Here is a 136,921-nt window from a genome sequence, read left to right as displayed (position 1 = left end):
GGATAGGGCACCATCCTATCACAGGGAGCACTCACACCTATGGGCAATTTGGTGACCCCAAAACTATGGGGAGAGCATGCAAACGCCACACACAGAGCCCTCGTCTCAGAGTGTCAGGCGATGGCCCTAACCGCTGCACCAACTTAAATATCTGTTTCTTACAAGTAGAATCCTTATGAGTTTAGTTAATCCAGAACATACATTTCTGAATCCTGATGATGGGTAGTTTTTAAATTCAGATTTGAAACCATGCCAGATGTAGTAATAATAGGTGACACTGTTATGGGTTTGCCCCTATAGGGTGACAGTTATTCCCTAGAAGCAGGTTTCTAAAAGATGTCCTATTTCCCCCCACAGTTCTAAAAGTGGTGAACTGGAGTTTCCAAATTGCCCATAGGTGTGAATGAATGAATGAAGAGTGTGTGAGTGTGCAATGTGATGTGTTGGCACCCCATCCTGGGTTGTTCCCTGCCTTTGTTGTGCCCGTAGTCTCCAGGATGGGCTCCGGACCCCCCGTAACTATTAATAGAACATGCGGTTACAGAAAATGGATGGATGGATGGACGGATGGATGGATGGATTGACAACATATCCAAAGTGCAGTGCCTTGCTTTTCGCGGATTTTCCACTGCTGGTACGATATGTAAATGGTGCACTTTCCTGTCCACTGACCTCCACTGAGATGGAAGCATCCTGTTAGGCTTTATGCTACTGTTATGTCCTGCCCGCCATGTCTGCCTGACCCTGCAGTTTCCTCCCTGGTGCTGCTTTGTCTCCCCTCTCGTTCTTGCCCTTATGTTAACCACTCCCAGCTGCCTCTTGTCTGCTCCCTTGTTAGTCCTTGTTTAAGTGCCTCCCACTCCTGCCTTCCCCAGCTCCATCAATGGTGTTGTGCCTCGAGGTCGCCCATGTCCTGGCTTCCCTTTTTGATCCCCTGAAATCCTGCTGCTTTCCAGTGTTGTTCATCCTCTCCTATTTGCTCTGATGTCTGCTCTCACATCTCCCGTTCCACCCGATCATGACAACTACGATGTGACTGATGCTGCTTCTGTCCTAGGACAAATGAAGGCAATGGCAGTACTGTGAAAGATGTTTCAGTTGTGATAGGATGAGGGTCACATTGGAGTAAATTTGATTTTATATTGAGCTCTAGGTTTGGTATTCACTTTTGCTTTATCCAGGTTGGGTCTTTAATATAGACATGGAAGTCTTCTGTTTCTTTGTGTTTACAGCCTCCAAGCTGAAATAGTGATTGTTGTTGAAAAATGAATTTTAGTTTTGGCCTTGAGGGGAGATTGAGCCTTTCCCCTGAAATTTCAGTTTCACTTAAATATAGCTAATGTGCGTGTGTGTGTGTGTGTGTGTATATATATAACAAGTATTATGTTAATGCCTTATCCCACATTCAGTGCAACATACAGTAACAGAATTCAGCCCCTTAACATCCACCCATAAACACACACGCACACAGACACACACATGCACATGCGCACACACCCACCCACACATACACACCCACACATACACCCACACATACACACTGGACCCCATCGAAGTGCCCTTGAGCAGGACACTGAACCCCAAATTGCTCCCGGTGAGCTGGATGGCACCTTGCATGGCAGCCTCCACCACCAATGGGTGAATTTGAGGCAAAAACTGTAAAGTGCTTTGAGTGGTTGAAGGAGTGGGAAAATGCACTATATAAATGCAATCCATTTACCATTTACACCCATGCGCACACACACACACACACTCACACACACAAACACACACAGGTTTGTAATTATGTCTTTGTGGGGACTCTCCATTCATTCCCATGGGGAAAACCATAATTCCAACATGACAACCTTAACCCCTACCCAACCCTGACCTTAACCACAAGTAATCAAACAAAATACAAGACTTTTGCCATTTTTAGTTTTTTGATTGCATTCACAGATCTTTGTGGGGACCTGAAAAATGGTCCCTACAATGTCAAAATAACAGGTTTTTATTACTTTGTTGGGAACATTTGGTCCCCACAATGAAATATAAACATAATACACACACACACTCACTCCACTGACTGAGATGGACTGTGATGAGTGAAATGTAAACATCCTGCCTGTCCTGGCTTATTGTTTCTGATTATATCTGCCCCCCCCCCAGTGTGTTTGCTTTAACAATCACAGACCACAGGGAATGTGTCCCCCCTGCATCTGCTACCTGTGCTTCAGCGCGAAGCTGGAAAGCACAGAATCTGAGGGGTAATGAGCTGAAGCTGCCACACAGAGGCGCAAGGGAAGAAGGGTGCACATAAGGGCCCCCGCTGCAGTGCTTGGCCAAGCTGGAGTGCAGGCCCAGTGTGTGTGTGGGGGGGGGGGCTGTGCGTATCTCACTGCCTTGTATCTAGTCATGTCCTCTCTGTACATCACTCATTGCTCTCCTGCTAAGGTCTCGAATGGAAAGTCTCTCATTGGAATAGAAGATCTCTCCATAGAACGGAAACTGAAATTGTTGCATACAGCCAAGTGGTGTTGGTGTGAAGTCATGCCAATGGGATTCCTCATGCCCCATCAGGACCGGGGTTCCGGTTTTTAGCCCTGGTGTGTCAGATAAGGGATCCACAAAATGCTTCCTAAATGCTGCATTAACTCCAGAAAACCAGACAAACCAAATCTGGGTAGTACAGGGAATCATTTGAAGACAGACAGTATTTGTGGAGGCGGGAGGGTGGAGTGATCCTCTCTGTCTGCCAGCTCCCCATCTGTGACCATCCTGCTCACTCAGAGATCCAGTGTGATTGGATTTGCTTTGTGTCACGTGGGCAGGATTTGATGCAGGTATCCAGTCAGCAGCCAGCCGTCTCCTCCAGCTGAATGTTAATTAGGAAAAGCAGGGATTCACAGAGACAGGCTCCTCTCTTATTATATAACTGTTCCTGGATCAGCTGGGATGGAGGCACCCAAGAGAGGCTCGGGATAACAGAGGCTTTGGAGTCACTGCCTCCTTCCCTCCCCTCTCTCTCTCTCTCTCTCTCTCTCTCTCTCTATCTCTTCCAATTAGGGTCTTTTCTTCCCAATGTCAGTTTATATTATATGTGTGATCATAAGAAATCTGTCAAAAAGCATGGAAGATGAAAAAGCCAGGAGAAACCTTCAGGATCATTTGGGAAGAGCAATTTTTACGAAGCAGTTTTTTAAGAGTTGTCGTGTGCCTTTCTAAATAATTACATGTGATTAAAACTTTTTTTTTTTATTTTTTAAATTACAGCCAGCTCTGGGTTTATTACATTAACTCCATTTTTTACAGATGAAAATATCTAGGAAGTAAATGATGCCAAAAACTATAAAACACATGGCTGTGGCTGTGTTTGCATGGACCCCGCGTGCAAATATCTGCGCAGGGCTGCGAGGGCTGTTGTGCCACATGGCTGTGGCTGTGTTTGCACGGACCCCGCGTGCAGATATCTGCGCAGGGCTGCGAGGGCTGTTGTGCCACATGGCTGTGGCTGTGTTTGCACGGACCCCGCGTGCAGATATCTGCGCAGGGCTGCGAGGGCTGTTGTGCCACATGGCTGTGGCTGTGTTTGCACGGACCCCGCGTGCAGATATCTGCGCAGGGCTGCGAGGGCTGTTGTGCCACATGGCTGTGGCTGTGTTTGCACGGACCCCGCGTGCAGATATCTGCGCAGGGCTGCGAGGGCTGTTGTGCCACATGGCTGTGGCTGTGTTTGCACGGACCCCGTGTGCAGAGGCAAAGACTTCTCAGGAGATTAATTAAGTCTTTCCTGCAGGGAAGGCAGGATATCTGCATCTTTCTCTAGCATGTTGAACAAAATTCATCCCCAGCCCCTTTTGCACTATTAATCAGAGGCCCTGGATGGCCTCACCATGGCAGACTGCAGCAAAATCCCATCATGCATTGCTGTAGCACTCCGGGGATACCTTTTGTGAGAGGGAAGTGCTGTAATTGGTCACTTGTGCAGGTGACTGAGCCCCAGGAAGCCAATGAGCACATGATTTGTGTATGGGCACAGCACAGGAGTACCGCCGGGGTGCAGTAGGCGAGCCAAACAAACAAATGAAACCACAGGACTGTTCCTGCAGAACAAGCTTTTCACATCAAAGGCAGAATAAGTCTGCCAGCTATAATTTACCTCTTGTAGCTAAATTACTTTTTAATGTCTCCCAAAGCTTTCTGAAAATGGGGCGAGGCATGCTTCTTTGTGGGCAAGGCTGGCAGGGCCACCTCCACAGGGGTGGGGCAGTCAGTCCACGTGTTCTTCCTTTGTGTTCCTGCTCGGCGCTCTTAGGCCCTGCTCGGCACTCTGAAGGCGCTGCTCGGCGCTCTTAGGCCCTGCTCGGCGCTCTTAGGCCCTGCTCGGTGCTCTTAGGCCCTGCTCGGCACTCTGAAGGTGCTGCTCGGTGCTCTTAGGTCCTGCTCGGCGCTCTTAGGCCCTGCTCGGCGCTCTTAGGCCCAACTTGCTGCTCTTATGCCCTGCTCTGCGCTCTGAAGGCACTGTTTGGTGCTCTTAGGCCCTGCTTGGTGCTCTTAGGCCCTGCTCGGCACTCTGAAGGCGCTGCTCGGCGCTCTTAGGCCCTGCTCGGCGCTCTTAGGCCCTGCTCAGTGCTCTTAGGCCCTGCTCGGCACTCTGAAGGTGCTGCTCGGTGCTCTTAGGTCCTGCTCGGCGCTCTTAGGCCCTGCTCGGCGCTCTTAGGCCCAACTCGCTGCTCTTATGCCCTGCTCTGTGCTCTGAAGGCACTGTTTGGTGCTCTTAGGCCCTGCTCGGTGCTCTTAGGCCCTGCTTGGTGCTCTGAACATCTCTGGTCTGGCTGCCTGTTTGATACTGTCAGACAAGAGACTGGTGGCATCAGGACTGATGGCATAAGGACGGACACATGCTTAGTGTGCTTCCTGCTAGGAGCACAGGCAAGGAGGGAGCAAGGAGGGAGCAAGGAGGCCGAACAGGCAGGCTGATGCTGACCTGGACTGGGAAGGCAGTTCAAAAAGCCATAACAAAAAGCCTCTCTCTCTTTCTCTTTCTCTCTCCTGCTCACTCCCCACCTTCTCTCTCTCTCCCCCTCTCTCTCCCTCTTTTTCTCTCTCACTCTCTATCCTGCTCTCTCTCCCCCTCTGCCTCTTTCTCTTTCTCCACCTTCTCTCTCCCACTCTCTCTCCCTCTCTCTTCCTATTTTGTCCCCTCTCCCTCTCAAACCCATGTCTGACAAGAGCATCTGGCTGAGATTCACAGTGGGCGTTCAGCTCCAGTTAAGCACTGAGAGCAACTAGATAACTATGTAACCATAACAGGACAAAATGCAGTGCTGCAGGAATGCTGACACACCACTCAGATGTCAGGGTCAGCAGTCAGACGTACCTGTCAGGGTACACCTCCTGGTCTCACCATGGGACATCTTCCAGTGTCACCAGAGGACACCTCCTGGTCTCACCATGGGACATCTTCCAGTGTCACCAGAGGACACCTCCTGGTCTCACCATGGGACGTCTTCCAATGTCACCAGAGGACACCTCCTGGTCTCACCATGGGACATCTTCCAGTGTCACCAGAGGACACCTCCTGGTCTCACCATGGGACATCTTCCAGTGTCACCAGAGGACACCTCCTGGTCTCACCATGGGACGTCTTCCAATGTCACCAGAGGACACCTCCTGGTCTCACCATGGGACGTCTTCCAGTGTCACCAGAGGACACCTCCTGATCTCACCATGGGACATCTTCCAGTCTCACCAGAGGACACCTCCTGGTCTCACCATGGGACGTCTTCCAGTGTCACCAGAGGACACCTCCTGGTCTCACCATGGGACGTCTTCCAATGTCACCAGAGGACACCTCCTGGTCTCACCATGGGACGTCTTGCAGTGTCACCAGAGGACACCTCCTGGTCTCACCATGGGACGTCTTCCAGTGTCACCAGAGGACACCTCCTGGTCTCACCATGGGACGTCTTCCAGTGTCACCAGAAGACACCTCCTGGTCTCACCATGGGACGTCTTCCAGTGTCACCAGAGGACACCTCCTGGTCTCACCATGGGACGTCTTCCAGTGTCACCAGAGGACACCTCCTGGTCTCACCATGGGACGTCTTCCAGTGTCACCAGAGGACCCCCCCTGGGTCTCACCAGGGGACACCTCCGGGTCTCCCCAAGGAACACATCCCAGTCTCACCAAGGGACACCTCCACATCTTACTATAGGATATCTCCCAGTTTCGCCAGGAAACACCCCCAGGTCTTGCGAGGGGACAGCACTGCACTTGGTCTTTTATTCCTCTGAAACACTCTATTGTAAAATTCATTGCCCAAACAGCAATTCAGTCTGCTTCATGGCAATGGGGAGCCCTGTGTTACATCACACTGCCAGAGAGAGAGAAACATGCACACATGTTTGCACACAGAGCTGGACAGAAGCGGCTTAGATGTCAGGTTTTAAAGTGCCCACTAGGCTTAACTCGGATGCCTATGTTGTGTTTACTACAACATCACACCTTCCTTGTGGATTTGGCACTGGAAAAACTAAAGCCTACTTTTAATGCCTTTCTCAGGTAAATTAAAACTGCTCTCTGAACACACCACAGGCTAAATACTTAAAACTGGTGAATTTTAATTATTTCTGTGACTTTTCTGGGGAACAAAAAAAGTTTTGTAAAAATTCCCAAAGGGAATGCAGAATCTTGGCTGCATATCACAAGGCAAGGAAATTAGCTGAGTTTATGTATGTTTAATGTTCTTGTAATTAAAAGTTTACCACTGAGAATGAAACAGTGCAGCAGAAAGATGAAATCATGTGTTACCAACCTGCCTTTGGTAACCAACAGCAGCTGACGTTTCCGGCCTTCCGTGTTCCTCTGCTGGGGTGTAATAGATGGCATGTGGCTTTATTGACTGTTCAGTCGCACTGTTAGTCATCAAAGCCAGAGTGTCTCCATCTCTGTACAGGAGCTCGAAACACACACATCGGCCTGCATTTGCAGGTACATCTGATTCTTCTGCAGTATATGTCAGTGTGTGTACAGCATTATAAGTAAATCATCTTTAGTGGATTAGCTTAATCTCACACTGAATAAATAAAAAATCTCAGCCTTTAATTGAAGTAAATTTATTCTGAGGAAAAAAAATCCCTCATCAAGAAATTATTTTTAATTAAACCGCAAAAAAGCCACAGCACCTGGCACACCTAGAAATTCTTATGAACAAAATGTAACTGAAACATTTTCTCCATTTATATTTTATGTTGAAGTTTTCAGGCAGTAATGCATAACTCCATCACTGGGCTATAAATATGACGTAAAGCATCTTTACCAGAGTGCCAATAATTATGGAAGGGACTGTATCTTTGTCACATCTCGCTCGTTCTGATCCCCCTGTGTGCCGCGCCTCCTCGTTTGCCTCCTGTGGAATCCTCTAGTTGTGTTTAATTAGTCCAATGTATTTAAGCGCATTTCCATGACTGTGTCCCCAGTCCGGTCATTAACATCATTAACCTCATGAGGTCAGTACTGCTTGTTGCTTCGTGGTCCCCAGTGTGTCTCTCCCCTAATAAATCCTACGTTCACCCGAATCCCTTCTACACAAAGCAGGACACGTTTATTCACTAATCACTCCACCTTCATTCCATATACATTTACATTTGCAGTACCTCCATGAGCAGAAGGGGGGCGCGAGTTAAAGAACATCTCCAGTTTGGCCCCATGCTCTGAAGTGTGCAGTGCTTTGCTGGCCCAGTTCAAACAGTGGTGCTAAAGCAGATCTGCTCACTTGGAAACATTCCCTTGACACAAACACAGGTGTTTGGCAACAACACAAAGCTTTCATAGAAAGGAATAACGATATGCTGATCCTGGCTTGAGAAGAGGGCTTTCCGTGATCCTGGCTTGAGAAGAGGGCTTTCCGTGATCGAGCCTGGAGGAGAGGACTTTATGTGATCCTGGCTGGAGGAGAGGGCTTTATGTGATCCTGGCTGGAGGGGAGGGCTTTATGTGATCCTGGCTGGAGGAGAGGGCTTTATGTGATCCTGGCTGGAGGGGAGGGCTTTATGTGATCCTGGCTGGAGGAGAGGGCTTTATGTGATCCTGGCTGGAGGGGAGGGCTTTACTGTATGTGATCCTGGCTGGAGGGGAGGGCTTTATGTGATCCTGGCTGGAGGGGAGGGCTTTATGTGATCCTGGCTGGAGGGGAGGGCTTTATGTGATCCTGGCTGGAGGGGAGGGCTTTATGTGATCCTGGCTGGAGGGGAGGGCTTTATGTGATCCTGGCTGGAGGAGAGGGCTTTATGTGATCGAGCCTGGAGGGAAGGGCTTTATGTGATCCTGGCTGGAGGGGAGTTGTTGGGGTAAAGTCTCTCTACAAAAGAGGGAAACCTAGTAAAGAACTGTTAATGTGTCAGCTTGCTTTTTGTCATTACTTTCCTTTTGTATATGAGTTTAATTTTGAAAATGCTCCAGTTTTTTTGTTGAATCTTTCCCTTTGTTACAGTGCATACAATTGCTGACAATTGGACGTACAGGAGGTGGCAGAAATCAACTGTTTCCTATAGCAACTTCTTAGTTGATTTGTTTTTAATTTCAGAGAAGTGATTTATGCTGGCTGGGCACCTTGCTAAAAGACAATATCATTAGATACTCCAAGCTAGGTGACACCTGCTAATGGATCTCCAAGAAGGGGCCTGCATGGGGGGGCGGGGGCAGGTCCCAATGGTGAGCAGTTCTAAAATGGGGCATAATAATGAGCAGATGAACAGTAATTATTGAGGATGTGAGTTTTCTGATTCCAGGGAAGGACCCACGTGACTCTCCATGCATCCATCCATCTGCCTTCCATAATTAGAAAGAGCCTGGACATTCCAGGAAACACAGGGGTATATGTGGGGTGTATGTTGTTGTGGGGTGTATGTTGTTGTGGGGTGTATGTTGTTGTGGGGTATATGTTGTTGTGGGGTGTATGTTGTTGTGGGGTATATGTTGTTGTGGGGTATATGTTGTTGTGGGGTATATGTTGTTGTGGGGTATATGTTGTATATACAATTGCAGAGTTTATACAGCTGTTGGGTCTATGCAGTTGTGAGGAATATTACATCACTGATTAGCACTACCCTGTTAAACTTTGACAAACTCATCTCTTAGACATGCGTATATTCCAAAACCTTTTAAAATAGCTGTTATTAGACCTGTTCTAATAACAAATCTTCCAAATCTTGAACCTAGTGATTTAGGAAATTATAGATCTCAAATTTTCTTTTAATTTCAAAGATCCTGGAAAAAGTTGTTGTTCCTACAGAAAAATAATGCTAATGAATTATATCAGTCTGGCTTTAGACCAAACCATAGCACAGCAACAGCCTCAATCAAAGTCGTGAATGATTTGCTTATGGCTTCTGACCATGGCTGTATATCTTTGTTGGTGTTGTTAGATTAAGCTGCAGCATTCGATATCCTCTCTCAGTTTCACTCCTATTTAACTGATCTTTATCAGTTTGTCCATGTGAACAATGAATCTTTCAATCTTACTAAAGTGAAATATGGTGTCCCACTGGGATCAGTGCTGGGCCCACTACTCTTCACTTTATGTATGCTAACACTCGGTAACTTTATTAGAAATCATGGTGTTGGATTCCATTGTTTTGCTGATGATACACAGTTATATATGCCTGTTAAACCAGATAATGCATCACAGCTCTCTGGGTTAGAAGACTGTCTACTAGACATCTGGTGTTGGATGGCAAAAAATCAACCTCAGTGGTCTTCCTACTCAGCTTAACACAGTGGTTAGAGATCTTGGTGTTCTGGTTGATTCAGATCTATGTTTTAATGCTCACATAAAAAGTATTACTAGAACTGTGTTCTACCATCCGTGGAACACAGCCAAGCTTTGGAAGATGCTCTCTTTCATGATGCAGAATAACTAGTACATGCCTTTATAACTTCCAGACTGGGCTACCGTAATGCCCTCCTTTCTGGTTGCCCATCTGGATCCTTACGTAAAGTTCAGCTAATGCAGCAGCCAGAGTTCTTAAAAAGACTAAAACATTTGACCATATTAGCCCTGTTCTATGCTCCCTTCATTGACTTCCAGTTAAGTCTCAGATTGACAACAAAATACTGCTATTAACTTATAAAACACTGAATGGCCTTGCAGCAGAACACCTTAGAGATCTACTGGTCTCTTACAGCGCTCCTCGCTTGCTTTTACCTCACGGAGCAGGCCTCGCTGGGAACTGTGACAGCACCTGTCTCTCCCAGGGGTCCCCTTCTCACTCAGGGATATCAGCTCTCTAGGATATTACCCATCTTTGGATGCCTGCTCTCTGTCCCACCATCCACCTCACATCCTCGTTCCTCACACACAGTGTCACAATTTGACACTCAGAGATAATGCCGCCGCTAACAGCATGGACTTTCCCAATGTCTCGGGCACCCACTGGCTGACGGAATACTGGGATACCCCCCAGTTCCCATCCCTGACAAGCAATGCCCACCCTACAGGTTCTCTCCCAAGGGCAATCTCACCTCCAGGGTCCCATACCCTCTGCACCTGCGCTTGGAACCTTAGCCATGCGGCACACACAGCTAGCCTCTTTCCAAACCTTATTAACCTCAATTACACCAATATACTTATAACACAAAAATCCAAAATCCAAAATTATACAGCAAGCATGAAAAATTGGAAAAGACTCTACCTTACTGTAATTTCAACCCAATTCGGGCTGGCATGGGCATCGTGTGTGGGCCGAGGACGACCATGATGGGCTGGCATGGGAGCCACGTGTGGGCTGGGTGTTTTGTGTGGTCCGGGGACAACCATGATGGGCTGGTATGGGTGTCGCATGTGGGCCAGTAATGATGGGCTGGCATGGGCATCGCATGTGGGCCGGGGCCGGTGATGATGGGCTGGTATGGGCGTCGTGTGTGGGCTGAGGACGGCCATGATAGGCTTGCATGGGCGTGGCGTGTGGGCTGAGGATGGCCATGATAGGCTGGCATGGGCGTCGCGTGTGGGCTGAGGACGGCCATGATAGGCTGGCATGGGCGTCGCGTGTGGGCTGAGGACGGCAATGATAGGCTGGCATGGGCGTCGCGTGTGGGCTGAGGACGGCAATGATAGGCTGGCATGGGCGTCGCGTGTGGGCTGAGGACGGCCATGATAGGCTGGCATGGGCGTCGCGTGTGGGCTGAGGACGGCAATGATAGGCTGGCATGGGCGTCGCGTGTGGGCTGAGGACGACCATGATGGGCTGGCATGGGCGTCGCGTGTGGGCTGAGGACGGCAATGATGGGCTGGCATGGGCGTCGCGTGTGGGCTGAGGACGGCAATGATGGGCTGGCATGGGCGTCGCGTGTGGGCTGAGGACGGCCATGATGGGCTGGCATGGGTATCACATTTGTTCAGCAGAGCAGCTCAGAGATTAAGATTTACATGGAGTCGGCTGGGGTCTAAGAAGGCTTTAGAGCTGCAGACCCAAAATCAGAAAGCAGCTCGAGTCCCTAACATGCATGTTTATACACAACAGGGCCACACTACAGAGGCCAGGAGAAACACAAGTGTCAGATTCTCTAGTCTGACGTCCTACTTGGACACCTGCTGTTTGGCTCTGATGTTACCTCTGAGGTACTCATGCTCTGCTCGGTGTGGCACAGCCCTTTGTGACACAGAGCAGAGGCGTTGTGTATCTGCCATGCGGGGCATTTTCCTAGTGGGTTGACAAAATTTGTCATGGCCTACCCCCATCATGGGTTACCCCCCATCGGCAAGATTTATTATGGCCCCTCAATTTATATGCAAAAGTCCAGGGCTGATTTTTAACCCAAGTACAGCCCTGGATTGCAGGTATGTACCTGGTACCTGGTTACAGCCAACAATCGGCCAGTATCATCAATTCCCAGGCTATAGTTTGAGTGATGTCAGCGTTTCCATGTTATCGAGCAGCGCTTTCACGAACCAGCAGATTGTGGAGGCCTTAGGGCAGTTTGCCTTCACCAGATGGGGGTTTGGGAGACTGGTCCACACATGAAGTCCGTTCACTATTCATCCACGGATTGGCCATGTGCATCAATTTCAGACTGTCAGGATTCTGTAGCTGTTATTTCCTCCTAACCTTTTCTTTTTTTTAATGCCAAAAGTAGAAGTAAAGCATCATTTCAAGCATCATGTTTTCAATCATCACATTACGCAAAATACAAAAGCTTAAATGAATCCTTCAGATCAGAACAATGAGTGTAGCAATGAGGGCAAAAGATGTAATCACGGTTAATTTAGTACATGACATGAATGATTTAGAATGTTAAACAACCCTGTTAAATGTCTTCCCTTTCTAAACTAGCCCACAGGTCAGAACCACAGATCCCACTGCAGTCAAAGCTTTTAACTCCTAATGCTAACCACTACAAACACTACTGTACAATTCACATTCTCTTTATTCAAGATTCAAGAGCTCTTTTTTGGCAGCCCATCGATATACTGTACATGTGTGCATCCCTCTCCTTCAGCCACACGGTGCTGCATAATTACAGATGTTACATTGCATTTTTACCAGTATTCACTTCATTTCACAGCTGTTGAAATACCTTATCCCATATTTTCTGGCTGCAGCTTTTACAGCTGTGACTGTCTTTCAAGTTATCTTGTCATTCTGTGAATATCTTACTGTACATCTTAGCAGGGTCTCCTGCAGCTTGTGACAAGGAACCAAACCCCAGTAACTGCCAGCCTGAAGACCTTGAAGTACTGCATCTATGTACCGTACATGTCATGTGACCCAGACAACCTTTAAAAAAGTCACTAAGTCACACGATTTGATGGGAATCTGTTGCGTCTGCAGCTGTATTCATGGGTCAGTCTGCTGCACGTGTTCCTGCTCGATCATTGCATTTGGCTCATTCTCAGCCTGTTTGTGTGTCGCTGGAATTCCTGCCAGCGCCTAAATGCTTCATCATCCCCAGTTTCTCCTCCAAGGTGGCATCTGTAATTAAAAAAATAATGTTTTCTGACAACATTTTAATTGGCTTGATTTATTTTGTTGATTGATCACAGAGAGAAACAATGGTATTTAAATCAGCAGACATTTCCAGCTGTGTTATAGAGACACCCAGGTGCTCCCATCCTCTCTCTCATTCATTTAAAGACGGCAGTTGAATATAAACGGCTCCTCTTCTAGCCCTGGCAAGTGGCCTATCTCACCCGTGTCTGATTGTCATCTTCGACTAAGACAACAAAATCATGATGGTAGCTGGAGCCTCGGGAGGGACGGAAATCGCCATGGCAACGGCCCTGCTGACCCCACCCACTCCCCGCTCGCTGCTGCTGATTGGCCAGCTCCTGGTGTTCCCAGCATTCTTGTGGTGATGGCTTGTCTCTCAAGGTGACTCTTAATTCACTGTTCTTTAAATATGATCTGAGAAAAGTGGCGTCTGAAGCCAGGGTGCAGAACTGACCGAATCCCAACATCACGGCGGGGGGGCAGTTTGAGCAGGTAGAGCTGTCACGAAGGCTATGGCGTGATTTCCTTTAGTGAGAGTTGTGAATGCGTACATTATAGCTGTCCTGGAAAAGACCAGTCGTAGTGGGATAATAAGCATGACGACTAAAGGCTAATGTGTGTGTGTGTCTGTCTGTGTGTGTGTGAGTGTGTGTCTGTGCGTACATGTCTCTGCATACGTGTGTGTCTGTGTGCGTGTCTGCATGTGTCTGTGTGTGTGTGTGTGTGTGTCTGTGTGTGCGTGTGTGTGTCTGCATGCGTTTCTGCATGTGTTTCTGCATGCGTGTCTGTGTGTGGCCGAGTGTGTTGGATGACCTGGCCCTGAAAAACCACCCCTCTGCGCAGTTGTGCAGGCAGTCATGCAACAAGGGGTCCAGCTCTTCACTGAGTCAGATGCCTGGAAGGGTAGGGTAGCTGCCGAGGTGTACTGAGCCACCTGCCATAGTTCCTCTGCTACCTACCGGAAGCAGAAGCAGAACCTGGGTGGGTGACATCCTGCTGGGTTTGCATATCTGAGTGTCCTTCATGAGGATTCCATCCACCCCCCATGCGTGAGTCCTCCAGGGCCTTCAACATCACAGCTCCTTCACAGAGAACCGTCCTGTCTGCCCCAGCACCTCTTCTGCTCCTGTTCCATGTGCTTCCAGTCTTACTATCCTTCATTTTGAGATGATTATTTTGATCTTGTGTTTTTTAATAGAAGTGAGCCATCATCATGCTGTGCATCTCACATTGTTCAGGACACCAAGAAGCAGGTGACCATCAGCAGTGTTTCTGATCATCAGGGATGAAGAGGTGACTGAGCGGGAGGGCACTTTGACAGTCATCACCAGAACATGTCCTGCATTGTGTTGCTTTTTCCCATAATATGTGTTTGAAGGGATTGAGGAGATCTGGCCACCTTTAGGGTCGACGTGTCTCTGCATTCTCAGCAGGTGGTGGGTCTTGCAGGCTTTGCCAGCCTGGTCCATGTCCGGTGGCTTTGCACACAGCCCCTTACCTTCCATCTCAGGGTCTAACGCTGCTCCACAGGCAGGTCACACAGTGGTCATTGTGAAAGGGCCCTTCGCCCTCATCATGTCCAGCTGCTGAACAGATCTCACACTTCACTTCTGGGACAGAAGCTTTCGGCTGAACTGTGAGAAGTATATCCAGCCACATTAGATTATTAAGACTGGGGGGGTAGATTTTATTTTAGTTATAATTTTGTATTTATAATGCGGAGTGCTAAGCAAAGTACACGCAAATTGATATCGTGTTTAATTTCAAGATAAACTGTTTATTTTTTAAATTGGCATGTATCATTTTTAACCATACCACATTGTTCCCCTGCCTTATGTATTAAACATTTTTGAGCAAACAATGCGATTTGTGCTTTTTTCTAATTGTAATTTTAAGCTGCATGATAAAAATTTTAACTAAAAGATTATGATGATGTTATGTTCCAGAAATTTCATGAACCTTCCAGAACTTTCCAGGCAGTATTGCCTGTTGTGATGCCATCTGTCTGTTATGCGGGAGCTGCCAGTCACTCCTGATCCTGGCTTTGCCTTCATCCTTCATATCCAACTCTAGTTCCTCTTTATATTGATTCATGGCCCAGAAGACACAGATGCAAACTAGCAGTGCTGCAGTTTAGATCCCAACAAAGACAAAGTTACATTGTGCTTCCTGTGTAGTGGAGACTTGGGCTCTGCCTTAAAACCTCAGCTTAGATAATAATTATCCAAAAGGCCTGATGTCGATGTAGTGTCAATTCTACGCTTGCTAGATGTGCAGCTCAGGCAGTTCTACTGTATAGCCTTTGTGCATCACATATCTGTGGCTTGGAGTAATACCATGTAGCCTTTGTGTCGCAGATCTGCGGTTCGAGTAACACCACGTACAGTAGCCTTCGTGTCGCAGATCTGCAGCTCGGAGTAACACGGCGTAGCCTTCGTGCCTCACAGATCAGTGGCTCGGAGTAACACCCTGTAGCCTTCATGTCATAGATCTGCGGCTTGGAGTAACACTGCGTAGCCTTCATGCCTCACAGATCTGTGGCTCGGAGTAACACCATGTAGCCTTTGTGTAGTAGATCTGCGGCTCGGAGTAACACCACGTAGCCTTTGTGCCAACGCCTCAAATTATGTTACAGCAACATTAAAGGCACAGAAAGACACAGTCCCACGCATTGTAAGTCCTACACTGGTTTTTCACACTCTGGAAAGTGTCTTATTATGTCTTTTCATTACCTCTTGCTTGCCAAGTTGAAGTAAAAATGGTTCAGTATGGGTTATGTTCAGCTCACACACAAGCTCTTTAGATAAAGGGCATCATGCTTTATGATTTGATGTCAACATCCGGGTACGGAAACCCCCCAGCTCCATTATGTCAGCTGGTCATGTTACAGCACCTGCCTCCTCCACCACAGATCCACTGCTGAGTCATGTGAAAACTGGAGCAAAATCGATTTCTGCTGCCCCATAACCGTGCTGGGGACGGCAGTGACCCCCTGTGGATGACCAGCAAGACCAAGTCAGGCTTCAGATCATCGCTGGAGATGGCAAGGGCTTCATCTCATCATCAAGCGTCAAAAAAGGATCGGAGTCTTGTATGGTCTTGTATCATTACCCAATAGCTGCTGTATGTGTTTGAAGGCTTCTCAGTCCTGCTGCTGCTGTAACATTGGGTTTCATTTCCGGACAGTATCATCAGATGCTGGAATCAGGATGAAGGTATAAAATGTGCCGGCCTATCTTATAAAGAGGTAGGGAGAAAATATCTGGAACCTGGAGTCCTTCACGCTTTTAAAAAAGTAATTCATCAGCTGTTTGTTAGCCTGATTGCCTGTCGCACCTACCCATCCAAAGGGGCTACCCTCCGTGATGGGCCGATGAGGTGGGGCTCCGAACCCTCCGTGACAGGCAGGTATGACAGAGGCAGGCAGGTAACCCCAGACTGCTATATGTGATGCAAAGAAATCCCCTTTTACCTCTTTGCTCCAATACGTCTGCATATTCAAAAAAGGCTGACTAAAACATCCACACACTCAGATTTTTTTTATGCTTTTTCCATGCCTACAGAAGGAAACACAATAATTTGAGAAATAAAACATCATCCACAGATCCTTGTCGCATGTCGCAATATTGAGAGACTGTGGGCTTCAGCACCACAAGAAGTCATTTGATAATCCTGTTATTACAGTTTGTGGAGCTACAGCATCCCTGCCATGGGTTCGACTGGCCACCCTAGAACACTGGACAGAAAAGCCACTGGGTCCCAAGTACTAGCAGTGAGGATCAAAATGAAGCTGGCAGGCATCCAGCATCTCAACACGGTGCCACAGCTCCAGGTCCACATGTGGTACTGAAGGAGGTTTGACCCAGTGTCCATGTGCAGTACAGAAGGTGGTCTGACCCAGCTCCATGTCCACACGGAGTACGGAAGGAAGTCTGACCCAGCTCTGGGTCCACGTGTGGTGTGGAGGGAGGTCTGACCCAGCTCCGGGTCCACGTGTGGTGTGGAGGGAGGTCTGACCCAGCTCCGAGTCCACGCGCAGTGTGGAGGGAGGTCTGACCCAGCTCCGGGTCCACGCGCAGTGCGGAGGGAGGTCTGACCAAGCTCCGGGTCCACTCGTGGTACAAAAGGAGGTCTGACCCAGCTCCGGGTCCACTCGTGGTACAAAAGGAGGTCTGAGCCTGCTCCGGGTCCACGCGCAGTGCGGAGGGAGGTCTGACCCAGCTCCGGGTCCACTAGTGGTACTAAAGGAGGTCTGACCCAGCTCAGGGTCCACGCGCAGTGCGGAGGGAGGTCTGACCGAGCTTTGCGTTGTTAAGATTGTATTAGCAACACTATCATTCTGCTTTGTAGGCAGCTTGGCGTGTCCGATATTTTGAGTGGTGCTGTATTTTTAATAATGAGAGCTCTGTAACATAAAATGTAACATGAAATTTTCCAGAACTATTTCCTGTTGTATGTGATCTATGCATGTTGGCTGTATGTGATAGGATATGCAAAAACCAAAGAATACTTATATTAATGTCAAAATACATTTCATTCATTTATACAATGAATGGGAGTGTGAATGTTGTGTCCTTTTGAGAGAGTTGCTTAAAGAAGTCACGAGTCATTCATTCATTCATTGAATTATCCATTTATTAACCAATTCAACTATTTATGCACTTCTCAAACTGAACATGGTGATAAAATAGGCAGCTCTGCCAATGACAGATTCATAATCCACAACTCTAACTGCAGGATGATTCATGAAAACATGCCTGTTATACCAGCCCTGACCACACTGGAGGACTGGCACTCTAACATAGTTCTGATGTCATATATTGGCTAAGCTCCCTGCTGCAGTGCCTGGCCAGCCAAGTCCATAGTTGCTTAGTAGCCCGCTGCCTCCCCCAGCTTGCGGGAGTCTGACACGGCCTCGATGCAGGGCCCCACCTTGGAAATGGCGTTGACCACGTTGTAGAAGTAGCTCTGGTTCCCAACTGTGTGTCCCAAGGCCTCCAAAGCCTTTGACACGTTCTGGAAACAAGTTTGCTGGGTGTATGTATGTGTGTATATTACATATCACTTATGCATTTTACACACACACACATATATACAGTGGTACCTCATAACTCGAACTTAATCCGTTCAGAATCCTAAAAAGTTCATATTACACCTAAATATGTTTTTTTTAGCATTTAAACACAAAATGAACCGGATAAAACAAGAAGAGCATATGCTGTACTAAACACATCTAAGCACGTTTAAACAGTAATAAATGAAGTAGCGTAATAAATGTATCCAAACAATGTGTCCTGCCCCGATCGTCCGCTCCTTCCGTGTGCCACGCCCCCTCGTTAACCCCGTGTGGAATCCCCGTGTGATCAGCTGTTTCATGTTGTTTTCATTAGTCCTCTGTATTTCATCCGCGTTTCAGTTTGTTTCCCCAGTCCGGTCATTGTATTGTCCGTCTGCGTTTTGCCTGACTTACCTGTAATTAAACCCCGTATTGAGGGATTCAGATCGAGCTCTAGGTGATTTTTTTTTCGAACTGGTTGGTTCGACTTTTAAGAAATTCGAGTTCTAATGAGTTGGAGAACTGAGGTACCACTGTATATATATCTCGCATTACCCTAATTATTCATAACATAACCTTACCTTGGTGAAGTAATGACTTACCCGTACTTTCTGAATAATGAAATTATATGTGATGTGCCAGCCCACATCCCCGCGGCTGCACACTCCGGTGTGTGATGTGCCGGCCCTCATCCCTGCGGTCATGTGCTCTGGTGTGTGATGTGCAAGCCCGCCTCCCTGCGACCACGTGCCCCGGTGTATGATATGCCAGCCCACATTCCCATGACCGCGTGCCCCAGTGTGATGTGCCAGCCCACATCTCTGTGACTGCATGCTCTGGTGTGTGGTGTGCCAGCCCACATCCCTGCTGCCGTGCACTCAGGAAATCTGTGCATCTTGCATTAGAGGCTGCTCGCAACAACAGACAGATGGGTAAACATCTGCATTTTGTGGCAGTCAAACCGATTCCAGCCAGTTGAGAGGCAATCAGTAATGAACGGCAACATAATCAGGAGAGTAAAAAGCCTTTCCTAAAGGAGTGTAACACCAAACACAGGCAGTCTCAGGGCTAGGTGTGGCCCTGCTGGTCTTTTTCTGTGTTACTGGGTGATGAATGTGGACTGAAATTCAGCCACCATGCAGGACTCACCTGGTCAAATTTGGGTTCGAACTTCACAGTGTTTTTCTGATCCACATACACAATCGGAGTAGAAATGGCATCCTTCAGATTCATCCCAAACCAGAGGTGGTTCATGATGGTCTGGAGATGATGGGAAGGTGCTTGAGTTAATGAGCCTGGAGCATCGTGTGAGTGCTGGGACCTGGTGGCGTGGCAGTGTAGCACGTACCTGATCGGCCATAGCCGTTAAGCCACCCAATTAATTAACGGGGGTGGTGCCTTTATTGTAGGAGTATGATTGGCTGAGGTGCCTACTCACCTGGGCCACACCTGCGAGGATCATGCTGCCTCCAGAAGCACCAATCAGCAGCATCCTGGAGCTGGTCTCAGAGAGGAATATGGCGGGGGTCATGGAGGAGGGGGGGCGCTCCCCTGGGGAGACAGCCAGCAGGAAGCCCCGAGTGGTGAGTGACAAAAGACAAGAGCACCATGAAAATATAGAAACAACGGAGCAGCATGAACCTTAGCAGAGAAAACAAGTTAGAATAATATTGAGACAAAACAATCAAAAATGGAATTGTGATAAGAGTGAGCAGAGTTACACAGCTGGGGCTGATCTCATTACCAGTAGAGATGCTGTCTGCATAGCCACAGAAGTCCCGCAGCTGGTTGTTGAGGATGACTCCGGTCTTTGGGGAGTAGATCTTGGAGCCTAAGCTGTGGCAGGAGAGACAGATATGATAAGAATATCAATAGGACTAACATGAGTCCTGCAGGCGTGGCACACAAGGAGAGCATTCATGTTATAAGGCCACCGCTGGTTATTCCTCAGACGTATCACTACTGTTGATCACTGCAGACATGAGGCCATCTCAAATCATATAACCAACCCACTTGCTTTCTGTGAATCGAGCACAATTTCAGGAGCTCGTCAACACACTCTTGCATGCTCTCATGCCCACACATGGGCACAAATGCTCTCACACGCCAATGCGAGCCCTCACACGCACACACAAGCTCTCACATGCCCTTGCGTGCCCTCACACGCACACACAAGCTCTCACACGCACACACAAGCCATCACACGCATAAACAAGCTCTCACACGGCCACACGTGCCCTCACACGTTGTTGATGGAGCTGGTGACAGACACCGCGGTGCCCTCCTCATCCAGCACCGATAGGTGAGTGGTGCCCACTTGATCCCCGGAAGGCGTGATGTTGTAGTAGCTGAGGTCATAAGTGCGGTTGCTGCTGATCATCAGCCGCACGCGATCTGCTAGCTCTTCTGTCGTCATCTGGAACGCATTCTGCCCATATCACAAGGGGAGGAACATCCCGTCTCAGTCAGTGAAACAAATGTATTAATTAACGTGTCACTTCTGCTCTGAGTTGCACTTAAGCTTAAAAATTATTTGTTTTCATAATGAATTAATAAAAACAGAACATAAGGTACAATTAGGACTAATTTTGTTTAACAAGTTATATCATTTTTGCGACTTCCCAAATGTGAACCAGTGGAGTAAATTCCCAGCAGCACTGCACGGGCCTGTCAAATAGGACGGGCAAGCAGGACTGCACGGGCCTGTCAGAGAGGACGGGCAAGCAGCACTGCACGGGCCTGTCAAAGAGGACGGGCAAGCAGGACTGCACGGGCCTGTCAGAGAGGACGGGGCAGCAGCACTGCACGGGCCTGTCAGAGAGGACGGGGCAGCAGCACTGTACGGGCCTGTCAGAGAGGACGGGGCAGCAGCACTGCGCGGGCCTGTCAGAGAGGACGGGGCAGCAGCACTGCGCGGGCCTGTCAGAGAGGACGGGGCAGCAGCACTGCGCGGGCCTGTCAGAGAGGACGGGGCAGCAGCACTGCGCGGGCCTGTCAGAGAGGACGGGGCAGCAGCACTGCGCGGGCCTGTCAGAGAGGACGGGGCAGCAGCACTGCGCGGGCCTGTCAGAGAGGACGGGGCAGCAGCACTGCACGGGCCTGTCAGAGAGGACGGGGCAGCAGCACTGCGCGGGCCTGTCAGAGAGGACGGGGCAGCAGCACTGCGCGGGCCTGTCAGAGAGGACGGGGCAGCAGCACTGCGCGGGCCTGTCAGAGAGGACGGGGCAGCAGCACTGCGCGGGCCTGTCAGAGAGGACGGGGCAGCAGCACGTGCGTACTCCCAGCATCCTAGTTCTTTGTACTTGCGTATACCCTTAAAATGATGTAGAATAACGACCTGTCAGAGAGGATGGGCAGCAGCACTGCACGGGCCTGTCAGAGAGGACGGGCAGCAGCACTGCACGGGCCTGTCAGGGAGGACGAGCAGCAGCACTGCACGGGCCTGTCAGGGAGGACGGGCAGCAGCACTGCACGGGCCTGTCAGGGAGGACGGGCAGCAGCACTGAACGGGCCTGTCAGGGAGGACGGGCAGCAGCACTGCACGGGCCTGTCAGGGAGGACGGGCAGCAGTACTATTATTGAGGGAGCCTGTTCAGCTCCTCCTTTACCACTCAGTATTCCTCCAAATTCAAATAATTACTGATTAACCCAACCAACCAACCAACCAACCAACCAACCAGAGATACTTTAAGCTCACTGACCAATACCCCTCCCCTCAGACACAGACAGACAGAAAGGCAAAAACACACACAGACACACACACACATAGACACACACACACACACACACACATACTCTCACACACAGCAGAATGTTTCAATGTGTGATGAGCTGTCAGAGGATCCTGCTGTACCCCCAGCCTCCGTGTGACAGAGCAGAAGGGGAGGTACAGGAAGAAGGAAGAAAGCAAGTGAAAATTCAGACGCTCAACAACATAGAAAAACATAGAAAGGCCAGGGGTGTGTCTCCACAGGAATTAATTCAGCTTGAAGGGGTGTCACTAAATTTAAATCACTCCTAGACGGGTTTGTGAGAAATTTATGTTATGAACTCCTTTTTTGTCTCATAAATATCCCAATATTTATTACAACAAAATCACCTTATAATATCTGAAAAATTTCCAATACCGTGATGTCATAGTATATTATACAAAATACTTTATTTCTTGTTATGCTATCCTGATCTTGTTGTATCTGTTCTTCCGACCGGATTGCAATTAAAGCTTGTGTCACTTCATTTGTCCACACATCCATTAGTATAAATGTTATTATTGTTTACGTCTGTGACGTAAGAGGTCTAATGGAAAAAGCCCAATACTAACAAGCGGAAAGGAGCCATATTGCCCCCTATTGTTGCGGGGTCGGGCATACTGTACTTCCGTCAGTAAATCGATTCCCCTCTCGTGCATGTATACTGGGACAAGGACAGTAGTCTGATTAAATTCTGTAGTTGAGCTATAACCGGGCACCTCAGGGATGCTGACTGCGCGCGCGCTCGGGCACCTCAGGGATGCTGACTGCGCGCGCGCTCGGGCACCTCAGGGATACTGACTGCACGCGCGCTCGGGCACCTCAGGGATGCTGACTGCGCGCGCTCGGGCACCTCAGGGATGCTGACTGCGCGCGCGCTCGGGCACCTCAGGGCTGCTGACTGCGCGCGCGCTCGGGCACCTCAGGGCTGCTGACTGCGCGCGCGCTCGGGCACCTCAGGGCTGCTGACTGCGCGCGCGCTCGGGCACCTCAGGGCTGCTGACTGCGCGCGCGCTCGGGCACCTCAGGGCTGCTGACTGCGCGCGCGCTCGGGCACCTCAGGGCTGCTGACTGCGCGCGCGCTCGGGCACCTCAGGGCTGCTGACTGCGCGCGCGCTCGGGCACCTCAGGGCTGCTGACTATACCTGCACTCGGGCACGTTAAAGCTGCTGACTGTATTTGGTGCTCTGACTATGAAAACATGCATCTCCCAAAACACACTTAGAAGACAGTGGACACACCGCAATTGCCACCACAGTGTGCCTATGCTAGTATCCGCTATCTGGGATGTCTGTTTGCCTCCCACAATTATGAACTTAAATCACTCAAGGTATGAAAACCATGTGCGTGCCCTGAGTTGGACTGATGTCCAGTCCAGGTTGTACCCCTGTGGCTCCTGTGACAGACTCTGAATCTCATGTCTGAATTGCCTCTGATTGTATCAGTGGACAGATCTGACTCTGACTCTAGTTAAGCAGTTCATTGCAGAGATGTTGTCCTGCCCAGCACCTTGAGACCAGCTCACCTTGTCAGAAACAAAGGCAGGGTCACGGATGTCACTCCTCCTGCTATTGGCAAACTTGCATGCTTCGATATAGCGGTGATAAGTCAAGGTCTTCTGCTTTCCAAGAATGGAGAATGAGTCAAGGTTGAATCCTGAAAGAATCAACAAAGTGAGGAAGAGCCTGTTCAGTCAACATGCTTCTATGATGTAATGGATCTTTGAGGGCATGGTGCAGAATCCTGACCTTTCATTATGTTAAGGATGAAGCTGAGAAAAGCGCCACCTGAAGGCGGTGGAGGAAAGTACATCGTATAATCTCCTACTTTAATTGACCATGGGTCCACGTCTTTTACTGTGTACGATTTCAGATCCTCCATGGACAAAGTTCCACCTAAAATGCAACAGGGAAAACACAACTTTAAGCTATCACACCAATCCACTACGAAAACTAAAGGGGTCAACAGAGGTCTCAGGGTCAACTTGGGGGACGCGTCGAGTTGATGTGACAGCACGACTGTGGCACCTGCATCCCTCACATCCTGGACGAGATCCTTGGCAAGCGGTCCCGTGTAGAAAGCGCTCGCACCCTCTTTGGCGATGATCTCCAGCGTGTCCGCCAGCTTCTCAAACTTCACCGTGTCCCCCACTTTCAGCAGGGTGTTGTTCTTATGGGAGAACAGCTTCCTGAAAAATTTTAGTTTGCCATAAAGTGGGGGGTGTTATTCAGTTCCACTCCAGGAAACTCACAGCATCTTATAGTCCATCATGTCCCTGATTTCGCTAGTCAGACAATCGTCTGGTACTTGCATGTTAGATATTTCAGCAGTGTGATAATTCCAGCATTCAGCATCATACCGTAGTGGTGACGTTTCCTCGAGTTCATGGAACTCCTGGAAACGGTTCATGATAGGGGACAGGGGGACGCCCTGGCGGGCCAGCCGAATGGTAGGCTGGAACAGACTGGCCCAAGTAAGTCGCCCATAGCGCTGGTGGACCCACTCGTAGCCACGAAGCTCCCCTGGAATGCCGATCCACTGGCTGTCTGAGGGACAGGACAAAGGGACACAGGACAGAGGCGGTGGGGACAGATATGATGCCACGTCTCAACTACAGTGGCAGACTGTCTGCCTTCTTAAGTCTGACAAGTCCTTGTTTCAGCCAATGACACGCCACATGTCCTAACCCTAATCCTAACCTTCTTCATGTAACAATTCTTGCAAAGTTTTATCAAGCTAATTTGGGTAAAATATAAATTGTTTTATGGAACTTTGTGGACTTCAGGATGTTAACTTTGGGACATTTTCAGTGACGTTTTAGACGAAGAGCCCTGAAAATTCCATCCATCAATCCATCCAGCCATCCATCCATTTTCCGCCGCTTATCTGGGGTTGGGTTGCAGGGGCAGCAGTCTGAGCAGGGATGCCCAGACCTTCTCCCCAGCCACCTCCTCCTGGGGAATACTAAGGCTGAAGCACCCCCCACAGAACCCCCCAAGGGACACACTGATATGCCTTTTGTAATTCCACAAAACACATGTAGACTGGTTGGACAAACTCCCATGAACCTCTAGCATCCTTCTGAGGGTGAAGGGCTGGTCCAGTGCTCTGTGACCAGGATGGAATCTGCATTGTTCCTCCTGAGTCCAAGGTTCAATGAATGAGCGGACCCTCCTCACCAGTACCCTGGTATAGACCTTCCCAAGGTGGCTGAGGAGTGTGATCCCCGTGAAGACGAAGCACCAGCGCCCCAGTCTGCCAGTACCTGTCAGCAGCTTCAGGAATCCCACAAGCCAAGCAAACTCAGAAAGCCTCCTTCATCAGCCTGACAGCTCCCTTTACTGCTGGTGTCCATCACCGGGTTCAGGGGTTACCATGGCGACAGGCACTTACACACACAGCTACGCAATGCTGCCTCAGCAGTAGAGTCACGGCACATGGCCCATTCAGGCTCAGTGTCCCCTGACTCCCTCGGGATGCAAGAGAAGTTCTGCTGGAGGTGTGAGTAAATGATCTGGCTTCTGCCAGACGCTCCCAGCACACCCACATTACACGTTTGGGTCTACCAGCTCTATCCGGAATCTTCTCCTGCAATCTGATCCAACTCACCACCAGGTGGTGATCATTTGACAGCTCCTCTCTTCACCCGAGTGTTCAAAACCTTTGGACACATATCCGATGATCAGGGGCGCCGTAAGGGGGTGGAAAGCTAGGACGATTCCAAGGGCCCCTGAGTGACAGGGGCCCTAAAAAATTAGGAAAATAACTGGATTGGTTTGGACTGGGGGGCCTAATATGATATGCTTTCATGGGGCCCAAAATCTCTAGCAACGCCCCTGCCGATGATATAATTGAACTGCAGCCTAGGGTGTTCAGGCCCAGGTGCACTTATGAACACACTTACGTTCGAACATGGTGTTCGTTGGACAAACTGTGGTTAGCACATAAATCTAACAATGGAGCCACTCGGCTGTTTCTCCCGATCACACCCTTCCAGGTTTTAGCTGATACTCTGAACTGATTTGGTGCGTATGCAGAGACAAAAGTCAGAACCCATCCCCCGACATGGAGTCAAAGGAAGGCAAACATCTCGTTCATCAAGGTGAACTCCAACGTACTGGCACCGAACCCACACCTGCCCGGCACCTCTCACCATGGGCAACTCCAGAGTGGAATAGAGTCCAGCCCCTCTCCAGGAGTTCAGTTCCAGAACCTAAGTTCTCTGAGTACTCTGAGATGAGCCCGACTATCTAGTCAGTATCTCTATAACAACAACAAACAACAACAAATTTATTTCTGTATAGCGTGTTATCACATTACATCGTCTCAAAGTGCTTTACAGCATCCCCACCCAAAGCCCCCAGTGAGTAAGCCATAGGCGACAGTGGCAAGGAAAAACTCCTTGGAAGGAAGAAACTTTGGGAGGGACCAGACTCAAAGGGGGAGCCCATCCTCCAGGGGTCAGTCAAATCGGAAATATCTCTATACCTCCCGCATCAGCTCAGGCCCCTTTCCCATGAGAGAGGTTGCATTCCATGTGCTTAACGCCAGTTTTGGTAGCCACCAATTGGTCCGCCGAGGCCCCTGCCTTCAACTGCCACCCAATCAACATTGCACACAACCCCCACGGCCCCCCCTACAGGTGGTGGGCCCACAGGAGGGTGGACCCATGTAACCCTTTTGGGCTATGCCCGGCCAGGCTAAATGGGTTTCATTCCCAAAACATAAGAGCAGCTACATTTATGAGTAGCTCTCAAACTTGCAGGACTTGTTTTCACCAGTGAAGCAGAAAATAATTAGTGCCTGAATCATCCCATGTATGATGCTTCCTGCTGGTGGCCCCACTGCTTCCTGGGATGGACTCCAGGCTCAGTAAGACCCCTTCGGGGGGGCTGTCATGTGTCATGGGAAATGGATCGATATCTATGTACCGTGTCGGCAAAATTATTTGTGCAAAAATGGTCAAAAATTTAAATGAAATTGAGGATGTTGAAGAACAAACACTAAACACTGCCTAAAATGTTAAAATTATGTGTGTGTTATGCAAAGAAACAAGAAAAACTTGCATTCTAAACATTCCGGAATTGTTTTCAAATCATGTTATTTATTGCCTTCAAATAATTATTTGTGCACCTGGCCATTCATAGAGTTTGACAAATATGTGACAATAGGAAGAGTTCCCAGCTATAACAAAGATCATTTAACACGACTCGTAACAGCAGGGGCTCCAAATAGGCAGGTAATTGGGGGTCCTTAGTTTCTACAAATAGCCTTGGTGGCCCTTCTCCAAACAAGCATTTGTTGGGTTGGTTGAGTTTCCCAACATTGGTAAAACTGCTGAAACATCCAATGCATTGAGGGAAAGAGTTTCACAATCAGGGTCTTTCTGTTCGAAAAATTGCCACCAGACTTGATATGAGGCACAGTACTGTGCACTACATCATTCAGAAGTTGAAGAAGACTGGTGAAATCTTTACTTTGGAGGGAAGAAGGAGAAAAAGAAGGACCAATCCAAGGACAGACAGGTACATCAAAGAGATCCGAAAGTTGTTTGCTACACAAATTGTAAAACAAGTCAAGGAGGCTACTGGCATTCAGGTTTGCACAGAAACAATAAAGAACACGCTGAATGAACATGGGCTGCTATGATGGAAAAATCTGCTGCCAAACTGCTTAGGTGTCGCTACATTTCCCAACAAGGTTACGAGCCCAATCACACTGCAAAGCGTGTGAAAGCCTTTCTCACCAAGTAGAAGGTGAAAGTGTTTGAGGGACCCCCACAAAGTCCAGATCTCAATCATACTGAGCACCTCTGGGCTGAGATGGAGAGGAAATGCCCAGCAGACCCACCATGCAACAAACAGAACTTGAAGGACATGCTCCAGCGTACATGGGAGAGCCCTGACCCAGCCATTGGCAGCCGCCTTGCTGAAAGCTGCCCAGGGGGCTGCATGCTGTTATTGCGGCCAAAGGAGGGCCGACCAGATACTGAGCAGGACTACGAGAAAACTCCAATGGCCAGGTGTACAAATAATTGTTTGAAGGCAATAAATTATATCATTTGAAAACAATTCCATAATATGTTTTGAATAAAAGATTTTACTAGTTTCTTCACATAAGACACACGTTTTAGACAGGTTTTAAAGTTTGTTCATTTAATTTCTATTTTGACCATTTTTTTCACAGCGAACTAATAATTTTTGGCTACACTGTATATCCATTTTGGCAGGGAGACAGAGTATCAGGCAGACACTGAGTGATTCACACAAAGGATAGGCAGGGGATTTGTGCGGCGTGACAAACCGCAGGAAACACAGTGAAGAAAAAATGAACGCAGGTGACATCCAGAAATACCCTTCATGTGTGTGTCAGGCATGAAACACAAAAGACAAGCAGGCAGACAGCCTGGCAAAAATCAGCCAGTAGCCGTGTGACAGTGCAGTGTCCACACGGGGGCGTCTTTGTGGCATCCATTTCTCCTGATCTCCTCCTGCTTGCGACGGACCCAGAGGGGTGTCACAGAGCTGGCAGACGTCCCCTGGGCCCCCCCATCACAGTACAGAGTATGGAGCGCATGAACAGCCCCATGGCAGAGAGCCAGACCCAGTCAGTCCGCAGGACACTCATGCTACCTGTCTTTCCCTTCAAAGGACATTCCTTCAGCAGGTCTGCTCTGGCCCCCACCGGGGTGGTTTCCCGGGCAATGATGACCCGAACCCGACCTGGAAAAATAAACATTCATATGAGGAATAATCAAATAGATCTGGAAAAATATCCACAATATCGATGATATATTGGGATAATATTGTCATATTACTGCTGTGCGAACAGCATACAAAATTAGACATAAAAATCTTTGTGTTTGTTGCTTGTGGTCATTAACTGTAGTAGAAATATTTTACTAAATGGCAATATTATGTCTTATTGTCAATAAACACTTTAAAGAGGCATCATCTCTGTGCTGGAAAAGAATTCTGGCTTTGCTAACCAAAGAAGTGTATTTTTTTTTTGGTTCTGTATGAGGTCTGTGTTTTGGCAGATGCTGGTCTATGATTGGTCTATGTGTTTGTAATCGTGTCCAGTCAGGTGGTTGGGACTCTGCTACAGTGTCAGTCAGTCATATCCAATTGAGATTATTTCCGCTGAAATGATCTACAAGGATGGAAAGCACAGAAATTCAGATGCTACCATTTTCCCCGCATTATTGCAGCATCTGTGGAGTGAGCCAAGCCAAGAAGAAAATTTCACATTGGGGAGTTTAATTAGCAGAAAGGCAGGCAGCATCTACACAGGCAGGCACAGGTGTCATGGGGTTCTGTAATGCTTGGCGCACAGTATGACGATCCTCCCTTGGTGTGGTCTGTCTTGAGTGACCACAACCTTCACGATGTGTGTGGGTGCCCTCATGTGCCCATTGGTCCCAACATCGGGTGTCTGTGACATCTGCATGCTGGGCAATTGCATGATACGACCACCAGGCCTCATGCAAACCCACAATGCGACCCCTATCAAACTCCATCAAGTGCTAGTAATGTTGTCTAATGTGTCTACAAGGCATCCTCTGTGTCTGGTGACTAGACATGCCAGCTCCTTGCAAATAGAATCATTTACATACCCATCGCTGGTCTGCACATGTACCAAATTACATCCAAATCATCCAAAGTGCTTAACTGTTTTTGTCACCGAGTCTATATACACAAAAAACAGACCTTGGGGTGGGCGGAGCTTCAGGGTCAGGAAAAGGAGGGGCTTACCACTCTTCTCCCGCACAGTGAATATGGAGCCTCCTCCTAGGCCCATGCTCTGTGGATTAATGATGGAGGTGCAGAGTAGTGCTGCAATAGCGCCATCTACTGCCGAGCCCCCCTGCTGCAGAATGTCCCTGTCAGAGGAGAATGGCTCATTATCCCCATCCCTGCCTTTAATCACACACACACAAACACACACACACACACACACACCCAGGGGTTCATTACTGACATGAAAGGCACTGTTGTCAGGTTGGACCCTGTGACAGAGCACTCTGTTACGAAATTAAATTCAAAATGGTGAGCTGTGTCTCATGGGAGGGGGTTGTGGTTGATGATGTTTTAATAGTAACAGATCAGATCTTGCAGTGCTAGTGCTAAATGTAGCAGAGAAGGCTTAGAGAACACAAAGCGGAAGAGGCGGTTTCCCGGGTAATGGCAAGTGAGCCGCAGCACATGGAGAGAGAGGGCATCTGCAGGGCGCGCTTCCTGATATTGTACTTGTAGGCCCTCTGGGGAACTGGAAAAGACTGCTTCAGCCGGGAAAGGTCAGATTAAACTGGGACATAGGCGCGAACTCACACAACAATAACTGGATATTCAACAGGAGGTGAAAAGGACGGGATTTTACATGCTAATGTATAAGACAAATGCGAAAAGAAATCAAGAAACTGGTCAGATTGCAGCAATTATAAAAACGCACACATGTTGGCATACCTATTCAAATGGGCACCTTCCATTCATTACTATGGGAAAAACCCTAATCCCAGTCACAACACCCCTAACCCCCACCCAGTCTACCCAAAAGTCTTTTGGCATATTTAGCTTTTGATTGCAGTCACAGATTTCCATACACCTGAATTTCCCCTCTTGGGGACGCAAAAACTGGTCCCCACAATGTCAAAATAACAGGCTTTTATCACATTGTGGGGACATTTGGTCCCCACAATGCAATGTATACTTGGACCACATACACACACAGAGGCCAACTAAAAAGGAGCCATGGGTGATGCATGCACTGATTCACCTCCATGGAAGTGTCACATTTCAGGTGTGGCCTTCAATCTGCCCCCTCATTCCAGGCAGCCAGCTGACAGAGGGCTCGGCCAATAGAAGCAGTCCAATGTACCCCTACTGTACCCGTATTTGTTGTCTGTTGATAATTTTCCTTTATATGTTGCGTACATAAACTGTACAAGTCAAGTCAAGTCAGCTGGGGCTTTACTGTCACACCAACTATTCTCAGGAGACAGACTTCCCCAGACTGCGGGGCTTACATCGATAGACAGGACACGTGCAGGGTGCGAGGTGGGGAACAGGTTAGGGACACTAACACGAAATGTAATAGAAAACACTGACTGAATGTTCCTCGGTTTTTCATTCAAATGGGCAATGACAGGCCAGCGGATTGGTACGCAGTGCACCGTCACGAAAATACAAGTAGGTCATCACGGATGAGCTGTGTCGTAATTTTTACATTTTAAACAAAAATTTAAATCTTAAAGTAAGGGGATTTCAATCCATGTCAGGGAAAGGTCTGAAACACGGATATAAGTACAAAAGTGTTGTTCTATGAGGTAACTTTTTGGCACCAGTTATAGTTAACAGGCAAACTATCTGCTTACCATAAATACAGGTTGCACAGGCAGAGTCTGTGAAACTTGGGATTAACTGCAACTGAAAGACAAATGCAGGAGTAATTCTTTTCAAAGCAGCTTGTGTGAACAGGCCTAAGCGGGAAAAATCTTTCAGGGACCAAAAATACAGAAATTAGAACTTGATGATAAAACGATAATCCTTTATTTGCACAAGTACAGTAACACTGGAATGCTTCTCTTCGGCTGCCCCATCTTGCTCTCCAAAGCCTAGGGGTCGGGGTCACAGGGTCAGCCAATGAGGAGCTGGGGGTTAAGGGTCCTGCTCAAGGGCCCACGGACATGCGACTGTTCTGCTGAGGCAGGGGCTCGAATCGGTTATCTTCTGATCGCTTTGCCGTACACAGATTTGGTGACCTTCACCAAATCCATGGGCTCAATCAGCATGGCTACCATGACATTACTTCAAGGGCATGTGATCAGGGTTACAGCTGATTGGCCAGGCTTTCAAAATTGATTGGACGGCCCTGTGATCAGCAATGCAGATGACTAGCCAGTTGTCATCCATATAATGCATTTGTGAAGTAGTAATATGATCCATCAAATACTTTTTAACAACACATTCACGAGGGCTGATGCTGCCTGCTTTCACCCTTTCCTCTGATACCACTAAGTTGCGTTGCTTCTGTTTTGGAGCGATCTACCTCAAAATTTAATCAGTTCCAGATCTTCACCCATACAATGTTTCTGCAAAATTTGATATGTCAAACATTTTTGAGTGCTAACAATGTATCTATAGCAGAGGGTGATATTCATTAAAAGAAACATAAAAAAATCAGCATTTCTCCAAGGTCCGATATTTAAACTTCAAAAATATTCAAGGTTAGCAGCACTACAACTGAAGACATAACTGCTAAAATAATGCAGGTGACTGCACTGGACGATCACCCGTTTTCTGTAGTGGAGGACGAGGGATTCCCTCATCTCATAATGGAGGTGACTGCACTGGACGATCACCCATTTTCCGTATTGGAGGACGAGGGATTCCCTCATCTCATAATGGAGGTGACTGCACTGGACGATCACCCATTTTCCGTAGTGGAGGACGAGGGATTCCCTCATCTCATAATGCAGGTGACTGCACTGGACAATCACCCATTTTCCATAGTGGAGGACAAGGGATTCCCTCATGTCATTCACCACTTATAAAGGTGTCAAAGCACCAGCCTGCGACATGATCATAATTCATTATTAAATCTGGCTTGCAGATCAAGTTTTTTTTCCACATAAAAAAGCACAATATAACAATATATCAATCAGCGAATCTGCTCCAGCAAGCTCGGCATGTTTACCTGCCAGCACCATCCCATCCCCCCCCCGCCAGGTCGTGATCCCCTTAATGGGCTTCATTCTGCTGTACAGTACAGTGATTGGCCTTAAGGCAATTTTACACTAGCATGTTATCCCCATTTTAAATTATTATTATTGTAATTATTACTATGTTCTTCTTTCTTTGTATTCCATTAATAGTGTATAATTAATTTTTCATTGCAGTATTGGATGACTTTTTCCAGTGAAATTGAATTTAGGCTCTTAAATTAATTGAATAATTAAAGAGAATCATTTCCTCGGAAATGGTTTTTGAGTCAAATCGCCTTGGGGCCCAATGATTTATACCCCTACCAGACTCCAACTTCCAGAAATGCCTCGAGGGGCCATTGGCTTCATGGGTTGTGACCTGCAGCGTGCACTGGGGCTGTTTGCAGGCACGGGTGAAGTAGCCAGGGTGAAGGTCAGCTCCTCCAAGTTGGACTCCAATAGTTGGACTGCCCCCTGCTGGTTGGGATGAGTTATTCCCTCAAGCAGAGGAGTTGAAGAATATCAGGAGGGAGATAAACAAGCCTGGGAATGCCTTGGTATTCCCCCGGAGGGGCTGGAGGTGGTAGCCAGGGAGAGAGAGGTCTGGGGATCTCTGCTTAGACTGCTGCCCCCACAACTTAACCTTAGATATGTGGCAGAGAATGGATGGATGGATGGACGGATGGTTCTGACTTTGCTGGAAGTAGTTGTGTAGCTCCTGCTCAAACATGACTTGCAGTTGTACCTGAGCATTCATCATAAGGCCGGCCAAGTGGCACTTAATCTCACTCCTCACAGCACATATGTCTATAATGCGCTATTTTCCTCACTTGCATGTCGCTTTGAACAAAGGTGTCTGCCAGACGAAAATAAACGCACCATCTCTCACTGGCACTTTATCGTATTAAGGATGGATCTGCATAATCACAGGCAGCCCAGCTACAATAAGGCACCTGCCTGAAGCAGCCCTTTCAGGCGAACCAGCATGTTGTGCAGACTTGGTCTTCCTAGATGGTGCCTATAAAGTGATTTAATCCCTGCAATGCCAAAGGAGCACAGTGCAGAGGACACACAGGCTGGTAGAGAGCTACTGAAGTGGAAGCCAGTTGGACAGAATATTACTAACTGTGTAGGTTACAGCTGATAAGCTATTTCTAGTCAAGTCTGTAGTTTGCAATAACTGCAGGGGCAGGGATATCACACCTATAGAGACTGAGGGATGCCCTCAGCTTTTTTGGAATTTTGACTGTTTTATTGTAATGATAGTTATTTTGTATCATGCAATTGCATTGCAAATGCAGCGAAGCTCATTCTCATTTCTTAAATGCGCGCCCAGATTAAATGTCTCATATTACCACCCCCATCCACTACTAGTATGCGCTGCAAGCATTGGCTGATTTCAGGGGTCAGCTCCGCCCACCGCCCCGCTCCGATTAACATATATTTGCATGTAGTGAACTTGAAAATGAAAAGCCAAAGTAGGAAATGAAAGTCAAATTGGAAAATGAAAAGACAAAAAGGGTTTTTAATTTTATTTTTCAATTTTTCACATCTGACTCATACATGAGTGGAAAATTAAAATGCAAATAGCGCTATTTCATTTTAATTTTAATTTGTGCAGGATTTTTACGCACAGACTTTGGGAAGTAAATGGCAAAGTGGAGATTGTATTTTCTTTTTATCATTTTCATTTTAATTTTATTTTTTGCAGAAAATACCTCCCATAATGAAGGCATTCAAGTAAGAAATGCATTGTACTCTGTACATGACAATAAAAACTTTGAATCCTTGAAATACTTGTATTTGATCTTTTTTCTGGCAGTTATCTTTTTACACAGAGCCACTATACACAATAGTTTTAGTCACTGCTAACAGTTTGTATCAGGAGTTGGTTATTGTAAAAGAAGTGATGTGCATGCAGGTGATATTTGTATAGATTTATCTACACCCTTCTGGCAGTGCTGCCATTGCAGTCAGCTCTCGCAGACTACGAGGAGTAGAAGTTGTCCGACTTGGCTGCAGTCAGTTTATACTCCACCCCTGCAGCTGCCGGTGTTATGCCGAAAAACGCATCCCTGCAGAAAAAGGCATCCCTGCCTTAGAATGCATGCCGGTGTTCCGACGAGTTGAGCTTTTAAGGGTTTTTTGGGGGTTAGGGTTAGGGTTATAGGGGTGTTTTGGGGGTTAGGGTTAGGTTTTAGGGGGGTTTTGGGGGTTAGGGTTTTAGAGTTTTTTGGGGTTTTTTGGGGGTTAGGGTTACAGTTCTACGGGTTTTTTGGGGCTATTGATTAGCACTACGGTAGCCTTACTCAACAAAGTAGCTCAACTCGTTTCAGATCAGCGACCAATCGGTCATTTAGAGACAGGCATGCATGCTACGGCAGGGATGCCTTTTTCGGCATAACACCTGTACATGGCACTCCACGTCGCGTCAGCTGCAGACAGACCAAAGCCCAAGTCGAATACACCCATTGTTTCTTTGAGGGAGGATGGGCAAAATTACAACATTACATTCCAAAGCCAGAACATTCTGGTAACTGGGAATAGTGCAAGCACTGGCACGACATGCTACCTGTCACTGCAATGGTTTTGTCCTCGAATTTGGGGAACAAAGATGCCGGTACAGCCTGTGTATAGATGCTCCTTTGTTTAGCGGTATTTTCCCGTTAGCCTTAAGCACTGCACTATAGGGTCCTGCAGGGAAACGGGGTGCAGTGGACATTTCATGTTCATCTCAGGGACACGGCTGGCCTTCCTCTGACCCCTGAAGGGATGCGTTCTCGCAATGATTCAGGGGCTGCAGCCACACAGAGCAGCTTGATTGGCCTGAAGAGGCAAAAAATATTCTAGAAGCGAGAACATCAGGAAGGAAGCTGTCAGCAATACGCCGACAGCAGGAGCAGATGCTCATCACACAGCTCTGGGAAGCGTCGTTCTGGAGATGATCGAATCATAACCCAAATCTGTTTTAAGGTGACACAGGAGAGCATACAGAGGCAGGGCCACAGCTGCACTGAAGGATGCTGATTGGCCCTTAACCTTGTCACTCACCGAATTCAAGACATCTCATTGGTTGATATGGTTTGCCCATCTATATGAATTATAGCCCCTCTTACAGCCCCCATCTTCAAAAATAAAATTTGAGAATTGCTCCTGTGATGGAATAACTGAACTTAGAGCCCCCTTTAAATGGTCCCCGTCCACTTGGCACAGTATTATGCTGCCACATACCTTATAAGTGCAAATTCAACTGTATTGATTAGCTAGTCAAAGACAAGAGCACACATGAGCACTTCTGTGGACCCCACTGCTTGACGTGGTGCTTTGCGTGTTAGTGGGATGTGCTAATGCAGAGTCCTACGGAGAATAAACACATTTAAAAGACATCCTTTGAAGGACACAGCCAACAAAGGCTACACAGAGCATATCCTTCAAAGGACACAGCCAACAAAGACCACACAGACCAAATCCTTCAAAGGACACAGCCGACAAAGGCTACACAGACCACATCCTTTGAAGGACACAGTCAATAAAGGTCACACAGACCATATCCTTCAAAGGATACAGCCAACAAAGACCACACAGACCACATCCTTCGAAGGACACAGCCAACAAAGACCACACAGACCACATCCTTCGAAGGGTGCAGCCCCTGAATTCAGACACAGTCAGTATTGCCATGCAGATGTCAGCTACGGTTTCGGCTGAATGGCTTCAGCTCCAGAATAATAAAATCATCTTCTTATTGCTTCCAAAATGAAGGGCTTCAGTGTGCAACAGGCTTCAGTGTGATCTTACGTCGGCCATGATCATATCACAACTGTTTTTCATATTGTTTAAGACTATTTTGTAAGTTATTGAACAGTGCAACTACAACACATACTAATTACCTTGTTTTAAAAAAGGTAATAACCTAAAAGAAAAACATACTTAGCAACCTCTGTCAGCTGTTTTCTTTTGAGGTGATGAAAAAGGTTAATCGTGCTGCAGTCTGATGTGCGAAATTTATTTTTGCTAGTTTTACAAATGACGGTTTGCGCTGTGTCAGGTTTTGAAAATCCAAACAAATTCCATATTACCAATATTGAATTCCACAGACCAGCTTTGTTCGTGTTGCTACTTAATATGGATTGTGCTGCACGTTTCCATGTCTGGACGAAGACACAAAAGCGAGACAGGAGGAATCCAAGGCATTTGCTATTCCGAAACCAATTTGGCCGACAAAATTTTAGATGCATGTATGAGCCATAGAACCGCAAGTGATCGAATGTGCACTGATGCACGATACTAACAATCTCTTCATAAAGGCAGATCATGAAGACATTTCAATTGTTTATGATCTAATATCGTATCGCATATGATGAAATCGCACACCCATGTAGAACTGTGCTGGGAGGCTTCCCGGGGGGGGGGGCTTTCCTGGGGGGGGATGTTTCTGGGCCATCTCAGCTGCCCTGTACGCCATTTCCAATTCTCTTAATTAAGTGCACCAATGGTACAAACCTGTTTTGGGTGACACTGTATTTGGCAATGGACGTCAAAGTGAAAAGAACAGAGAAAAGCAAGGATAAAGTGAAAGTGCACTGAAAAAATATTTCCAAAATTTCAGTTTTACTTGGAACAGGTGCAGTCCATTACTTTTACTACACTGGGTCAGGATTTCAGTAGCAGAGGTGGGAGCAAAATAGCTTAGATGTGATCACAGGTGAGTGGCTCAGCGGGGCACCATATGGCCTAAAAGACACTGGGTTTCTGTGCTGTTCCCAAGTAAATTTAGCATTAGGACATGCCAACTGTTAATGTGGCTCACTAAACAACTGCCAAAAACAGCGCTCTCATCCAGGGACATGTACAACCATTCATGATCATGTCTACAGAAACACATTCTTACGTCTTTGGACACTGATGGGGTCACCAATAACAAAGCAGAGACCAGGGACACTACTCTTGTTTTGTTAAGCAGGTGTAATCTTTGAAATCCTTAAGAACGCACGTTTACCACTGAGTGTTATTTCAGTCGATTTAGAAATTGTGTAATTGCACATAGTTGGATACTGTTGCTAAAAGTGTTCATTAACAATTTGTGTTACCACTGGGAATCTTTGTTCTGATTTGGTATTTTGTCTGCCATTTTCCGCGGTTAGACTAATGTTTACCGTTAGGAGTGTATTTTTCTTGTAATGGTACCGGGGTGTAATTTCCTGTCAAGTGGCCCCAGTTTCATATTTTGTCGCCGTCCTAGCACTCAAACAACACTTCCTGCCGAAGTGTTTACCATACATCTCGTAAACTAGATAGACTGATATACGGGCAGACATATAATTTGCAATTATTATAAATAAATTGAGCATTTTAAATATTTACTATTTTTAAATTTTCATTCCAGATGGTTTAAATTAAGTGAAGTAAATAAAACTTCTGCGCAACAAATGACAAAAGCTCTACCTTCACCGGCACGTATTTCGTGTTCACAATGCATTAAGCAATTTAAAAAGTTTTTGTTTGCAGGCACTAGTTTGTATTTCAGCAAGGCTTGGAGGTACTTCATCATCTCACACCGAGATTTACCCAATCTTAGTAAAAAAAAAAATAAAAAAAAAGTAGTTTCAGCTAATTTAGAAAAGTAGCTATAAGTAACTATTTTACACGCTATTGTCTAGCAAACGTCTGCATCTGCAATCTTTGAGTTATTAACTGCATCTATATATTATATGTGTCGTTTATGTTCTGCAAACAAATAGTGCCAAGGCTATTCAAATCCACATTGTCACGCAAACCTTGTTCAGGAGACTTAAAGCGATGTGCACCAATACATCACACAAAGCAGCACTTATCTACAGGCTGCCTTTTACTTTGCCTACATATTTTGGGTGACTGGGAAGGTCTCACCTGCCGATCTTCGAGCAAGTCCCGGAGTCGGCGGCCACGGCGCCGCGCTTGAAAAGCCCCACCGAGCAGCTCTGGCGACCGAGGAGCGAACCGCAGAGAATCACGACAGCGATGAGCGCCAGCAGCGCCAGGGAGACGCAGAGGCAGCGCCGGCGCTGAGATCCGGCCATGGCTCGGGCTCCGGTTGCGGCTCGCTCGGGTTCCGGCGTGCTGGGAGATCCACTCCACCGATGGTCACCTGAAAGGTGAGACCGGTTTCCAAATTGTCACTTTGTCACCAGAGGTGACAAACCCAACCTCGGGCAGCCTAAAATGTTTCTTTTTGGTGGTATCGATTAGATGGGCATTTACAAGCATTTTATTTAGCAGAAGCTTTACCAATTAAATAATTGATCAGATTAAATAATATAATTAATGGTTTAACCAATCACTTAAATGAACCAGCTTGCAGTGAAACATAAAAAGCATGACTGATCTACACGTTGCTAAAGTTAATGTACTCCACACCTTCAGTCGGTTATAAATCTCACGAAACAGTTGAACGTTTCCTTTAAAAAGGGACTTTAAAACTGCTATCCTCTAGCAAATTCTGCCCTGCTTTCAGTCTCATTTACGCTCAGCAGTCTTAAAAACTAATTTTCCCGCGACTCAACTGAAAAAGCGGCCGGAAGATGGTTAGATGGATCTATCTAATGTCTAGTACAGAAAGTGCAGCCACACAAGTGTAATTGTGTAAAATTGCGGTCTTCCGCATTAATGAGGCAAGCTGCCACACGAGTCTGCGAGCTGAGGTCGTGCGTGAGAAACAGCACGACTTTGTAAACATTTTTGCGCGTTGATCTATCTTGGACAATTTTAGCTTCTCTTGATTTCACAACGCACCTTGTTTGTTTTCTCAAGGGCTGCACAGTCTGTGTTAATCTCTATGCATTTTGTCATGCTCTTGCGAATGTCGTTTGATCATTTGCTCACACGGTTATCTTTTGTCCGTTTTTGCATGTCATCCTGCCGAGAGCACCAAGATGCGTTAACATGCATTAACTTTTCATTCCATTTCACACCACATAAATTCACATGAATTGCAGAGTGCAGACCCGGATCCCCGGTAGGGAAGGTTGTCATTCAAACAAATTCGAGTAATACGACCGTGATCACTCCACTACACAGCTGTTTCAAAACGCTGTCCCTCATCTTCGAACCGAACCTCAAATTTATTGTAAAACTACCCAGATTGCATCAAATTCTGTTATTGTTGTGCAATATGGTATGTGGAGGCCCTTATGCACTTGTTTACAAAAGCGTTAGAGATCTGTGTATTAGGTAACATTCTCTTAAATACTTAAAATATTTAAAAATATTTAGAGTCTGTTAAAAGCCTGTTTGTTAAACGGTTAAACAGAATGTATATCAGAGTGTATTGCAGGTTAGTAGACCGACCATATTTGGTTATATCTATAGTAGAAACACATTAAGTATGAAACTCTATCTTTTTTCGCGTTAAGAAGTTGAACTTTTTTCCGAAAAATAACTGGGTAAATTTATACACGCCCTTAACAAGTAATAAAAATGTCACCTCATTGATAACTTGACAGCACTGACATCTGGTGGCGTGTTAGCGTCAATGAAGCGCATCAGGAGCGAGGATCTCGCCGATGCGGCCCGAAAGGAAACACCTGTATGGACGGCCAGAAGGGACAAAACGTTTTGGTTTTATTCGCATTTTAACACCCTTAAAATTGACGTGTTTACGCGCAGATTTGGTACGTGTTAAACCGTAATAACGTGTTAACACGTTAAGAATCAGAATCAGCCAGGGCACACAAGGAAATTGGTTCCAGCTGCTAGAGACTCCCTAGTATACAGACAATAAATGACACTATACAAACAATAAATTACACTATACAAGACTATACACTATACAATTTGAAATATACACACATGGGTAACACAGTACAAGTATAGGGTGCAAGGTTAAGTGCAAACAGAGTTTAAGGGGGGAAATTTACAGAACGCAGGTGACACAGCTTAGCTGTTTATGAGGGTGATGGCCTGAGGGAAGAAGCTGCTCCTATGTCTGGTGGTTTTTGTAAACAGAGTTCTGTAGCTCCTGCCAGAGGGGAGGAGCTGGAAAAGATCCTGGTGTGTCCAGGGTGTGACGGATCTGCAATGCAATTTTATCTGCCCTTTAGGCCTTCCAGAGATGTGGGCAGTGTGAGATAGGATGAGGCGGTCTACCTCACCACTGTATCATCAAGACGAACACGACGTAGGAGCCACGTTTCTCCGGGGGAGTGTTCAGACCTTTCTGTAAGCCAGCGTCTTCTCTACGCTGGGAATATGTAACAACAGCGTGGTCTCTACACGCCGTCTACATTCCTGCTTACATATTCACTACTCATTTATACCGGAGAAAGCATTTCATAGAATGTGCTGAGGTTGTGCCTAATTCTGCATTGGCACAGTGCCACTCACACTTAAACAATTTCTTCCATCTACAGAATATAGAGCAAAATAATGTGAAAACTGTCTCACGTTTCTTGTATTATTATGACCACAATTTTCTAAAGGAACCAACTAAAAAAAAAAGACTAAAGTCTAAACTAAGTGGCTATTAAATAAGTGTCACACGGGAGCCTTCAGGAAGTCCAGTATCTCTTTAGCACACAGACACAGGACTTCCTGTATCAAAAGGGTCAAATTTTGTTTCCTTTCTCCTCATTAACGCACTCAAATTTGATGTGTTAACATGCACATTTTGTACATGTTAATGCATAATAAGGTGACGCCATAAGCCTGTTTTCCCACTGACACTAGCTAGTATGCCCCCTTCAGGCCCGGACCCAGCATTATTCAAATCCCTTGCGCCTCCCCCCCCCTCCCCTTATCCCAGCTATGCTATAAAGCATATAGTTGATTCATTTTATCAGAAAAATGAGTCATATAATGTATACAATGTGGAAAAGGTGTCAGAATATCAAGTCGATTGCATTTTAAATTTTTTTTTTGCTGAACAGGAGCGGTATTACATAACTGAAAATAAACCGTCTATGATCACATTATTAGTAGGACACCCTGGACAGGATGCCAGTCCATCACAGAACATACACGGCACGTTGTGGGAAATTTTGGGACACCAGGTCACCTAAATGCTCATTTCTGGGTAGCAGGAGGAACCAGGAGAAAATTGATGGAGGCAGAACTGTGGTCTGAATCAAGCAAATTGCCCTGGGGCCATGAAGCTTCAGTACCACCACATCATCATCCCACATAAATGATGCAAATTAATGGGATATTAATGAATAATCGTTCATGAGGTGAGGATAAAGGGACACTTATTGTAACACACATCTTTGTGAGTATGTGAAGGTTTGTGATTGCTGTATGATCAGCTCCTAAGATATGATCTGATTTTCATCTCAGTAATAAGTAGATGCTGTCAGAACCTCATCTGGTTTTGCCCAGTGCTCCTGCTCCTGGCTTTATCCAGTGCTCCCTCTCCCAGGATTGCCCAGTGCTCCCACTCCAGTGTTTGCCCAGTGCTCCCTCTCTGGGGATTTCCCAGTGTGTGCATGTGTGCGTGTGTGTGTGTGTGTGTGTGTGTTTGTTTGTTTGTCTCAAAGGAAAGCAAGGTGGCACATGCGAGAAGAATTATTCCAAATCAAGCAGCATGCTTCATTTCTTCCATTTATAAACTTAAACCTGCCTGGCTGTGGACAGACAAAGGCCCCAGTCTTAAGGAATCCTTTTGTGAACATTTCCAGTCTTGTAAGCATCAGCTAATCTTCCGGGGACCCTTGAAATCTCTTCATTGTGAAGAGGAAGTAACTGGCATTGTGTGTGAATTTGTGCAGCACATGTCAAACCCACAGCTGAATTTATTGGAGCACTTGACACAAGTGATTAATTGTCATTGGTGACACACTGCAGCAAAATGTCTACTCTACATTTAACCCATATGTGACATAGCAGTGGACAGCTATTATTTAGCACCTGGGGAGCAGTGTCTTGCTCAGGGTACCTTACTGGTTGGGGATTCAAATCAGCAACCTTTCAATCATAAGCAAACTTTCCTAACCAGTAGGCCACCACTGCTTCACAGTAATAGGAATACATTACAAAGCCTTTCAAGAGCCAAATAGAGGAGCTATTCAAGTAAAAACACCACAGAGATGAGCTTATTCCTCTACCACTCCGTCTTTTCAAGACGTCATCATCCTAAAGGTTCATATACTTTTTCTATCATATCAATGACATGTTTGAACCATTGTTTAGTAAAGAATGTAATGTAATCTTTCTAAAATCTTGTGTGTGTTGTTAAAAAGAACAATGGGCATTAATGGTTAGGGAAGTGCACTCGTGATTAAAAGATTGCAGGGTCGAATCCCTGACCAGCAAGGCACCACCTAGGTACCCAGAGCAAGGTACCGCCCCCCAATCACTGCTCCCCGGGCGCTGAATTAGCTGTCCACTGCTATGTCACATTGTCACATATGGGTTAAATGCAGAGGACACATTTCGTTGTTGTGCACTGTGTGCTGTGGTGTGTCAATAATGACAATCTCCAAATTTATTATTATGGCTTGATTATAATAGAGGTGGGGGTCTGTGAGGACGATGGGGGGTTTCTCAGAAAGAGGGGGTCTCTGATGATGATAGAGGTCTCTGAGAAAGGGGGGTCTCTGAGGACTATGGGAGTCTGTGAGGGTGGTGGGGGTCTCTGATGGTGATAGGGGTCTCCGAGGGTGGTGGTGGGGGGTCACTGAGAAAGAGGGGGTCTCTGAAAAAGAGAGGGGTCTCTGAGGATGATGGGATTTCTGAATTGAATTTCTGAATTTAAGCATGTGCTATGTGAAGGCAGAGACTCACAGGAACTAGACAAAATCCCTGCCTGAAAGTGATCCTTGTGTAATTCATGTGTAATACTTGTGTAATTCAGTCTTCCATGATTCTCCAGTATGGGATCTCAGAGGGTCAGCACCACATGCCAGGGAGCACAGGGCACATGACGGGAGACACCCTGGATGGTATGTCAGGCCATTGCAGGCGACACACAATCAGATTCACATCAAGAGCAATTCAAAAACACTGGCTCACCTAAACTCATGTTTTTGGACTGGGAGGAAACCAGAGTATCCAGAGGAAACCCACACACACTCTGGGATCACATGCAAACCCCACACACACACATTCCGAAGGGTAACCCTAACCACGCTGCATCCTAAGCCACCCTGCTGCCCAAAGATCCCTGATTTTCAGGCTTGGGTCACAAGCAGCCACCTCAGATCTATGTTATACATATGAAATGTAAAACATTAAATTGATTGCATCACACGATTAAAAGGTGCTGTTGCAGTGGGAACCTTCTATCGCTGCCATGGGCTATGAATGAGACCTCCTCTGCTAGAGTAGCAGTCACGTCTAACTGGTCACAGCTGGTTCCACTTTATTTATAAGCTTAAAAGGGTCAGTTCTACACAGCAATGGCAGCTGCTATGGGCTGCTGGTGATAAATGCACAACATGTTTAAAGGAAGTTTGTCTGTGAAACATGTTCTGCTGCATCTGCTCCTGTCCGTTTTTTTCTTGCTTATTTAATCAAAGAGCAAATATATGCCAACAAAGGACTTTCAGTACAGTCTGCAATAGATTATAATCCACCAAGGTATTTAAAAAATGTTTTATTAAGCATGTTCTCCCTAAGTGTGTTTTATTTTTTCCCCTTTCCTTGTTTAAAATCGATTGCTTACATCTTGCCACAGCAAACGGGCAGCTTGCATCAGACAGGACATGCATGTAGGTGTTATGAAGGAGAATGACCTGGTGTTCAGCTCTCTGAGGCCACACGCTCTGTCGCTCACTCCGAAAGCTGCCAGCGCTCTGTCTCCCTGGCCAAAGCGCGCCTGCAGTTACATTTACGTCTAACGGTGGGGTGCGGATGGGACTGGCGAAGCCCGCGGGGAGTCTGCTTCAGCTTCATTCTGTCTGTGGCCCGGCCTGGCAGGCACCACGCAGCGCCTCTGCACCCCAGCACTGGCTTCCAGTTTACACTGAGCATGTAGGTGTGGCCGCCCCCGCTTGGAGCCTGCCGCTGCCGGCACACTTACATAATGGCAGATGTTTAGCAGTCGTCTTTCCAGTAAAGACGGAATATAAACAGCAATGTGGGGGGGGGGGGCGGTAAAAATCAAGCAAAGAGAACTGAACTCGCATTTAGGAAACAGAAGAGCCCATGAGGAGCTACAGTGCAGGGGAAGAAAACAGTGATGCTGTTTTGTCCCATAAAAACTCTCGGTACTCCTGCAGTATTGATACGGACATGACCCTACCATCCATCGCCAAATGTATACCCCTGTGTCAAGAAAGTAGATTTGCATTTAATTGCTTACTTGGCATTTTAATCCAAATAATGTGTTTTACACATTTTTTCCTGCTGAAGCAGCTTAGATCAAGTGCATGTCAAGGGTACAACAGCAGGGCCACCATCAAGCCTAAAATGAGGCCTGATCCCTGTGGTGTCAGTAGTCCCCCTGGCTGATGTCACCATGCAATGAGTCACAGGTTATAGGTCACAGGAAAACCTGTAGGGGCCCCTTGTGTTGGGTGAATAGATGATGGATCATTCAGCAGGCTGGACCTAAGCACCAGGCAAGGCCCACAGCATCTCTAAGCCGGCTGTGAGCAGCAGCAGCCTAATATATATCTGTAACCCCAGCAGCTGCTCTGAAGGGGAGGGGGAGGCGCTCGGGCTCCCTGGGCGGACATCTCCAGAGCGCAGGGAACAGCATCGCGGCACATCTGCTCAGATCCAGACTTAAATGGAAATGCCCAGAGCTTCTGGGAGGCAAACCGGCCGGGGGGGGGGGCTCTCTGGGCCAAGTGGGAGGATTTGGCAAAGCAAGTGTGTATGGAGAAGTTAAAGAAGAGCTTGGCGGAAGCGACTGTCCCAAGCAGCACTGCGGAGCCCATCTGCAAATGAACATGGAAAGTGCTTCGAGACATAAGAGAGCTGGTCAGCGATGAGGGTATTTAAAGCAATGGAGACTTTTTAGAAGAAAAACGTGCACAATATGTGCATTTTACATGCAATCTCACTCCACTGAGAATGGTCCACCGACACATAACTAACTTTTCATTTCAGTAATGAAATGTTCTGGAATTTTTCAAGAGTTCTGAGGTGGCTTTCTGGATGAGCTGAAATGGCCTGACGCCACGTGTTGATAGTACAGCTGTGAAGGAGCTGACGTAACACAGGGGACCGATTCTCTAGATGTTTTATAGGAGAAACCTGCAGTTCAGTTCTGCAGTAAGTTTGTGGTGAGGTGTGTAGAGATGAGAGACATCGGGGTGGAGATGTCAGAGAGGCAGACATAAGATGAAGGGGAAACCATTCTGTGGCAAGAAGATTGGTAGCGCTTTCAGGATGAGAGGAAGGAAGGAGGGACTGAGTTGAAGTTTTGAAGGACCATGTGGAGAGCAGTGGGTGTAGGAGGGGGGGGAGGATGGGTGGAGTGCAGAGAGATGGAGACTGGTTGAAGATGTGGAAAGGTGTAACTGTGAGGTTGTGGCACCGTAGGTTCTTGTGAAGACCAAGTCTAAGGTTTTCTCAGTCAACAGACACAAGGAGGTGGAGGCAGCCGATGGATTATAGGCTGTTGACAGATGATGCTGAAAGTGCTCAGGGGGTTATAGGTGCTGTGAATTCTGGACGAACTTGGCAGGATGTGCAGCTCATCTCCAAGCAGCTGAGTGGACCAGGTGGGTGATGAACAGCAATTATATTGAGGTTAGTGGGGTTTGAGATATTTATAGCATGAATAAAAAGGTGAGGGCTGTGTGTGTCCATGCCAGGAAATGAGCAAAGACGCAGCCCAGCACGATGAGCGGAGCCTGGCAGGTCGGCGGCTCAGAATGGGGGGTGATTCACAGCTCGGCGAGGAAGAAGAAGTGGAAAGACCGGTGGGAGATGAGGGAAAGAGCGAAAGCGACTCTCCTGATTGCAGACCGGCAATTCCAGGGGCAGCAGTAATGCTGCAGGGGGCAAAAGCAGAAGGTAAAGGGGCTTGGTGAAGTGCGGCAGGAGAGACTGCTGCAGGGAGACTGAGCCTTAGCACCAAAAATATGCTGGTAACAGCTTGACAATTGGATTTGGAATATAGTGCCATTGAATGTGTGCTTATCTTTATGGCTTCATAGCTGCTTGGAGCTGCTGTCGCGTCACCGGAAGAAGCTGCCGCTGCTGTTACATGTGTGATGGGTGCCGCGGCACCGCTCTGGAAGGATCACCGTCTGCACCCAAGAGAGCTCGACATCCTGCTTCATCTGCAGACGGGCCTGGAGCCAGATATGCAGATTATTTATATAGCAAAGGAATGTGCTATGATCACCACTTTGATTTTGGCATGATTTTTAATAGCTGAACACAGCTGCCAATAGTTATGTACAGGGGAGCAGTAGGGGCATGAACACCCAGAAGATTCAGGGGGCTGACACTTGACAGGGGCCCTTGAATACATAAATTTTATGGAAAAAGTGGGCAGGTGGACAAGGTGCCAACATTTACTGTTTTTAAAGAGGACCCTTCTGTGTCATAATGGCAAACTTTAAGAATGACGGAGGAGAGGAGAGATACTTGTTATGGTACTCCAGAATGACTGGGCCTTCAACCCCGGATTTTCCTCCTTAGGGCCCTTTGTTAAGCCCAGGCACAGTGTGTGGCTCAGTGGGTCAGAACGCCACGCCCGTGAACGAGAGGCTGCTGGTTCATATCCCATGGTTGGTAGAGTGATGTCACTGTTGGGCCCTTGACCCTCAGTCAAGCACCTTCAGCTAAGCAGTGCAGGTGGTGGCCTGGAACAGAAAAGAGCTGGATTACTGAGAACTGGGATTGAATCCACTGTGTTATGGGACGTTACCATCAGGGAAACAGTGCTTTCTTCCAGGCATTTACATCGAATGTATTTTATAGACGCCTTTGTCCAAACCAACTCACAATATACTCAAAATGCTGTTTCTGAAAGGTCCAAAAAAGTCAGCAGTCAGATCAAAATGCATCTGTGGTGATATTTCATATTCAAAGGTTATATTTTGGTTTGTGTTCTACTGAACAGAAACCGAGAGAGAGCTTTGTTGGACAACAATAATAATTATCAATTATTTGTTCTTGTTGTTCATATAACAAGCATATGTCTGCAAGGCCCTCAAGTTTCATCAAATGTTTGGAGTGAGATTACATTAGGGGCGAAACGTGTGTCTCACGGTCAATGTGTGAGACTTGACGGCCCTGCCTACCGCGTTCATTGGATCTTGCTCTTACATTTTCATCTTTTGTGCACTCCATCTGTGTGCACATCCATACAATAATGTGCTTGCAGCGGGATCGCACATAACTTATTTTGGAATTTAATAACAATTGCTATTTTCCAACTGGTTGGTATAGGTGGCTATTAACTCTGTATAATTCGAGACAGTTATATATAAAGCGTAAAACTCCACTCTGTATGCCTGCGCATCGTTCATCAATTCTGCATAACGGGATACCTTGGTGGTCATTACTCTGTGCTTCTCAGTGTGAGAAATACAAAGTCTAGCATGAGAGCATGTGAACTGATTGAAATGCGCATATCTCACAGTCTGTGCTTGAGACTTGAGAGCCATGCATCTGTATGCATCACTGACTGAATCCCCCCGCCTTTGGTAAGTGCTCCACAGTCATATGTGAGCATGATGTACAGATGTGTTAAAATGCATCATGGGAGCCATACAAACCACACAAAGGCACTCAGAGCACATGAATCCACAGCTCCTGTTGGGTGGCTTGTATGGGAAACAGAGCAAACCCCGCCCACTCCGCTGGTACTGGTGCAGCCCCTCCCAGGCCGCCTGTTTACTCGGAGTGGCGCCCCGTCACTCGCAGCTCCCTGCATGCTTTGCGCGCGCGGGCGGAAGTTCCTGCATCACGCTCATTGGAGTGCATTGGGGGAGATGCAGTTCGCCAGCGGATGAATCTAGCGCCTCTGATCACCTGTTACTCCGTGAAAAACCGCGCATCCACAGCGATTACTTTCAGTGACTTGCTATTCAGCATTAATTCTCTCAGCGGACTTCCCCTGTCACGCTTCGGCTAACGACGCCCGGAGCCTCCAGCTGTCCGTAAGGATCAGTAAAAAGTATATTTATCGAGAGCAGTGAGTAGGGGAGCGCGTCTGTGTGTGTGTGTGTGTGTGTGTGTGTGTGTGTGTGTGTGTGTGGTTCACGGTGAGATGCGCGCACTTTGCGCCCGTTTGCGCGGCGCCCCAGCCTCTGTGCCCAGGTAGGCGGCTCTGATTGACAGGCGTGAATGATGCGGCTCTCGGTGCGCCAGTCGCTGGCCTGAGCGGACGGCGGCGACCCCCCCCCCCCCAGGTAGCGCTATCACTCAGCTCCCGACGGGCGTTTTTACGCGGCTGTCACTTCGCTTTGTGTAGACGTGTAATTGAACGTTTTGCGGCTGTCACCATAAGAGCGCGTTCACAGTATGACGGGGACCATGGCCGCTCGGTGACTGGGACAGGAGGAGCGGAGGACAGACAGGGGCAGCGGAGGGACAGAGGAGAGCCTGCGACGCCCATCTGCCGGCGGGTTGCTGTTAGCCAGACCGGTGGTGGTTAGGTAAGGCGGCTGAGCTAGCCGAGGACGTACCGCACCGCCGGAGCTCTGCAAACAGTCCGTCTCCGGAGCCCGTTGATTGCGCCGGAGAGCGACCGAGGGAGACAGCCCGGCCGGTCTGTGTGCGGATATTCCGCTTTGCTTTTGTTCTTTTCAAGTTATATTTATTGTCATCTATTACTATTATTATTATCATTATCATCATTATTATTAGTTTTCAAGCCGATACTCGATCATCTTGTCGTCTCCTCCGCCCGCATGTGTTTTATCGTATATTTCTCCGCCCCGACTGCTGCACCCGTTTTCCCCGCCGCCCGCTCCTTTGTCACGTTCATCTGTCGCACCGGCCGTTCCGCTGTGATTCTGCGCGCGTATCGGAGCGGCGCTCGGTGCCCTGCGCCATAGCATTGCCATCGCCTCTCTACCGGCCAGATGTGCCTTAGAGAAAATGCTACCACCAGTATTTCGTTAGATTTTTCCCTAAGAAACATGCATTTGTCAGCTGCTCGGTGTGTGTGCGCACCCGTGTGTAATTGCAGCAGTATTGGCATGACTCATGGCTTTGCCCAGTGCACTGTGGAGGCGCGTAGGATCACTGAATATGAAGTGCTGTGTTTGGGCAGTGCAGACTGAGCAGGGATCACACTGTGTGTGTGTGTGTGTGTGTGTGTGTGTGTGTGTGTGTGTGTGTGAGAGAGAGAGCATTGACAAGAGGGAGTGAGGGTAGGATGCAGTGTGTGTGTGTGAGCACTGACAAGAGGGAGTGAGGGTAGGATGCAGTATGTGTGTGTGTGGGATGGGGGGGGCTGGGGGTGTTGCAATGTCGATTGGTGAGAGATTTGGTACTTGGCACTTGTGCCTGATGCATGCTGTCATTGGAGAGAGTTCCATATGCCGAAGGCAGCATCTTCAGCCTGCTGCGCAATGTGTGTGGCTTAACCCCCTCCCTCTCCCCCCTCCTCCTCCTCCTCACCCTCCCCCTCCTCCTCCAGTGTAGGCAGCAGATGCCCCACAGCCCGCTGTCTGCCTGTGTCTCATCAGAGGGAACTGCGCACTGGGTGGAGCTGGCACTGTGCACCCAGGTGGCAGACGCTTGCTGGACCTCCATTCAAGGCGGTGCCGCCATGAGGACCTGAGCCGGGTCAGTCTGTGGAGCGTGGCCCCGCCCGCTCCTTGGGGGTTTGGCCAGCTGCCCTGGGGGGGGTCTGTCACGCTTTGTCTTCATGCTGCTGTTTCTCCGTTTGTCTCCAGCTGGAGCGTCGCTGAGTCTGCGCCTCGCTTGCTGCCCGCCCGGCACTGCCCGTCCTGCGTGGACCGCCCACGCGGCAGCCATGGAGTGGTCCCTGGAGGGGGTGCGGGGGCTGGTGGCAGGCGGCATGCAATCGGTGCGGGAGTGTGAGTCCAGTGCCCTGGGCACAGGACTTTGTCTCCTGCTGCTCTTTGTCTGGTACTGCTACCGCGTGGGGCGAGAGCACGGCTCCCCCCCGCCGCTACGTGGGGGCTATGTCAGCGAGTCGGGCCGTTTGGTGGCGGGAGGTGGCCCCCGGATGGCACTGGGTGGCTCTGAGGCCGGGGGGGGCAGGGTGAAGGGGAGGCCGGCCGGCAGTGCAGAGGAGCAGAATGGATTCGCCTACTGCCAGTCGGCAGAGTGCTTCCGCTGCGCCCACCCCGGCGAGGGCCTGAACCAGCGGCTGTACCACAGCTTGCAGGACTACGCCAAGCGCTACACCTGGGCCGGCATGGGCCGCGTGCACAAGGGCGTGCGTGAGCAGGGCCGCTACCTGAGCAGCCGCGCCTCCATCCAGAAGCCGGAGGTCTTCTTCCTGCCTGACTTGCCCTCCGCACCCTTCTTCTCGCGCGAGGCCCAGAAGCATGACGTAGAGCTGCTGGAGCGGAGCTTCCCAGCACTGCTGGCCGAGTTCCAGAGCGTGTACCAACAGGTGCCGGCACGGACCGGCGTGCAGCTGCCGTCTGGCTGGAAGGCCAACGGCACGCCCCGCGGCCAGTGGTGGACCTTCTACCTGGTGAACCAGGGCACGCCCCTGGCCCGCAATGCCCGCCGATGCCCACGCACCTGGCGTGTTCTGGGCCAGCTGCGTACCTTCATCGCCAACAACGTGTTCGGTAACGCCTGCTTCTCCGTTCTGAACCCCGGCACTCTGGTCACTGAGCACTACGGACCCACCAATGTGCGCCTGCGCTGCCATCTGGGTGAGCCAGCGGGCGACCCTCCCCCCATCCCCCCTGTCCCTCTGCTGTCTCCTTCCGGGTTCATCTTCTCTCTGTCATTCTGTGCTCGATCTGCTTGTTTGTCCATTTTGTTCTCTGTGGACTTCCCTCCGTCTGTGTCTCCCTGCATCTGTGCATTTACCCGTCTTGTCACTCGACCGTTGCTGTATCGGCTCGGCCGTCCCCCTCCTGCTTGCCCCTGTTCCCCCCCCCTTTGTCTGCATACGTTATCTGCATGCTGAGCACATTCTCCTGCCCAGCGGCAGCTTTGCAGCCCGGCGGTTTCTCCTCTTCTTACGGGAGGATTCCCACCAAAGCCATGCAGGTCACTTCCCGCCCTCCAGGGCTCCACTCCCATGAACCTGACCTTTAAATTGTGACAGTAGTAATTAAGTACTTTGTTCTGCGTTGACAAAAGTGTTGATATCTGTTTGAGATTCATCTTCATAGAGGAGCACGACCAGCTGGTGTTAATGTCTGAGCGGTTGTAGTCACCCTCTCTGTCTTTCAGCTGGAGCATCTTGGATCAGGCTGACCTTGAGAGGTCAAGTGTGGCCGTTTTGCTATTGTTTTTTTATCCTGAATGCACATGAAAGCCAGAAGCACTGCAATGCAGAGGCTATAGGGGAGAGAGGGAAGATGAGCTAATTATATACACGTGTGTGCTGCTCCTAAGTGGCTGTGTGTACACTGGATATGTATGTATGTTTGTGTGCTACTCCCATGCGGCCATGCGTATGGCTAATGTCTGTATGTATGTTTGTGCATATGTGTGCTGCCCCCATGTGGCCATGCGTATGGCTAATGTCTGTATGTGTTTGTGCATATGTGTGCTGCCCCCATGTGGCCATGCGTATGGCTAATGTCTGTATGTGTTTGTGCATATGTCCACTGCCCCCATGTGGCCATGTGTATGGGTGACATCTGAATGTATGTTTGTGCATATGTGAGCTGCGCCCTTGTGGCTGTGCATATGACTAACACCTGTGCAAGTTTTAGTAAAGTAGGAAGCCGCTCGTTCTGCTGGCGTTTCGCTCTTGTCCTGCCCCCAGCTGCCCCCCATGCAGTTCCCTGATTCTCCTTCTTCCTGCAGGTTTGAAGGTGCCCCCTGGCTGCGAGCTCGTTGTTGGGGGGGAGCCCCAGTGCTGGTCTGAGGGGAGCTGCCTCCTATTTGATGACTCCTTTCTGCACACTGCCTTCCACGAGGGTGAGAGAAGTGGGTGGGGCTGGCTGGGGGGGGGGGGGGGGCACAAGGACAGGATGGGGTTTAAAGGGGCAGCCAGAATCAGGAACTACATACCATGTGTTTTTGCATTGTGTTGGATGGAAGCTCTGTATTTGTGTGCAGGCAGCGTGGAGGACGGGCCCCGGGCTGTCTTTATGGTGGACCTCTGGCATCCCAACGTGGCGGCTGCTGAGAGACAAGCACTGGACTACATCTTCACCCCTGGCCGCTGAGGGGAGCAGGGGGGGTGAGGGAGAGGGGGTGAGAGAGAGGGAGAGATGGGGGGGGAGCAGGAAAGGGGGAGGAAGAGAGAGAAGGAGGAGATGGAGGGGGGGAGATGGGGAGAGACAGAGGGAGAGCGCGATAGCGGGAGGGTAGGGGCTCCTTCGTCCTTCCCTGGTCTCGGCCGCCCTGTCCACTTCCTCCTCGCCCAGTCCCTGGGTCCCAGGACTCACTCTGCGGTGTGATGTTTACAGAAGCCGCGCTGGCCCACCCCCCCACTCTCCATCTGCCCCTCCCCCATCTGCGCACTGGTCCCTCAAGCCGCAAAGCTCCGCAAAGCACAGGCTGTGGGTGCAGGTGGCCTCTACGCACAAACTCGGCTTATCTGAAGTATTTACATTGAGACTTTTTTAGCAGGCACATCCGGGACAGGCGGGGGGGGGGTGTTTTTAAGGCGGCTTATTGGTCTGTTAGTGACAACTTGCACTGTAATTTGTAATTTTCTAGCGCTGCATTGTCAGGAGGGCGGCAGAGCTAGGTAGGTGTCCTTACAGATCGGCTGGTTTGTAATACGTCTGTAGCTGGCGTGGCAAAAAAAATAATCAGGAAGCAGTTTCTTAACATTTGTAGTTTCTAATGTGAGAGAGCTTTTCTGTCAGCTCCTTCCATGAGCAGCGCGTGAAAAATCCGGCTGTTTGTTTGACCTTGTGTTACTCGTCCTCCTTTCTAGATGATGTCGATGATATTGCTGAGTAGCGTTCAGACGTCTAATCTTGGTGTGTTTACACATTCCTTTTGTATAAATTTGAAACTTTGAAACAGTGTTCTGGCTGTTAAATGATATTCGAATTCCCATTCCAGTTTTGCTGTGACATTCCTCTCCCATGGATTTGTTCTTTGTGGCGCTGGACTCATTTTATGATGGTGAATCGGCTGAGGGAAAGTACCTCACGGATTCTTCTGAAAGTTGGTGGCAAATCATCGGTGTCGCAGTTTTCCGATTCTGAAGAAATGTTGCACTTAGTCCCAGCACAGGATGCCAAAGACTGATGAATGGAGTGATTTGGGGATGAGACCACTAGGGGTGCCAGATCACCCAGTGAGACTCGTCAAGTGTTTTTCTGGTCCAAGAGCACAAATCCTCTGTGTTTGTAACTGGATCAGAGGGGAAGAAACAGATTAATCTCCATCCACTTCAGCTCCCTGTGGTCAGATTTCTCCTCTGCTTTTAGTGTCAAACATAAATACAGTGTGGTTTGTGTTACTAATTAGTTTCAGTGTATACCCATGGTACTGCTTTAATTGTCGTAATTGTTTGGTTGATAGACAGCTGTTACTTGTATTGATTGATGTTCAAATTGATTTTTGTACAATTGATTTGATTTTCTTCTCCAAGGTTTAGTTGTTTCAGACGTTCTCCAAACCTCCATGTTTCAGCATTTCTATGTGAGTTTCTGGAATAGGCTATGGAAACGATACATAAACTCAGCACAGTTGTCTGGAAAGCTTTTAAATAGTTAAATTTAAATACAGCCCGAACAGTGACATCTTGGTGACTTTGGCTACATGCTTCTCGAGGTCTTTTTTTAAAATTTCCTGCTACTACACTGAATTTGCTACAAACCGCTTAACTGTGCCTCACATGGAAAGCATCTGCTTTGGTGGGTTCTGCCGATGTCCTCAACATGTACAGCTCGGCAAGTACCGCTTTTAATTAAAATGTGGGTTCTTTGTATCAGAGCACATTTCATATTCCAAGTCTATAATAAAGCACATCATCAGTGTTCTTTTGTTTATAATCAGAAGATGTAATGATGCATTTTTACATTTTCACACCCCTTTAAAACATCTGCTTTGGCTTTTCACTTTGCCTTCCTGCTGTCAGCATCTGGGCGTTTTGTGCTGTGGTCCCTGGTGACATCACACATTGTTCTGATGGCTTCTGTTATTGGTTTTATATGGCAGCTTGGAGTCCCAGCCGTGGCTGCTGTGCTGCCTCTGGGTCCCCCGGACCCCAGTACATGATATGAGAGTCCCAGCCGTGGCTGCTGTGCTGCCTCGGGGTCCCCCTGACCCCATCACATGATATGAGAGTCCCAGCCGTGGCTGCTGTGCTGCCTCGGGGTCCCCCTGACCCCATCACATGATATGAGAGTCCCAGCCGTGGCTGCTGTGCTGCCTCGGGGTCTCCCTGACCCCATCACATGATATGAGAGTCCCAGCCGTGGCTGTTGTGCTGCCTCGGGGTCCCCCTGACCCCATCACATGATATGAGAGTCCCAGCCGTGGCTGCTGTGCTGCCTCGGGGTCTCCCTGACCCCATCACATGATATTAAAGTCCTGGCTGTTGCTGTGGTGCTTCCTTGGGGTCTCTATGACATCATCCTTAATCATCAAAACTTCTGCTACACATCTGCCAAAAACACTAATGTCATACGAAGGATGGTGCTGTTAAGCTGGGCCAATGCCACAGAAGGATGGGATTTACAGGGCTGTTTATGCCAGGTATTTCCTGGTCAGGGCCAGGCATAGTATTGTACACAAGCCATCACTCGCTACATTTTCCAAAACACCATTGTAATCCCACAGCCTGTGGGGGGCGCTGTCTGAAAACTCGGTCATATGCAAAGCCATGCACCACATTCTCTAATCGACACATTATTTTTTATGTCAGTGGTATTATTGGTAAATAATCATGTTATGGGTCACATCTGAAAAAGAAAATGCCCAGATGGCATCTGTCTCTCTCAATTCTTTTTTTCTTCCAGACCTGCAGTTTTATTTCACTACTGCCAATTAAGAATCAGTGTGTTTGCTTGGCATTTAAAAATCACAATCAGTTATGAACTAGTTTCTTTCAGGTTTCTGCTGGTGCCAAGTATTCCAGAACAGGTATTCAAGAACTGTGTTTTTTATACTTGAATTGGCTTTAAGTCACCAAAACTTGAACTGGGTGCAATAGATGAAGGGTGACCAGATAATCCATGTCTGGGAGTATATTTTGAGCTAGGGAAAGATTTGTAAACTACTATTTCAATTGTAAGGACCTGGATGTCACTTGAGCACTGACTTTTTGCTGTGTGCTGATTGGTCAGTCTCTTATAATCATGCATGTTTCACTAATGTTAATGTGAAACAGCTGAATGAGTCTTTCAATCAAGGAAACAAACCAGTCAAAGCACACATAGAACTGAACTATTCAGCCAAGCACAGGAGCCTTTCAGTATAAAAGTAGTTTGTAAAAATCCAAAGTAGCTCAAAGTGTCCTCCCTCCCATGGATTATCTGGTAGGCAAAACTCTTCAACCAATCAGTCCTAATCTAATTAGGGAGTTACAGTGAAACCCCACATACACAATGACCCTTTCTGGATAAGACTGGCCACCCCTGCCCTAGACAGGTAGAGGAAGGATTGGTTTTTAGGAAATCCATGTAAAAAAATCCTTGAAAAAAATTAGTGTCATTTCAAGATTGTGTCACAAGAGGGAGTAAAACACAATCTAACCAGATACCAGATCACTGAGGCTGATGAGGCAATGACACCTGTGGAGAGTGTTCTGCACTTTCCTGTTCAGACTTTTTACATGCTTTCTTACTTTTCAATTTTGAATCGTGGATTTGTGGAGATCTTATTGGGACTAAACCTGAGACCAGCAGCTGGCATGATTGCTGATGTGATATACCATAATTATGGTCGGCCCTATTTTTGAGAATTTAATTAGTGAAAATATACTATGGAACATGCAGGCAGAATCTACTGTAGCTGGTGTACCAAAACCCAGTAAATACAAGAACCCAAGAGGAAAGAAAGAAAGCCCATAGCAGAGGTCGTGGAGGTGGCCTGTCAGTCATCTACCATAATGAACTGAGCTGGTCCCGACTCCCATTACCTGACCTGTCTTCATTTGTATGTCTGCCATTTTAATGTAAGCCTCCACAGTATACTTCTCGACTGCCTGCACCTCACCATTGGACTCACTGACAGTGCCCTCAACAGTCGTACCTCACCGACAGAACCGAGCACATTTTTTGGGGTAATGCAAAGTCCCAGTCCCACAAAGTCACCTGGGGGGGTTCCCCAGGGGTCAGTCCTTGGCCCCATCCTCTTCATTATTTATATACTCCCCCTTGGTGGGGTCATCAGTTGCCATGGAATTTCTTTCCACTGCTATGTAAATGACACCCAATTATATGTGAAAACTACAGCTGTGGCTCCATCTTCATTATCATCATCACTGCTACCAACATCTTCTCCATCTACATTTACCAACTGTCTGGAGAAGATAAAGGTGTGGATGGAACAAAACTTCTTTCATCTGAACAGGTCCAAAGCCAATGCAATCCTAGTAGGAAAACCCCATCAAATTCAGTCATCATCCATAACTAGCATTACCTTCTCTGGTCACAATATTCCCCTCTCTTCATCAGTCACCAATCTTGGTGTAAAACTGGATTCAATTTTCACTTTTGATGATCACATTAAGCACCTTTGCAAGACCTCGTTTGTGCACCTCAGAAATATTGCTAAGTTTTGCCCTACCCTCACCCTTCCTGATGCAGAAAAGCTGGTCCATGCCTTCATTTCCCCCCGGCTGGACTACTGCAATGCACTCTTCATAGGGATTCCTAGTAAGTGTCTTCTAAGGCTGCAGTACATCCAGAACTCTGCTGCTAGGATCCTGATGATAGTTTGGAAATATGAACACATAACACCTGTCCTTCAGTCACTTCACTGGCTTCCTGTTTCTGCCAGGATTGAGTACAAGATTTCTCTCCTCACCCACTAATGCATTTATGGAAACGCTCCTCTTTACTTAAAATAATTGATGACAACTCAAACCACAACACAACCCCTCCACTCTTCACAATTAAATCGCCTCCATCCCGCCCAGAACTAAACTCAGCACGATGGGCGATTGGGCCTTCTGTGCTGTGCCTATGGACTGCCCTTCCTCACACTGAGGGCACCACAATCTACTGACTGTTTTAAAAAAGGACTTAAAACCTTCCTTTTTAGCAGATTTTATCATTCCTAATTTTTTTTTTGATTGTTGAGGTCTTGTAGCACTTAGAGATTTTCTCCGTAAATGTGAAAGTGCGTTATAAATAAAATGTATTATTATTAAGAGCAATGAACTGCAGCTGAACTTTGCTGTAGAAGAGCGCTTTCTCCTTAATGCTAAAAGCAACAGGGACACACAACATCCACAGACTGTCCCCTACGCCTGTTTTAATCCCCACCACCCAGGCAGCCCAGCACCCTTGTGCCTGAATCAGGTAACTGAGGGTTTTATATTTTATTGACATGTAAAACCACATGTGTAGGTGGGGAAATGGAACAATGCAGTGACCTGGCTGGGGTGGGGGTAGCCAAAGTCACCCGTGGGTGTGTATATCAGTCAGACTCTGTACAGGCCGGCTTTAGTGTTTATGGTGATGGGGCGGCGTTTCCAGCAGAGCCTGTTAGCTCCTCATTAACATCTCCCTGTAATTATCGCATTACGGCTAATGACAGTGCGCGCATTGTGGGTGGCCACTGCGTCACTGAAGCCCCACCGCTGAGGAGCAGCCCCGGGTCCTGCGGTCACATGCAACCACACATCCCTCGAGGTCTGCGCTCTACTCTCAGGATTTCCTGCAACACAGTTCTGCACAGGTCAGGAGCAGCTCTTTTTATTTTATTTTTTTATACCTGTGAGCTGCATGAGGGACGGTAACAGCCCTGAATGATCTTTCTATCTGCAGCTGACCACCAGGTCCCAGCTGACCCCAGGTCAGCTCGAACGTGCTGCACTGTACAGCCAAGGTCAGCTAAGTGGGCTGGTCAGACCAGAGGCGATTGAAAGTCTGCCCCATGGGAGACACCTGGTCAAGTTTGGGTTTCTTCAGAACCTCTATCCTGGTCCTCAACTCCAGAACCTGTCATCATTCTGCTGGAAGGTCTTCTGCTGATAGTCACATGAATCCCAAAGAAAACAAGCAGGGGCGGCATAGCCATCCAGTGCCATTAAACGTTATGGTGGCTGCATTCGAGTGGAGGGGAGTCCTGACAGGGACACATGTGTTGATCTATTTATGAACACAGCCTTAAAGGTGCAGTGTGTCAATTTGTCAGCATGCTGTGCTGCCACTTTAAAGCAACACATAATAACCTAAAAAGTGTGATCAAAAAGTTAGTTTCATTTGACGTGTATTGTACATATTGTGTGGTTAAATACTACTTGAATTTTTTTATATAACATAACATGTAAATGAAAACTTAAAAATGCATCAGAATGGCAAATAATATTCTTGCTTATTCATTCGTAATGTCCCTGTGAAAATGCATTAAAATATCAAATTATTCACGGATTGTTTCTTACAAACATCTTACATCCAGCAGAGTTTAGCCAGTGAGTGAAGTTTTGGCAGCAGTACGGAAAGCAAAATATGTCAAAATACAAAACATGGGACAGAAATCAAGGCGTCATGTATGAATATCTCATACACTCAAGAAATAAATGCTTGGTCAGAGCTGCTAATGAAAATTAACGTTAAAGCAGATGAATAAAACATGGTTTTTAGTGCAAACCTGACCTTTAATTAAACCATTCAATTTGAATCTATTACTAAATTAAGAAATAAGGTTAATGTTGAAGGAGGCAGCGCTGCGCTCTGGCAAGGTGTGATTTGGACATAAGGAGGCAGGTCCAGTCTATATTAAACCTTGGGTAGTCTGACAATCCCCCCAGTGTGACCCAATGCCCCCCAGGGCTCTTTGCCGTTTGCCCATCGTCTCCCCATATCCAGCCACAATCGCTCTTGCTGTATGAGTGTCCAACAGAGCAGGAGCAGGCGGATGTATCGAATTTGTGCAGAAGACAGACCCATGATACTGCAGAGTACCCGGTGGTGACAACACAAGGTTCAGGCTGTTTCATATTAACAGACAACATAAACTTATTGGTGGAGATGGTATTCGCAGGCTGCCTCACCTTAGTATCCCCCCAGAACAGGATCACCTTGCACCCTCAGGAATCATTAGCCACGATCATGTGACTCTCATATGCGCTTCACACTGGTATTTCTGATGCCTGCCGCTCACAGCGCCGTCATTGTGAAGATTTGCCATGTTAACTGGAATCTGATTGGCTGACTGGAGGCCCTGCACTGCACCATGAATCATATGTAAGTATTTCAGTGGAACGGCATCAGTCCACTTCCTCACACTGCGAATGAATTGCTATTACTAAGAAAAAGCCTTTCCAGTGGATCACATGGGGTAGTGCAGGTGACGGAGGACGGTTTTCAGAGGGAACTGGTTGCTGTCAATTGGGGGGAGGGGGGGCTCATTCACGGCCCCTGGATGAAGCCTCTGCCTGCTCCTCCTGGCTGGTTTGCCTCGTTCTTCCCAGCAGCCCGGAGGCTTTTTCATGGCTGCTGGTGAGGTGAGCTGGTGGGGGGGGGGGGGGTTGTGGTTATACACAAAGGTCTTTTTTTGTGGCTATAAATAGCGGTGATAATTTAGCCCCCCCAGTCACTCTCCTCTATCTCTCTTTTGTCACCATTTCCTTTCTGTTCTGATTGGTCTTCAGTCTCTTGCTTGAATGCCCACCCCCCCCGCCACCCATGTTCTGTACATTTACATTGTCCCCTGATACCATCTTCTGTATCCTTTGTCTCTTGTGAAGGTTTGAGATAATTTGGCAGGAAGCAAGATGGAGATTAATACAGAGGAGCACTTACTTCCCCGAGCCACTGCTGCGTTGGGAAGGAGCCGGGAGCCACCCTCTGGACGTGGCTCAATAGGACAAGAACGGAGGAAGAGGGATGCATGAAACAGCAGTCAGAGCGACGGAGGGCGGGCCTCCAGTGCTGACAACGCAAGGCAGAAGTTTCTGGAAGGGATCTGACAGAGATCCAGGTCCAAGTGACGCATAAACACAAAAAGTACCAGGTATCTGCAGAAGCATGTCCTCATTTATCCCAAAGAAGGCAGCTCCACTTAACACAGACACATGTGGCTCTGGATACAGACATTCTGGATGAAGATTGATGAGCTATGAGCTGCACACATGATATTTCTCCCCGATCGTTCCTGTCAGGCTGCTGGCTGGTGAGTGTAAATTTGGCATCTCAAAGCACCCCAAGTGCTGCTCTCTTTCTGCAGCTGGATGTTTTCCTGCACTGGTTAAGGTTAAATACCTTAAATTCCTCACTCTGGGCAACTCCCCTGGGACTGAAGCTGCCAGGCTTTGCCTTTGTGTTCGTGAGAGGCTCCCTCGCACCTGCGACTGCAGCAAAGCTGGCTTCTTGGCAAAATAACAAGTGTGTAACAAACACAAAGATCACAGTTAAAGAATAGTGTCTTTTATTATCTTTACCGTACATTACAACAAAAGTCTCTAAAAGTGAACCGTAGCCCACATGGAGATCGAACCCATCACCTTGGCATTATTATTGCCATGCTCTAAATAACTGAGCTACCCAGCTGACAGAATACATTTATGTCAGGGATGGAGTGACTACAGCATGGGTAAGACTGCTATTCTAGTTTATTTCTGAATTGTAGCAATGTACAAGCAACCTTGTATGTGTATCTTAGTTGTAAGTTTCTAATGAAAGACACTTAATGAACTAACTGTGGAAATAAGGCAGAGTGCAGGAAAGGAGCTGCATATTCTGCTGAGCATGCGCCTCACAATGGTCAGGAGAGGGAGCACCTGCAGTCCACTATGTAGCTATGCTCTTCCTCACCCAGTCTCTAGATTTCGGGCTGCAGCCTGACAGAGTGAGAGTGGGGTGCTAGCTGGGCTCTGCGATTCAATGCATGTTGCCCTGCACAGCTGCAATCACCTGCCTGCTGCCCTGCTGTAATCACCTGACTGCTGTCCAGCATCACTGCGATCGCCTGCCTGCTGCCTTGCACTGCTGTGATCACCTGTCTGCTGCCCTGCATCGCTGCGATCACCTGCCTGCTGCCTTGAACTGCTGTGATCGCCTGTCTGCTGCCCTGCACTGCTATAATTGCCTGTCGGTTGCCCTGCTGTAATCGCCTGCCTGTTGCCTTGCACTGCTGTGATTGCCTGTCTGCTGCCCTGCACTGCTGCGATCACCTGTTTGCTGCCCTGCTGCGATCGCCTGCCTGCTGCCTTACACTGCTGTGATTGCCTGCTTGCTGCCCTGCACTGCTGTGATTGCCTGCTTGCTGCCCTGCACTGCTGTGATCACAAGCCTGCTTGCTGCCCTGCTGCGATCCCTGTCTGCTGCCCTGCACTGCTGTGATCACAAGCCTGCTTTTCCTGATACCCCGTCTTTCATATTGACATTTATATTTGAAAACCAAGAGACTGTTAATTCTAATGCCTTTCGTGTGAAAATGAGTTCTCTGGGTGTCAAAATTGTGCTGGAGAGTAAATGTTACTGTTCTGCTGTAACAGCTGGTGGCGTGGTGTTAAGGTATCTGGGGGTTAGTGCCGCGTGGTAGTGCCACTGCTGCTGGTTTGGGTATCTGTTGGTCCCTGCTTCACTGAGGTTGTCCTCGTCCTGACAGCAGAGGCGCAGATCAGTTCAGAGGGCATGCGTCTGGCTCTGGGGGTGCTGACCCTGATCTCGGGACCCGATGATGGAATGCTGTGCCGTGTCCCCACAGCTGTCTGTTTGGATACCTCGCACTGTTTACAGGAGCAGGTCACTCGCTTACAGTGTTAATTACAACTTGCTTAACACAACCTACTGTGTGTGTCGGCGTGACAGACACAGACCATTCAGGATCCTCTGTGGTCTCACATGAACATACTGAATTCTGATTGGACCCGGGATCAGCCTGAATGGGACTCACTGTGGGACTGTCACAGCCGTCTGCTTCCCTGTCATCATCCCTAAGCACAATGGCCCCCTGCCACCACCAGCCCTTGTGACCTAACCGCCTAGCTTATGCTGCTGCTATATGTACCTGCATCACTCCCAACCTGGCAGCTTTTGGCGACAGTGAGAGGCAGCTTCAGGTGACAGTGAGAGGCAGCTTCAGGTGACAGTGAGAGGCAGCTTCAGGCGACAGTGAGAGGCAGCTTCAGGCGACAGTGAGAGGCAGCTTCAGGTGACAGTGAGAGGCAGCTTCAGGTGACAGTGAGAGGCAGCTTCAGGCGACAGTGAGAGGCAGCTTCAGGTGACAGTGAGAGGCAGCCCGCAGCTCTGAATGGATGTCTCTGATAAACTGAAATATCAGCTAATTTCAATTAAAAAGCTGCTGATTTTCAGACTTTCTGCCACAGTCTGCAGCACTCTTGGGCTTCACGTACAGTGCCTTGCAAATGTATTAACCCCCCTTGGCATTTTTCATGTTTTGTTGCCTCAAACTCACAACCTGGAATTAAAATGGATTTTTTGACAGTTTGCACCATTTAATTTACAGAACATGCCTACAACTTTGAAGATGTATTTATTTTTTTACTGTGAAGCAAACAACAAACAGGACAAAATAACAGAAAACTTCAGTGTGCATTACTGTTCACCCCCTCTAAGGTCAGTACTTTGTAGAGCCACCTTTTGCGGCAATTACAGCTGCAAGTCGCTTTGGATAAGTCTCTATGAGCTTGCCACATCTTGCCACTGGGATTTTTGCTCATTCCTGAAGGCAAAACGGCTCCAACTCCTTCGTGTTGGATGGTTTTTGCTTGTGAACAGCAATCTTCAAGTCTGACCACAGATTCTCAATTGGATTAATGTTAATATTGGATTAATATTAATTTTACAGAGAAGAATATGGTTGTACATAGATTATCTCTATAAATTGCTACAGTGTAAAAAAGTTTGTTTGAAATGCTTTTTTGGCTCACATGTGCCCCAGGGAATTTTTGTGGGAGGACAGACATGCATAAAGAAAAAACATCTAAAAGAGAAAGTGCTCGTGAGGTGGTGCACACGTCCCGAGGAGCTGGCAGGGAGGGGCTGGCTCGGCCAGTGAGGCTTTGCCGCTCACGCCAGAAAAAGCGTGAGCCTTTTGGCTCTTTGTTATGCAAAATGTCATTTTTATGTTGCTGGTTTTTATGTATTTATTTCTGGAAAATATATGGGACAGATTGTGCCCTGAAGCTCAGATGTCCTGTGTTGGATTCCGGTGCTCAGTGAAGAGAATGACTCAGGGAGAGAGAGAGAGAAAGAGAGAGAGAGAGATACGGAGAGGGAGGGAAAGTGAGGGAAACAGTATAATGTGGATCATAATTCTGTTGCTCCAGGGAGGCGGAAAGGGAGATGAGGGGATGAGGTGGGGATGGAGGGATGAGAGAATGAAGGGTGAGAATGGGGAGATGAGAGAATGGGAGGCGGAATTAGAAGGATGAATAGAGAAATAAACACATGAAAGGTGGGAAGAGGATGAGGAAAACAAGAGATGGAAGTGGAGCAGAGACAGAATAAGTGGTGAGGGTGGAGGGTGTGGAGACAGGGGACATTGGGGCAGGGGGACAGGGAGACAGGCTGTGAAGAGTAGCGGTGGGGGGATCACAGAAGCACATGAACACTAGACAGGAGGCGTGGACACAGGCACCAGTGCTGAGACACTCAGGGGCGCTAAGGCTGAATGGTGGGGTCACCTGTTCCATCAGTACTCATATACACCCCACCAGAAACATGCTCACGATGACACAAGTGCTGAACCAACCAGCAAAAGATGGACGCCTTTCATGAGCACGTTCTGTCTTCATCAGGTATCACCGGGCCCTTACCCACGTAAGACTAACAGCTGGCTGGGATTCAGGGGAATTATCTGTTTCGTTTAATTAACAAAGACTTTGTCCAGAAAGGCTTTCTGAACGGAAGCACCTCCTTCTCTCTGAGGTTAATCTGCAGCCCCAAAGCCGCCAGATTTAAAAACAAATATACAGATACAGAGTAACGTCCTTATAGTAAGAGCAGGTGTAACTAATGTATTCATGTACTTCTGGCATCTGAAGGTATTCTTCACTCAAGGCATTATATTTCAGCAGTTTATTTGTTACATCAGTACCAAATATGCTTAACACCACCAAAGAGGACGGGTAAAGGCAGGGGACAGCCTGGGTGAGGCGCTATTCCATCATAACACACAGAGCCCGGGCCTCGGCGAGACGGCGTACATGGGGGGACACCCCTCTCCATACACGGAGCCCGGGCCTCGGCGACACGGCGTACATGGAGGGACACCCCTCTCCATACACGGAGCCCGGGCCTCGGCGAGACGGCGTACATGGGGGGACACCCCTCTCCAAACACGGAGCCCGGGCCTCGGCGAGACGGCGTACATGGGGGGACACCCCTCTCCATACACGGAGCCCGGGCCTCGGCGAGACGGCGTACATGGGGGGACACCCCTCTCCATACACGGAGCCCGGGCCTCGGCGAGACTGCGTACATGGGGGGACACCCCTCTCCATACACGGAGCCCGGGCCTCGGCGACACGGCGTACATGGGGGGACACCCCTCTCCATACACGGAGCCCGGGCCTCGGCGAGACGGCTGACATGGGGGGACACCCCTCTCCATACACGGAGCCCGGGCCTCGGCGAGACCGCGTACATGGGGGGACACCCCTCTCCATACACGGAGCCCGGGCCTCGGCGAGACTGCGTACATGGGGGGACACCCCTCTCCATACACGGAGCCCGGGCCTCGGCGACACGGCGTACATGGGGGGACACCCCTCTCCAAACACGGAGCCCGGGCCTCGGCGAGACCGCGTACATGGGGGGACACCCCTCTCCAAACACGGAGCCCGGGCCTCGGCGAGACGGCGTACATGGGGGGACACCCCTCTCCATACACGGAGCCCGGGCCTCGGCGAGACGGCGTACATGGGGGGACACCCCTCTCCATACACGGAGCCCGGGCCTCGGCGAGACCGCGTTACGACACACAGCCAGCATGCATTGATCACATACAACAGGAAATGACTTTGGAAATAAAAAGATTCAAAGGAAACTCTTTGGTTCAGAGGTCTCATTATTAAAAATACAGCACCAGTCGAAAGATCGGACACGCCAAGCCGCCTACAAAGGAGAGTGATAGTGTCGCATCACATGACCAGGTTACCTGACCTAAAAGCCCAATAAGTGCTCAAAATATACAGCTCTGGGAAAAAATAATAGACTGCTCTATATTTTTCAAACAATCAGCATTTTAAAATCCTGGTTTAATCCTGGTTCTGCTGGCAGAAGGCTACGCTGAGCAGCAGGTTGCTTCCAGGTTCAAAATTTCTAAGCCAGGAGTGCAGAAGAACAAGGTGAAGCAGGAGACACTGGGAAGGACCAGAAAGCAGCCAGATAAAGGGCTGAAGCGACTCTCTAATGGCAGAGATGACGGTCAACTTATCCAAATCGTAGGATCACATCAAGTGACCTTCCAATGGAATGGGAAACATTAAGTGCAGGTGTGAAGTGCACTGCTAGGACAGTTCGTATCAGACTCTTAGAAGCAGGACTGAAGTCCAATAAGGCAAGGAAGAAGCCCCTCATTAATGAGAAACAGAGAAGAACCAGGTTGCAGTTTACAAAATATATGTATTATTCACTGATGCATAACCTTAAATTGAGAAATTTTGCTGTGGTCTCTTGTTTCTTCCAGAGGTATATGTGGGACGTCCCTACGGTCAGCTGGAAAAGCAGCCCAGGAGGCCAGCATGGAACTGCCATAGTGGAGCCAGTATGGGCCGCCTGTCCCTGAAGCAATTGGAATTAAGGACCCAGTGGTGGGATCACTCTGCCAACCATGGGATCTGAACCAGCAACCTTCTGAATCCCAAACGACAGAGCTGCCCCCCCATCTGCCAAATTGACCGCTCCCCCCCTTTGTTTGTCCAATTCTTTTTTGGTCAGTGCATAATCCCATATACAGTGTGTTATTATATAGGTTTGATGTCTTTATAATTAATCTAAAATGTAGAGAATAGTACAAATAATCCTTTATATGGTTAGGTGTGTCCAAACCTTTGACCAGGTGTGGCCTGCCCTGTCCACTGGAGTTATTGAGTGAGAAGCAGCACATGGCCAGGGTTACATGTCTGTGCATCTTCTGACCACCCATGTGTTCTGCCTTCCTTCCCACATGTTCGGACCGAGTGCTGGTTCAGTCCCATGGAAGTGTTATGTCGCGAGTGTAACTTATGGAGCTTATAGTCTGCCGACTGACACAGACCTGCTTGGAGAACTGCCTCACTGGTGCACTCTGGCTATGATCACAGATTATACCTGGCTTTTATTAAAGCAGGTTCATTCTCTCTTTTTTTCTACAATGTTTGGGGGGGGGTGGACATCCAGTTGACCTTGGACCCCCAGGATTTTGGTTCCTCTCCTCCATTGTAACCTGGCTTTCTTTCTTCCACTCTTCCCTTTTCCCCCTGGATTGCCAGAAACTGCTTTCAAGTACCGTTGTGAAAGGTGCTGTTTTCCATTGAAATATGTCCCTGTGCTCCAACCCCTAGCTGCACTCTCACCTGCACATATGTATGTGTATTTCTCACAGGAGAGTAATATGCAGTATGCGAAAACTAAAGAATTCCAATGTATATAAATGGCCAATTATATGTTTATTTTCTTTTTCTCTAATCATTAATGGACAGCTCGCAGACAGCCCTAATAGCAGCCCTCATTTACATGAGCCGCCTTGTGAATCCACATTAAATCTGATGGGGGATCTGAAGAAACGACAGGGTAAAGAGCTGATTCGCTTCTGCGGTATTTTCTGACCAGTCGTTAAATTTTACGGCACACGGGACCATATGATCGAAGTCCCAACCTGTTTGCAATGACTGCCGGCGACGCGCTGCTTACGGTATATAAACTCGGACGCGGTGATGCTCTCGGCTTTGTGTCCCCCGCACAGCCGCGTTGAACAGCCGCTGATATTCTCGGCTTTGTGTCCCCCGCACAGCCGCGTTAAACAGCCGCACAGACGCTGATATTCTCGGCTTTGTGTCCCCCGCACAGCCGCACAGACACGAAGCATCAGCGCAGCCAGCAGGAGAGATACCGCGGTAACTCCACGCCGCTTCTCTGGGGAAGTGCACATGTGCAACCCGCCGTAAACATGCGCCGAGTCGGCTTCGCCTCACCGCTGTAGCCGCACCGGAGCGGCACATGGACAGGGCGGCACCGCCAAACCCACGGCTGCACTGACCGAACCATGAGCTCCTCTCTCCCGAAAAGTGAATCTACAACCTCACTGCTGAAACCCTCCGCGGCGACTCGGAGGTCAGCGAGGCGCCCGGAGCACGCTGGAAACGACCGCCGTAGCCAGAACCGGCCCGGAGCTCCGGAGAGTCGCGGCGTCGCCGAGGAGACGTGCTGGCCGGCCGGCTGCGACGCCAGCGCCCGTAGACCCCTGTGCCACCCGCGGTTAGTCAGTGACGGGGACAGCGGGACGAGGCGAGGAAGTAAGAGCCAGTCTCAGCATCCGCACGACCAGTTCGCCCCCACGGACAGCCGGGAAGAGCTGCCGATGAAGGATGATGCTGGTCGGGCAGGGAGAGGACGCAACAAGCCGCACGGACGTCCGCAGCGCCAGCATCGGCAAACTGTCCAGGAGGACCCGCTCCCAGTCTGTCAGCACAGCATCCCCTCGCCGGCCCTCCCTAAGCGCCCCGGCTCGGCCCTCAGCGTCGCCTCGGAGCCCGCTGTCAGCACGCCATCTCCCGCTTCGTCCTCGCCGCTGCCCGCGTCTTCCAGCCGCTCCTCCGGCCGCTCAGGCAGGTCCAGCGCGGCGTCCTCCGCGTCTGACTCAAGCCTGCACCCGATCCTCAGCTCAGTGTTCGGCCAGGTAAGACAGCGGCGACGACAGCGGCCACTTCACCTCCGGACCCAAAACACCTGTAATTTTAAAGTGCTGTCACTTCCAAAGTACTGCGGGTCACCCCGGATCACGGGGCCGCCGGAGGATGGGAGCATGATAGGGGTCATCTTATTATAAGACTGACTTAGTCCGCGGTGGAAGAAATCCGTTTATTTCTCCCTAGTTTTATATGTGACAGACCCCGCTCCGAGATTCCTGTTAAAACCTTAAGTAATTAAATCCTGGATTATTTCATTCAGGCTGTATGTCTGTGATCAGATTTACTCCGGAGTTGGGTCGCTTCTCTAAACTCGCCCAACTGAAAATTAAACTAAGAAGTGTGTGTAATCACAGCATGCAATACAGATTTTCAAAATGCATTTGCTGTACTTTCAATTTTCTTTTTTGCCACCGATAACGTTTTAGAATCATTGTATGAATTATGAGTCAAGTAAAATGTTATATTTGTGTTAATGGATCCCGGAACATCAAATTCATCCACCTGTGACAGATATTATTGCTGCGCATCTCCAGAATGTCAGATTCTTTTAGTGTTTAACGGCGGTTCATTACACCAGAGAAAAGTAATTTTGTTTGACAAGCACTTCCATAATCGCAATGCGTCTTTAACTGATTAAATTCAGTGATTATTCATTTTAATTAAACATTCTGCCTTGCATTATGAACAACTAAAAATCGAATACCGGATGGATTTGGAAATAATTACTTATGGGGAAAATCAAATAATAGCCAGAGAAACAATCGTCCAGTTTATTCACTGGGGTGTATAAATAAAACAATCTGTATGAAAACGACTAAACAACTCAGATCTGTTTTTAAATAATCCATCGCCGCCTTTTTTAAACAAGTGGCAATGGCATGAAGTGGCTCCCAGCACCGGCAAAGACTCTCCGGCTAGCGCTGCGCTACGAAATATATAACGAAAAACTACTGCTTGTTTTATTTAATATTAGAGCCGAATTGTGCGGGACAGCACAAAAAGTATCTGGGAATGAGAATGTGCTCGTGATTCCGGAGAAGTTGGTTATAATATAATATAACCAGCCATGTATTACGGATAACTAGCAGTGTATGGCAGATAACCATCCGTTAATTGCAGTTAACCTGAAGTATGTGGCAGGTAACTATAGCCGTGTATTGCAGAAAACCAGCCATTTATTACAGATCACCCCCTGATAGCCTGACGAATGAAACGGATAGCCGGGTGTATATTACAGATAACCAGACGTGTATCACATGTAATCTAGGGTTTGTAGCAGAGAACCATGCCGTATATAGCAGATAACCACCCCTGTATCACAGGTAATCTGTAATGTGCAGCAGATAACCAGCCGTGTATCAAAGGTAATCTTCAGCTTGTAGCAGATAACCAGCTGTGTGTCACAGGTAATCTGCAGTGTGCACCAGCTGTATATTACAGCTAACCAGCAGTGGATTATAGATAACCAGCTGTATATTCACTCAGCTTTTACTGTCCCCCAGCACTGGTCATAAATCTAAATAATGTGTGTGACTCTTGCAGAGATGAAAAGCGGCAATTTTTCATATCTTTCACTTGGAGTGTCAGCATCCATTATGGGCCAAGCAGATTTTCTCGCTCGTGCAAACTGTGTGCACTGGTCTGTAGTCGGTTCTGTGTGTAGAGCATCTTGGCTGTGGCCCACCTGTGTGAAGAGGCTTTGCAGTAGGGTGACTGACCTGCACCTCTTCTGTTACATGCTGCTGCATTTCATTTAGTTTATTTTTTACATCAACATTTTGAAATAAGTGTTCTGCTTTAAAGACTTTCAAGCATTAATAATATAAGGTAATGCTTTACATTATGCATTCGTAGAACATTCATAAACAGCGTGTAAGTATACTTCGTCATGGTATTATACCTTAACAGCTTTAATATACATTAATAACAAACATTCTATGAAAATAACACATTATAATCATATAATGTTTGTTATTAATGCATATTAAAGGTATTTAGGTATCTTAAGATATACTCACATGCTGCCTATGAATGTTGTATGAATGCATTATGAAGGTACAGTTAATGTAAAGCATTACCTAATATAAGAAGACAAAAACCATTTATCATGTGGTAGGTGGGCAGCCACTGGCACTGCAGAGGCAGAGTCGGTCCAGTGGTACATGAGATGCTAAATCTCAGAGAACTGCCTATTCCAGAAGCCAGCTTCACACGCAGTCTTCAGAAAGATGGCTGCACCAGCAAAGCTGATAGTTCCCTGCATGGCCTGTAACACTGGCAGGTGTAGTTTAAGGTCCAGGAGCAAGGCAGACTTAACATGATACGGGCAGAAATGTTTCCCTCTGTATGAGTGGATGAAAATGTTTCTTCACTTTGGATATTGTCAGGATATTGATACTAATAGGCTTGTCTAGCTGAATGAGTCAGTGGTGACCACCCAAACAGCTGCATGGGCCCCCTTCTGGCTGCCTGTGGACCTGCAGCCCTAAGCATCTCCTATGTCCCCTTCCCTCAGACTGACATAACACTGTGAGACAGTCGTACACCACAGACTTTCTATTTCTGGAAACCATTGCTGATGAAACCGCGGGCGAGCTTCCCCCCATGGATAGATCCTGTTTAACTCTCACAGCCGACTCGGTGCTTGAGAATCAACTGCATTCCCACTACACAGAGAAAGATGACATGACCTGCAGAAGTTACCTGTATCACCGCACGGTCTGAACGCTTTTCGAGGGGCTCTTCACAGCCATTGTTGAGTGAAAGATACTGGATGCGTGTGTTGCATCCAGTATTGGTTCAGACTAGGATGCAGTCTTTCATTTATTTCACCTGCGACATGTTTATAATTCTTATTCAGTCTGGCCCGCAGATCGATTTTCATTTGCCACAGAATTAAAAAATGATGAAATGTTATTCTGCGAATAAGTACTGGCAAGTTTCAATAATAATAATAGAAACTTTATTGATCCTTGTGGGGAAATTCTCTTTTTGCCTCCTCCCAACTTGATCTCTGTAGACGAGAACAAATTGGCTGTGATGGACAGCCTCGTGTTGCGGCACCCAGGGAGCTGGATGTTAAGGGCCTTGCTCAAGGGCTCACAGATGTGCCGAGGCTGGGCTTGAACCAGTGACCACCTGATGACCAGCACCAACAGGTATATCGGTCATTGATAGAATTCTCCAATGCTAGAATATGGAGATGCAAGCAAAAAATGAATTCATTTGCTGTAATTAAGATACAAGATCCAATCCACTCAATTTTTGCTCCCTACTTCTATCTCTTTCCCCTGCACTTTTGAGTAAATTCCAATTTATTGCTGGAGTCATGCATTAAACCAAGGAAACACGAGCAGAGACAGAAAATCAGGAAATACGGGGTTTAATTACGGGTAAGGTAGGCAAAACGCAGACGGACAATACAATGACCGGACTGGGGAAACAAACTGAAACGCGGACTAAATACATAGGACTAAAGACAACAACCAGAAACAGCTGATCACATGGGGATTCCACACGAGGTTAACGAGGGTGTGGCACACAGAAGGAGCGGACGATCGGGGCAGGACAGCACCCTCCCCAAAGGCACCCAAGGGGAGAGAAGCGATGGGGACACAACAGCACCTGGGGAAACAAAAGCAAAAACATCAACGCAGCACAGGGAACAGCACGGACACACAGAACAAACATAAGGAGACTAACTCAGACAACAAACGACTCACGACAGGGAACGTAGACACGCACAGGGACACCAAAAAAGGAAACATGGGATCTGAGGACACTAGGGAAGATGGTGGCGTAGGATGTAGTGCTATTGTTCGGCAACTGGAGGGTTGCAGGTTCGAGCCCTAGTTCCTCCTAACTCCATCAAAGTGTCCTAAAGAAAGACACTGAACCTCAAATTACTCCCGGTGTGCAGGTTGGCACCTTGCATGAATTGTAAAGCGCTTTGAGTACTCGTAAGAGTAGAAAAGTGCTATATAAATGCAGTCCATTTAGAGGGGACAATGGAGGGACCACAACAGTGGAGCAGGATGGGGAGTGAACACAGGGGGCAAGGAAGCCTTTAGTTCAGCACCCCCTACAGGAGTGGTTGCATACAGCAGCAGATTTGTAAAATTCGTATTCATAAGATTTTATGTAAGATCATTTCCATCTCCTGTAAATATTTCCATGTAATTCATATGCTCAAAAAATGTCGGGATTTAACTTTGATGGCAAAGGAAATCTGTCTTTTTTTTTTTTTTTGGTCTTTTTTGTTTTTTTTTTCCGTGATGCTCAGTCCATAAGACTGTCTAGCAGAAATAATATTTTTCCTTCTGTATTTTAATTTCACATTAACAATAGCATTAATTTTGTCTCGTACAGCGTGTCAGTTAATCTTGCATAAATATATGTATTACTTATGTATTGAATTTACATGAGATCTAACAGTGTTTTGAATGTGTCCACGAACGCCAGCTCCCTTTAAGATTAAGTTTTTTATTCCTGTAGAAACAGTTGCCTGGTCAGAGAAGGGCAGCCTTTGGTGGCCGATGTGAGACTGCAGAGTAAATATCACCTGAGGCTTCATGAGGCTAAGGAAAGAATTACTGAAAGCACCCCCTTGCTGTGATGACGCCTTATGAACCAATGATGGAATTACATAGTATTAATATACTTCACCCCTGTGAATTGCTCTGCATGACCTTGGCCACTGGCTTATTTGTTTATTGCCTTGTTTGTTTTTCTCCTTAGGTGCCAGTCTTCCCCTGTTTTCCTCATGTCGATATTGCAGGATATTTCGGGTCGTGCACCGCCATCACGGTCTATTCTCAGCTCCTTCCATGTATCGCTTTACTCCACGTGAATGAATGAACAAGCGCTTTCAGTGCTCCTCACACCCAGGCACCAGCGTCAGGCGTTGTGCGCCCCACCATCTACCCAGGGCATTGGTCGATTGAAGGTTACAGGGCCGCTCGAGTCATCCAGTAACAGGCGACTGGTCCCGATGGTATAAAAGCTGCGTAGAAGATAGCACAGTCCCTGCGGCAGATTCACGGTGAAGTATAGTGTGGGGAAAATGCATTTAAACTGAAGAGCAAAGCAGAGAGAATATTCTAGAGCCTCTGTGTGGACTTCCTCCATCCTGTAAGGGCTCTGGGAGACTCAAAATATAAGTCTTGACATTATTTTGACCTTTTCATGTGTCTCCTATATACATGTTGAGGTTGTTTACTCACATAGAGCATAACACTTCCAAAAGAATTCTCCCTGGTCTCTCCATAGCGCGGTCGCTACAGAAACCATGGCGGCGGCGGTTTCTAAATATAGGCCTTCCAGAGGAAAGCGCGGAGAAGTGAACGCCTTGCAGCCGCTGCCCTCGTTGAAGTCGCTGGTGCTTCAAGGCCTCTGGCTGCTGGGGTGAATGCCAGCTATGGAAATATCTAAATGCTGAAAGAGTGAAGCCAGTGGAGGTGCCTACAGAAAGCCAATGTGAAGCCAGACAATAGTGGCAGGACTAAAAACCGGTGCTAGGGGGCGCTACACGCGCTGCTCTCTGCGTTTCCTGGACCCTGACACGGATGCCCCTTTTTGAGGCCCTTTGTTGCTCTGGTGTAGGGTGGTTATGCCACATGTGTTCAGGTGGCCCGCCCATGGTGGCCCTGCTCCCCCTCGGCGCCGCTAGCGAGCGGTGAAGTGCCTGCTGACGTGGGAGGGGTGGGCGAAGTGGGAGGTGGCTTACATAAGGCAGGCGAGGCTTGCTGCTCTGCTTCCTGCGGCTCTTTTGATGGTTTGTTTTGTCAGCAGATGCTGGGACAGGTTGTGTAACGGTGACTCTGTATGAACACGCTCTCCACATCTCTCATTATCTGCCCGGATCACCCTGTGTCTGCCCCTGTGTCTGTGTAGCGCTGCCACAAGGTGACCTTGCCATCGCCTCTTCGGGGGGAGAGGGGGAGCGAGTGAGGGAGAATGATATGGAGATGCAAAGAAGATGGAGGAGGGATTGGGAGCGTGAGGATTAAATGGGGAGGCAGGACAAAGTGAGGGGGATAGAGAATGAACAGGAGAAGTCTTGTTTATGGCTGCGCTCCCAGTGATCTCTGTCTGCTCTCTCTGCTTTGTGCTCACAACCTGAAAATCACATTTTAAGTAACACTAGTGGAAAAAAATAGACTGAAGTCTCTAAGATTTAGGGACCTGGAAGGGGAGGCAGGCCTGTGCTTACTGCTGACAACTTCCCTCTGCAGTCCGGGGCAGGCCTGCGCTTACTGCAGACGCCCTCCCTTTGCTGCCCATGGTGGTCCTGCGCTTACTGCAGACGCCCTCCCTTTGCTGCCCATGGTGGTCCTGCGCTTACTGCAGACGCCCTCCCTTTGCTGCCCATGGTGGTCCTGCGCTTACTGCAGACGCCCTCCCTCTGCTGCCCATGGTGGTCCTGCGCTTACTGCAGACGCCCTCCCTCTGCTGCCCATGGTGGTCCTGCGCTTACTGCAGACGCCCTCCCTCTGCTGCCCATGGTGGTCCTGCGCTTACTGCAGACGCCCTCCCTCTGCTGCCCATGGTGGTCTTGCGCTTACTGCAGACGCCCTCCCTCTGCTGCCCATGGTGGTCCTGCGCTTACTGCAGACGCCCTCCCTCTGCTGCCCATGGTGGTCCTGCGCTTACTGCAGACGCCCTCCCTCTGCTGCCCATGGTGGTCCTGCGCTTACTGCAGACGCCCTCCCTCTGCTGCCCATGGTGGTCCTGCGCTTACTGCAGACGCCCTCCCTCTGCTGCCCATGGTGGTCTTGCGCTTACTGCAGACGCCCTCCCTCTGCTGCCCATGGTGGTCTTGCGCTTACTGCAGACGCCCTCCCTCTGCTGCCCATGGTGGTCCTGCGCTTACTGCAGACGCCCTCCCTCTGCTGCCCATGGTGGTCCTGCGCTTACTGCAGACGCCCTCCCTCTGCTGCCCATGGTGGTCTTGCGCTTACTGCAGACGCCCTCCCTCTGCTGCCCATGGTGGTCCTGCGCTTACTGCAGACGCCCTCCCTCTGCTGCCCATGGTGGTCCTGCGCTTACTGCAGACGCCCTCCCTCTGCTGCCCATGGTGGTCCTGCGCTTACTGCAGACGCCCTCCCTCTGCTGCCCATGGTGGTCTTGCGCTTACTGCAGACGCCCTCCCTCTGCTGCCCATGGTGGTCCTGCGCTTACTGCAGACGCCCTCCCTCTGCTGCCCATGGTGGTCCTGCGCTTACTGCAGACGCCCTCCCTCTGCTGCCCATGGTGGTCCTGCGCTTACTGCAGACGCCCTCCCTCTGCTGCCCATGGTGGTCCTGCGCTTACTGCAGACGCCCTCCCTCTGCTGCCCATGGTGGTCCTGCGCTTACTGCAGACGCCCTCCCTCTGCTGCCCATGGTGGTCTTGCGCTTACTGCAGACGCCCTCCCTCTGCTGCCCATGGTGGTCCTGCGCTTACTGCAGACGCCCTCCCTCTGCTGCCCATGGTGGTCCTGCGCTTACTGCAGACGCCCTCCCTCTGCTGCCCATGGTGGTCCTGCGCTTACTGCAGACGCCCTCCCTCTGCTGCCCATGGTGGTCTTGCGCTTACTGCAGACGCCCTCCCTCTGCTGCCCATGGTGGTCCTGCGCTTACTGCAGACGCCCTCCCTCTGCTGCCCATGGTGTTCCTGCGCTTACTGCAGACGCCCTCCCTCTGCTGCCCATGGTGGTCCTGCGCTTACTGCAGACGCCCTCCCTCTGCTGCCCATGGTGGTCCTGCGCTTACTGCAGACGCCCTCCCTCTGCTGCCCATGGTGGTCCTGCGCTTACTGCAGACGCCCTCCCTCTGCTGCCCATGGTGGTCTTGCGCTTACTGCAGACGCCCTCCCTCTGCTGCCCATGGTGGTCCTGCGCTTACTGCAGACGCCCTCCCTCTGCTGCCCATGGTGGTCTTGCGCTTACTGCAGACGCCCTCCCTCTGCTGCCCATGGTGGTCTTGCGCTTATTGCAGACGCCCTCCCTCTGCTGCCCATGGTGGTCCTGCGCTTACTGCAGACGCCCTCCCTCTGCTGCCCATGGTGGTCTTGCGCTTACTGCAGACGCCCTCCCTCTGCTGCCCATGGTGGTCTTGCGCTTACTGCAGACGCCCTCCCTCTGCTGCCCATGGTGGTCTTGCGCTTACTGCAGACGCCCTCCCTCTGCTGCCCATGGTGGTCTTGCGCTTACTGCAGACGCCCTCCCTCTGCTGCCCGCAGCAGTCCTGTGCTTACTGCCTACACCCTCCTTCTGGTTCATCTTCCTCAGTATTTTCCTCACTCTGCTTTCTCTACCCTTGGTCACTGAAGGTCACAGTGACAGGGACTGGTGAGGGACATGACAGGATTTGTCCTCTGAATCGACAGAGAGACAGAGAGAGTAGGGCTGTAAAAAAGAGAAGGAAGAGTGAGTGAGTGAGTGAGTGAGTGAGAGAATGAAGAGAGGAAGAGGAAAACAAGGGGCAAATGAGAGGGTGTGGGAATGAGAATGGTCATGATCACTGGGGTGGTCACTATGGAGATAATCACTGGTTACTAGCTATACAGTCACTGTGGAGTTGATCACTGGTTACTAAATAAACAGTCACTGTGGAGATGATCACTGGTTACTAGCTATACAATCACTGTGGAGATGATCACTGGTTACTAGCTATACAGTCACTGTGGAGATGATCACTGGTTACTAGCTATACAGTCACTGTAGAGATGATCACTGGTTACTACACTGTAAAAAATGTCCGTAAAATTAACTGAGAAATTCTGTAAAATAGCGACATAAAAAAACTGTAAAAGGAAAAACAATAGAGCAGCGTATATTTGACATTAAGATTTTGTAAAATACTTAACAAAAAACAACTGTTAATTTTTCAGTAAAAATATGTTTTTTAAAGAAAAATTTTTGGTAGAGTTAACAAATTACTGTAGTTTAAACGCAAACAAACTGTAATATAAAAACCAGTACAATACAGTTAAAATTACACCACAACAGTGTGAAAATAATATTTTTTTTAATCAGGTCAACTTTGTTTATATATAAGAAACCGTGTTACATTTTACAAATTAGTATTCTGTGCTTTACAGATGAGAAACAGTAAAACTTTAAATGATATATCAACACTTGCTTTTTGCTACGTGCGTTACGAACCAACAAGAAATAGTCCACACAACTCAGGATTTCTGGTTTGTCAGACAGCTTTTGACGGTACATTTGGGGCTACCGTCAGAACTTCGCCTCATGGCAACACCTCTGGTCCGTTGATAAGAAGGTATTTTTCCACTGAGGTGATAAAAAATACTGCAGCACCGACGGGGCTCATGTCCCAGCATGCCCCGCGCGCATTTGTAAATAGCCCTTGTATTGTTGTTGTTATTGCTAATGGTTATATTTCCTTATTGTCGCGTGTGTTTACCTGTGTCTTATGTGTACCCTGTCCGATCCTCGTGTGTAATTAGCGTCCGTAAATCTCCCACCGTGTATGCGTCTTACAGTTGAGCGTCTGACAACCTCGTGTTTCCAGTATGTAAGTGGTTCGGTGCTCTTTGGGTTCCTGGTGTAGTTCTTTTCTGGACTACTAATAAAGAGCGTGTTACCTCGGCAAGAGAGTGTTGGCAGCTGGGGTTACCAGAACAATTCCGTAAAATATACAGCAAAACAATAATTGCTTTTACCGAATAACATGTATTTTCTACGGAAAAAAACTGGCAGCTGTGGTTACCAGAATAATTCCGTAAAATATACAGCAAAACAGTAATTGCTTTTACTGAATAACATGTACATTTTACAGTTTAAACCAGCATATAACACACTGGATTTCTGTTATATTTACTGGTTTATACTGTAAAATTTACATGTTATTCGGTAAAAGCAATTACTGTTTTGTTGTATATTTTACGGAATTATTCTGGTAACCCCAGCTACCAGTTTTTTTCCGTAAGAACTACGGGATTTTTTTTACAGTGTAGCTATACAGTCACTGTGGAGATGATCACTGGTTACTAGCTATACAATCACTGTGCAGATATGGTTACTAGCTATACAATCACTGTGGAGATGATCACTGGTTACTAGCTATACAGTCACTGTGGAGATGATCACTGGTTACTAGCTATACAGTCACTGTGGAGATGATCACTGGTTACTAGCTATGCAGTCACTGTGGAGATGATCACTGGTTACTAGCTATACAATCACTGTGGAGATGATCACTGGTTACTAGCTATACAATCACTGTGGAGATGATCACTGGTTACTAGCTATACAATCACTGTGGAGATGATCACTGGTTACTAGCTATACAGTCACTGTGGAGATGATCACTGGTTACTAGCTATACAATCACTGTGCAGGTATGGTTACTAGCTATACAATCACTGTGGAGATGATCACTGGTTACTAGCTATACAGTCACTGTGGAGATGATCACTGGTTACTAGCTATACAGTCACTGTGGAGATGATCACTGGTTACTAGCTATACAGTCACTGTAGAGATGATCACTGGTTACTAGCTATACAGTCACTGTGGAGATGATCACTGGTTACTAACTATACAATTACTGTGCAGATATGGTTACTAGCTATACAATCACTGTGGAGATGATCACTGGTTACTAGCTATACAGTCACTGTGGAGATGATCACTGGTTACTAGCTATACAGTCACTGTGGAGATGATCACTGGTTACTAGCTATACAGTCACTGTAGAGATGATCACTGGTTACTAGCTATACAGTCACTGTGGAGATGATCACTGGTTACTAGCTATACAGTCACTGTAGAGATGATCACTGGTTACTAGCTATACAATCACTGTGCAGGTATGGTTACTAGCTATACAATCACCGTGGAGATGATCACTGGTTACTAGCTATACAGTCACTGTGGAGATGATCACTGGTTACTAGCTATACAGTCACTGTAGAGATGATCACTGGTTACTAGCTATACAGTCACTGTAGAGATGATCACTGGTTACTAGCTATACAGTCACTGTAGAGATGATCACTGGTTACTAGCTATGCAGTCACTGTGGAGATGATCACTGGTTACTAGCTATACAATTACTGTAGAGATGATCACTGGTTACTAAGTAAACAGTCACTGTAGAGATGATCCACTGCAGGGCTGAGGGGACTTGGGATGATAGGAAGTTTCTCCTCATCATTTTTATCAACGTCTCTGGTGACCCATGGAAGCCATAAGCGATAGTAATTTATCTTCCTTTCCTGCAGTGAACTCCTGTAGGCCTTGTCCTTTAGTGGAAGCTTTTTTCCTATGTCACCAAAAACCAGGTGTCGTGTTTCCTTGTAACGGTTTTTGAAATTTTGTGTGTGTTGCCAGTGGTCAGGGTTTATGTGTGTGTGTGTGTTATGGTGGCTTTCTTTCTGAATGAGCAGGTATGTGCAGTAGATAATGAGCGGTAGCACGTGTGCACCTGAGCGTCTAATCCTGTGTGTGTGTGTGTGTGTTATGGTGGCTTTCTTTCTGAGTGAGTAGCTATGTACATTAGATAATGAGCGGTAGCACGTGTGCACTTGCCTGTGTAATCCTGTGTGTGTCCACGCACACAGCCTATGATTGTGGCCTCGTGTCCCTCTGTAACGAGGCTAAAGCTTGTCTGCTCTTGTCCTCCATTGCCTTTTCCATGGACTCCCTCCCTTTTTCCCTGTGATGGAGAGGCACCGCCAGCACGCAGCCTTGCCTTTTACTTTGTTCTTTTCTTTTTTACGTCTCTGTTTCACCAAACTGGCATTTTGCATCCTGCTCATCGTTCTTGCCGGTTGCAGCTTGTTCGGCGCTGAGGTACCATCCCAGGTTCCTGTTTGGCCACGGGCCTTTGCCTGCTAAATTCTGGTCCACTCTATGATGAATTGCATCCACATCCAACAGGCATCACTTCAGTCTCGGTTAACCATCATCAAGATTAAAAACCAGTGCTGTTTTTAATTAGTTATTTTTATCATTTTTTTTTGTAAATATGTCTATCCAAATATGAATTATTTCATTCTTCACCATCCATCCATCCATCCATCCATCTGTCCATTTTCTGCTGCTTACCTGGGGTTGGGTCATGGGGGCAGCAGGGTAAGCAGGGATGCCCAGACCTCCCTCTCACCAGCCACCTCCTCCATCTCCTCTGGGGGAATACCATGGCGTTCCCAGGCCAGTCGAGAGATATAATCTCTCCCGCGTGTCCTGGGTCTTCCCCGGGGCCTCCTCCTGTTTGGACATGCCTGAAACATCTCCCCAAGAAGCTGTCTAGGTAGCAACCTAGATAGATGCCTGCACCAGATCAAACTGGTTCCGTTTGATGCGGTTGAGCAGCGACTCTACTTTGAGTCTCCCTGAATGTCCGAGCTCCTCACCCTACTGCTAAGGCTGAGCCCAGACACCCTACGGAGGAAACTCATTTCTGCCGTACGTTTCCGCGATCTCATTCTTTCAGTCACTACCCAGAGCTCATTACCATAGGTGAGGGCAGGAACGTAAATCGACTGATAAATTGAAAGCTTCACTTTCCGGCTCAGCTCTCTGTTCACCACGAGAGAATGGCACAGACCCGCATTACTGCCAACGCTGCACCAATCCGCCCGTCCATCTCCCTTATGCCCGTTTCTTCCCCATGTTAATAATGTAATGTTTGGGTATTTCACCCAAGTCGAATGGCACTCTATTGAAACCACAAACAGATTAAATCAGAGCTGTCACGATAAATCAATTATTTAAAAGCATCGATTACAATTTTTCTTATCGATTACTCAGCAATATAGCGTAACGGAAGAGGGCACATAGCAGATGAAGGTAAAAATAAATAGCGAAAACCATCAGCTGTGTGGAAGCACTTCACATTAGATGTGAATAAAAATGCAGTTGTTCATCAGTAAATTCATCATCAATTTAGTCTCTCGAAACATGAAAAATGCCAAGAGGGGTGAATACTTTTGCAAGGCACTGTACGCTAGAATACAGCACTGTATATAAAATATACCTTATTGTAGTTTCGCTGCTGCATCTCCTTGGCTCGTTTTTGGCACTTTATCATAAGTTTTGATTGTCATTGAGAGAAAATGACTTTCTTTTTCCAGCCATGTGCTCTGTGCACGCAGCATTAGCCTCGGGTAGCTAACCAGAAGCAGACGGGTTACCACAAGGCAAAGTAGACAAGTTAAAAAAAAAAAAAAAATACTGTAATTTTTATTTTTTCCATATGTTATGTATAAAAAGACCCAAAATGAACACTGTACGTGGACTACTTGATTACTGTAAGCGAAGTAAACAGTATTTGTACAGGAATGATGAGTTTTTTTATCCATATAAGCAGTTGATCACTATCAGGGGCGTCGTAGTGGGGGGAAAAAGGGGACTGACTTACCAGGGCCCCATGTGGGGGGAGGGCCCCTAAGGAATCTAGAATTTTATTATACTTTAAATATATTAATATTATTCAAAGATCACAATAAATGTTGCTAACTAATGTAAATGTAATTTTTGTGGGAAAATAAATCGGTTGACGGATTGAATTGTGTCCTAGCTTACAGTGCCTGAGGACAAGCACCCTCACCCCTTGCGATGGTTTAGTCTTCACCGTGCTTTTTAACTAGGCGCATTTAATTTAGCGGTCATTCTGCTGAATCAGCTGAATCCGTGCTGAAAGATGATACTAAAGAAAGCTAAATCCGGTTTTCAAAAAAGAAAAGAGAGGCAGGAAAGAAACAAAAAAATAAATGAGGGAAAGCAACTGCTTACAAACTTTTTTTCCCAAGAAAGGGATTAAAGTTATTTAAAGTTTTTAAAATTAGGTTAAATCGGCAAAAAGTCAACCATGTCACCTTTCTTTGTTTTACCTGCATGGGGGGCGTGTAGTACCGCCTTCGCGTGAAGATCGCTATTCACATTCTAAACAGCTGCACTTCCGCGTATTGAAATCGCATTCGCATGGTAATTTGAACAACGCATCCTTGAAACCGTTTCACTGTTTCAAAAGTGTTAAATTTTCATGCAGGCCTTTGATGTTAGGCTACCTTTGGTCACATTTCCTGTCATAGCTTTTAATCATTCTACAAATAAAACCAAATTCCAGTGAAGTCTTGTGTAATTAGGCTGTTTTTTTTTTTTGAGGGGGGGCCCCATGGGCACTGTTTGTGCATAGGGCCCAGAATTTGGTGCTACGCCCCTGATCACTATAACCATGATCACTATAAGCGGTTTCCACTTTATTTTAAATATTGCTAGTGTTGCAAACGATTGGTGGTAAAACCTTTGGTAGCTCAAATTCTTTTTTCGCAGTGCTTACAGTTCACCTCATTTTGTTCGGTGTCATCTTCACTGAAGCCACAATGTATCCAAAGAGCATTTTTCTTTGGTACAAGCTCCTGGAGTTGTTCATTTGGCTCGGTGTTTGACTTCGCCTCCATGCTCAGCAGAACGGAGTCATGCGACAGCACATGCGGTAGTATGTTTTTAAGGGGACAGTACATGAACACACTGACGGGGGAAAGCATTAACAGATTTTTTTTAAGTATTAACAGAATTTTAAAAAAAAACACTGACATGGGCAAGATTACGTCGGTTAGAGGTTCTGAAGTCAGTTTTGGTTAATTTTCAATTAATTATGCAGTCCCCAGTTTGGTTGGTTCCTGCTTAGTACCAACTGCAATGTATATATTATATTATATTATATTATATTATATTATATTATATTATATTATATTATAGCTAATGGATGGATATTATATTATATGTAAACGATTACTCAATAAATCTTCAGATGAATCAGTAGATTACTCAGTTATTGATATAGTTGATAGTGTCAGCCGTAGATTAAATAAAACATTCATATATAATAAAGAATAATACATGCCAAGTTAGATTTTGTTATTAGCTCCAGTGTGAATACCTGTATATCCCCAGGCTCCCAGGGAAACACAGGGGCTTCTGTATGAGGAAAGATGTTTTTCAGTGTGGCTTTGGCTGCAGGGGTCACAGAGGTGAGCGCAGTCATTCCTTAATTTTCATAATGTTGTTTACAGGGTAGCCAGAAAACAAAGGGGCTCCTCGGCACGGGGACAGGGGACGCTGCCGCAAAGGGGCTCCTCGGCAAGGGGACAGGGGACGCTGCCGCAAAGGGGCTCCTCGGCACGGGGACAGGGGACGCTGCCGCAAAGGGGCTCCTCGGCACGGGGACAGGGGACGCTGCCGCAAAGGGGCTCCTCGGCACGGGGACAGGGGACGCTGCCGCTAAGGGGCTCCTCGGCACGGGGACAGGGGACGCTGCCGCAAAGGGGCTCCTCGGCACGGGGACAGGGGACGCTGCCGCAAAGGGGCTCCTCGGCACGGGGACAGGGGACGCTGCCGCAAAGGGGCTCCCCTGAGCCACAATGGAAGCTCCTCCTTGACTTACAAGTGAGACGGTGCGACGGCTCAGTGGGAGTCGGCCTCTGCCTCAGGGACACCATTCCCAGGCTGAGCTTTATCACAGAGAGCAGCGCACTGTCACAGAACGCCTTTCAGCAGTGTGAAAGTCACACGAAAAGCTTACAGCTTCCATCTAAAATCCTGTGTTTGTGTGAGCTTGTTTCTCCAAATTGCCTCTGGTTGGTAAGTGTGTGCCCTGTGCCAGGTTGACATCTTGTGGAGTCTGTCTCCAGAGCAGTGCTTCCTGGAATAGGCTCCAGGCTCACGTCTGACCCCCATTCGTACCAGCTGGACTGGGATTTCCTACACCAGTGGCGTAGCTGCTTACTGCTGCTAGGGACTCTGCAGCTCTTGTCTAAATATGCGTCTGTACAGTCAAGTTGTGTGGCTGTTACCCCTTTAAGGGGACGGTTCATATGTCCTCATGGTGTATCTGTTCCCCTTTCCTCTATACTCTAACAGGACTTCGGGGAGAGCAATCTCATCTGGAACTGTGGAATGAACACCACCAACCATCCGCATTTATATCATGCTATAAGTACTGTAATGACCTTTAGAAAAATCAGCTCATCAGAACCTAAAAAAGACCGACAAGCCTGTGTTACACAATGAATCCGAAGTCCTTTGGGTGGGACCAGTTATGTGACCCCACACCCAGCCCTGGGTATTTGGTTTCTAGCTCCTTTTGGACTTGAGAAAGCCTTTGTTTATGCACATCCACATGCAGGTAATGTTGAGGTACCTCTTACCTGTGACTTGCCTCTGCCTCCCTTCTGCAACGTCTGACTGAGATGAAGCAGTGCTTTGCTGTGTAGGGACCGGCACACATGTCCAGGAGGATGTGAGTTCAAGTCCCGTGGCCAACAGAGTAATCTTACCACTGTTAGGTCCATTAGTGAGGCCCTGATCCTGAACTGCTGCAGGGATGCTGGCTGAGCCTGCTCTCTACTCCTCACTTGTACGTTGCTTTGGATGTTCTGCTAAATAAATGTGCGTGTGTAAGTGTGAGAGCAGGTGTCTGCATATGGGGGGGGAGGGGGGGTAGCAGAGAATAAAAACATCACCCTTCTACTGGCTGATTAAAATAAAAGTTTTTTTAATGCAGAATTAGCATTTTAGTTCAATGACTAAGAGCAGCAAGTTTTTTTTTTTAACTGTCAGTGTGCAAACAACCTTCTTGCTTAGATTTACTTTTGGATTTCAGAGTATCGAGGCCCAATAATATTTCCATTTATCTTCAGCCTTCACAGTTCTGTGATCTAGCAATATTTACATATGTTTTTTTTCATGTTAATGAAGCCTTTTCAAGTCTGAATTTGAAAAGTGCTCTCAGCTGTCCAACCACATGACGATAAGCAAAATTAGAAAAAGCAAGGAACACCTGCTGCTTTCTGCAGCCTGAGGGTCTGTTGTGTTTTTAGTGTTTGATGTATTTCTGGAGTCGTTTGTTTGTTCCCTGTCATTCTGAAGGACAGGTGGGCAGATGGATGGACACCTGTGCCGATTGTGGGGGTCCTATGGGCCTCAGTTTACATAGAGAGTCATTTAGATCTTAGTTTCTATTCTATTCTAATTAAAATAGAGATTCTCTGCACAGAATACTTCCAGATCCTTGATGATGTTTTGAGAGTCGTATTGCCCCTCTGCACAGAATACTCCTAGATCCTTGATGATGTTTTGAGAGTCGTATTGCCCCTCTGCACAGAATACTCCTAGATCCTTGATGACGTACCATCATAACACCCCCATAATGTTGATCCTTCATTTGATGGCAAAGCCAAAAAGTTCCACTTGCATATCTTCTAACCAGAACACCCAGTTCCAAAACGAACTGGCGAAGCAGTTTGACAGATTCCAAGATCTATCAGGTCTTATCTGCTCTGAAGAATGCTTATTTGCTGACAAACCTTCCAAAGGTCCATGTGCATGTAGATTCTGTCTAACTGTGGAAGTGGACATTTGCTCCCCATCTTTTGTTCATCAGCTGTTGGCATTTCTTAATTGTAACCTGAGTAGCAGTAAGGGATATTCATTTATGTTTCTCTGTCCACCACATTCCTAAGAGGTTTGCATGTTCCAGGTGTGTTGTGCAGGCGTGTATGAGTGTGGGTCCACATGTTGACCTAATCCAGGGGTGGCCAATCTTATCCAGAAATGGCCGCTGTGTGTGCAGGTTTTCACTGTGATTCCCCAATTACTGTAGGTTACTGTTTTCAGGACTGTTTCTCCTCACACCTGGGTTTGAACAGCTGACCTAAAGGTTATCCCACATACCTGCATATGCACTGGCCCTTTGTGGATAAGATTGGCCACCCCTGACCTAACCACATGAAGATGCACTCAGTAATTGGAAATTCACTGGCATCATGAGTGGCAAAACAACAGATGGAGCGCCACTCCTGATAGGGGAGTGTGTGAGGGATGATGCCAGCGTGAGTCTGCCTCCTGGAGTGTTCTGTCCTGGTGCCAGTTTAGTGGTGCTGACTCTGCTGTCAGCAGCCCAGTGAGCCAATGTAAAATCCCACTTTCCCATTGCTGTACAGCATTGGTGATAACCTGTGTATTGTTAATGTGCGATACTATTACATTAATAATTAATTACTATATTAATATGCTTTTGGTGACTTGCTTTATGGTCACTGTGTCAGTGTTTTTATGATCTGCGTTACTGTTACAGTAACACGCTGGCAGTGACCTGCTTTACAGTCACTGTGTCAGTGTTTATGATGATCTGTGTTACTGTTACAGTAACACGCTGGCGGTGACCTGCTTTACAGTCACTGTGTCAGTGTTTTGATGATCTGTGTTACTGTTAGAGTAACACTCTGGCAGTGACCTGCTTTATGGTCACTGTGTCAGTGTTTATGATGATGTGTTTTACTGTTATAGTAACACGCTACTGGTGACCTGCTTTACGGTCACTGTGTCAGTATTTTTATGATCTGCGTTACTGTTACACTAACATGCCGCTGGTGACCTGCTTTATGGTCACTGTGTCAGTGTTTTGATGATCTACGTTACTGTTACACTAACACACCACTGGTGACCTGCTTTACGGTCACTGTGTCAGTGTTTTGATGATCTACGTTACTGTTACACTAACACGCCGCTGGTGACCTATTTTACGGTCACTGTGTCAGTGTTTTGATGATCTGCATTACTGTTACACTAACACACCGCTGGTGACCTGCTTTACGGTCACTGTGTCAGAGTTTTGATGATCTGCATTACTGTTACACTAACACACCGCTGGTGACCTGCTTTATGGTCACTGTATCAGAGTTTTGATGATCTACATTACTGTTACACTAACACACCGCTGGTGACCTGCTTTACGGTCACTGTGTCAGAGTTTTGATGATCTGCATTACTGTTACACTAACACACCGCTGGTGACCTGCTTTATGGTCACTGTATCAGAGTTTTGATGATCTGCATTACTGTTACACTAACACGCCGCTGGTGACCTGCTTTATGGTCACTGTATCAGAGTTTTGATGATCTGCATTACTGTTACACTAACACACCGCTGGTGACCTGCTTTACGGTCACTGTGTCAGAGTTTTGATGATCTGCATTACTGTTACACTAACACGCCGCTGGTGACCTGCTTTACGGTTACTGTGTCAGTGTTATGATGATCTGCGTTACTGTTACGGTAACACGCTGGCGGTGACCTGCTTTACGGTCACTGTGTCAGTGTTTTGATGATCAGTGTGATGATCTCACTCTCCAATTCTCCTGCACTCTCTCTCTCTAAGCTGTGTATTCACAGGGAATCGCTTTGCAGTGTTGATTAAATCTCCACAGTGTTTATCCTGGAGGCTGTCCATCTGTCATCTTTCCCTGCAGCCTCGGAGATGCAGTGTTCACTGTCACCACCAGGCTTCTCACTTCCTCTCCTTGCCTGTGAGGATTGCAGGCAGTTCACCAGGGTGAACTTTGACCTTGGGGGATGATCTGCAAGGTCTCCTTTTTGTCTGCGGGGCCAAAGTCCATCAAGCTCTTTCTGAAAGTTGCAATGATAAGGCATGTTAATCTGTCCATAAATTCACATGTATCCTTTGTTTCCATAATAACGGCTGAGCCTCAGGCTTGACTGATTTATAGCAGGTAGCTCTTGGAGGCTCTGTGAGTAGCACTGTTGTGTTGGGGGCTTGAATGCTGCCAGTGATCTGTGAGTGTGTGTGTGGGTACTGCACATCCACCCTGGGTGTCCCCTGTTTTGTGCTGCATCACCTAGGCCTGGGATGGATTGTTGGGTGGATAGATGGATACTGGCAGGATTGATGTCGTGTTACCTGCAGGGTGTGCAGGAGCTGGTTTCACGGTTGGTTGGGTATGTTTGCTGGATTTGCTCAGAGCAGCTGGTGTCTCTCTCTCTGAGGCTGGAGGGTGTGAGCCAGTTACCGAGCCCCACTGGTGAGTTACACACTGCCCATAATGCACAGGACAGCTCACAGTGATGTAGGTAATAAAGCAAGTCTGTCTGCTGACATCTGTAGACTATTTCTCAGGTCCCCACAAATATCTGTGAATGCAGTCAAAAATGCCATGCTGTTTTTTGTTTGATTACTTAGTTAAAGTTAGGGCTGGGTAGGGGTTAAAGTCGTCATGTTTTCACCATAGAAATGAATGGAGAGTCCCCACAATGATATAATTACAAACCTGTGCGTGACAGAGAGAGAGAGAGAAAGAGAGAGAGTGCAGCCATGCCTGTGTGTCTATCTGGGACTGTCTGTCTGGCTGTGTCTGTGTGTGTCTGTGTGTGTCTGTGTGTGTCTGTGTCTGTCTGTGTGTGTCTGTGTGTGTCTGTGTGTGTCTGTGTGTGTCTGTGTCTGTCTGGCTGTGTCTGTGTGTGTCTGTGTCTGTCTGGCTGTGTGTGTCTGTGTCTGTCTGGCTGTGTCTGTGTGTGTCTGTGTCTGTCTGGCTGTGTCTGTGTGTGTCTGTGTCTGTCTGGCTGTGTCTGTGTGTGTCTGTCTTTCAGTGTGTGCAGTGGATCAGGGTGCAGCTTTGAGCCACAAGAGGGTTGTGTGGGTAATATTTCAGGTGACAGGGGAGGCAGAGCAGAGGGCTTTTGGGGGTGGTGAGCAGAGGTCTGTGTTGGTGAGCAGAGGTCTGTGTTGGTGAGCAGAGGTCTGTGTTGCTGAGCGGTTTTAGGGGGCTGGAGCTGCTATGAACACATCACTCTGCAGACAAATCAGGATCAATCACTTTGTCAGTCAGCTATCTGTACTAGTCATTGTCACTAGTGCTACTTAAACCACCAGTGACCTTGCAAATGAATAAACTAAACTGGTATAGTCAAACAAAGGTTGAAACCGCAGTCTTTCCGGCCTGCGCAGAGGAGATGCGTCTTTCCGGCCCATGCTGGGGAGGCATTTTCACTGGTCAGTAAGGCCTTCACATGATTTATTGTGGTACTCTTCGACACCCTTCAAACAAACAAAACAGTATAGACTGTAATGAACAGCCACACCAGCCACTGGCAGCTAGTGCACCCCCTTCAGGTAAGGATGTGATAGCCTCCCCCTCCTATGAAGGTCACGTGCTGTTAGGGAGTTAGCAGTGAACACCTGCTGCGGTGGTCGCTGATGGGCCGTGACCCCCCTCGGCATCTGCCGCACCCTTTGCCTCGCTCGGCTGTTCAGCGACCGCTCACCCCCCTTATGACACTGAATGATGGTCATGCACCAGTTACGCTGCCCGTGGGTCTGCTGCCTGTGGGGGGTGCTGAGTTTTAAAGAGAGAGAAAGGGGAAGTGAGTGGGGGAGGGGCACACAGAGCGGGGATGGTGGGCGTGTACAAAGCAGGACATTTGTGCACACGCATTAATAGGGAACACACCCAACTTTCCATTAATCCATCATAACTGTTTACCAGGTAGCTTGTGCATGATGACACTGTAGACCTATACACTGTCAAGAGCTCTGTAAACACACATACATACACGCACACATTTGGTCCCCACAATGTAATGTATACCTGACCCACACACACACTCACACAAAGAACAACCCCAGTGAAGATAAGTGACCTCTGACCTTGCGTTTCCAAATCCTCAGGCAGGACTGCCACTCTGTCTGTTGTGTGGCGTTAATTTTTAATCTTTAGTGGTGGTTTTAGTATATATTATGAACAGAGTTGGGTAATTCAGCTCCAGAGAGTCAAAGTCCAGACCAGGATTTTGTTTCAACCAAGCAGTTGAGTACTCTGTGACTGTGACTCTTTATGCTGTACTGGTTGGTTGAAACAAAATCTTGGTCTGGACTTTTACTCTCTGTACCTGAATTATCCAACTCTGATTACGAAGCAGTGGGTCGTGGAAAACGGTGAAGAAGTGTTCTGTTTCGATTTGCAGCTGATTGTGTTTTGCTGGACTGTTTACATGCTCACCTCCCGAGAGAGGCGCAGTCCTGTTGGTACGTTTCTGAAGAATGATGGGGCTGGCAAGTGCGGCGCCGGCGGTCGCTATCGGCGCGTTAGCTCGCCAGCTGCCAGCACTGCCGGTCGCTATCGGCGCGTTAGCTCGCCAGCTGCCAGCACTGCTAATCACTTCTGCAATTCCGATGCTAACAGCTTGTTATTATATTAGCGTAGCAGCGATCCAAACAAAACGGCACCTTTTATTTTGGTGACTCACCGGTTCTAAATGGAACACGCACACGAGCAAGGGAGCCAGGGGCACATGGGAAAAGACCAGAAATACACAAGCGTTCCTAGCTTAACAATGTGAGGAAGTCACAGACAGCTTGAGCTTATTATTTCCTGACTAATTAGCAAAACAGAACAATATATGTTTAGTAATGCCTGGAACACCTGGAACAGCAGCTCCATATTAACAAGACAGTAACAGGATGTCAGTGGGAACGGTCACTAGTGGTTTGTATCCTGATTCTCCTGCCAATGTCAACCACTTTCTAAAAATCCAGTTAAACCAAAATCGAAAAAATGAAGAAGGAATAGACTGCATTTTTAATCTGATACTTGTGCTTTAATTGATGAGACGTGGATGAACTCAGCTCAGTTTCCCTCATGCCCAGTTTGTTCCACTTCCCTGCTGTGATGATTAATCTGTGTTTTTGAGCTTTGAGCAAAGCACCCAGGAAACTCCCAGATATGGAGCTTCTCCAATCTTTGTAGTTTCCTGCAACTCCGTGCAGCGTTCTTGCAGAACTTCTACTTTGGCTCTTCTGTTGACTGGGAGGCATAACAGAAGGAACATCCTCCAGGGTTGCTGCTGCGAGACCCACAGCCCCCCCGGGCACCCCAGGATTAGCTGAGGGTTAGCATAACATACCCATCTAACATGAGAACTTCAGAGAAAAAAAATAAAACCCACGAATCAGTTTGGCCCTTAGCTCGGGGGCAGGAGCGGGGAAATGCTGTGTAGGAGACAGGAGCGGGTGCAGCGTGGCTGCTTAGGGCCCCGGCGGAGTTCATCTCTGTGGGCCTGACGTTAGTGCAGGCCTCCTGTTTACCCTCCCTGCTGCTGGTAGCCGTAGGAGCATCTGGCCTGTGTCTCCCCCCTGGCCGCTCTCAGTCATCTCCTTTTACAGCCTGCTGTCCCGGGGGGCGGGAGGGGGGAATGACTGCTGGAATGTCACCCTGGCCTATTCTGGAAAATGACAATACCACTGAAAACCTACCAGCAGTGTTTTCTCTGGATTATGCTTTTGCTAAATTTAAGTAGAGTCCGATTAAAGCCACCATATACTGCTGCTCTCCGCCACTGTCTCTGTCGATTTTCTTGGATTCATGCGACACAATGGGACAGAATTTATACTGGAAAGCAGCACGAAGCAGATGAGTGTAATAATCTGTAAGCTGACTGCAGGGGGCGCCATAGCTCCACGTGTAACAGACACTGACTGAAACTTCACAGGTGACAGTCCATACGTCTTTTGTTCTTTTACAGGACAGGGAACTCAGACCAGAGGAGATCGATGGTAAGTCATGTCGGTGAGATGCTCTCTGTCTTCATGCATGTTGAAGGATATTTCAAATGGATGGATGGATGGATGAATATAGTAGTCGTAAAAAGGCTTGTTCCTAAAAATATCCCACAGCCATGTAGTTGAGCTGGTCTTGCCAGCAGTGGACCCCAGTAACAGGGAGACTCTGCCTTCCTCCTGTGCAGAGCTCCGAGAAGCTTTTAAGGAGTTTGACAAGGACAAAGATGGCTTCATCGGCTGCAAAGACCTGGGCAACTGCATGAGGACCATGGGCTACATGCCCACCGAGATGGAGCTGATTGAGCTGAGCCAGCAGATCAATATGAACCGTGAGTGCCTGACGTCCAGGCTGCAGCCAGGCCTGACCACCCGGCTCCCCCAGATACATCAAGGCGTGACGTCACAACTCCCATGATACGCCAAGGCGTGACGTCCAGACCACGGGGCAGCAGCCCGGCCTGACCGGCCAGCTCACCTCTGATATGTCATGGCGTGACGTCCAGGCCGCGGGGCAGCAGCCCGGCCTGACCTCCCCTGCTCCTCCCTGATATGTCATGGCGTAATGTCCAGGGCTCAGGGCACTGTGTGCTGAAGTGTAGCAGCTGTATATTTATCTGCTGTGTCTCCCCACCCACCCAGACCTCTTTCTGTTTCCCACCATGCACTTTTGCAGTGGGTGGCCATGTGGATTTCGAGGACTTTGTGGAACTGATGGGACCTAAACTCTTGGCAGAAACGGCGGATATGATTGGTGTGAAGGAGCTGAGGGATGCATTCAGAGAGGTGAACAGTGAAGGCGCTCTGGCTCTCTGGGCTGGTCCTGCTGTGGGTTTTGTGTCCACTTGACTTTGCTCCTTACACTAAATCAACTAAATCATGCACAGTTTTGTATTTATCATTTGTGCCAGAAACACTATGTTAAATGTAACCAGTAAGAAAACTAAGAACAGCACTTAGGATTGTGGGTAGTTATCAGTGTTATTAAGGTTTTCCACTCATTTTCGTACACTTGGGAGAGCACGGTCAGAGAGTCCCTGGGCCTTGTTCAGGGGATAACTCTGAAATCATTCTCTTCACCCTGAGGTTTGAACCCATAACCTTCAAATCACAGGCATAACATCCTAACTGCTATCTCTGTCTGCCCAGTTGTCCTTCATCCTCTCCTGTCTCATCCTCTTCTAGTTTGACACAAACGGTGACGGTGAGATCAGTACTGCCGAGCTCAGGGAGGCCATGAGGAAGCTGCTGGGACAGCAGGTGAGATGAGAGCAGCGAGCTCTGGTCCTCCAGCCTTCCTGCCCATCACCCAGCACTGAAATCTGTCCCCCCCTTGGCAGGTTGGTCACAGAGATCTTGAGGACATCTTGCGGGACATTGACCTGAACGGGGACGGCCACGTAGACTTTGAAGGTGAGGCTCAGTCTCAGTGGCTGTTCTAATCTGCAGCACGTGTTTGCAGTTGTGCTGTTCATCTTCGCAAGTTGTGACAAAGAGCATTCTGGGAGAGTGGCACTGTACTACAGGCCAGAAGGAGGGGGCGCTCTAGTGCAACTCACCACCCCTGGTCCCCGGCGAGCACTGCTCCCTGGCCGGTGTTCCAAATTCAGTTTTCAGTATTTGAATTTTTTATGATCCTTCACATGTGCACATTCTGTTCGCATCTGAGAAAAATGGGATAGAGTATGGGTCCACAACCGTTTGATGTCTGCGGACTGCATCACGCCATACAAAATACGGACAGAATAATGACAGACCGATCTGCGGTTTGTGTAACTTTATCCGTTTGCGTTTTTTCAGAAGTGAACAGGATGTGCAAACGTGATGAGTCATAAAAAATAGAAAATATATAGGTTATTTTTGGAACCCAACCCCGCTGTGTTCTGCGGCCCTGTGGAATGCTGACCAGGGTTGGGAGCCCCTGCTCTAGAGTGAGACAGGAAGGTGCCAGCAGCAACTAACCTTTGTGGGCGGAGTGGGGGCTCTGAGGCTAAGGATCTGTGCCAGCAATTGGAAGGTTGTTGGTTCAAATCCTGTGAGTGCCAGGAGTGATCCTACTCCGTTGGGCACTTGAACAAGGCCCTTAACCTGCAATTTCTTTGTCTTGGGTGTCGCATTAATCTACAACTACAGGGCAAATTTAGGGGTTGGTGGTAGGATTGGCACTTCAGCCACCAGAAAAAAGGGTTTATATCTGTTTATCAGATAATCCATCTATGAAGGGCCTGTTTCCTTGGCTCAGTGAACCAGCCTGTTTGTTTTTTATTATCAATAGCCAGTATGTTTGTTCACCATTTCTACGAGCTCATAGGGATTCTAAGGGTCTCACATAGCCCATCCTGTGAGACACACAGGAAACGTGCCATCAGTGCCCAAGCTCTGTTATGCATCCAGCCCTCCAGAGCAGTTTTTGGGTGTAGAAGCTGTGCTCAGGGGCCCACCATGCATATAACTCAGGATTCAAACACACGACCTTCTGCAGAGGCACGGACCCCTGACCCGCAGAAGCACTCTGCTATGTTTCCATGTTGTTTGCGGAAAAGCAGCCATAGTTGTCAAGGAGCTCCATGCAAATTTTATTTTATTTTATTGTATTTTACTTTATGCAGTCATTTGCTTGCGAGTTCTTTATGCTGTTTCTTGAAATGACTCCAGTGTCTTTCTGCCAGTCATCTGTATGTGGAAACCTCTGACCACAGGTCAGTTGTCTTAATCACTGCAGCGCCCGTTAGCTCACTAAGCCGCCGTCATTCACAGCCGCTTCACCCCGTCTGTAAAATGCCTCTCTCCCCCCAGAGTTTGTGCGGATGATGTCTCGCTGATGGGGGCCGTAAATCAGCGGCAGAAATCCCTGCCAGCCTGGCGTGTGGCCCCCAGCTGTGCCAGAGAAATGCCAGACCAGCGATTGCCGACTGCGCTGCCCTACCTGAACAAACTGGAACTTACATACTGCCCTCCAGCCTCCAAACTATGATCTGGGGGGACCACAACCCCCGCCCCCCCCCCCCCCCCCCGGCCATTCCTGCAGCGTCACCCCATCCTCACAAGACCAACAACTGGAGCAGTGTCCTGACGCAGGGACACCAGGCGGGCAGACAGACAAACAGACATTTTCAGCACTTTCACCCAAACCCGTTTCCCATGTGTCTTTGCACTTACTCTGTTTGAAAATGAGATTATTGTAGCCCATTCTGTAGTCGGTCTCATTTCTGTCTATTTATTTCTGTGTATTTGTGTATCTGCCTGTGTGTTTTGTACAAGATGTGACCTGGTCCCACACAAAAGTAAATTGTAAAGGGCCCAGTTAGGAAAGTGTAGCTCAATTTTTAGAGAAAAGAGAACAATGTTTGTATGACATTCTGTATATTTTATTTGCAATCATTTATTACTCAAAGACAACCAAATATAACATCACATTAAAAACAATTCAGTCTTATATGTCACATACACAATTAAACTGAGTACAATGCATAGTGCTTGATGTTATCACTATGTAAGGTGACCCAAGTGCACTCACTGAACCGGGAACACCACTGTTGAATGTCCTGTCTTATTATACCAAATTTTACGAGTTTTGTTTTAAAGTCAATGCAAAACCATTGAATTGCAGTGTCAGGTAACAGCCCATCAGCTCTGAATCAGGATGACAGAACTGAAATTCTGCTTCCTCTGCCAAGGTCCATGTGATATCTGCAACATTCTTATTTAAAATAAGATGACTGGAGTTTGCTGGTTTGGATCTTTTAGATTTCACTTGCTAGAATAGATTTGTGAACATAATCAACCTGTACTTGAGATGTGCTCCTGTTTTACAGGAGAGCTCTCCAGCCTCATGTCTATCACAATCGGTCCTGTTTAATTACAGCTAATAGTGACAGTGTCCTTCTGAGGGACATGAGCTGCAATATAGACAAAAAGGGAGAGGAACGGGAGAAACTGCCGCATATCGAGGCGGGTCATGGAGAGCTGTCACCAAGCAGATCACATGGAGGGAGGCGGGAGTCTGGCTGATCTCATATGTGTCCAGAATTTCATATTGATGTTGTTGTCATGGATCTGTACATTTTTTGTCTCAATCCTACAACAGACAAGCTGTACAACCCCACATGTGTCTTCCTCAGACCAGTTGTGAATCTTCCTGTTGAAACATTACAGACCACCTTACTAATGTTGACTTGACCTACCCTGATTTTAAAAACCTGTGTGTTAAAACGTGCATGCACGTGGAAACCCTCATCTGTGCATTTTTGTTGGACAACTGCGTGTGTCCTTATCTACTGTATGCCGACTACAGGACGTGTTTATATCTGCGTGTCATTATCTCTGTTTTAATGCATGCCAAAAAAAAATCTTTCAAGAAAACACATCTGTTCTTATCAAATTCGATATGAATTTGAAAAAAGGTTACATTTAAGAAGTAAACACGGTTTAGCCTGGTGTTCTTGTTTGTACTTCCCTGATGCGATCATCAGCCACTGGATAAAAGCTTTCATGCGCAAACAGATAAATGAAGAATATCAGAACCAAGATAAAATTTGGAATGGTGAACACAGGAAAAAAGGGCTAGAAATGAACACATCACGACTGTAAATTCTTTTTTTTACTACAGTGAAAATAATGACATAATTACGGCTTATTGCTATCTCACGCCTCATACATAGTCTCTTTGATATTAAAATATATAACGCCCCTTTGAAATAATAATACTCTTTTGTAGATAAGCACCTCACATGTCCCATTTTAGTCAAATTGACTGTTATTCGACGACATCTCTAAGGTTGTTAATAAAGGACAGTTCGGTTTCCATGCCTACAGTCCTTTCTATACCCGCTCAACGCCGCAGCTGAACCTCTCGCTCCATCTTGTGGTGAAATGAAAAATTGCTCTGTCGTCTCCCGTGTATTTCTGTTCTAATGCAGAACTAAGCAGTTTCCACTAATTAAATTTAGAAATTAAACGTGTTACTCTGAATTGGCGTGAGCTAAGAGAGCACTATGCGACACAAAATAAAACCTTTATGTTCACTGATGATGATGATGAGAATAAATAATAATAATAACAATAATAATAATAGGTAATTGTGCATTGCGACACACTTACAAACCATGTTCACAGGATACTTCTACTGAACAATGTTACGGTTGACAGTAAAACTATTTTGCTGATATCTCGGGGAACAGTAAGTGACTGTGATTAACAGACTGATTCATTCATTTATTTTCCCAGGAATTTTACTTCCCCGGTGTTACGTTCAAAGACATATGGTCGGCAATGGGAACGCACTTTCGGACAGAGAGCTTTAACAGTAACTATGACAACAAACCGCCGAGTCATTCATTCGACACTCGGTTAATTTGTTTAAAACCCAGAATGCACCGCACGCGCGCTGCGCTGGACCAATCTGATTGGATAGTTTTTAGATCTACCATATTGCCACTGTTAAGGGGGGGGGGGTTAAATCTTTATTAGAAAATAGATACAACGCTTGATTGATTTTGCATTTTTAAAACCAAATCGTTTCAATATCTGTAATTTTAATCTACGGATGTACATGCATAGAAAGCATTAAGGACTATACACAACTCGGTCTGCTGTCAGTTGTCCAACTTCTACCCACAGAAATCAATTAAATTCTGTAGGCAGTCGGAAAGGCACAGAATCGGTTAGAACCATTTCTCAAAAAGGGGAAGATTGCTAAAAAAAATACAATGATTTCTCTTTCAAAAGAGTTGATAATCCTGGGAAAATTAATTAATTTTTTAATTATAATTTTAACAAATATAAGTTACCTATAGACTACTGTGTGGTCATTTTATATCTAAAAGTTTGATATATTACCCATTTTTAAAAAGAACCTTTGGTGTGTAGTTTTGCAGTTGCTTTCCGCATTCTGCCAACTGAACGCTGTTTCTCAACCAAACTATAAGTCGATTCTACCGTGTCCGCTGTCGGCGGCGTTTCGGCCATGTGATGACGTCAGAGTCTGTGGTCGCAGGGCTCGTTAATGCCGCTCTGTGATTCGCTAGAAACCTGAATGGTTTCCGATGTGTCACGAGAAAAAAAAAGTACGTTACGGAGGGCGTCAAGGCCCGGGCTGCCATGTGAATGGCCAGCTGAGCTGTCGCTCTACTTCCTCCTCAAACAGCATGTTAGACTGCTCAACTCTCCCTTTCTGAACCTGATCCGACTCCACAAGCTATTACACGGCCCTTAATGGGAATTAGCAGCAATATTAAAACTAGAGACAGTGATATAAAGGAAACTACACGGTCTGTGTAGCATCTCAGGAATAAGCACGCGGAAGCCGACAGGAAAGCACGTGAATCTGGACATTTGAAGTATTAGAGAATCAGTGCAGTTTAGACGGCGAGCGGGTGGCAGCTGCTGGTCACACTGACAGGGTAGGAGGAAGTCGCTTAGACAGGTAGTCGCGCACTTCGGCTGGAGCAGCGCCGTGTGTTCCGAGTAACGCCGGCCGGCCGGCTGCTGCCACCTCATAAAGAGCCCGGCAGCGAAAGTGAACAGCGCCGCTCCGTGTCTTTCTGCAGATCTCGTAAGCTGCAGGTCTATTAACCGAGCATCTAGCTTGGGCTCTCCGCTTGCTGCCCCCGTCGACTCCCCAGCCGAAGGGTGTATGCTTGAGAGTGACCCAGCTACTGAGGGATATGCGGCGCGTCACGTTGCTCTGGGCTCTCGGGCTGCTGTTGGCCTTGCTGTCGCTGCTGGCCCAACTGAGCCAGGCGGACGGCGGGGGCCCGAGCATGACCGAGCGGGTCATCTGGGCAGTGAACGCCGGCGGCGAGACGCACACGGATGTGCATGGCGTACATTTCAGGAAGGACCCGCTGGAGGGGAAGGTTGGCAAAGGTAAGGGGGCGAGACGGCTAAAAGGACCTGTTCTGCTCTTACATTGACATTTTCTCCCATTAACCATGGTGACTTTGAAGCCACATGCCAGGTGCCCCGCTTCAGCCCATCGGAAGTTCACTTTCTCATTCATTAACCTGCTGCTTTTGGCTTATGCGTTTTTAATGTGTAAATGTATCGGTTTGCTTGAAGGGGCAGATTATCGAGAAACAGTGTACATAGCTGTCTAATTACACCCTGCATGACCAGTGTTTCTAGTTATCGGGGCCGGTTAGACAAATGCAGACAGTGTTTCATCACGTTTGGGGGGGGGGCTTCAGTCAGCCCCCAGGGAATATTCATCTCCTGCGATCGGTTAGCACGTGATGCTCCGCAGGCCTTAGACTTTTTAAAGGGAGAATGGCCTGAATACGCCACCGCAGCAGCTTCCCCAAAGCTGTTTCTGTAGCAGACGTTTTTATCCAAAGCGACATACGTTTCTGAGAGGCCAACCAGTCTTGAAGGGGCTCAACAGTGGAGTCACTGCCAGCTCAGGCATTCGAACCAGCAACCTTGTGATCAAAGGGTCAGCACCCTGACGCGCTGAACCGTGCATTGTACCCATTCAGACTTCTCAGTGTCGCGACCGGAAGGTGGGGGCGTGTCCTGGCCAAGGACAGCTGGATGTCTTGTCTTACATGACTGAATGAGCGAGGGCTGCTTTGTTTTCCTTGTGACGCCAACAATGTGCTCATTGTATTTTAAAGGAGTTTTTAAGTACAGACAGGTGAGTGTGCCACATGTGCCGATGCAGCCCGGTCTCACTCAGCTCTGCCCCTCCGCAGCCTCTGACTACGGCATGCGGCTGCCCATCCTGCGCTCCACCCCCGAGGACCAGGTCCTCTACCAGACAGAGCGGTACAGCGAGGACACATTCGGCTACGAGGTGCCCATTCGCGACGAGGGCGACTACATCCTGGTGCTGAAGTTCGCCGAGGTGTACTTTGCCCAGTCCCAGCAGAAGGTACGTCCCACCCCCAGCTCCAGCCCCTGGGTGTTATCAGCAGATCACTGGAGGTACTGAAATCTGACTTACAGGATTGAGAATTTGAGGAACTGGGAGAGTCGAATCTCTGGTTTTGGCATATTACACATACTTTTTGATTAAATTAAGTATTATTAAGCAGCAAAAATGTAGGTAGGCCTGTGATGCAGTTCATCAGTTATTGAAATGTAGCTGGCTTAAGGCCGCTGGGAGTAGAATTGCTTGTAGCCAAATTACCCAAGACTTTAAATGGGGGCTGTCGTTATTAAATAAAAGGGGGCAGCGTGTGGCGTGGTAGGCTGAGCCGCTGTGTCTGTGATCGTAAGGTCACTGGTTTGAGCCCAGCCTCTGCAGAATAGTCACATGTCTGTGGGCCCTTGAACAAGACCCTTAACCCCCCCAGCTCCCTAGGCACTCGCATGTCTGTGTGACAGGTAGGCAAAAAGGGATCGATAAAGTTATCATCATTAATAATAATTTATTTAAACATTTAAAATATTTTATAAAAGTAAAAATATACCCTGCATTTTGGGACTGTTTTTGAAGACAAAATGCACACATAGGAATTTACTGAGTGGCTCTGTATTTCACAAATAGGCAACCCTGATCTCATAATGCTGGTATCCAGCACATTTTCCATCCTATCCCATCTCTGATAAAGCACACCTGACCTCAGGCAGATAACTCATCAGGTAGGATGGAAAACCTGCTGGATTGCGGCACTCCAGGATCAGGGCTGCCTAGCCTGGGGTATTTCGTATTCACAGAATGAGCAGAAAAGCTTAAGGGAGCCTCTTGCTGTACCAAGTCCCTCAGCTGGCCAGTAGTAGTTATGATAGTGACACTCGAACCCGTGCAGTTCATTGTCCTGTGGCGCTAACAGGCCGATCTCTGGCAAGCTGTGGGCCTCCCATGACACCTCTCCTGCCTCCCTCCCCCCCCCTCGCAGGTTTTCGACATAAGACTCAACGGGCACATGGTGGTGAAAGATCTGGACATCTTCGATCGCGTGGGCCACAGCACGGCCCACGACGAGTTTGTGCCTTTCTCCATCCGGCGGGGCAAGCTGAGCGTACGGGACGAGGTGTCAACCTTCAACGGCAAGCTGACCGTGGAGTTCGTCAAGGTGGGGGGTGCCGGGGCTCCCTCGTGGCGTCTTACTGCCTGATGATGTCAGCAGTGAAGCGTGTCTCTGTGCTTCTGTCTGCCTTTTGGTTTCCTGGACAGCTCCCTACACGTGCTGCGCTCTGCAGATGGTTCACGGGGCATGCGCGTGTCCTCCCTCTCCCCAACTTGTTGGTGTTTCGAGTCTTCATCCCCACCCTCTTCTGCCTCTGCCGGCTCTGATGGGGCATGTTAGGGGCTTTGGGGCAGCACTGGGGGCAGAAGACTGGGACAGACTGAGACAAAACGACAGGTGTACAGACCCAGGAGATGCCAGCAGGGATGGGGGTTAGGGGTTGGGTTGGTGGGTGGAAATCTGTGGAGGCAGCTGGGGCAACAACAGAAGGGGATTCCCAAAGAATCACACAGGAGGGGGGGGTGGTGGCATTGTCCTTCCTCTCGGGGCGGGCGCGTGTCCTCGCTCATGGGACGGGCGTGTGTCCTCACAGCTGAGGTTGTTGCACCCACATTCATTGCTGGGGCCTTTTTTTTTAAGGTGCCTGGTGCACTTTGGCTAAGCGGCTGAGTGACACTGCGTTGCTATGAGTATGAAGACGTTGCCTGTGTGTTTGCAGGGTTACTATGACAACCCCAAGATCTGCGCGCTCTACGTGATGAAGGGGACGCTAGAAGGTAAGTGAGGAGGCAGAGCCACTGGTGGTGCTGCTCCCTCTGGGGGCCTCTCCGGAGGAGGTGCTGCTGTCTGTGTCTTTCTAGGATCTCCACTGAAATTATTTATCTTTCTCCTCTGACCCCCGATTCTGCTGGCCCCTGAACCAGGCCCCTCCCCTGCTGTATCTCTCATTCTTAGTGTGACTGTTAAGCTGTAGTCAGAATCCTGTAATAACCCTCCATACCCCCCCCCCCTGCCCCATTGCCCTCCTCTTTTTATCCCTTATTTTTCTGAAATCACTCTCACCTGCCCTCCTCTGCCCTGTAATTTTTTCTTATTTAATCTGTAATCCCATCTCTGACTTGCCCCTCCCTTTCCCCTTTTTAATCTCCCCCTATCCTTTCTTTCCTCCTTTCTCTTCTTACATTCATACCTCCTGTCATTAACTGCTGTCTTATCTCTACCTTCTTTTTTCTGTTTCACTCTTACTTTTTCTCTCCCTTCCCTCTTTCTTCACCACCTTTTCTCCCTTTGTCCCTCCCTCCCTCCCTCTCTCCTCTTGCTCCTCTCCCATGCCTCTCAGATGTACCTAAGCTCCAGCCTCACCCTGGACTGGAGAAGCGTGAGGAAGAGGAAGAGGAAGAGGAGGACGAGAGAGAGACTGAGGAGGAAGTGGGTAAGCGGGGCCCCTCTGCGGTGCCCAAGGACCGGGTCCGCTCGGGGCCCCGGACGCCCAATCCATACGCGGCCGACAACAGCAGCCTCATGTTCCCCATCTTGGTGGCGTTTGGAGTCTTCATCCCCACCCTCTTCTGCCTCTGCCGGCTCTGATGGGGCCCGTGAGGGGCCCTGGGGGAGCACTGGGGACACGGCAGAAGACGGGGACAGACTAAGACAAAACGACAGGTGTACAGACCCAGGAGACGCCAGCAGGGATGGGGGGTGGGGTTGGGGTGGGGGGTGGAGATCTGTGGAGGCAGCAGGGGGAGCAGCAGAAGGGGATTCCCAAAGAACCACACCGGAGGGGGGGTGGTGGTGTCGTCAGTGAACCAGTGACCACAGAGCACATTGAAGGGGGAGAGCAAGAGAGAGAGAGAGTGTGTGTTCATGTTTGTGTGTGTGTGTGTGTGTGTGTGTGTGTGTGTGTGTGTGTGTGTGTGTGTGTGTGTGTGTGTGTGTGTGCGCGCGCGCGCGCATGCAGGTATTTCAGTACAACTCATCACAAGCCCAGTGGCCTCTTAGTGGTCCCTCAGAAGCTTGGAGCAAAAAAAAAAGGTTTTATTTCTCACCAGCTTTAGTTTGCTGAGCGATATGCTGGGGAAACGGCAATTACTGTAGGTGGACATATAGGCGAAGGAGAATGAAGCCAGGGGCTGGGGACTGGAATTGATGTCACTTTTAGATGTTTTATTCAAGCCTGACTGTTCCTGTTTAAGCATTGACATTTCCTGGACACAACTTTGTGAAAGCAGGTGTGTTTTTGGGAGTGAAATACCTGCTTTATTAATCTGAAGCTGTGTCTGCAGCATCCATATAGACAGCAGGAGGGGGATCAGAGTGCAGTTTGCAGGAGATGGGAAACCGCTCCACAGCTGCTGTGTGTTTTCTCTTGGATTATCGGCCCTGTTTGGGGTCGACTATGGTGAGTGCTGCCAAAACAGCAGCCTGTCCCCTGACCCCCCCCCCCCCCCCCCATGCTGTACTTTGGAAAGGAGGGAAAAGGCAGTTGTGCTCCTTATTTTATTTGAACAGGAATTCTGTATGAGAACCTGGCCTGAGATTGACACGTTCCTTCCTGGACATGTTTACATTAAGTGTGGCCACATGACCCATTGCGCTGTTTGTTTGTAGCCAGCTAACTTGTAGTATTGGTGATCTCATTATCCTGGAGCGAGAGGCTGCTGACACCCTGAACTTAATAAATATTGAATCAACTGCATGAGATTGTCCGGCAGCTGGGTGTAAGGGCCCTGCCTTCCTGGGTTTGCTTTGTATTCATTAGCCTGGCTGCTGCTTAGGGAGGAAGTGTTTGATTGGTGGAATACAGAGGTACAGAACCCGCTGTGCTTATTGTAAAGGAGAGGTGTGGTGACTCGTTCAGCCGTGTTCCGTCGTGCTCCTGGTCACCTCCCTTGGTCACCTCCCTGGGCCTGCTAGCTTCTCCCTTCATGATCTGTGGATTTCAGTTGACTCAGAATGCCCTGTATTATGGGGTAATGCAGTAGCCATGACCTGTAATCCCTGATGTCATGCTTCCTTGATGCACCCTCCCCCCCCCCACCGATCAGCCAATCAGCCTGCAGACGGCACATGTCTGTCTTGTGTTTAGGATGCAGGATGCCCCACAGTCAGATGGTGAGGTGATGCTGCAGTGATTAGTCGTCATTTGGGCTGCAGTACACCACATTCTCAATGAAGTTATACTGGGCAATATATTTCACAAGCTGACCTGTCCAGTCAATTAGCTGTACTTCTACAGTAGAACCATCAATACCTCTACACTTAACTTGGCATGAAATGTAGTGTGGTAAACATTCAGTTAAGGCTTTTCTTGCAGTAGCTTTCAGAGGGGGCTGCAGCTGTTGCTTAAGTTGCTGGCTAAGGAATTGTCAGTTGAATATTTTCTTCCTCTCTCAGGTTGTCACTTGTCGCTCACTAATACTCCCATCTCTACTGCCACCGTTTCTGTTAGTTTTTGTTGCATTTAGCTTTGTTCCCATATCGGCACTGCTCTTCCTTGGGTCTCCTTGTGCCATTGTCCTTACATTGTCTTTGATTTGCCTTAATTGGTTCAGTGTAGATTGATTTAAACCAGCAGCCTTGCGTTTAGGTCAGTGACCCTGAGCTGTGAGTTTGTCCCATGGGAAATGAGTGCGTGTCGTTGTCTGAGTGATACACCTGAGTGATGGCCTGCTCAGGTCACCTCCGTGTCGGTACTGGGGTATGGTGGAAACGTAGCCCTCAAAGGGCACAATTCATCTCTGCTCTGCTTCAGGGCTTGTCATCGGTCTTGCTTAAGAAAGTCATCACCATTGATCCATCAGATCTTGGTAACTTTTGACTAGTTATTTATACAATGTTAGTTATTTATGCTCCTGAGGTGTGTAAACTTGGTGGAGGGAGAGACATTTGGACCTATCTTTTCAGGGCAGAGTAGATATGAATTACAAACAATCAGAAATCAATCAGAAGCACCTTTTTAATCTTTATTTAAAATTGACAAAATTAAAACCTGCACCAAAGTTGGAAGCTTTTCTGTTTTGGCAAATAAAATTTATTGTCTGTCTCTGTCTGTCTGTCTGTCTGTCTACGTGTACATACACGTATGGTACAGAGTCACACTCGTTTTAGTGTGCCAAAACTGTTTTCTTATTTAGATTTTGTTTTATGGCAAGTTTATTTCTGTCGGAGGTGAAGGGAGTGAAGTGAAATGGAAAGTGTAATACAACTGTGCTGTCTTAGGGCAGTGTGATGGGGCTTGTCTGAGTAGCTTTTGCCTTTTGTATTGTATAACTTGAAGTGCAGGTTGCCTAGCATCGCTAATTGAACGGCAAGGTAGCTCCCTCAGGACATACTTTGGTTTTACTTTTTGCAAAGATTTTTATTTTTGGGGTGTGAATTTTTGCACTGTCTGGTGTTAATTTTAAAGAGCATTCTTTGTGTATGTTTAATTTGTTTTGATTTCGTATTGCCTTGATTTTGAATACATGCCAACATGCTTTACCGTCCTTTGATGTCTCATTTATTGTGCTTACATGGTTTGTCCAGATGGTTGATTTTGCTTTCAGTTCATATAATTGTTTTTAAGGAAGGTGCGGTTTTCATACTCATATACATTCCTCAGTTCCAAATCAACTGTTAACGTTTTTAATTCCCTTTACCTGCGCAAGAACATAACGGTACATGTTTTGTGTTCTTTTGCATTATCTGCCCACCACGCCACCATTTGGAGGATTGAATGAGACCTGTGTGAATGTCTTCCCCATGAACTCAAACACTGAGTCACACTGAAACATGCGCACACACACCCTCTGCTCTTGTCAAACTGCGTACAAGTTGGGAATTGCTGCCTGGTGTGACTTCACTGTTTCTTTTTAAATAAATGTGCTATTTTATCTAACGTTTTGTATTGTGCTGATGTTTTATTGTACACACTGCTCGCCTGCCGTGTGCTCCTTAACCTGGTTTCATTGATGATATTTCGCTAAGTGTGGGACTCTGTCTCCATGGGTTGTCGCATTACCGATCCCAGTGGCATCATGACATAAAACAAGGTAATCATTTGGCGGGAGGAGGGAAAATAAACAGCACGCGCGTGCCCGTGACCATGGCAACCGCGGAGCGCGTGCCGCCAATCGCGAGCGCTTCTCTCCGGCGTAGTTTCACCATAGAGACATGACGCCATCTTGAAGCGAGCGGCATCGCGTCCATGAATCTGAGCGGACGGCAAAGCCATGAGCGAACGCAAACCTCGCACGGAAACGTCTACCAACGCCAATATGCTCGACGCTGAGCCGGGGTCCGCTGCTGGCGGCAGAGAGCGCAGATCCGGGGGAGGCGTCATGAAGAGGCTGAAGCCGCGGCGAAGTCAGCCGGAGAGGCGGCCCGTTACGGAGGATGAGTTGAGGGGACTGGGGCGAGACATCACTCCGGACGAAGTTCTGGGTCTGCGCTCCGTCACCCGCGGTAGGCGCATGAGGAAAGAGAAACCACTCGTTTTAAAGTTTGTTTGCCGATCCCGAGCTCCTGGAAATTAAGTTGGGAGCCGGGTCCCCGGACGCCGGTCGGCCGGTGGGGTTGTCGGACCGGGGGCTCCGGACAGCCGAACTCGGGCTGGCAAAAACCTGAGGCGAAGTGTGCGAAACTCGCAGAGGGCACGTGGCTCTTTCCTTTGTCAGTGAGCTGCTGGCGTTCCGGGCAGCATAATGGAGGAAAGACGCGCAGATACGTTTGCTAGGGCACACGCCTCAGCGGACAAAGGCGAAGGGAGTTTGCCTGCGCGATGCGGGATCAGGCTTGGCAGACACGCTTCACACACAAGTTACCTAAATTATGTATTGAAATTATTAAGATTATATGCAGTGAATCTGTAACCTGTGTCCTCTTGCAGATTACCTCTGTAAACCTGAGGACAATGTCTTTAATGTCGATTTCACACGTTTCAAGATAAGAGACATGGAGACCGGGACGGTGCTGTTTGAGATCGCCAAACCACCCAATAACGGTGTGTCCGACTGTGCCCGCTGCACTTTGCGTTGGTAGCTGTACCTGGAGGAGATCCATCTTGATGTGTTCCCCTGATGCTCCACAGATCCACTGGAGGAGGAGGATGTGAACGGGGGGTCCGATTCCAACACGGGACGCTTCGTCCGATACCAGTTCACTCCTGCCTTCCTGAGACTGGGCACTGTGGGTGCCACGTGAGTTCAGAACACAACAAACCGTTGCTGTCTTCATCATCCTCATCTTCATCGCTGCAGTGCATGCCTAGCAGTTTTGTTCTAAGCAACCATATAAAACTTATTTGGAAAAGAGAGTCTTACTGCAGGTCATTTTCTAAACCCTGCCCTGGCACCTTCCTGGCGCAAGTCTGTGTTCTGGGAGGCTTGTGCAACCCATCTTGCCTAAGTAAAGTACCAAGGATGCCAAAGCTGGGCACCTGTACTCTAAGATTCAATTATTTCATCATTTACTCTATTGGCTGCCAGGGTGTTGTTGATATTCCTCGTATTACTCTTACTATATCTTGATGAGCAGTAGTATCATCGCTAGTTCCTCTGCAGCGCTTGTTAGGTAGTTCTCTTCAGCCTCTCGATCTGTCTGTTGTAGGGTTGAGTTCACTGTGGGCGATCGGCCCATCAGCAGCTTCCGCATGATCGAGAGGCACTACTTCAGAGACCAGCTTCTCAAGAGCTTCGATTTCGACTTTGGCTTCTGTATCCCCAACAGCCGGAACAGCTGCGAGCACATCTACGAGTTCCCACAGCTCCCAGACGAACTGAGTGAGTGGTTTTTCCCGCACGTTCCTCTGTCTGCCCTACGTTTAGGGTAATAGTTCCCAGGTGGATCTCACAGCTGCCGCTGTGCTCATTAATCGTGCTGATAGGTCTTCCATGGTGACGACACTATAATTCAGAGGTCATTGGACAAGGTCTCAGAGCCCATCATTTTAGCATATTTTGAATTTTGGGTTTTAAAAATATCATTGGTGATTGTCAAGAGCAGAGGGTCTGTGTGCATGTTTGAGTGTGACACAAATGATAAAAAGTTTGATTCAGTGTCTAAATAAATTTTCTTTAGCATCCGAAGTAGATGTTATAAATCAAGTGTTTGTGCGCGTGCTTGACTGTCAGGAGAAGTTCTTTTTGTGGTAGGAAACTGCTTTAAACTGGCACATCATGTGAGCTGTACCCCAACCTCGAGCCCTGTGCTGCCGAGAATAGGCTCCAGCCACCCACCCCCCCCCCCCCTTACCCTGACCAGAATAAATGTTTACAACCTGGATGGATGGAAACAGCTCAGATAAACACTTTATTCTGTTATTTCTGCTAGAGCCAGATGCTGTGGAAGACAGGTGCCATCACTTCTATATTATATTTTGTGTGGAAAATGTCTTGTTTTGTTTTTGTCTGCAGGAAAAACAGCACTAAATTATCAACGTTCTGGGTTGATGGGTGTGAGATATGCCTTTTTTTTTTTTTATATAAAAGAAGCCTTAAGTCTGGATGGATTAAACACGTAGGAGGAGAAAGGTGCTAATCTGGCATTCAGCTCAGTATTTCCCGTATTTTGTGAAAAGCAGACTGTTGCATTACATCATCTAATTGCTCAGCAGAAGTGTTGATTAACCCAACCTACCGGAAAATTACTAGCTGTGAATTACTCCTGGAAAGAAAGCGGCTGTCTGAATAGAGGACAGTTTTTATGAAGTAAAAGTTTTTATGTGTAGCGGGCCTTCTGCTGAGTATGAATGCTGGTCTAAGGTGAAGCATTTTTAACAGCACTGCTACATGCTGGGTTCCCTCAGGATATTATACAGACAGCAGCACTCAGACTTAATGCAGTAAGCAGTGTTATTTGCAGATCTGCTCTGCAGACCCACCCGAAGGCAGCTACTTGTCAGGCAGTGAAACCAGCACTGGGCTTGTTTCTCTCGTCGAGCCTGTATGTAGAGATTATTAGTGCAGTGGGTTGTTATCATACCTTTAATCAGGAGCTAATTGTTATTCTTAAACTGAGGAATTTCTGCTCAGCTAGTTAAATAATGAGGTCAGCAAGAGGTACAATCTTTTAACGTCATAATGATGTTTGTTGGAAGGGATGTTATAGATACTGATTTCATGCAGGCCCGTAGCAGCAGGGATGTGGCACTGCTTGCAGGACTCAAACAGGTATACACAACCGTCGTATGTCATTTGCTGATAAGACTACAGCATGATCCTCTCTGCCTATCTGCAGTTCGTCAGATGGTGGAGAACCCTTACGAGACCAGGTCAGACAGCTTCTATTTCGTGGACAACAAGCTCATCATGCACAACAAGGCAGACTACGCTTATAACGGTGGGCAGTAGCTGGCAGCGCTGCCCCTCGGCGCATGCCACTGCATTCCATCAGCCTTGAGGCCCCCTCCCAATAAGCCTTATAACCCCCAGTAAGGCTTCAGCCTTCCCATGCCGGTTGGTCATGGCTTCTCTCTCTTTAAATGCATGTTCCTTGTATCCTAGGGTTGTTACCTTTCTATAGCTGTCATGGGGAACTTCAGAAATGTCCCTTATTGTTGTTTTTCTTTCCACATGGCTTAATTTCACTGGGTAGCCCACCAGCTGCCTCAAAGGGGCATTGAGCTTCTTTCATTGTAACTCCATTTACAGTTCATTTTGTTGCTCCTCTGGTTAGATGGTTTTAAGCCAATGGGCAGGGTCCTGCTGCAAACCAACCTGAGTAGTCACTCAGTTATTATACCTGAGGGAAGCCCTCTCCAAAGCGAGAACTGGGCCTCAGCACCAGGCTGCGGTTGAGGACTGGGCTCACAGGTTCCGGAGCGGGGGTGGCGGGGGGGGGGGGGGTCATTTGGCATTTATTTTTTTGTCCGAAGCTCTGAGGGTTGGCACATGCTTCGAGCTCCAGGTTCACAGTTTACATGGGAATGAACTGACTGAAAGCTGCCACCCTTTTTTATTGCAGTAGCATAGTGCAAAAGCAGCTCCCTACTGTGGGGAGTACAGGCAGCACAATGTTCTTCAGGAGCGACACCATGGTCTGTGTACCTCGAGGATCCCCTGCTGCTGCCCCACGTGTCTCTTAGTGCTGTCACAGAGTATCATCCTAATTGAATTGAGATGTCTGTAATTTGGCGATCCCGCATCTTTACATTCTACTGTGGCGGCAGTATCGAGATCACTGGGTAGGTCACACCTTTTTTTCGCCTAATAAGAGCACAATGTTCATGTCTTTCCTGCCTGCTTATGAGGTTAAGAACACAGACTGCTGGTAAATAACTTATTCCTCTGGGTGCTTTTGTAGGGGGGTGCATGCCAATTGAGAACTTTTTAAGTTATCTTTTTCAATGGGGGAAACTGGTGCTTAAAGAGGATCGAAATGGTAGCTCCAGCTTCAGATGCTGTCCTGATTGGTGTATAGGTGTGTTTGTTTCTTGTCTTGGACTGGACGGTTATGGTATTCATAACTATCACAAACATCCATCATTGTGGGGACTTAACATCTTTCTGACTTGATGCTGTGTATAATTCACATGGCCTCTCACTGCACAACGAATTCCCATTCCGAATAACATAAAAGTTGTCACCGCAGTTAAAATCACAGACACACACTTGCCACGATTATTGCACTGTGCAGGTTGTACTCTCCGAGTACAACCTGCACGAGGATCCTTTTGTCCAGCTGTTGGCATCAGTCCTGAGGACATCCATATCCATCAAACATACATTTACACACAGACATTTGATGTAAAATGCAAGCTGCAGGAAGACACTTGCCCAACTGAATTTTAATTAGGCGTGAGATCTTTTAGTCCTCATTTATGGACATTGGAATGTGACCATGGAGCAGTTATGAAATGTCTAATGAGTTACCTGTTGAGTGACAGAGTACTAGGGCCACAGAATTTCATGACTGATACCCAGCATGCAGTCCTGCTGCAGGTCAGTGTGTGCTCTCACATACGTGCTTATGCAGAGAGGCTACACTGGCAGGCCCAATAGGGGGCAATCTGCACAAAGCACAGCAGAGCACCTTTCTTGAGTTGGTTAGAAAACACTAGTGTCACTGCTGTGGAAAGCTTAGCCCTGAAAGGGTGGAGCATGAATCCTGCAGCTAAGCATGCTGGGAATCTGCAGGCCTGCCGTCTCGCACCACGCGGGTGAAAGCTGGATTCAGATGATCCAGGTGTCTGTGCTTTAAGTTAATATGATCCATTAAGTTGTTTTTGTTTGTTTATGACAATGAAACCAAATACAAATCTGACATAATTACCATTTGGATTTCTTTTAAATTGTTAATTATTTTGGGTTAGGTAATTTAAAATGGGTTCCTGTGTTCTTAAGTCATAATAAGTAAGTTAGAGCACTTAATGATTTAATAAAAACTTTTGTTTGTTGAAACACATCCCTGAAGAATCTTTCATGACTCTCAACATTTACAAATGGATTACAAATCAGAAGGTCACCAGTTTGAACCCAGCCTCGGTATGTCTGTGGCTCCTTGAGCAAGACCCTTAACCCCCAGTTCCCTGGGCACCGCTACAGGTGGCTGCCCTTTGCAGACAGCTTACTCTACAAAGAGCAAGCTGGGGGAGGCGTAAAGATACTTTATTGATCCCCGTGGGGAAATTATCAATATTATTATTGTTATTGTTATTGGGGAGACTGAGCCAGACTGAGGGAGATCCCAGCACACAAAACTTTGGAGGTGTCCCTCAGAGGTTGGGCTGGGAAGCCTGGCTGGCCTTTGTATAGACCTGGAATTTCTTTAAAAAAAATAATAATAATAAATAAATAAATCTTGAGATTGTTAAATGCAGTTATGCCTTGCACACATGTGTATTTATACCTCAAAAATATTATCAAATACTTTTATGCATTTTGCGAGGACCAAATTTCCCAAAACCACAGCAGAAAACAATAAGCTTTACTACTGGCTATATCACTATCACTGCTAGGCTGAAAAAGCAGATTTTACCTGAAGGCTTCACAATTGATCAAGTCAAGGAAGTCATTGGTTTGGTTATCAGAAAATAATACAAAAATAAAACATGGAGTTTTCATATACAGTGCTCACAGAAAGTCTTGGGACGCTTGTTTAATTCAGTAAAAATTTGCAAATGTATTTTTTATAACAAATATCGTTACTTTATTCGTTTGCAAAGAATGTAAATCATTAGAAACAACCAATCATTTTAAGCTAAACATTAATTTCAAGTAGTAATAAATTGAAACCCAAATTGTAGTTCTAAAAGAGCTGTTCTGAGTTTAAAGGTTGACAGTCAGTTTTAATTAGTAACACCTTTGCAATAACATAAAACACCAAACATTTGTGTTTAGTATCTCTTTGGGAGCCAGTGACTACAACTGCAATTAATATCAAAATAGCAAGAACTTCACAGTCTAAAACTTGACTTGAATTTGCTTTATTTTTAAGCAAATGTCCTAAGACTTTCTGTGAACACTATAGCTAACAATTTATCACAGCTTGGTGTTGGAATGCTGTGGTACTGATCTTGAGCAGATGGCTTTATATGAGATGTAAAGTCAATTACAGAACTAGCACCTTATGATGAATAATGATTGCAAATGTTCTGTGCTTATGCTGCTAATGTTGCTTTGTACCTTTTTTCTGTAAACTGGAATTGTTTTAGTTATTGAGGACCATTTTACTTTGTTTGTACCGTGGTCATCTGGTCTTCAGAGGGGACTCGCTTTTATTAGAAATTTAGGAGGTAGATTTTTTTCTCAGTAATTGTCATTTTAAGTCTCAGAAGAGGCAGAATGTTTCACTCGTGTTATCAGGGAACCTGGTAAAATTACCATGTTAGTTGTCTAATGGACAATTACTGAATTACTATATAAAACTGAGATTTTAAAAGTATAATCTGTATTTTTGACACTTCGCCTATGGATGGTATTTGTGGATTGTTGACGTTTCTACCAAATGTTACACAAGAAAAATAAATAATGTTTGATTTTCACAATTGTGACTTGGAGGTGTCTTTATCATAACATACACTCTATTATCCCTACTATCTAGAGCCCCACATATGCACCAATGACACATCTGTGCAAATTACTCAACATTTTAATACACAGATAAATCACATCCATTATCTATGATAACGTGTATCTCATTTCACTGCCGTACACTTGTACCATGTATATGCATTTCAAGACTTAACGCGGGCCAAAGGTACCGACACCAATATACCTGTGAGAGATTAATCTAATCAAACATCGTCTTGTCAAATGTATTGGGCTTCAGTCAGAAATAAGCACAAATGAACAGAAGAAAAAGAAACAGGCCTACAGTTTTGCCTTCAAGCAGCCCAGTCGTAACAGATTTTTGCCCGCTGATTTCTTCCGTCATTTTTGTTTGTCTTTATTTAAATCAACTACATTGATAATCCTAATGTTGAACCTTCGTACATTTTCCCCATCCCCCCCTACAGAAAATTTTAGCAATTGTCAGTTTACTTTGCTATTTTAATAGGAATAATAAATTTCATAAATTGATCATACATTTCATATACAAATCTGTCACGTGAATTTTGATTTATTATAATCATTTTTTCAGCGCAAACTCCATTACCCACAATACACCGTGGCTAGGCACGTGCTTATTTCAATATGGCAGCTTCCAGGGACCGTGTGAGCAGCAGTTCTAGCAGTGAAGATGATAAGGAAATTCAAAGATTAAAAGAGGCTGCGTGGAGTTTTACCGAATCCAACGGGATCCATGACACTATTATACCAGGTAAAAAGTTAAGGTCCACGTATTGTTAAAACAGCGGAAAGGCAATAAGTAGTCAGCCAAATAATCAGTGTAGTAGCCAGAAGAGATATATAACTTATAATAATAACTTATTATAGTCATTATAACTTAGTCTTGAATGTTATAACTACTTAGATTTCATATGCTAATGCTGACTAGTCTATGTTTCAGTCTTAAATTCTCCGTTAGGGAATGCTTTTACCTTGATAAACGTTCATAGTAATAGAACATCGTCCAAACTTACGTGTGCCTGGTAGGCAAATTGTAGGGGGGCAGCTGGTCTGTTACCATGGCCCAGAGTCATTTCAGTAGCAGTCTGTTGAAGGTCTGCATGATGTGTAATGACCTTGTTTTGTTTGAGCCGCCGTGATGTTTTTGTCACGTCTCGTATTTATATTGCTGTTCTTTTATTGACTCTGGTAGCCTATATATGTAGTATTATACTGCGGTCAAGTTGTCCGCTCTTCGTCGAAACACGGTCAAATAATCCGCGCTTAAAATGTGAGGTGCACGCATAGACATGACATTACGGTATCAGCCGTACATTACGGTTTACGACTTAAATGCATTTAATGTCTTACTTGCCCATAGTGTATGAATAAGTCATATGGCATCTGAAAGGGACCGTTCAAGGCTATTTCCTAAACAAATTTGGTTAGATTTAATATACCACTTAAAAGAATGCACTTTGAAATCCATATAATTTTATGTTATGAGCCAGGTTGGACAGCTCATTTCTCAGGATTATCCCCTAAGGTACAAACATGTCTGGTAGCCCCTGAAAGGCAAGGGCCTAGGTATATCTCGACCAAATTTGGTCAACTTTCACTGTACCATTTTTAAGAAAATCCACTTTGAAATCCATGGGTTTACCTTACATGCGTTGGCATATGCGTTGGCAGCGTGTGGCTCAGTGGGCTAAGCCTGTGTACCTGTAATCACAAGGTCGCTGGTTCAAACCCAGCCTCAGCATGTCTGTGGGTCCTTGAGCAAGGCCCTTAACCCCCAGCTCCCTGGGCGCCCCAACAGGTGGCTGCCCTTCGCGGACAACTTACTCTTCAAAGAGCAAGTTGAGGGAGGCATAAAAATAATTTCCCCACAGGGATCAATAAAGTATTAATTATTATTATTTGAGCCAAGTTTGACAGGTATAAAGACTTCTGGTACGTGCTGAAAGGCAAGTGCCTACGCTATACCTCCGCCAAATTTGGGCAACATTCACTGTAGCATTTTTAAGAAAATGCATCTTGAAATCCATGGTTTTACAGTATAAGCACTGGAATATATGAGCCAAGTTTGACAGGTAATTTCTCCGGATTTCCACCTAAGGTGCAAACATTTCTGGTATCCCTTGAAAGCCAAGGGCCTAGGCTACCTCCACACAATATTTGGTCAACTTATACTTTACCATGTTCAAGAAAAGGCACTAGCATAGATTTCACAAAGAAGCCCATGTGTGAAGCAGACACACCAAAGTTGCAAAAAATTTGTTCGAGATATACCTAGGCCCTTGTCTTTCAGGGGCTACCAGATATGTTTGTACCTTAGGGGATAATCCTGAGAAATGAGCTGTCCAACCTGGCTCATAACATAAAATGATATGGATTTCAAAATGCATTCTTTTAAGTGGTATATTAAATCTGACCATATTTGTTTAGGAAATAGCCTTGAACGGTCCCTTTCAGATGCCATATGACTTGTACATACATTATGGGAAAGTAAGACATTAATTGCATTTAAGTATATCCTGTACTTTGTACATACGAGTACTCACCCTTTTCCTATGCGCGATCGCTTGAAGTCTTATTTTCCTAAACCGTAATGTACGGCTGATACCGTAATGTCATGTCTTTGCGTGTACCTCACATTTTGAGCGTGGATGATTTGACCGTGTTTCGGCGAAGCATGGATAGCTTGACCACAGTATTATACGTCTATAAACCTTTGCTGATAAACAGTTAAACAATTGATCAGAAAAATATAGTAACACAAAATGGTACTATTTGTTTAGGTGGAGATTCTAAAGACCAGCCAAGTCGTCGGTAAGTTCCGTTTTACCCGAAACTCGTTTTATACATAATACTTGTATGTGAATAATTTTGTAATTCACATGGTAATTCTGTACTGTTTTTTTGCCCAGGATTAATGTGTCCCAGCACGAACACGACGGCAATGAACTCCAGACGACCCCTGAATTCCGCACACATGTCGCAAAGAAACTGGGATCTGTGCTAGATAGGTGCGTGCTGAGGGCGAAGGAGATAAAACGTTTGTTTGGCGCTTGGTGATCACTTTAGTTTTATGCCCACAGTAGCATCTGTTCAGTAGTGTTAATAGTGCTTATTGCGCTGGGTGGCATGGTGTTATACAGCCCTTTTGTTGGCGCTAATGTTCCATTAGCATTAATAACAGCAGCGAATTTAACACCCTAAACCAAAAAGCCGGAATGTTCCTAACAGAGTTGCTGCTAAGTCCTGAAATCGTAAAGCTGAAAAGTTTTCGAATGCAGAATTTTATAAAATATTGGATTAATAGACGTAATTTATTGGTGATTTTATGTTCGTCAAAGTTTATGTTTTAAGTGTATAAAATAATGTTATTTTTTTATACAAATAAACTTGGGTAAAATAATTTAAAGATACACCTTTTCAGGGTTGCCAACTCACACATCTGGCGTGAAGCTCACGCTGTCAGACTCACGCTCACGCGACATCTTACGGCAAATATATGTTATTCCATTATAAACCTAAAATTAGCAACATCAAAAGCATTAGGGTAGTTTGCAAACCCTACAGACTATTTACAAGGTAATAAAATTGTTACATACATGTAAATATGTGTGCTTGTGTGTAGACTTGTCTCGAATTGAAAATCTCACTTCAGCCAGCTGACTAAACTTGACAACCCAGTTAATACACTCAGTGACAAAGAATGTTGATCACCCAGACGGAGTGGTGGAAATTAAATGAATCTGCACCTGGTGAAAGGTCATGTGACTGTATCACAATGATTTTAATGTCAGATCTAATGGACAACAGAGTTGGCAGTATGGGCGCACTGCTGGTCCCATGTCAGTAGGGTGTGGCACCCCCCCCCCCCTCCCCCCCGGGCCTGGACACATGCAGCGATACGGGGCAGAAGGGAGTCAGACAGCCGTTGTATCCTCTCCTGCAGCAAGTCGACCCACAGCTGTTGTAACTTGCCCTTGAGATCCTGCAAATTGGTGATGTCCGAGCTGATCCCACATATGTTCAATTGGTCATTGATTTGTCACATGGTGATTGGCTGTCACCTAACACATGCCGGCCTGCCCTGCTCACAACTTGCATGCCCTCATGTCACATGGTGATTTTCTACTGAGTCCAGTTTCCTCCCACGATTCATGGAAATGCAGTTAGGATAACTGGCATCTCTGAATTGCCAGCAGTATGTGAAATGGGAATGTTAGCTTGTGGATGTATGTGCGATGGACTGGCATCCCGTCCAGGGTGTCCCCAGCCTTATTCCGCCTGGGATGGACTGGCATCCCGTCCAGGGTGTCCCCAGCCTTATGCCGCCTGGGATGGACTGGCATCCCGTCCAGGGTGTCCCCAGCCTTATGCCGCCTGGGATGGGCTGGCATCCCGTCCAGGGTGTCCCCAGCCTTATGCCGCCTGGGATGGACTGGCATCCCGTCCAGGGTGTCCCCAGCCTTATGCCGCCTGGGATGGACTGGCATCCCGTCCAGGGTGTCCCCAGCCTTATGGGAGAGGCTCCAGGTGTCCCTGACTGGGAGAAATGCTTAAAATGTGGATGGTGGATGGACTTATTGAATTGTCAGTCTCATTCTCACTTTGTATGACTAGTTACATTTCAGATGGTACCAGTGCAGAATTCCAGAGGACTCCAAGGCTGGACCATGAGGAAGAGGATGATGATGATGGTAATTGGGGGAATTTAGAATGGGGGAGTTAGGATGCAGACTGATTCAGATGAACTCATAACTCAAGCTGTAGTATCAGTGAGTAAGTTGCTGAATGTGGCTCCATGTGAAAGTGTTTGCTGCACAATGCGTGTGCGTATGTATGAATATACACACGTATAGATAGACATACATATAAAATATAGTGCTGTGAAAAAGTATTCTTATTAATTCTGACACATTTTAATTATTTTAAAAATTACCCAGCAGCCATGTTACCCATGTGAAAAAATAACAATCAGAGGCCGAAACATCTTCCCACTCTTCTCCAGGATTCCGGTTGTTCTCCACCTCTGTCCCAGGCGAGGAGAACCTGAAGCCTCCGGCTGTGAGATGCGCCGTTCCCAGCTCCAGGTCAGCACCTCCCCTGCTGCACACAGGATGGGTCTGCAGGAGCGTGATCTGCTCGGAGGACCCATACGGACCTCTTGTTTTGGGTGGCACGTTTGGCCGGGTGTCTGACAGCCAGCCTCCAGGGAGGCGTGTTTTGGAGTGAATGGGTTCCTCTTGGAGCAGCACGGTCAAGTGCTTACGGACGCTGATACCTGAGGGTTCCTGCTCTTGTACCTTTGAGAAAAGTGTTTGTTTCACTTGAAATGTCTGTGTCTATGCATTTCTGAAGTCTAATATCCTGAGGCTCTGCAAATCAGATTTGAAAGGAAATAATAATAAAAAGTAATACTCTCATTTACTAGAAGTGGATTTGAGACACTTGTTGGTAAAACCTTATCCCCAGCTAAACGTGGGGCCAGCCATCACACTTCCTGTTTTTCATCAAACTTCCTCTTCCTGCAGTGACAGCGACAGCGAGATGGAAATGCGATTGCGAGAGGCTGCAGTGTCTGCAGTGGACTTTCTGCCCGCTCCAGCCCTTCCCATCATGCCTCAGCCGTCTTCCTCACCCCCCACCCCCACTGAAAATCAGAGTAGGATGAAGAAGAGGAAGAAGAAGAAGAAGAGGAAAGCAAGGAATGGAAGTGAGGCCTTTGTGGAGGAGAGCAGTATACATGTCCGAATGGGAATGCAAGTGGACAGGGAGGGAGAGGCCCACGATCATGGCAGGAACACTACAGATACACAGGAGGCGCTCAAGGCCTCCTTGAACGCCGAGTCCACACTGCCGCAGGATGGGATCCCAGCGAAGAAGAAGAAGAAGAAGAAAAAGATAAGGTCTGAGGTAGAGGGGTGAAGGTGGACCTCAATCAGTGGGGGGGGGGGGGACTCAGGCCAGCATGGAGGCAGTGCTGAGAGTCTCTTAAAGACGCTGTGTAGATGGGACAGAGCAGCCACAGACGCAGCCTCACGCTGGCATCAGCAATAAAGGATGAGCTCCCACGACCTGTGTGTGTGTGATTGCTTTAATTTCCATTACAAACAGTGATCATCTCTACATGCGTTACTGTGGCTTTGCAGCTGTGTTAGACACTGACAGTGCGCTAATGTAGCTGTCACATGCTTGCTGGGATGGTAATGTCTGCCACGCAGGGAAAAGTTACTGTGAATTTGGCACTTTGGCATGGCAGTTTGGCCTTAATACTGAGGCTCTCCACTGCCGTCCATCGTCTGGTGTCATTAGTTGAGCTCCCTCCATCCTGTAATGTGGTTCCACTCTGCTGATACACTGCTGCTATTGTGCGGAAGAAACCATCTCTGTGGGGATATAGGGGTCGATGTCTGCCGATGGGGATGTGAGGAGGTGTGGGGTGTGCTCTTCTCCTGGCTGGGAAGTTGGATACAGCTCCAAGCCTCCAGAAGTCACTGCCGAGAGAGTGGAAGACAGCAGCTTATAGGATTTAGTCTGGGCTTTGGGAAGTTTTAGGGAATAAAGTGTATTTGGAGGTTGTTGGCAGTAAGCTGAAATGTCACCCCTTTTCCATCATGAATTGTGGTCCCGCGGTTCCATCTTTGTCAGCGTGTAGCATAAAGGAGCCTGTCTGACTTGTGCTCGGGAATGTTCCAGGCGTGCTGGCGTGGTGTCGCGTGTTGGTCACGCATGAACGTTACCTGGCACTGGGGAGTTTGATGCCAGGTGGAGAGAGTCCTGGATGGGGGGGTCTGACTGGTCGTCTGGGTCTGTGGCCAGAATCTGACAGACGGAGTAACACTTTTCTCAGCTTATCAAAACATGATGCAAACTCCAGAAACAAACAACAAAGATTTAAAAGTAAGATTCCCATTTTACTGTCTCCCTTTTGTACCCGCAGGCCATTATTTCACTCATTTCTATTTGGCTTGCAGCCGTTATTTAATTCCTGTTTTTAATTGGCTTGCAGCATTTATTTAGTTTCTGTTTCTGATTGTCTTATGGCCATTATTTCACCCATGTTTTTGATTGGCTTGCAGCTGTTATTTCACCCCTGTTTCTGATTGGGTCTCTGGCTGTGGTGGGCGGGCCTCTACCTGTCTTACAGCAGTGAGGCTGGTGAGGGTCCCGATGCTGTTGCTGTCAGCAATTACCATAGCCTGCGACAGCAGGCTGGAAGGGGTGTACGAGGACAGCTCAGACTTACTGTACACTGGAAATGCGGCAGGAGAGATGTGTCATTGGTTGGTTTTAATCCCGCTCCTCCCTACACCCCTACCTTCCCACCTACAGAAATGCGTCTCCATCTTGGGACTCTTACTGTGACATGGGAGAGGTGCCATTGTTGCCATGAAGGAGCTAGGGCCCATGTGACTGGGGAACTGCTGCGTGATTGGCTGCTGGTGAGGTGTGTGGAGCTGCTGCTGAAACGAGATTGGCTGGAGGGTGGTGAAGCCGCCTCCCACGTTGTTAATGACTGGGACAGTCTGAGGCTGAGCTGATGTTAAACCTTTGAAAGAAGTATGAGGGAGATTTTAGAAATCCTGTTTGGAATAACCACATTGCCCTGACATTAATGTGCAATAATAGAGGAAATTTGAGCTTGCATGACATAGATATAAAGGGATCCACTTAAATTAGTTCTTAGTCAAATTGCATGTCAAAACATCTCTGTTATTGACAGCCTATTGGCCTGTTACACTCAGTCAATCACAGCATCAGATCACCATCTGGGAGAGGTCACGTGATCAGGTCAGATTACCAATTAGAAGCGAGGGTTCCCCCAGGCTCATGACGCTGGGCAGGGAGGCCATGATTAGGCCCTGTGGGGGGGCAGGGGATGCCGAAAGGCTGTGTAGGGCTGTTAAAGTGCTGACTGGGGGGAGCGGCCCACCCCCTGACACCTGGGATAGAAAGGGGGGGGGGGGGGGTAGAATGTCAGCACATCTTTATGGTGGACTTTTAATTATCAGCTAATTTACAGTTTGACCTTAATGGCTATCCTCCAACCAATAGTCTGGGAGTTCATTTGATTAATGCTTTCAAGTATTTACAAGCACCAAGTCAAATTATTTTTCAAGTAATTTACATAATGATTCATCAGTCTAAAGATGAAATGAAATTAATTCAATTCATTGTACCACAAACAACTATAACTGGACTTAAATGCTTCATCATTCTGTACCCAGAAGTGCTTTATGAATCATTTCTCTGTTTTCCCTGCATGTGTTTATTATCCATTATATAGCATGTAGAAGTGAAAGTGAGCTTGGTGAGGCGGTGGCTGGGGGCCTCACTGCTTTGTGATGCGTCTCCAGGAGGGTGTGGCTTGGCTCCAATTGGACAGGGCTGAGCACTGGGCGTGGCCCCGTGCTCCTGTCTCCATGGTGACCCTCACCTGCCACCTGCTGGCTGTATTTCATGTCTTGAAGAAATTGACAAGAGAGAGATGCATAATGAGAGGGTGTCTGAGAGAGGATGCCGTCTGTGGATTAACGGAAGCTTCCGTGATCACTTCAGTGTCAGTCAGTTACCGTGCGTGGGGCTTGTAGTGAGGGTGTTGGTGGAGGTGCTTGCTGACTGGCTGCTGAAAGGCACGTCAAGCGCGAGCTTGTGGCGGAAGGCCTCCTCCTTGCGACGGTTGGCAAACCAGTTATAAACTCGCACTTCTGTCACGAGGTTAGAGCCCAAGCCCGCGAGCTGGGAAGGGGACACGCCCCGCTGCAGACACTCTGCCCTGTGGGTCGAATACTTACTCTCAGAGAGTGACACCAACACTGAGCCTCTAACGGTGCAGGACTAACACTGACACCGAGAAAAACAACCAGGGCATTTTAGCACTGAAGCAGTAACACTGATACAAAGGGAGACAGAAATTAAACATTAAAAAGGGGAAACTTGCTCTGGAGCAGGAGCATCATAAGGGACTTGGACACACACTGAAATGCCCCTCCTTTATATTTTCTACTCTCTTGCTCCTTTTTTCAGCCACATCCCTCCATCCTCTCCTTTACCTGTTGCACTCCTCCACCAGCCCCTCCCTCTCCTCCTTGCTGGGGTTCTTCTGCCTCTCGTAGGCCTGGAACAGGATCTGCTGGGACGCAGGCCCCCACTTGAACCTGTTCCTGCGGCCCTTCCTTGCGTCATCACCGGGCTCCTCCCCCAGGCTGGCCCCCCGGCTGGCGTTGCTGAACTCTGCCGTGCGGAAGGGAGGCGTTCAGGCAATCATGCTCAGTGTCACTATTGATTTCAGCAAGATTATTATGAACCTTCACTGCATCATTGCCTGTGTTGTATTTGGCTTTATGAGCTGTCTTTTCAGTCCGTGGTGAAAGGCACACACATGAAGGCTGCCCAGCATGTGATGTACACACAGAGAGACAGGCACACCGGCTGAGCATCAGAGTTGCATAGTACTCACGCTGAGTGATCTCCGCCTGCCTCCGCACATACCAGCTGTACAGCGCTGCCCTCTTCTGGTTCTTCATGGGAGTGCCCTTGTTCAGGTGCTGGGAGAGGTGTGACTGGTTCAGCCCAGTGGACTCCACCACCTCTCTCTGGGGGAGGTTGTGCTGCTGCATGTAGCTCTTCACCAGCTTGGCTACACGCCACGGATCTTCCCTGTAACATTCACGCGTGACACTGAGTGGCAGGCAGGACGGGACTGGAGAAGCCTTGCCGTTGAGCTCTAAAAGAGGCTACTTAACTTGAAGTGCTTCAGTGAAGTGCAGATGTTAAAGCAAAGACTTTAAACTCTCTACGTTACACTGCATGGGCGCTTTCCAGCCTCCGCTGGCTGCAGGGTTTAAATTTACTCATCAGTTACCGAATTATATCTGCTTCAAAAGCGAGACCGTTCCAGTTTATATGATTTCACACGCAAAGAAAAATTCTTACGACAGGGTATGTAAAGATGTCATGTATATAGATATTTACCCTTTTAAATAAAGGGTGAAATAATTAATTAATCCATCCTTCCTTTCATTCATCCATTCATACATTCATTTGTTATTGTCTTTTGAGAATGTATGAAAACCACAGTGGTGAGTACAAATGGACTTTCTGTAAGAATACTGTCGTGAAAATTAGCGGACACATTTATCTACCAAAGTACAAGAGCAAAAACCTCTGCAAAGGCATTACATTGCCAAGCAAATGCGTGGACTTAAACTAATTATGGCCAAAGATCCACTGTCAACTGGAAAACTGCTATAACTTATTAATAACTGTAAGGATGTGGTTTTAACACTACCATTTCGCTATCCCTGTTTAGGGATTTTTTAGGCATTTGAAGAATGTTGTTTGAATCAGAGTGAGAAGGAGAGATCGAGGCAGAGAGAGAGACATGTTGACACAGAGATAAGGAGGGAGACTGCAGTGCAAAGTCCGGCTTTAAGGGCTCAATTCTGCTCATAAACAGCAAATAAACATGAACACACCTGATGAACGGGCACACACACCGATTTATGCACGTTCACCAGAACACAATCACATAAAACACACCTGATGCACAGCCTCAATTGTTCACACACAGGCACACACACGCTGATTTATACACCTTCACTAGAACATGCTCATGCAAAACGCACTTATTCTGTTACGTTTCGTTTTCCCACACTGATATGCTCGGTGTGACACACTCATACCTACAGGCTTAAAGGGCAATTCACAGTCAGGCTAAACATTTACGTTCCACATTAAGTGTAACACCTGAACCCCACAAGGTTTCCAGTAAATAGCAGATACTTGTAGCTAGTTTTACGTTACAACTGATTCATAATCAAGCTGGCAACACAAAAGTGAGTTTGGGAAGCATTACGGAGAGCCAGATCAGAAAGCGTTTCCTCAACTTTAGTGCTGTAGAGAGATCTCTGAGCCACAGAGGGGCAACCTTCTCTGTTAATCTTAAGCCATGCGTGTAGCTCATTAATTACTGGACCAGAAATGGCCACAGAATAACGACTGGATGGGTAATTAGTAACCAGAAAAGGAGGAACTCTATCCTTTATATGCACCCCATGGACAGAGGGATCCGGGAGTCGAGGAGAAGAGATGGAAAGAGAAAAGGGGGGGGGGGGGAGCAGCAACTGCAAGATCAGGACAGAAGAGATGTGGAGGATAACCTCCTGATGAAGGTCTGTGTCTCCTCGGATTCGGTCAGGAGGCAGAAGGGGGAGAGTTGAGCGTAAGCTGGACTTTTGGAGGTTTTTAGCTTAGTATTTAAAAGTCAGAAATGTAGACAAAGACAGGCCTATGATAAGCAGGAAGCTGTCGTCAGTTCACCATCCATGAGCTCTGAGCTCAACCTCCACCAGATGAACATAATCCAGGGTCAAGAGACTTACTGCAGCAGCTGATCCACCTGGGCACGTTGTCTGGCCGCCTCCTCCGGGGGCAGTATCTCCAGCTCCCTGAAGATGGGCGGTAGGAACTCCTCATCCCCCTCCTCGGAGCTCTCCGCACCACCCCTGTCGGCCGAGCCATCGCCCCCGCCTGCGGCCGCCCTGTCGCGTTCCAGCTCCCCCAGAGCCTGGAGCAGGAGTTCCCGGGACAGGCCGGAGCCCAGCAGGGCCCAGACCAGCTGCTCCTGCAGGGCTGAGAGGCGGCGCGGGGCAGTGGGAACCCGGCGCTCCTCGCCATCCATCGCCGCTCCTCCCCTGCGCCCCACCCCCACGCCGCTAATGCTGCAGGTAGCAGATGAGCGGTGCACACGCACACTCTACACGCACTTGCTCTCTCACTTGGCGCAAACACACACACACACGGATCAGAAAGAGAGCCCCCCCCCCGCAGACGCTGCCCAAGACTGGCGGCTCCCGCTGCGTAACGCCGACACGACGACGCAGTTCCCTCTGCTCTCCATCTGCTCGTCTTCCCCAGCCCAGCGTAACACCTCTCGCCTCCACCTGCCGCTTCACTCTGCGAGCTGTTTATTTCCCACCCTGCTCTCCTGCTCTGCTTGGTGAGTGCCTTGCTCTCTCTTTCTGTCATTGAACTTTGCCCTTGGACAAAGTGCACTGTCTGAGCAGCCCAGTAAAATCAAAATAAATGTCATGCTCCATTTACATGCGCACAGACACACACACACACACACACACACACTTCTGTTAACTGACTAACATTCTTCTTTTTACTGGTTTTAGAATAGTTTGCATGTTTTCAAAAATATTCAAATTAACTGGATAAAATTTTTGAGTGAAAAATGTACCTCCTATAGGACCCAAACAGCTCTCACTGCCCTCAACAGGCAGAAACAGAGACAAATCCAAATATAATACAATATCAGGCAGGCTATTAGGCAGATCAATAGAATAGAATAGATTAGAATAGAATACTTCTGTTGTCACTGCATAGGTACAACGAGATTCTGTTTGCAGATTCCGTACTCCATGCTATTACTGAAAAATTACAGGAAAAGTAATTAAGTAGAGCAGAAAGATAAAAAAGTGGCATTATGTAGTAAATAATAAAGTACCTTCAAAACCAGTACAGTATGAAAAAGCAAATAAATAAATTTAGCAGATGATTTGGAGAGTAAAAATCAGCAGTACATACTGACAGAATGTGCAAACCAGGGGTACGCAGTCCTGATCCCGGAGTGCCAGTATCCAGGTTTTCTATGCTGCCTGATGACTTACTATTTGCCTGAGATCAGGTGCTTCATCAGAAACCGGGTAGGATGGAAAATTTGGCACTCCGGGATCAGGGCTGCCTATCCCTGCTGTAAGTGGTGTAAAGTGTCCAGGATTGTGACAGCCATATTCTAATACAACCACATGCTAAACTTGGGCCAGCGGTAGGGCTGGTGCCCCCATAAAATATTTATTCCCCCCCCCCCCTCCAATAAATGTAGTATAATTAGTTTATATAGTGTGTTCTCGTTCGTTCTTTCATTCAGTCATTTAGCTTCTGTACCACTTGTCCTTTACATTTTCATTACCTTTATACACGGTCGCACTTGTTTGCCATTAATTAATGAAACGGGTTAATAGTGAAAACCACCAGCCACAAACACCTGAACAATCTGCGGCGACATGGTGCTACTCCACACGACCACTAGATGGAGATCAAGTTATGGGAATTCATTATCCTACAAAAAGCCATCAGTGCTCCCAACAAAAAATGAGATCAGTAAAGTCTGGGAAGTCCGTAAGTTGGCCAAAAAGCTACTAATTTAATGGAAAAAAAAAAACATGTATGTTATGTGTGCTGTGATTGTGACCAGGTTAAGTTGGACGGATGGTTAGGAGTCCTTGGGCGGCACTTCCACCAGGGCGTACTCTGAACATGGGGAGGACAATGAGAATGAATTCTACTACACACATAAATATCTAATATTCGGAAAACATAGCCAATAAAGACAGAGTGGATTTTTGAACCAAACCAAAGCAAAGTATTTGTTTTATTTTATATTATATTTAATAAGGTTCAGGGAAACATTTTTACAATGTACACTATCATTTACCATTCCGGGATCAGCAACACAGGCTTACTGACGATTTATTACAGTTGTAGATCTACTTCATTTCTACATTTAATTAAAAAATTACCTTGTATTTTTCAGAAATTCTCTTGGTTCTTCCGCCCTATCCGTCTCCATTAATTGACATACGGGTATTTATAATAGGGTTATGAGTTAAGATCCCAACTGCTTGAAAGTAAAAGATGTAACTTATAACACTAGTTATAATAATGATATCCGTAACAGTGACAGAAACCCACCCTCCATTGTTGGCAGCCTGAGACCATGCGTAACGCTGAAAGTGATACTCTTCCTTCCTGCCTGCGCTGTAGAAAACCTTTTCATTCACTCACCAGGTTCACTCGTCTGCTTCTTTCTCTCGTTCCCACACACACACACACACACACACAGTGCCCTCTCTCTATTTTCCCCATCTCTCTCCATCTTTCCCGCCCCTGCCCTCCGTCTTCCGTGCCAGGCTCTCTCATTCTCCCTCTCCTTCTCTCTCCGCACCCTCCTCCCGGCTGATCTCTCACTTCACCTCCCCACCTGGGACAGCTTTCTTTTCTGCGATCGCTTGGTAATCGGACCTGCGGGGGGTAGCTTGAGTTTCCACGTTCCCAGAGAGCGAGACAATCTCAGGCTCACTGAGCCGCCGCCCCCCGCTTCTCTCCCGTACTCTGCCTGCCCTTTCCCTGATTTTATCTGTCATGGTAATTTAACGTTATATGAGCACTCCCATGTCAACTAAAAGGCTATCAAGCCCGCTCTTTCGGAACATTGCTCAGCAGTGTGGGTGACCATTACTTGTTCTGTAATTATACTTTTCCTGAATCAACTGGCGCTTTCATCATCCCTGTAGCTGACTATAATGTGTAGTTTCCAATATTACGTTATTTCACCATGTCCCGCCTGATACAACACGTTTCACCCTGATTCCCTCATGAGGTCAGTCTGCAATACCCTTTTTATCCAGAAGGGGGCCATTCTTGCTCTGCAAGGCCAAACTCGACAAATCTGGTAAAAGCAAAATTATAGGTCTAGCATCTAGCAAACAGTGATAAATTTAAACATAACTAACATTCATTAATCAGAAAGCACAGCATGGTTTTTCCAGTGTGACAAGTTTATTTATAATATCATATTTGCTGCCTGCCCAATGTGAGGTAGCTGTTCATTTTTGTTAAAAGAAAAAATTGCAGTATCAACATTTGACATATATAACATACAGGGCAGACCAAAGCCCCACCCTGGACCCAGGCATCGGTGGAGGGGGGAGCTTGCAGGCGAGCGCCTGGTGACTGGGTCTCTACCCATGATGCTCGGCTGGGCTAAGCCCAAAAGACGTACTTGGGTCCACCCTCCTGTGGGCTCACCACCTACAGGGGGAGCGGTGGGGGTCAGGTGCGATGTAGATCCAGTGGCAGTTGAAGGCGGGGGCCTTGATGGACTAATTGTCGGCTACCAAGACTGGCTTTAGGCACATGGAACGTAACCTCTCTGGTGGGAAAGGAGCCTGAGCTGGTAGATACCAACTGGATATAGTCAGGCTCACCTCACCACACGACTCAGGCTCTGGGACTGAACTTCTGGAAAGAGGATGGACTACATTCCACTCTGGAGTTGCCCATGAGGAGAGACGCCAGGCAGGGGTAGGTCTGCTTATAACCCCCTGGTTCAGTGCCAATACATAGGGGTTTACCCCAGTGAATGAGAGGGTCGCCTCCCTTAGACCCAAGGGAAGGACTCTAACTGTTGTCTGTCCATAGGAGCCGAACACCAGTCCAGAGTATCTGGACTGGAAGGTGCTCCTTCTGGGGACTCTATTGTTCTGCTGGGGGACTTTAACACTCATGTCGATAACGACAATGGAACCATGAAGGGTATGATTGGGAGGAATGGCCTGCCTGATCAGAATCCGAGAGGTGATCAGTTATTGGATTTATGTGCTAACCACAGTTTGTCCATAACAAACTCCATGTTCAAACATAAGGGTGTTCATAAGTACACCAGAGCACCCTAGGATGCAGTTCAATGATCACTTTATAATCATATCGTCGGATCTGCGCCTGCATGTTTTGGACACTCAAGTGAAAAAATTAGCTGAGCGGAGCTGTCAACTGATCAGCACCTGTGGTGAGTTGGGTCAGATGGTGGGGGAATGTGCCGGATAGACCTGTCAGACGCAAACGTAGATACCCACAGCAAATCTGGCAGGGAGCTTGAATGCTCCCTGTTCATTACTTCAACTTTTCATTTATTTACTTAGCAAGCACCTTTGTGTATGTTGGGCAACATACAGGTATATGGGGTATGCCTAATCACACACACCCAAACCCATGTCTAACCACACACCCCCAAACTAATGCCTAATCGCACACACCTAAACCCATGCCTAACCACACACCCCCAAACTAATGCCTAACCCCACACATCCAAACCAATGCCTAACCACACACACCCAACCAATGCCTAATCACACACACACCCAACCCATGCCTAATCACACACACAACCAAACCAATGCCTAACTACACACAACCAAACCAATGTCTAATCACACACACACCCAACCCATGCCTAATCACACACACCCAACCCATGCCTAATCACACACACACACCGAACCCATGCCTAATCACACACACCCAACCAATGCCTAATCACACACACCCAACCAATGCCTAATCACACACACCCAACCCATGCCTAATCACACACACCCAACCCATGCCTAATCACACACCCAACCAATGCCTAATCACACACACACCCAACCAATGCCTAATCACACACACACCCAAACCAATGCCTAACCACACACACCCAAACCAATGCCTAATCACACACACCCAAACCAATGCCTAATCACACACACACCCAAACCAATGCCTAACCACACATACCCAACCAATGCCTAATCACACACACACCCAACCCATGCCTAATCACACACACCCAACCCATGCCTAATCGCACACACACCCAACCAATGCCTAATCACACACACACCCAACCAATGCCTAATCACACACACCCAACCAATGCCTAATCACACACACCCAACCAATGCCTAATCACACACACACCCAAACCAATGCCTAATCACACACACACCCAAACCAATGCCTAATCGCACACACCCAAACCAATGCCTAATCACATACACACCCAAACCAATGCCTAATCACATACACACCCAAACCAATGCCTAATCACATACACACCCAAACCAATGCCTAATCACACACACACCCAAACCAATGCCTAATCACACACACACACCCAAACCAATGCCTAATCGCACACACCCAAACCCACGTCTAATCGCACACACCAAAACCAATGCCTAATCGCACACACCCAAACCCACGTCTAATCGCACACACCCAAACCCACGTCTAATCGCACACACCCAAACCCACGTCTAATCGCACACACCAAAACCAATGCCTAATCACACACACACACCCAAACCAATGCCTAATCGCACACACCCAAACCCACGTCTAATCGCACACACCAAAACCAATGCCTAATCGCACACACCCAAACCCACGTCTAATCGCACACACCAAAACCCACGTCTAATCGCACAGCCAAACCCACGCCTATTCGCACAGCCAAACCCACGCCTATTCGCACACAGCCAAACCAATGCCTAATCGCACGCACCCAATCCATGCCTAATTGCACACACCCAAACCAATGCCTAATCACACACACACACCCAAACCAATGCCTAATCGCACACACCCAAACCCACGTCTAATCGCACACACCCAAACCCACGTCTAATCGCACACAGCCAAACCCACGCCTATTCGCACACACCCAAACCAATGCCTAATCGCACACACCCAAACCCACGTCTAATCGCACACACCCAAACCCACGTCTAATCGCACACAGCCAAACCCACGCCTATTCGCACACACCCAAACCAATGCCTAATCACACACACCCAATCCATGCCTAACCAGAATCAGGTTTATTCGCCAAGTGTGCCAGGGCACACAAGGAACTTGGTTCCGGCTGCTAGAGACTCCCTAGTACACAGACAATAATTGACACTATACAAACAAATTACAGTATACAAGAAATAAAAATTTGAAATATAAACACATGGGTAATGCTGTACAAGTATAAGGTCCGAGGTTGAGTGCAAACAGAGTTTAAGGGGGAAAAATGTACAGAAGGCAGGTGACACAGCTTAGCTGTTTATGAGGGTGATGGCCTGATGGAAGAAGCTGCTCCTATGTCTGGTGGTTTTTGTGTACAGAGTTCTGTAGCGCCTGCCAGAGGGGAGGAGCTATAAAAGATTGTGTCCAGGGTGTGACGGATCTGTAATTATTTTATCTGCCCGTTTCCTAGTCCTTGTGTAGTACAAGTCCTGGATGGAGGGCAGGGGGGCACACACACCCTCCTGCCGGGGCCCACAGGTGGCTGTCAGCCAGGGACCCTCACCGCAGTCCCCTGTCACCGTATTCCCGCTCTGCCTCCTGCTGGAACCCGCGGACGGCTGTCAACCAGGGACCCTCACCGCTGTCCCCTTGTCACCGTATTCCCGCTCTGCCTCCTGCCGGGATCTGCGGACGGCTGTCAACCAGGGACCCTCAACGCTGTCCCCTTGTCACCGTATTCCCGCTCTGCCTCCTACCAGGACCCACGGACGGCTGTCAGCCAGGGACCCTCACCACTGTCTTCTGTCACTGTATTCCCGCTCTGCCTCCTGTTGGGACCCGCAGACGGCTGTCAACCAGGGACCCTCACTGCTGTCCCCTGTCACTGTATTTCCCCTCAATCTTAGCATGTCCCATCGAAGCACGAGTGACATCCAAACACTTTTGATGGTTTCGTCTGACAGGAATAGTACCAATGTTTTCTTTCTTTTTTTCATTTGGATATTCTTAAGCTATTGATCAGTTAAGCCAATTTGGGGGGAGGAGGGATCTCCATTTTTTAAGGATATTGGCATATGGCTTCTTAGTCTGTGTGTAATCTACTTCAGAATGAAAGCTTTGCACATCCAGACAGATGAAACTCTGTCTCTCTCTCTCTCTCCCTCTCTCTCGCATACATGCACACACACACACACACACAAGTTGGTCTTCCTATCTAAATGTGGACTGTCCATTCATTTCTATGACCCTAAAAAACCCTAATCCCAGTCACAACACCCTTAACCCATACCCATCTGTAACCTTAACCATAAGCAAGCAACCCAAATACAAAACTTTTGGCATTTTTACTTTTTTGATTGCATTCACAGATTTTTATAAAACTGAGGTTATCCAAATGGGGACCTCAAAAGATGTCCCCAAAAGTAGGGAAATTTCAGGTTTTACTACTCTTTCGGGACAATTTGGTCCTCAAATGTTATCTATGCAAACCCCCCCCCCCCACCCCACTCTCACAGACACACACATACAAACATTTGCCAAGTGCCCTATTTCTTGCCTGCCTCTCTGAACACTGGCACAAATAGTTCAGCTATCTGAGGAAAAAGAGGGAGACACAGAACTAAGGCTTTAGGATTTGGTCCCAGGACCTTAAAAGGTTAAAGGCCATGTGCACAAAGGCCCCTCGACAGGGAGGTTGGCGGCGGCCAGGAAAACAAAGAGTGACACGCCTTTGAATGGACAAACTGACGCCTGTGTCTCAATCTGTGACAGTGTGAAAGAGAGCGCCCCCTACCACTGCGTCTGTTCATAATCTTCTAAGCCTGGGGTGGCCCCAAAGCACCCAGACAATAACACCAGCCTGTGTGTATCTATGTGCTCTGTAACCCTCAGTATCTGTCGCTCTTAATGCTGGGCTCTTTCTGCATCGCAATGACCTTCTTACTTTCAAAAGTCAGCAAAAAAAAAAAAATGCAAGAACTTTAAATGTATCTTTCTGCATTTGCTCTCTTGGCCGTGTCCTAGTGCCACCATGGCTGTCGCCCCTCTCCACCCCTCCTCCCTGCACCGTCTCTGAACTTCCAGCCCTATTGACCAAGCATGCAGAAGAATCAGCACAGCTACGGCTCCAGAGCGTAGGGCCTTGGTTTCACACACGACCTTTTGCTGCTCACTGACAGCTGGATGGACAGGCATGCATAGACTGTTTCTTTACCCAGACCACAAAGTGGCATGCAAAATGGCTCAAAATGCCTTCATTTATGTACCACCCACTCTCTCCAACCCTTTCATTTTTACCAGCAGTTGCTTCAGAGCTTGCAAGAGGCACATGACTTGCCATCTAGTGGACAGAGTTAGAAGTGCCTGTGTTGTTGAGCCATCATTTTTATAAAGTTTAAAGGTAAAGTGTATGAAAATGTTCAAAGCTGCTTGAACAATCGCTAAATATCATTAATTAGCATATTGAAACCATCACGGCATTGTATTTGCACTCTGCCTAGTGTCAGATGGTGTAAGCCCTTACATATGTTTGTTTCTCTCCTACTCATATATACTCACATATACACAGGTATGATACCCTTCTGCTCTCTGCAGGAGTTGAAACCGTTGGAGAGCTAATTGGGTCAGGCCTGTTGGGGATTAGGGCTGGTGTGGTGCTGAGGCATCGCCTAATGCATGGCGGCACTTGGGTCCCAGTTTGAGGCAGCCCGTCCGGGTAAGCAGAACGACTTGTCTCTTCGGCAAGATGATCATCTTCCTTTGCCCTTTGGGGGAGCTTCATAAACTCCGCATTTCAGTGGCGGCACTCCCTGAGGTACGTAGACTGGGGAGTGGTCAGATCTCTGTAGATGGGTGTACCTACTATTGGTCTGGTCAGTGTGATGGCTGCCACACTCAGGGCGTAGCTGTTGCTGTAGCGGATCAGCTCCTCCCTATGGTGTCTAATGTCACTTCTTTCAACAAACGCATTATGAAACTTAGGCTAAGGCACACCTTGGGTATCTTTTCTGTTGTGTATGTTCTGACCACGGTGAGTAATGTCTTGTTGAGGGAGACATTTTACTCGTAACTTCGCTTGGTGGTTGATGAATGCCCAGGAGGTGACACTCCTCTGGTCATAGGTGACTTCAATGCCACCACTGGCACTTACAGGGCTGGCTATGAGGATTGTGTTGGTCCCCATGGGTCTGGAGACTAGAGTGAGAGTGGCTCCATGTTCTTTGTCTTTGCGAAAAGTCAGAGGCCGCTGGTCGCTGGATCATGGTTCCAACGCCCTGAGCTGTATCGTTGGACTTGGTACTCCAAAACTGTTGGTGTGGTGAAGGAGATCGATCACATCCACATGGGCAGACGCTGGAAGCTCTTACAGAACTGCAAGGTCTACAGAAGTGCGCAGTTTGTGAATTCTGACCACAGACTTGTAGTTGCTACACTGAAGATTCAGTTTAGGATCCAGTAGGCTACCACCTACTAGGAAAATGGGGCTGGACTTGGCCAGATTCCAAGATCAAGCTGTTTCTGATGAGTTTGCACACAGTTAGGGTGAGGAACTTGCAGACTTGGGTGCGACTGCTGACTGTTAAGTGATGTGGGAGACCTTTCGTGATAAGTCCCTGAAGGTTGCCGAGGGTTGTGTTGGTGTTGCCAGTGTTCCCAGAAGGAGGTGTTTCATCTCACAGCGCACCCTGGATATTATCGAGAGGAGTCGCAGCACACGACTTGGTGGCAACTCCAGTCTATACCAAGAACAGAGGAGGATGGCTGTGAGGGCTCTGAGAGCAGTTAAGGAGGCATTTATTAGATGAATCTGTGAGCAGGTGACACACCATCTGTGGTCTAGTGACCTACATCCTGCTTACAGAGGAATCGAAGCATTACGCACATCTGAATCTGGTCCTCGGAGACTTGCAGTCAGGCCGGGTGATGAAACGTTCCTTATGGATGACACTGCAGTTGTGACCCGCTGGGCCGGCTACTTTGAACATGTTGTTTAAAGCTGAATCCTCCAGCTAGGACATTGGACATCTCTGGGTCCACAGTTCTTGAAGCTGATCCTCCAATCAGCTGTGAACCACCCAATCTCACTGAGATTCCATGAGTGGTGAATCAGCTGGGGGTAGGGAAGGCTGCAGGGATCTGTGGTTTCTGGGGTGAACTTTTCGAGGCTGAGGGTAAGGCTGTCCTCCTGGCATTGCAGGCAATCTTTGCTTCCATTTAAGAGTCAGGCGTCATACCAACTGACTGAAAGATGGGACTTTTAGCCCCTATCTGAAAAGGGAACTACAGGGGGATAACACTCAGTGCCAGATAAGGTCCTTGCTAGGGTCATCCTTAATAGGATCCATGATCACTTGCTCACCTGTCAGTGACCAGAGCAGTCTGGTTTTATGCCTTAGAAGTCTACCATCGACCACATCCTGGCACTAAGGGTTCTCATTGAGTGCAAGCACAAAGGTTCTTTGTAGCCTTTGACGATTTTCATACATCATTTGACTCCGTTGATTGAGTTACCTTGTGGGGCAACCTGAGACTTTGAGGGATCCTCCCGAAGTTGCTGGATGTCCTGAGTGGCCTGTACACTGGTGCTGTGAGTGCAGTGCAGAGTGGAGGGAAAACTTCCCCCTTCTTCCCAGTGGATTCTGAAGTTTTCCAGGGGTGTGTTCTTACACCTACTCTGTTTAGTGCTTGATTGGACTGGGTGTTGGGCGAGGTCGTGGGGTCCAGCAATTAAGAGGCATCTGTTGGTGAAGAAAGATTTACTGATGTTGACTTTGCCGACGATGCTGTGATCTTTCAGAGTCAGTGAAGGCTCTGATCAGGGCTCTCGATAGACTGAGCGAGGAGTCTGAGTGTTTGGGATTGCGGGTGTCCTGGATAAAGATCAAGATCCAGGCATTTAATGACTTCTTAGGCACAGCCAACAGTAGTGCGTCTATCTGCAGGGAAAATGCCGACCTCGTAGCGAGATTTACTTACCTTGGCAGCGACATTCATGTCTCTGGTGACTCTTCTTATGAAGTCAGCAAATGAGGTGGGAGAGCATGGGGAGTCATGAGGTCACTGGAAAGGGTTGTGTGGCGTTCCCGATATCATTGCAAGAGGATGAATGTCCAAGTCTTTAGAGTCCTGGTGCTCCCTGTCTTGCTGTATGGCTGTGAGACATGGACACTATTCAGTGAGCTGCGATGAAGACTGGACTCCGTCGGTACTGTGTGTCTTCGGAGAATCCTTTGGTACCACTGGTTTGACTTTGTGTCAAACAAGCGTTTGCTAGGGGAGTCCCGAATGGGTCACATTACCTCCATAATGAGGGAGCGTCTGTTATGGCACTACAGCTATGTGGCATGTTCCTCTGAACCGGCTCACAGGATCCTCATTACTGAGGATCCAAGGGGCTGGACCAGGCCGAGGGGATGCCCAGGTAACACCTAGCTGCGGCAGATGGATGGCCATTTCCAGAGTGTGGGACTGGACCGTGTGTCTGCCTGGAGGTTCACCAGCTGGGATCCCGAGGAGCTTCACCACGTGGTGGGTGCAGCAACGTGCTGCATCAGCACATGTTCCCCAACCTGACCTGACCTGATAGAAGTTAATGCTGTGACGCTAGCGAGCAATTCAATCCAAGGGAATTAATCACTCATGTTTACTTTCCTGCAGGTTAGTTCTTTCTATTCTTCCGCTTGTCCACAGAAATATGACATGAATGTTGCTTCCCTCCTCAATTATAGCCAGTGAGAGCCAGTGAGGCATGTAAGGCCATGCTGTAAGCAAGAACATGACTGACTGAAAACTAAACCTCAGACTGAACATATATGGCTACAGTGAATGAATGTCCAAGTGTCTCTAGTTCAGTTCTGAACGAGAGACCCAAAGGAGTGAATGATTTGGTGAATGAGTCGGTGAACGAAAGTTTCTCCACTTCTTCAGGTCTCTCATTCTCGTTCTTACCGAGAGACCAAAAGGAGTGAATGATTTGGTGAGCAAGTTGGTGAAGGAGAGATTCAAATAGTATACTGAATGAGAGAGCTGTAACTCAGTCATGACTGATAAACCATCTACTAGTGTAGTATATAGCTAACATGTGGAATGACTTCCCACATGCTGCAAATGGATTTTAGAGATGCAACATTTTTACGATTTAAAATTATTTTAACCAAGATTTATTAGCGTTTGCACTCATTAGCTGACTATGTGATGAGCTGTTAGGTTTGCGTTTTTAACAAACATGATTGAGTAGCTAAGGTACAATGTTGAGAGACTTAGGCCCAATCCCAATTCTATTTTCTACCCCTTTGCCTACCCCTCACCCCTTCCCCTTGCCCCTTGAAATGAAGTGGAAAGGGGTAGGGTTAAAAAATTTCCCCTAAGAAATGGGACACCACTACTACACTGTTATACGTCATCATCCATTGTCACTACCTCCTAACGTTACGTCAGAGGACAAGCACCGATGTTTATCACAAATTCCAAGATGTCGCCGTCAGCATTGTAGCATGTAAAGATTACTCACTCCCAAAGTTTTTTTGCGCCGTATTTGGACTTTAAAAACAGATGTTCGTTTTCACCTCGAAAACGTATGAGCCTTCGGGTTTCCTCAGCTGTCCCTATACAGAATATAATTTACAAAAATGTTGTCATGTTGCAATAAGTACGAATAGTGTAAGCACCGTTCATTTACATGTACACATATGGCCGTAAGCAAAACAAAACAACGCGTTACAACATGCAGTCAGTTACCGGGTAACGTTATATGACATAAAAATATATTTCCTAATATTGTGCAATCAGT

General features: G+C 47.5%; 7 protein-coding genes and 1 long non-coding RNA gene across 14 annotated transcripts; 6 read left to right on the top strand and 2 right to left on the bottom strand.

Annotated features, from left to right (window-relative positions):
* Nucleotides 1–17,589: 17,589 nt before the first annotated feature.
* On the bottom strand, nt 17,590–38,538 carry ggt5a (gamma-glutamyltransferase 5a). Its single transcript, XM_023802912.2, has 12 exons — nt 38,369–38,538; nt 29,532–29,659; nt 28,410–28,499; nt 24,137–24,323; nt 23,805–23,965; nt 23,526–23,672; nt 23,303–23,433; nt 20,272–20,456; nt 19,773–19,864; nt 19,467–19,579; nt 19,178–19,288; nt 17,590–17,988 (listed from the first exon to the last, which is right to left on the bottom strand). Exons 1-12 carry the CDS (start codon nt 38,536–38,538, stop codon nt 17,842–17,844), a joined length of 1,662 nt encoding a protein of 553 aa, XP_023658680.2. The 3' UTR covers nt 17,590–17,841.
* On the top strand, nt 38,491–48,045 carry LOC111839220 (uncharacterized). The gene is made up of 6 exons (XR_002837059.2): nt 38,491–38,613; nt 40,558–40,675; nt 41,533–41,682; nt 45,975–46,122; nt 46,216–46,417; nt 46,561–48,045. It is a non-coding gene; the product is annotated as an uncharacterized lncRNA (long non-coding RNA).
* Nucleotides 48,046–48,080: 35 nt separating this feature from the next.
* On the top strand, nt 48,081–54,486 carry asphd2 (aspartate beta-hydroxylase domain containing 2). Of its 6 annotated transcripts, none has more exons than XM_072707992.1 (5): nt 48,081–48,516; nt 50,009–50,152; nt 50,263–51,222; nt 52,334–52,447; nt 52,589–54,486. In XM_072707992.1, the coding sequence occupies exons 3-5, from the start codon at nt 50,343–50,345 to the stop codon at nt 52,696–52,698; spliced, it is 1,104 nt and encodes a 367-aa protein (XP_072564093.1). In that variant the 5' UTR covers nt 48,081–48,516; nt 50,009–50,152; nt 50,263–50,342; the 3' UTR covers nt 52,699–54,486. The 6 variants fall into 6 exon arrangements, with proteins under 6 accessions (XP_072564093.1, XP_023658681.1, XP_023658683.1 ...); XM_023802913.2 differs by having other exon boundaries at nt 50,004–50,152; XM_023802915.2 differs by having other exon boundaries at nt 48,081–48,551; nt 50,004–50,152.
* A 12,822-nt stretch (nt 54,487–67,308) lies between these two features.
* cabp1a (calcium binding protein 1a) lies at nt 67,309–94,835 on the top strand. The gene is made up of 7 exons (XM_023802871.2): nt 67,309–68,455; nt 91,802–91,832; nt 92,024–92,167; nt 92,512–92,621; nt 93,021–93,095; nt 93,176–93,248; nt 94,632–94,835. Exons 1-7 carry the CDS (start codon nt 67,823–67,825, stop codon nt 94,655–94,657), a joined length of 1,092 nt encoding a protein of 363 aa, XP_023658639.1. The 5' UTR covers nt 67,309–67,822; the 3' UTR covers nt 94,658–94,835.
* A 2,982-nt stretch (nt 94,836–97,817) lies between these two features.
* Nucleotides 97,818–102,439, top strand: mlec (malectin). The gene is made up of 5 exons (XM_023802918.2): nt 97,818–98,702; nt 99,527–99,705; nt 100,676–100,852; nt 101,466–101,523; nt 102,087–102,439. Exons 1-5 carry the CDS (start codon nt 98,501–98,503, stop codon nt 102,332–102,334), a joined length of 864 nt encoding a protein of 287 aa, XP_023658686.1. The 5' UTR covers nt 97,818–98,500; the 3' UTR covers nt 102,335–102,439.
* A 3,423-nt stretch (nt 102,440–105,862) lies between these two features.
* Nucleotides 105,863–112,709, top strand: unc119b (unc-119 lipid binding chaperone B). The gene is made up of 5 exons (XM_023802920.2): nt 105,863–106,189; nt 106,614–106,727; nt 106,815–106,923; nt 107,333–107,505; nt 108,962–112,709. Exons 1-5 carry the CDS (start codon nt 105,958–105,960, stop codon nt 109,072–109,074), a joined length of 741 nt encoding a protein of 246 aa, XP_023658688.2. The 5' UTR covers nt 105,863–105,957; the 3' UTR covers nt 109,075–112,709.
* Nucleotides 112,710–113,340: 631 nt separating this feature from the next.
* c2h12orf43 (chromosome 2 C12orf43 homolog) lies at nt 113,341–118,802 on the top strand. The gene is made up of 6 exons (XM_023802792.2): nt 113,341–113,485; nt 115,515–115,545; nt 115,644–115,742; nt 117,349–117,425; nt 117,737–117,818; nt 118,260–118,802. Exons 1-6 carry the CDS (start codon nt 113,359–113,361, stop codon nt 118,651–118,653), a joined length of 810 nt encoding a protein of 269 aa, XP_023658560.2. The 5' UTR covers nt 113,341–113,358; the 3' UTR covers nt 118,654–118,802.
* A 4-nt stretch (nt 118,803–118,806) lies between these two features.
* hnf1a (HNF1 homeobox a) lies at nt 118,807–124,716 on the bottom strand. Of its 2 annotated transcripts, none has more exons than XM_023802791.2 (10): nt 124,113–124,716; nt 122,189–122,388; nt 121,782–121,962; nt 121,302–121,504; nt 121,065–121,192; nt 120,530–120,671; nt 120,089–120,277; nt 119,874–119,980; nt 119,469–119,550; nt 118,807–119,222 (listed from the first exon to the last, which is right to left on the bottom strand). In XM_023802791.2, exons 1-10 carry the CDS (start codon nt 124,409–124,411, stop codon nt 119,092–119,094), a joined length of 1,662 nt encoding a protein of 553 aa, XP_023658559.1. In that variant the 5' UTR covers nt 124,412–124,716; the 3' UTR covers nt 118,807–119,091. The 2 variants fall into 2 exon arrangements, with proteins under 2 accessions (XP_023658559.1, XP_023658558.1); XM_023802790.2 differs by having other exon boundaries at nt 119,865–119,980; nt 124,113–124,715.
* Between the last annotated feature and the right edge of the window lie 12,205 nt (nt 124,717–136,921).

Source organism: Paramormyrops kingsleyae, chromosome 2 (genome assembly GCF_048594095.1).
Source record: "Paramormyrops kingsleyae isolate MSU_618 chromosome 2, PKINGS_0.4, whole genome shotgun sequence".
Taxonomy (NCBI): Eukaryota; Metazoa; Chordata; class Actinopteri; order Osteoglossiformes; family Mormyridae; genus Paramormyrops; species Paramormyrops kingsleyae.
Note: the sequence above shows the minus strand (reverse complement) of the source record. Positions and strands in the feature narration are given on the sequence as shown.

Coding starts and splice junctions, on each gene's coding strand:
- hnf1a (XM_023802790.2), bottom strand. CDS start 124,411: ATGGATGGCGAGGAGCGCCGGGTTCCCACTGCCCCGCGCCGCCTCTCA. Junction 121,963..122,188: donor GCAGGCGGAGATCACTCAGC/GTGAGTACTATG, acceptor TCCGCACGGCAG/AGTTCAGCAACGCCAGCCGG. Junction 121,193..121,301: donor CACTACAAGCCCCACGCACG/GTAACTGACTGA, acceptor AATTTCTTCAAG/ACATGAAATACAGCCAGCAG.
- unc119b (XM_023802920.2), top strand. CDS start 105,958: ATGAGCGAACGCAAACCTCGCACGGAAACGTCTACCAACGCCAATATG. Junction 106,190..106,613: donor TCTGCGCTCCGTCACCCGCG/GTAGGCGCATGA, acceptor GTCCTCTTGCAG/ATTACCTCTGTAAACCTGAG. Junction 106,924..107,332: donor CTGGGCACTGTGGGTGCCAC/GTGAGTTCAGAA, acceptor TGTCTGTTGTAG/GGTTGAGTTCACTGTGGGCG.
- asphd2 (XM_072707992.1), top strand. CDS start 50,343: ATGGAGTGGTCCCTGGAGGGGGTGCGGGGGCTGGTGGCAGGCGGCATG. Junction 51,223..52,333: donor GCGCCTGCGCTGCCATCTGG/GTGAGCCAGCGG, acceptor TTCTTCCTGCAG/GTTTGAAGGTGCCCCCTGGC. Junction 52,448..52,588: donor GCACACTGCCTTCCACGAGG/GTGAGAGAAGTG, acceptor ATTTGTGTGCAG/GCAGCGTGGAGGACGGGCCC.
- cabp1a (XM_023802871.2), top strand. CDS start 67,823: ATGAGCTCCTCTCTCCCGAAAAGTGAATCTACAACCTCACTGCTGAAA. Junction 92,622..93,020: donor TGAGGGATGCATTCAGAGAG/GTGAACAGTGAA, acceptor ATCCTCTTCTAG/TTTGACACAAACGGTGACGG. Junction 93,249..94,631: donor CGGCCACGTAGACTTTGAAG/GTGAGGCTCAGT, acceptor CTCTCCCCCCAG/AGTTTGTGCGGATGATGTCT.
- c2h12orf43 (XM_023802792.2), top strand. CDS start 113,359: ATGGCAGCTTCCAGGGACCGTGTGAGCAGCAGTTCTAGCAGTGAAGAT. Junction 115,743..117,348: donor CTGGGATCTGTGCTAGATAG/GTGCGTGCTGAG, acceptor TTGTATGACTAG/TTACATTTCAGATGGTACCA. Junction 117,426..117,736: donor GGAAGAGGATGATGATGATG/GTAATTGGGGGA, acceptor ACTCTTCTCCAG/GATTCCGGTTGTTCTCCACC.
- ggt5a (XM_023802912.2), bottom strand. CDS start 38,538: ATGGCCGGATCTCAGCGCCGGCGCTGCCTCTGCGTCTCCCTGGCGCTG. Junction 19,865..20,271: donor ACCAGCTCCATCAACAACGT/GTGAGGGCACGT, acceptor CTCCTGCCACAG/CTTAGGCTCCAAGATCTACT. Junction 19,289..19,466: donor TCCTCGCAGGTGTGGCCCAG/GTGAGTAGGCAC, acceptor CATCATCTCCAG/ACCATCATGAACCACCTCTG.
- mlec (XM_023802918.2), top strand. CDS start 98,501: ATGCGGCGCGTCACGTTGCTCTGGGCTCTCGGGCTGCTGTTGGCCTTG. Junction 99,706..100,675: donor TTGCCCAGTCCCAGCAGAAG/GTACGTCCCACC, acceptor CCCCCCTCGCAG/GTTTTCGACATAAGACTCAA. Junction 100,853..101,465: donor TGACCGTGGAGTTCGTCAAG/GTGGGGGGTGCC, acceptor GTGTGTTTGCAG/GGTTACTATGACAACCCCAA.